This window comes from Amblyomma maculatum, chromosome 4 (assembly GCF_055883805.1).
Source record: "Amblyomma maculatum isolate TAMU_Amacu chromosome 4, ASM5588380v1, whole genome shotgun sequence".
NCBI lineage: Eukaryota > Metazoa > Arthropoda > Arachnida > Ixodida > Ixodidae > Amblyomma > Amblyomma maculatum.
The window spans coordinates 92,752,011-92,896,189 of NC_139347.1; the positions used below are offsets into that span (position 1 = coordinate 92,752,011).

At 46.2% G+C, this 144,179-nt stretch overlaps 3 protein-coding genes, 1 long non-coding RNA gene and 1 other non-coding gene across 7 annotated transcripts in view; 2 read left to right on the top strand and 3 right to left on the bottom strand.

Annotated features, from left to right (window-relative positions):
- Positions 1 to 23,100: 23,100 nt before the first annotated feature.
- Positions 23,101 to 95,157, bottom strand: Sulf1 (Extracellular sulfatase Sulf1). Of its 2 annotated transcripts, none has more exons than XM_084602195.1 (18): positions 95,045 to 95,157; positions 92,864 to 93,204; positions 91,205 to 91,444; positions 86,221 to 86,542; positions 80,093 to 80,243; positions 76,599 to 76,774; positions 72,858 to 72,986; positions 71,553 to 71,621; positions 69,423 to 69,534; positions 66,179 to 66,560; positions 50,183 to 50,316; positions 47,688 to 48,151; positions 44,407 to 44,576; positions 42,993 to 43,135; positions 33,182 to 33,299; positions 32,081 to 32,126; positions 25,051 to 25,087; positions 23,101 to 23,821 (listed from the first exon to the last, which is right to left on the bottom strand). In XM_084602195.1, exons 2-17 carry the CDS (start codon positions 93,192 to 93,194, stop codon positions 25,060 to 25,062), a joined length of 3,015 nt encoding a protein of 1,004 aa, XP_084458321.1. In that variant the 5' UTR covers positions 93,195 to 93,204; positions 95,045 to 95,157; the 3' UTR covers positions 23,101 to 23,821; positions 25,051 to 25,059. The 2 variants fall into 2 exon arrangements, with proteins under 2 accessions (XP_084458321.1, XP_084458320.1); XM_084602194.1 differs by lacking the exon at positions 95,045 to 95,157 and adding an exon at positions 94,114 to 94,393.
- A 237-nt stretch (positions 95,158 to 95,394) lies between these two features.
- Positions 95,395 to 101,658, top strand: LOC146191673 (tribbles homolog 2-like). Its single transcript, XM_084602196.1, has 4 exons — positions 95,395 to 95,592; positions 96,146 to 96,809; positions 99,832 to 100,124; positions 100,342 to 101,658. The coding sequence occupies exons 2-4, from the start codon at positions 96,540 to 96,542 to the stop codon at positions 100,799 to 100,801; spliced, it is 1,023 nt and encodes a 340-aa protein (XP_084458322.1). The 5' UTR covers positions 95,395 to 95,592; positions 96,146 to 96,539; the 3' UTR covers positions 100,802 to 101,658.
- A 1,502-nt stretch (positions 101,659 to 103,160) lies between these two features.
- On the bottom strand, positions 103,161 to 105,218 carry LOC146191674 (reactive oxygen species modulator 1). Its single transcript, XM_084602197.1, has 3 exons — positions 105,095 to 105,218; positions 104,530 to 104,667; positions 103,161 to 103,464 (listed from the first exon to the last, which is right to left on the bottom strand). The coding sequence occupies exons 2-3, from the start codon at positions 104,658 to 104,660 to the stop codon at positions 103,356 to 103,358; spliced, it is 240 nt and encodes a 79-aa protein (XP_084458323.1). The 5' UTR covers positions 104,661 to 104,667; positions 105,095 to 105,218; the 3' UTR covers positions 103,161 to 103,355.
- A 182-nt stretch (positions 105,219 to 105,400) lies between these two features.
- TRNAP-CGG (transfer RNA proline (anticodon CGG)) lies at positions 105,401 to 105,472 on the top strand. Its single transcript has one exon. It is a non-coding gene; the product is annotated as a tRNA-Pro (tRNA).
- Positions 105,473 to 129,410: 23,938 nt separating this feature from the next.
- LOC146191676 (uncharacterized) overlaps positions 129,411 to 144,179 on the bottom strand; it is a 67,963-nt gene continuing 53,194 nt past the window's right edge. The window contains exons 1-3 of one of the 2 annotated variants that reach the window (XR_014706361.1): positions 139,321 to 139,442; positions 138,177 to 138,308; positions 129,411 to 130,139 (exon numbers count right to left, since the gene is read on the bottom strand). This is a non-coding gene — a long non-coding RNA (uncharacterized LOC146191676). Of the gene's footprint in view, positions 130,140 to 138,176; positions 138,309 to 139,320; positions 139,443 to 144,179 lie in introns of those variants that run through there. The other variant, XR_014706360.1, reaches the window with a different exon arrangement.

Consider the following 144,179-nt stretch of genomic DNA (forward strand, 5'->3'; position numbering starts at 1 on the left):
GTCCCATGCGTTAAAAAACCATGCCGCACCAAAACTTATAAGATGGCGTAAGGAATGTTAAGTGAACAGTGAATTTCGCTCACATGACAGCGGTCCTCCTCAGACGAAGTACATGGCTGTCTGGAGGGAGTCGAGCACCTTGACGGCTTCCACGTACTGGCTGGTGGACACCAAGTCCCCGCTGTCGCCGGACGAGTCGCTGCTCGAGCTGGACACGTCCACCTTGCTTATCACGTGGTTCTTGGGGCGGTACGCGGCCAGGTGAGCGCAGTCTACACGCGCCGGGAGGTTCAAGCTGCGTGAGCATTGGGCGTAGGTGTGGCTCAGCTTCTCCAGGTCGTCCGCCGTGAAGTTGGAATCGTCCCAGACGACACAGTAGTGCGAAGGCTTGCTCGTGCCCTGCGGCCCCACAAACAGCCGTGGTCAGGCGATAGGAAAAGCACGGTCAATCCGAGTCATATCATGTCTCATGTCAGGTCATGTCGCATCACAACGCCCAAGACTCATGCAATAGTACAAACTCCTAACGTAGCTGCCTCTGAAGTTAATTTCGAACCGTTGAGGCCCTTTTCAAACACATAACACTCAGCAGGGTAGCTTCGATGGCTGTTGTGCAACTAAGCACAAAGAAAATAAAAACGCGCGACATGCGACCTATGACGTCAGCAATATACAGTGGTGCTGCTGTCACGAGACAGGCCTATACTAGTTAAAGGCTTAGCTCACATTGGAATACAGGAAAACATATTTTTTCAATGCCGTTTTCTCACTTCACATTGCGCTTGTAATCTCACTCAGCGTAACATAACCATGAACATCCCAGAACATATTGTGAAAGTAATGATAAAGGCACAGCGTTTTCAGAAGATTTAGAAACGCATAGGGGTTACGAGTCGGGAGTGCACCCCATGAAAACACATGTAATGAAAAGAAGGTAATGATCCGCTTTCCAAGAGCACCAGCAAAGGTGGTGGGTAAATTAAAGCTAGCGTGTGCTCTAAGGAAAAATGCGACACAGTATATATAGCGAAAAAGGATACAGAAGGGGCAACTGATGCAGAGGAAGAAATATATTATGGCGCCCTACCTCCATGGATTTGCCCAGAAATTGGTAAAAAGCACGGCATTCAAATTATTCCTACGGCTCCCGACAAAGTTAAAAGTATGTGTGCGCGAGTAAATGGGAAAGGGAATAAATTAAGATGTAAAATAGCGCACCGAAATAGATGTTCAGAATGTAATCAAGGGATAGTATATCAGATTCCCCTGTTCTGTGACAAGAAATATAGATTGGCCAGACGCGATGTATCAACGACAGGATAAGAGAACACGGTACTGCAATATTAATGGGCAAGTCTGGAACCCAGCACACCCTGGTAACGCAGTTTGTTTTGAGAATGAATTAGGATAAGCTGACGATGGAGATTTCGGAAGCCTGGGCGATATCTGTGGGTGGTGAGGATTGTGTTAGCACGCCTTCGGCTCTCTTATTGAAGCAGAAAGAATGTTTACATCACTGGGAAGACAGTGAAGGATGAAGTGATGTGTACATAGAAACAGTTGAGAAAGAAGGTGTGCGAGTAAAAATCATCTGTCAGTGCACCATCGCCCTTGTCTACGTGTGTGTGCGTGCATGTGCGTATGCATGCTTGCATGTGCGTATGTGTGCGTGCATGTTCATATGTGTGCGTGCATGTGCGTATGTGTGCATGCATGTGCGTATGTCGTGTGTGTATGTGTGTGCGTGTTCATGTGCGTATGTGTACGTGTGTGCGTGTTCATGTGCGTGTGTATGTGTGTGTGCGCGCGCCCACGCACACACACACACATAATCACGCGCGCGCGTGTGTGAGTATGTGTGTGCGTGTGAGTGCGTGTGAGCGTGTGAGCGTGTGAATGTGTGCGTGTGCCTTCTGTGCCTTGTTCTATGTTATTGTTCCGATAATTTTATAGTGAACCGCGACATATCCTTGAAAGACTCATAAGCTCAATCATACTCTAAATCGCGCAAGCCTCCCGCGTATTCAGACATACTGCCACGCAAGCTACCTTATCTCTTGAATATACTTCCGCTAAGATGTTACTAACGTTTTCGTTGACGGCAGTCTTCAAGTCACCGACAAAGTAATCGCGCTCAGCAGCAGTCGGCGACCCAAACCCATCTGGAAAGGTTGCGTTCATGGACGTCATCGCCCCTCGAATCGAGCATTATCTGCGCCGCGGTCTGTTACAGTGCGCAGCACTCTTGTTTCCTTGCCATGAGTTTGCAGGTTCTTTTAATGCAGTTCTGACATTGCTATATAATTTCAACGAAAACATTACTGAGGGAATTTAATGCACGCGAAAGCGTGTCAGGCACGAGAAGCTTGCGCAATTCGGGTAAACATTCGGTGGAAAGGGAGACGATTTCGAGGTACGTCTGGCTTCACAAATATTTATAGCCGCGTTTTTGAAAACAGGGTTCGGAATTGTGGTAGACGTAGCCGGTATAACAAGCAAAACTGTTTATTTACACATCAGGTAATGGCGCCCGTTTTCGCTCTACTTGGCGCGGTCGCCCATGCCGGGGTCTGCCGGCGGTCCGCCTGGTTAGCTTGCCGCTTGGGGCGCTGTAATCAGTGGCGCCCACAACACTCCCCTTTCTTGAAAGGTTTGATCTCACAGGTCCAGGCGTTCTGGTCGCTTACAAACACGTCCACTTCTTGTGGTGCTCGTGTCCTGCAACGGTTGCAGGTGTCTTGCTGTACGTCTTGCTTGTCCTCTGTCGGTTTGTACAACGTAGGACCTTGGTTCTGATGTTGGCTGTGTTACCACGCCGTGTGATGCAGCTCCAGCGAGGATGCGCACCGCTGTGCCTGGTGGTAAGCGCGCTCGGTTCCGTACCTTGTGCCGGGTGTCGTATGATCGTTTTGCACGAGCTCTGTAGGCTTCATTATTTCGTCTGAATTCGCTGTTCGCGGCTGAATCGCGCTGAATTCGCGTCTAGCAGCTTCGAAGTGGTTGGTACTGTGGTGTTCAGACGACGACCCATTAAGAGTTCTCCTGGTGAAAACCCTTCCACGCTGGGTGTGGCCCTGTAGGCAAGCAGAGCTTCGTGTATGTTGGAAGACTTCCTCAAAAGCTGCTTTGCTGTCTACACAGCCCTCTCAGCCATACCGTTGCTCTGCGGGTAGTAAGGGCTTGAGGTTGTGTGTGAGGCTCCCCAGTGATGCACTAGTTCTTTGAACTCTGTGGAAGTGAACTGCGGCCCGTTGTCTGTGCGTATTGTCCATAGAGCACCGTACCGTGCAAACATTGGCTCCAAGACTAGGGCTATGTTTTTTTGTAGCTGTCCTCGGCAGCTGTTCTAGCTCGAAAAATCGGGAGTAGTAGTCTACTACTACAACATACTCTTTCCCCTCCAGCGTGAAGAGATCCATGCCGACTGTGTCCCAAGGGTGTGCTGGCAATGGGGTTAGAAGCAGGGGTTCTGTTTCTGGTTTTCTGTGCTCACTGCAAGTTGGACACTTTTCCATGTAGTCTTCAATATGCTTGCCTATGCCTGGCCACCATATGCATTCTCTTGCCCTCGCTTGGCACCTCGTTGTGCACAAGCGGCCTGCATAGAGTTTTTCCAGAACCTCTACTCTGATGTCTGGCGGGATGATTATTCTGTCGCCTTTGAATAGCAGACCATCAACGAGCGAAATCTCACTAGCCACCTCGACGTACCTTTTCAGGTCAGGTGACAACCCATGCACAGTTGGTCATGATGTAGTGCAGAAGGTAGCCACCCTGGAAAGTGTTTCGTCTGACTGGATGCTTGCCCTGATTCTGTCCAGCATTTGGTTTGAAGCAGGGAGCTGTTCAAGTGCTAATCCTTCAAACTCGCGCACTGCACTCTCGAGAGTTCTTTCTTTATCTACTGGTTTCCCATATGGCTTCCGGGACAGAAGGTCAGCTGTGTACAGCTTTTTGCCGGGATTGTGGGACATGGTGTAGTCGTACTCCAAAAGGCGCATCCTGAAACGTTGAAGGCGAGGACTCAGTTCGTCAAGTCGTTTAATCATCAGCAGCGGTATTAACGGCTTGTGGTCCGTTTCCACGTGAAAGGTTGATCCCAGCAGGTATTTGCGGAAATGTTCGCAAGCCCATGTGATTGCCAGTGCCTCCTTTTCGATTTGGGCATATCTTTGTTCTGTATGCGTAATGGAGCGTGATGCATATATGCCACAGGTAGGAGCTTTTCGTGCGACTGCTGTAGAAGTAGAGCCCCAAGGCCGTATGAGGAAGCATCCACAGACACTGTGTGAGGCGACTGAGCATCATAGTGAGTGAGAATCGGCGTCCTGCTTAAAGCTTGCTTGAGCTTGTCAAAACTCTGCTGCTGAGCTGGGCCCCAGTGCTTCGTGAAGTCTGCTAGCTCTGGAAGAAATTTCGCTAGGTGCTTTGCAGAGCCCAACAAAGACCTGACTTCTGACACATCACATGGTGGGTCGAGCTGGACTATGGCCCTGACCTTTTCCGGGTCGGCGCTGACTCCTGTTGAGTTTACGACGTGTCCTAAGAATGTTACTTCTGTTTGTCGAAAGGAGCACTTGTCGATGTTGAGGGTAACACCTGCATCTTCCAGTTTCCTCAGCACCAGCAGTAGGTTGGTGTCGTGTTCCTCAGTTGTCTTCTCTGAGACAATGATGTCATCTTGTAGACAACTCACACCATCTAGTCCTTCGAGCACACGGAGCATTTCTCGTTGGTAGAACTCTGGCGCTGTGGGGATTCCGAAGGGAAGCCTCAGGAACTGGAACCTGCCAACTGGTGTGATGAAGGTTGTGTATTCGCGAAAGTCCTTGGACAGTGGCACCTGCCAGTACCCTGCTCGTGCATCTAGGCGGCTGAAAACTGTTGCTCCTGCTAATTTTGCAAAACACTCGTCCACAGTAGGCATGAGCACACGTTCGCGTATCGTTTGTTGGTTGAGTTGACCCTAGTCCACGCAGATGCGCAGCTCATTGTTCTTTTTTCGTGCGACAACCATTGGAAAACACCACTCGGTTGCTCGCTCGATCTTCTGGGTGACTCCCAAGTCTTCCATCCTTTCTAGTTCTTTCTTCACAAGTGGAAGCAGTGGAAGAGGCATGCGCCTAGGATAACGGACTGCGTATGGCTCAGCATCCTTTTTGACTTTGATGCGGTACTAAGTCTTCATGACTCCAAGCCCAGACGTTAGCTTTGGGTATGACGCCAAGAATGTTGGGGACATCAGTTGATTGTGCGAGGGTTTCGTCTAGCTCAAGAGGGCGCTGTAGAATCCCAAGTGATTCTATAGCTGGTCGACTGAGCAGCGGTTCTTTTAATCCTTTGATGATGAAGACTGCTTCTTGGACTTCAGTGTTGCGCCAGGTGACTGTTGCATCGATGTAGCCAACAGTGGCTATCGCTGTCTGGCCTGGGCCTATCAACAGCTGTTGCGTTGACTTGATGGGTCCGATGACGGTTCTGTCGTACTGATCGTGTGCGATTGCAGTCACACCCACGCCGGTGTCGACCTTGAAGGTAAAAGGCAAGTTGTTCACGGTAGCAGTAATCCTCCACGGCGTGTTCACTCCCACTTTGATTTCGCCTAGATATAGCTCTCCGAGATCTTTTGGTCGTTGTCGAATACTTGAGGTCTCGTCCTTTGGCTTAGACATGCAGACGCGGGCGTAGTGGCCTTCTTTCCCACACTGATTGCACGTCTTGTCTATCGCGGGACACTGTGTCTTTGTCACGCACACCACCACACCACTTGCAGCGTTCGTCTCCCGTATTGTGTGTACGCTGAGGGCGCGACTTGAAAGGCACCTTCGCTTCGTTCCGGCGAGTTTTGACGTTTGTCTGGCCGCGAACTTCTCCCATGTCGAGAGCTGGCTGTTCGATGGAGCGAATTTCCTTGTGTTGAAGTTTCACGCTCTCTGAATTGCGGGCAGCTGTGATTGCTTTTTCGAGAGTGAGTTCTGCGTCAAGCTGCAGGCTCTCGCAGAGTTTTACGTCTCGCAAGCCGACCACGAGCCTGTCCAGAATCAGTTCGTCTTTGAGAGTTCCGTAATCGCATCTTTCGGCCATCTTGAACAGTTCAGTCGCAAATGCGTCGACGTTTTCATGCTGCTCTTGTTTCCGAGAGTTAAATCGCACTCTCTCATAGATGACATTCTTCCGAGGTATACGTTTTTCAAAAGCACTCACCACGGCGGAGTATGATGCCATCTGTTCGTCTGTCAGTTTCAAAGCAGCGAGCACGTCCTCCGCTTCTTCGCCCATGGCGTAGAGTAATGTGTTCATTTGCGTCATCTCGTCCTGTCCTGTCAGACCGGAGATGAGTCGGTAGCGTTCCCACCTGCGATGCCATCGTGTCCAATCTTCGGGCTTGCGGAAATCGAGCCTTGTCGGCAGTTCCACGGCGAGCGGGTTGAACGTCATTCTCGGAGTGCCGCTGGCGCGCTCTTCGTTCGCGCCGCGAGTGTCTGGCATGACGCTGCGGCCGCTTACGTTGGGCTCGCTGTCCTTCTGGGTGTCACGCTGCGTTGGTTATCCCACCGCTGCCACCATGTGGTAGACGTAGCCGGTATAACAAGCAAAACTGTTTATTTACACATCAGGTAATGCGCACGTTTTCGCTCTACTTGGCGCGGTCGCCCATGCCGGGGTCTCGCCTGGTTAGCTTGCAGCTTGGGGCTCTGCCGTCAGTGGCGCCACCAAAAGGAATGACGTAGAATACTTTGTCAAACATTTCTTCAAAGCACTCGTCAGCATTTAACAATCGGCTACCTCCACTAGTGCTTCGAGGATACGGAAGTTCGGCTAAGGCGCATTTCTCTGCATGGGTCGCGCTCTCGACTCGTGCCCGTATATGTTGAGCAGTATTTTGAAAACACACTGCCGGTAAATAAATGTTCACAATCTCTCCTAGGGTGTTTATGGTTGTTCTACGGCAAATAAAATTGAACACCCCTGTGAAAACAAAAGCCGGCTTTGAAATCAATCGATTTCGTAAATTTCTTTGAGTGGTATTGCTATGACTATACCACCCAGTGTGTCGCGGCGTCTGCAATACCCTCTTTGTTTGTAAACACTATTTTTTGGCGCCAAAAACCAACAGGCACCCTGAGCACCGTTTTAAGGCATCCCGTGGTCAATGCATCCTTTCAGGGTTTGCAGCGTAGCGGCACGATGCTTGTCGAGAGGAGGGGACAAACACAGCGTTGAACTGTCAACATAAGTTTGTTGGCCTCGTGCCATTAGCTGCATCATCTGAAGCTACATCTGACCAACTAGCCCACCAGTTCATGTTGCACTGCATCGTGCTAGTCGACAGAATGCCACAAACCCACAGGTTCTGAGTTATCCCAGCTCGTTTTTCTATACGTTGGACAGCTCAGCGAACCGATTATATCCTTTCTCTATTATAGACCTTTTTATAAATTGTCGTTTCAGTAGAGCCATTGCCCGATACGGGCGACGTCTAGCGTCGAAACAGGTTATGCCGCCATTTTGGACTGTGCTTGTGAAAGCTGAATTTGAGCCGGACGGCCGCACATCTGTTTTGTGCCCTTCAATGCGCCGTATTCGTGCTACTTCTTCCTTCCATTTCACCTCTGTTGTGCCGCATGACCTAATACGGTATGCATATGCTCGCATGAACGACCAGTGTGACGTAATGGCCAACGTAAACCCAGCCAGCGGATCCGGCGCTTCGTCGGCATTGGTGCCAAACGCGTCGGGTTCGTCTAGGCCTGGCGTGCTAGTCAGCAGCAGGTATTTTTATTTATTTCTTCTGCGTACAGTGACTGTATTCGTGGATTAAATCTGACCTTTACGTTCCGCGGTTGAGGGTTACCCGATTTAGCGAAAGCAAACCCGTACGTAGTTATCGGCAATTAGGCGCCAGCGGCCAGCCTAAGCACGACGTGGTCGGTATACATGTGGTGGTTGTCCCACACAATGCAACGCATATGCGTGTGGCATGAGAAAGGCTCTGCTTGGGACCTAACTACAACGCGTGGCATTGAAAGTTTTGAGGAACGGGTTCGGTTACAGAGTGAGCAGAAATACTCTCTTTTGTCATTCCTGTGCAGATCCCTGCGTGCTGATAACTGTATAATCTGACATTGTTTGTGTTCGCCATTCCTTTACTGTAAGTCATTATTACCGGCATAGGTGCAGTTGTTTATTGCACGTTAGGAACTTCTTTCTTCGTGTGATTCATGTAACCAGCGAAAGAAGCAGTAACTCAAGGAGGACAAAGAAAGGCGCTTCTATACCGGTTCTCACGTTTTATTCGCTGATTCTTTTTGATAGTCTCTAAATATGTATGCGAAATAGCATTGCCAGTCCGTTATAGTCATTGTAGCCTTTACCACTTCACGTCCTTGTTGTTACATATATTTGTGCGCATACGGCTACGGTGGTTGCACACGCTTAGTGTTTACACAATGCGTAGGCAATGCTCCAATGCGAGGCATATAGCCATGGTGGCACTCGTGTCGAACACGTCCTAGCCGAACGTACGGCACTGCAAGAGTGGCGGCCAGCCGAACGCGTGGCAGCGCATGAGTAGGCAGAAACTGCACAAGTGCCGCTGAATCGGCTAAATACACGGAGCCGAAGCATTCGTGGTATACATATGTGACACCACAATCGCATTCTACTGTCCTAAAAACGCGAAAGAACTTTGTTGTTCGTAAGTTGGGAAGATATTGGACGTAGAACCCACATCGCAAGACCTTATTCGAAAATCGTCAAAAATTCACCATGTCGCCGATAACAATATTCGGTCGCCTCGGGCCGCTGAAATTCGCCAATTTGGCGAAAAGTATCCACCAGTGGCAACTCTGCTTCCCGTTTATCAGCCAGCATGTCGAATGGTCGGGCAAAGGTAGGTAGGTAGGGGTCTTTGGGTTATTCTCGGGAGGGGGGGGGGGGGGGGGGGGTATACCGGACACGGGTTATGCCGGCCTTAATTCGCGGCGGCACTCTTGGTGTCCGGGGGGAAGGGGAGATGGGATGTTGGGAGGGGAGGGGGGGGGGGGGGTCATCATCGTGGAGTCGCTCTCGTCGTCGTCCTCGTCATCGGCTCCGTCGCCAACGCTGTGGCTAGCAGGTCAGCAGGCCCGGTGGTAGGCTACAGTCGTGCAGCCAGGTCGGACTCCTCCAGGAAGGCCAGCAGGAGCCGGTGGGCTGCCAGGGGGCTCCTGGCCGGGAAGAGCAGATGGTCCTCGGTGGCAGCAGGAAGTCCAAGGGCCCGGTAGCCTGCCTCCATCTTGCGACGGTGGTGGGCGTGTGCTGGGCACACACAGAGGAGGTGCCCCAGAGCGAACGCGCATTTTTTATACTCAGTTTCCACCTCCTCTCCACATTTCGAAACATCTGGCGAGAGCGCAGCGCCTCCACTCAGCAGCGGCGCAGTGTAGCTGCGGCGCGGCGTGGCTGCCGACCGGGTTCACCCGACGGCTTGAAGAGGGGTCCATCTGCGGTCGTTCTTGTTGCTATGGCAACGACGCGCCATATGCTGCGCGGCGTGAGTACCGACCGTGTTTACCCGACGGCTCGAAAAGGGGCCCCATTTGTGGTGGCTCTAAAGGTCAAACGTGGCTACCGGCCGGGTTTACGCGACGGGCTGAAACCTCCGTGACACCTAGCCAACAATTTCCGCGATCCAATGGTCTGGCGGAAAAAGGCGTGCTGACGATCAAAAGGATTCTTGTATTGCTTACGCAATCAAATATATCGTAACCTGCGCTTAGAAGAATAGAAACTAGATGGTGATGTTTAGTAAAGTTTATTGGCGCAAGGGCATCTGGGGCCAAAGAGCGCCAGACACTGACACTGGATTGTTACTATGTGAAATAACAAATGAGATGCTGTGCAAGAAAAAGAATTTAACCCACTGTAAATGGGTGGAAATATAATCGGAAAACTTATGACATAAAACAAGATCATCACCCGGTAAAGAAAGGTAACATGTTTTAAGGAAGTTGCACGGTTTGGCATGAGCAATAAGGCGGACAAATTCTCACCGTGCATGGCATAGAAACTACATCAAAGGGGACACTTCCACATCTTATCTTTTGAGGAGCCTTATAATTTCGCTATAAAGAGTACGGGAGACAGTGCTTTCAGCCCTGCAATTGATTTTTAGTAAATGTAAGGCGCAGTAAGCGTATCGCTTCACGGTGAACACTTGAAAAAAAAAATGTGTCTTGGGGTAAGGAATGGACTGAAAGAAAAACGTCGCAGTCCCAGGAGCACTCCACAATAATTCGGCCACCCGGAGCCCTCAACATGCACTGACATCGCGCAGCACACGAGTTCCTCTCGCTTTTCGCCTCCATCGAAAAGTGGGCGGGGTCGGACCCGGAAACTCCGACTCAGTAGCTGAACGCTCTCACCACAGAACCACCATGCCGCCCGTCGAAAATGTAGGAGGGAGGAGGCAGGACTACGATACTGACACGTCAGGTCCGCGGGCATCCGACGACGTCCGCGGGAACCGCTCGCCCCACGTATATGTTCCATTGCTGTCGTGAGCGCCTTCCCTGTAATGCCGCTGCATTTCGAAGACGCGGCAAATCACGAAGATTTCCAGGCAGCGAAGCTAAATACGCTAACGTAAACCTAACAAGAAAGAAAAAACAACGATGGAAATAAGGTTCCGATGAGGGCAAGTCCTAGAATGTAAAGAGCATGTCTCACCATGGCGTGAGAAGGTGTGGTCAGCGGCGCGGACTAGGCTTAATTAAAAATTACTGATCCAACAACGCATATGTGGTAAAAATGGGCCGTCCAGCAGGCCCGGGGTGCGCTCGAAAAGCACAAGCCTCACAAACCACCACAAACGGGCCAAATGAGGTAGTGCAGAGTAGGGCGTAACCCCGGGTCGACGCTGGCCAGCGTCACGACGCTTTTAATCCGTCGTTTGCCGGCTCCTTAATAAAGTTATACATACATACATACATACATACATACATGCATACATACATACATACATACATACATACATACATACATACATGCATGCATGCATGCATGCATGCATGCATGCATGCATGCATACATACATACATACATACATACATACATACATACATACATACATACATACATACATACATACATACATACATACATACATACATACATACAAGAGCAAGCGAAATGACCTCAAAACCGAAACTAAAAGCGGTCTATAAAGGTTTTATTCAATGAACAAAAAAAAAAGCAGCTAATTCACGATAAGGCAACGCAAACACGGGAGAATAAAATTTATCGTCCAGTGCGCGAGTAGAAACGAGTAATAGAGGAAAAAATGGAACTATTTTCCGATATCAAGCATTCCAATTATCCTTGAACAACACACATCGCTGCTCCAATACGTCACAATGGCGACATGGCAAATCGAACCTTAAATATGCGATTGCGCTGAAAAACTAAGTCGACGAATAAACGGAATTCGCCACCATAGCGCGAGCCGAAGTAACAGAGCCCCCCGTGAGGCCGCGAAAACAAATGTGCGCGCGATACGTATCAGTGTTGCGAAGGTTCAAGTCCGCCTAGGTAACAAAAAGCATCGAAAGGATGCTACTCCTTAAAGAAATGCCTTTAAATCACTGCTCCTTACTAATCTACACGTCTCCTCGTTTAGGCTAAGTGCGAATCGCAAGAAAAAGCATAAACCACGAGCACCTATCTGTTCCAAGGGTGGAACACTGCCATGTCAGAAGATCCTGAGAGAGTTCTATCAAACGTAGACGCTTTCGCACCACGAAACCTTCAAAAGAGCAATCCCACGGAAGTTTCCCTCAACGTTTGTTCTCGTTACGTTGGATAATTCTCGATCAACCCGCCCAAGCCAGCAGTCATATGTTGACTCGCCACCGCGCTAGGTCAAAACGCTGCAACCAAAGTACGTAAATTTAACCTCTCGACTAATTATTCTCACGGACGGACGGCTCCTATTTATGCGAAATAATGGACGAGTCGCGCTGTTGTAGTGCGAGGTGATTTGCGTTTCAAGGCGACGCCCGTGCATTTCGAACGCATCATGTTCCCTCGCGCTTCGGTGGGGCCCCGTGGTAAACCACCAGGGAAAACTGTAGGTGGGGCCTGGGCCGCGTCGTCTGCTAGAGCGCGGCGGCTCGACTGATCGCGCCGAACCGCGTCTGCTATGCGGTGAAGTTACCCTCAGTCTTGCTATCCGCACGCAAATCGCGAGTCGAGCAGAGTTAATCACTACGCCTATTTAATGCTTACTTTTTTTGTCTGGGGTCACTCTTGCTAGGAAACGGCACAATAATGCAAAAGACGGACAATATGTATGGTCGGTGCTTTTTGCGCATGAGTACTAACACGAGAAGCAGCAGCCACTGCTGCTCGGAGTCAGGTGCACTCATAACCTCGGTTCAACTCGTGATTTCTGTGCAGATAGCAAGAGCAAGGGAAACTTTACCGCATAGCAGGCGCGGTTCCGTTCGTTCAGCAGAGCCGCCACGCGCTCTAGCAGACGACGCGGCCCAGGCCCCACCTACAGCTACAGCTGTCAATGCGCAATACATTTCTTACTCAAATTCTAGACAACAAGGGGTTTCAAAAATTGATTGCCTACGGAATGACCAGCATACTTTGTCACACACGTCTCCAAAGCGCTGGCCAACGTTTAAAGACCGGCCACCACTTCTGGTGCTCTGCGAAACGAGAAAAATGTTGCGGTAAGTTGTGTTTGCATGCGTTTCTATGGGCCGCCCACCAAACTCGCACCCCCATACGTTTCGCGGCGATTTAAAAATACTTCACCTCGTTAATGAGAGTTCATACTTTTACGATCAGTTCTAAGATGTTCATGGTTGCTCTGTATCGAATAACTACATCATAGGTGCCTTGTGAAATTAGAAAACTGCTTTGAAATCTTTCAGTTCCATGTATTCATATGGGCGCTAAGCCTACTTTTCACCTCCAGTCGGCCCAGCCTTGAGACAGAAGCGCCAGCGCATCGTGCTTACTACCCCCCCTGCTTCAAAGGGGACGCTCCTCTATTCCATCCATGGTTGGTTTGTGGGGTTTAGCGTCCCAAAGCGACTCAGGCTATGAGAGACTCCGTAGTGGAGGGCTCCGGAAATTTCGACCACCTGGGGTTCTTTAGCGCGCACTGACATCGCACAGCACACGGGCGCCTTGCTTTTCGCCTCCACCGAAAAGCGACCACCGAGGCCGGGATTCGATTCCGCACCCTTGGCAACAGTAGTCGAGTGCCGTAACCACTGCGCCACCTCGGCGAAGTTATTCCATCCATCCATCCACCCACGCACCTGCCCACCTACCCACTCGTCCGTCCATCCATCTGCACAGAGCAACTTGTTAGTGGCGTTAAAAATGGAAGTGGTCACACCTGTACGTGCAGTATCAAGACAGATGCCAAAACATCCATTTTCTGTATTTTAAGACTTCTACAGCATGTGGGTAAAAGAACAGAGCTCACACTTACTTTTCGCGACGAAAAAGCCAAATCTAATGCTGTCGTCGTTTCGTTTTCCAATGCCGTGTCGGGAAACCGTAATTTTATTCCAGCAGTCGAATTTATGTATTGCTATAGCCTACAACACAGCAGTGTGCCCGGCTGTTTTTATGCGCCATTTGTAATCGAGAAAGAGGCCCAGAGCTCATTCGAGATGACGCGCACATTACTGCGGACGCAGTCGTCTGGTCCGGCCTTCCTGACAGGGACACCTTCGCTGCTGCGAGTGGCCTGCATGCCACGCTGAAGTTAAATGCGTAGGGTGCCTATAAAGCAGAGCCACTGATCCTTACTATCACTGCACCTCCGTTTGCATATGCTTAACTAAATGTGCAGATGAAAGAAAGTAGCATCACACAAACTACTTTTCTGAAACTGCCTAATATTTCAGTATTAGATAGGCGACATTAACTACTGTGTACCAACCATATCTGCATATGCCACGAGCAGACAAGCAGATGACAATGCATAGAGGAGCACACTTCACGCACTCTCGTGATTGGCTGAGGATGTCTCAGCCTTCCATTAACTGTTTTAATAACCTTAATCCAACACCATTAGGCAAAATGCAAAAGACTGCACACGTTAGGCGGTATCACAAGTGTAGGGGTGAAGAAGCCACAAGCTGCACGATTGGCCTTGCCGTATACCGTCGATGGAGTTGCCACCTAAATAAGCGCTGATTAACAGTGTGCATACAAACTCTCACTGCAATATTACAGAAGCTGGCGGGGAAGGGGCTTCCACTGAATTGTTTGAGTAAAGCAGTAGCTTAGCCATAAAATATTAAGGGCACAAGTGTTAACAAATTTGGAGATATTGCAATGCCCCAGTAGAATTATCGTGCAACCATATGGCCCACGAATATGAGAGGTACCACTTTTAAATTGTTTCTAGATGAAAAGCAACAAGCCTAAGCTAAAAGCTGAATTGGTCAGATCATGGTCCATCCTAATCCAGCAACATAAAATAAGGCAATGAATCATTCAGTCCTGTCCTGATGCTCCTAGTAAGCAATGTCCTGCAGCATTAACCACCATGGGCAATGCCTCTGATGTATCATTCATTATGTCTTTATTCATCATACTGATCCCAATTTCTTTATCTGCACAGTTTTCACCCCCAAAGTTCTATGCCTAACTTCTCTCCACAAACATGATGATGAAACAACGCAATGACAAATGGATAAAGGAAGGTGACAACATAGCAAGAGTTCGAGTTGCTGCATAGCCAGTTCACAGTGCATACGAAGCTCAAAAACCGATGACAATACACGTACCCTTTACGTTAAGTTCCAAAGATTTATTGTAAACCACTAGCAAAACAGAAGTGAGAACAGTCAGCTGTGAGGTGCTTTTTCTTTGAAACAGGCAAGTCACGAACGTATATCTAAGAAAAGGAGGTAAACCAGTTGTGCAGTAATGCAAAAAATTGCAGTTTGAGCCTGCAAATTTACTTTAAATCTGCTTGCATTCCAGATCTGTGCAATGTGTATATCCCCTAGAACTGTGAGGGAGAAGGAAACTTACTTCAATACAATGTTACATAACAAACAAATATTAAGTGCTGCACTAAGTACGGCACTAATTATTTAATACTACTTCTATACAACCTACACGGCTTTCACAATATATTACATAATGTAAACAACAGTGTACTTTGCATCTTATGCATAGAGGCAAGGCAAGTATTATACAGTGTGTTTGTGTGTAAATACGTACAAGACTAAAGTTACACAGTTGTTTCATGCAAGCATTCAGTTTACACAGGCACCACAAAAAATGCTCTTTAGTTACAACTTTAGTCTTAACTAAGGTATGTCTGCAACAAAAAAGTTTACATTATATGTACAACGCAGTGCAAAAGGTCCCAGGCTGATGTGCCCCCACTAGAGAGATGTTGGAGCTAGAGAGGAGACATTAAATTTGTTCCCGCAAGTTTGTGAGTAATATCATAGAGTGTCTAGCTCACATGATCTTGAACAGCCTAGTTATTAACTAGCACAAGGCCGCAATAGATGTGTCACTGCACAGCCATATATATATGTATATATATATGCACAATTACCATTCATGCCTTAATCTGGAAGCTTTCATAGCAAATTGTGCCAGCCTTGTGTCAGCTACTACAATGTAAACTGGGAAAAAAAAGTATAAGAATGTTGGGATCCTAAACAAGCATGCAAACACTATTCTCCACATATTACATGGCAAAGAGCAGTCAGTGAATGCAACTACATCTCACGCAAACATGACTAACTGGTAAAGAGGCACAACACTTGAACGCACTTTGCTTTGTAAATAGACAGATAAGCAAAAGTGCCCTACCAAAAGAAAAGCAAGAACAGTTTCATATTGTAACGTGGCAAGGCTAGTCCGCGAAGGTTAGTCCAGGCTGGCACCGCACACAGAACACAGAAACACAGCAGCGTCGACCTTATTCTATCATCAATCGTTGCTACCACTTCGTCTTCTTCTGTGTCACTGTTGCTGATCGTTTTCATCTTCAACTTCCAGCGATGCAGGGCATATATGTCACATTACCCCCCCACGAAAAGCACAGTCCCGGTGCGCACTAGGACGAAGTACTACAGGGGTAATGCGGCTTCATCCGGGCGACATGAACAATCTCGGTGCGTCGCATAGAGGACTGTTGCGGCGGATGTGCAGGGGCGATCTCGTATGTCACAGGAGTGACTGGCCGTACAACACGGTAGGGTCCTGTGTATCGTGGCAAGAGCTTCTCACACAGTCCTACTTTACGAGCGGGAGTCCAGAGCCAGACGAGAGAGCCCGGAGAGTAGTGGACATCCCGGTGGCGAGAATCATGGCGCCGTTTTTGAGAACTTTGTGAGGAAGCTAGTCGGCGGCGAGCGATAACACGGGCGGCGTCAGCTCGGGAGATGGCGTCACGAACGTAGGTACTGGCGTTAGCGGTGGGAGGCAGTACGCTGTCAAACGGAAGGGGAGGGTCACGGCCGTATAGCAGATAAAAGGGTGAATAGCCCATTGTGTCGTGGCGAGAGGAATTGTACGCAAACGTTACAAACGGCAAAGTAACATCCCAGTCACGGTGATCATCCGAGACATACATTGACAGCATGTCCGTGAGCGTGCGGTTGAGGCGTTCGGTGAGGCCGTTCGTTTGTGGATGGTACGCGGTGGTAAAAGAGTGCTTGATGGAGCAATACCGAAGAATTTCGTCGACTACTCGAGCAATAAAGCAACGACCACGGTCAGTGAGCAGCTGGCGTGGAGCACCATGGAGCAGGATGACGTCGTGCAGAAGAAACGCAGCCACGTCGGTTGCACAGCTGGTGGGTATCGCTCGGGTGACAGCGTAGCGCGTAGTATAATCCGTGGCCACCGCAATCCATTTATTCCCCGACGCAGAAAGTGGGAAAGGCCCGAGAAGGTCAAGACCAACTCGGGAAAACGGGTCTACTGGGATGTCGATCGGCTGCAGGGATCCAGCTGGCAGAACCGAGGGCTTCTTCCGTCGCTGACACCGGTCACAACAAGCCACGTAACGACGGACAGAGCGATAGAGGCCTGGCCAAAAGAAGCGGCGGCGGACGCTGTCGTACGTACGAGATACGCCAAGATGACCCGCTGTAGGTGCGTCGTGCAGCTGTTGAAGAACGGTGGTACGCAGGTGTTCGGGGATTACGAGCAGAAGCTCGGTGCCATCTGGTCGCATATTCCGTCGGTATAAGGTGCCGTTGTGGAGCACAAACAGAGCTAAGGTAGCGTCAAAGTTGTCAGTGCTGAGGCGATTGATAATGCTGTTAAGCTTCGGATCTAAGCGCTGCTCATGGCGAATGTTTGAAAGGTCAGATATGGCCAACACATATGTGTCATCGTCACACTCGCTCGCAGGTGGTGGATCTACCGGGTTGCGGGACAGGCAATCGGCGTCAGCGTGCAGCCGGCCAGACTTGTGGATGACAGAAAAAGTGTATTCCTGAAGGCGGAGGGCCCAACGGCCCAGGCGACCAGTAGGGTCCTTCAGCGTAGAAAGCCAGCATAAGGCATGGTGGTCTGTGATGACGGAGAACGGGCGGCCAAACAAGTAGGGGCGAAACTTTGTAATGGCCCACACGAGGGCTAAGCACTCACGTTCTGTGATCGAGTAATTCCGTTCAGCTGCAGAAAGGAGGCGACTAGCATAAGCAATGACGCGAGTGCGACCCATCTGCTGTTGGGCGAGTATGGCACCAATACCGTGACCACTGGCGTCGGTGCGTACCTCCGTTGGGGCCGAGGGATTGAAGTGTGCCAGTACGGGCGGGTTGGTGAGGGCTGCAATGAGCGCAGAAAAGGCTTGAGATTGTTTTTGGTCCCAGCAAAATGGAGTGTCGTTCTTCAAAAGATTGGTGAGTGGTCGAGCCGTCTCCGCGAAGTTGGGTACAAACCGCCGAAAATAGGAGCAAAGCCCAAGAAAACTACGTACGTCACTGGTACAACGGGGTGTAGGAAATGCACTTACAGCACGTATTTTGTCTGGGTCGGGTAGAACGCCACGGGCGTCGACCACGTGACCGAGCACCTTGAGTTCACGTCGCCCGAAGCTACATTTCTTCGAGTTGAGCTGAAGGCCAGCTCTTCGGAAGACGCCAAGAATGGCATCAAGGCGATGGAGATGGCTCTCGAATGTAGAGGAAAATACAATGACGTCATCGAGATAGCACAAGCACGTCGTCCATTTCAAGCCGCGCAGGAGAGAGTCCATCATGCGCTCGAATGTTGCGGGCGCATTACACAAGCCGAAAGGCATCACCTTGAATTGATACAGGCCATCGGGAGTGACGAAGGCGGTCTTCTCCCGGTCCCGTTCGTCGACTGCGATCTGCCAATAACCGGAACGAAGATCAATGGACGAGAAATAGCTGGCACCGTGCAAGCAGTCGAGGGCATCATCTATCCTGGGGAGCGGGTAAACGTCTTTCTTTGTAATTTTGTTGAGGTGTCGGTAATCAACGCAGAATCTCCATGTATTGTCCTTCTTTTTGACAAGCACGACAGGCGACGCCCAGGGACTGCTCGAAGGCTCTATAATGTTTTTTGCTAACATCTGGTCCACTTCATCTTGTATGACGCGTCGTTCTGAAATGGCGACTCGATAAGGTCTTCTGTGAATTGGGCGGGCGTCTCCGGTGTCGATACGATGTGTAACAAGGGACGTTTGTCCTAAGGGGCGGTCACCAAAATCAAAAATATCGCTGTACGAATTCAGAAGACTCGTAAGTGCTGTAGCACGGTCAGGGCGCAAATTAGGTGCAACCATTCCTGATATGCGAGCCTCCGGAGATGGGGACGGTGCAGGTCGTGTCGACACTTTAGCAGTAGGGTCAGGCAAAAGAGCGGCAACTGTGACATCAGACAGTGGGGTCAGTTCGGCGAGAGTAATGCCCTCAGGAAGAACGTGCACAAAAAGGCCGAAGTTCAAGACTGGAATGTAAGCGTTGTTATTTTCTACGTGCACGATGTTATGAGGGAGAGCGATTCTACGCTGCAGTGTCACGTCGGTTATGGGGCAAACAACGTAGTCGCCATCAGGAACGGAGGGGAAAGGCGTCATGAGCACATACACTGCAGCTTCTGGTGGCAGACGAGTAAATGTAGAGGAGCGGAGACGGAGCGTTGAAGTATCAGAGGCCTGTTTGTCAGGACAGAGTGGCAGGTCCAGATGAAGCAGTCCAGAAGAACAGTCAATGAGCGCGGAATGTGCAGTTAAAAAGTCGAGTCCTAATATAACGTTGTGAGGGCAACTGGTGAGGACTGTAAATAGCACAGGAATATGGCGGTCGGCAATGGTGATTCTCGCAGTACACATACCAATCACAGTAGCTGTGTTGCCATCGGCAACACGAACGGTAGATGAGGGAGCGGGTGTGAGGACTTTGTTGAGGCGTTGACGGAGCGAGGAACTGAGGACGGAAATGTGGGCGCCAGTGTCAATAAGGGCACAAACTGAGACTCCGTCCACAAGAATGTCAATGAGATTACGTCTGGGTGCGAGGGTCAGTTCCGAATTGACAGTCCGGGTCGGTAATGCAGCGTCACTTCCGGGCGCTGCATTCGCTAGTTTCCCGAGTAGGTGCCGGCGTATGATTGAGAGGAGCCGCGACCAGGTAGCGGGGAACGGGATCGATGAGCCCGGGGAGATGGAGATCGGCTGTAGCGACGAGCAGGTGGGACGGTTTCGGTGCGAGGTTCATCTGGTTGAGGAGGAGAGTGTGTAGGTCGATCATAGGCGGAGCGGGGCTCCTCTGGTGGGGCGACAAAGCGTCGAGGTCCATAGTAATACCGACGGTCAGCGTTGTAATAAAAGCGAGGGGTGGGGAAAGTACGGCTACGGCAATACCGCGAAGTGTGGCCGGCTCGACAGCAAATGAAGCAGATTGGCCTGTCGTCTGAGGTGCGCCACTCTGCAGGGTTGTGACCAAGGTAGCGACGTGGGGAGGGTGTGCTGGCGGTTGTAGCAGCCACTAAAGGAACAGGGTGCGATGGTGGCGGGGGCTGCACGGAGCTAGAGGAGAGGCCGACGTTTGCAAGTTCCTGGCGGACAACGGCCTGTATCATGGCAACGGTGTCGGGCAGCGGAGACGAGAGTGGAGCAGGAGTTAGGGCCTCAAGTTCTCTGCGGACGATCCGAGTCACTGTCGTGGGATGGGAGGGTTGGTGCAAAGGGGCCAGGTCATCGCAGGATGAAGTAGCCGCCGTGTTCGGAAGACGCTCAAAGCGATGTACGAGACGTCTTTGTTTAGCCTGCTCGAATTTTCGGCAGACTTGGAGCACCGAGTCGACGGTAGAGCAATCCATGCAGAATAGGATGTGGAATGCATCATCCGCGATACCCTTGAGGATATGTCCTACCTTGTCACTTTCCGGCATGGAGGTGTTAATCTTGCGACACAACGCAAGCACATCCTGAATGTAGGCGAGGTAGGACTCCGTGGGGGATTGAACACGAGAAGAAAGTTCCGTTTTTGCAGCCAGAGCGCGTCCAATTGGTTTCCCGAACAAGTCCTTAAGCTTGCGCTTGCAGGTATCCCAGGTAACGAGCTCTTGTTCGTGGTTTTGAAACCATGTTCGAGCTGTTCCCGCCAAATAAAATATGATGTTAGCGAGCATGATGGTGGCGTCCCAGTGGTTGTTGCGGCTGCAGCGCTCATACTCATCAAGCCAATCGTCAACGTCTGGATTGTCGTCGCCATTGAAGACGGGAGGGTGGCGTATTTTCGTTAGAACAACTGGCTGAGCCGATGTTCCCGCGGTGGTAGGGGTTGTTTCGGAGGTCATCGTGGCTGTTTGAGACGTGTTTGTGATCTCAGGTAGGTGGCGGCCGCTTCGTAAATCCAGGTTTTCGCAGCGTAAATGGACTAATCGGCGCGTACGGGGATCTTGACTCACCTCCACCAAGATGTAACGTGGCAAGGCTAGTCCGCGAAGGTTAGTCCAGGCTGGCACCGCACACAGAACACAGAAACACAGCAGCGTCGACCTTATTCTATCATCAATCGTTGCTACCACTTCGTCTTCTTCTGTGTCACTGTTGCTGATCGTTTTCATCTTCAACTTCCAGCGATGCAGGGCATATATGTCACGATCAGCAACAGTGACACAATATGATTACAACCTTGCAAGTTCTAAGCACAAGCAATTTGTTTCGTGTGGCATATACATATATGTTTATAGGGAGCAAGCATGTAAATGAAAAATACATAGCGAAACATATTTTGAAGCAAAAGCTTCGTGCTCACTACAGTGCCCAGTTTGAAATTGGCAAACAAAAAAATTCTAGAAAAAGCAACATGAGATTCAGCAATAAGGCTGCGAAATATTAAAAAATAAGTATTTAAAAAGTATCAAAATAGTACTTGTAAAAGGAACAAACATAAAAAGTGGCCAACAAAAATTAGTTCAGTGCCAACAATCTAGGTCGAAGAATTCGCATCTATAACATATACCGTCGTTAAACACACAAGGAAACATAAAAACTGGAAGTAAATAAGGATTGTAAAAATTATAGCCTAACAAGTCGCCAGCAACAGAATTTCTGTCTACACAATGAATGTTCAGTAACACAAAAAATAGAAAACAGGTATGCACAGTTCAAATTTGAAGAGAAAGCTATAGAGGCCTGCTTGCTACGACGATATACCACAGGCGAATATTTTCTCAAAAAAAAAAAAAAAAGCTTCACAGAGTGCTGGTACCGTATTCATTCAAATCTAAGCCAATGGTTTTTACTGAAATTCCGAACACAAAACTGAGGTGTCGGCTTAGATTCGAGAATGTGGCTGTGCAATCACCATCACCATCGTGGTATTGTGCATATGGCTAGTGTGCTAGCATGTCCATAGACTCTCCGCGCGATTCTTTCGTGCACTTTGCTTCACGACGTGATGGTGCCAACAACTAAGCAGTGTCATTATACTGCTGTTTTCAGGCCGAAAGCTCGTCCAACCTTCAAGCACAGCGAAAGTACGGCGTGGACGAAACAAATATTGGCCGCTGGCTAAAACAACGGGACCAGTTGTTCAACTGCGCTGCAACCCGAATGGCATCTTCCAGACCCTGCAGAGGTCGTCACCATGCGATGGAAGAAGTCGCTCAGTTTTTTTAGGACGCAGAAGGCAGGAGCACTTCCTGTTACGACAAAAATTATTCAGGCGAAGGCAAGGGAGGTCGTGAAAGCACAAGGCATCCCCCGCACTACGTTCAAGGCAAGCAGAGGCTGGCTTCAAAGGTTTATGAAGCGGTTTGGCTTCAGCCTGCGGCGACTAATGTCAGTGTGCCAGAAGCTGCTTGGAGATTTTGAAGAGAAATTAATTTCTTTTCAACAATATGTGATAAAGAAAAGGCTTGAGAAAGGGCATGGACTTGGGCAAAGTGGAAATGCCGACTTCGATATGCCCATGGCGTACACAGTGGCCGAGAAGGGGTCAAAAGAAGTAAAACTATGTACTGCGGGCTACAAGAAGGAACGTTCTACTGTATTGCTCTGTTGCACTGCCAATGAACGGAAGATGCCATCGTATAGAGTCTTCAAGTGGAAGACTCTTCCTGCGAAGGAAGAGTTTCCGAAAAACGTCATCATTCGTGCGCACGAAAACGGATGGATGACCGCGGCAATGGTCGAAGAATGGATTAGGCTCGTCTGGCAACGTCGACTAGGTGCATTGTTGTGTCGGGATTCCCTTAGACTTCTACAGCGGATACCTGATGGACAGCGTGAAGACTGCACTCTCACGAGGTGGGACATATGTGGCTATAATGCCTGGCGGTATGAACAGTCAGCTTCAGCCACTCGATGTCGCCATCAATAAGCCCTTTAAATCTAGAGTAAGCGAGTATCACACTGATTGGCTGATTGAACAAGATCAGGAGCTCACTCCAACAGGTAGCATTAAACGCACATCGCTCAGTCAACAGCGTGCGAAGATATTTCCGCGGAGATGATCGTGCTGTCATTCCGTAGCTGCTGCCTCTCAAACGCACTGGATGGTACCGAGGACAGTGCGCTGTGGGATGAAGACAGTGACAACACAGCCAGCTTCATTTGAATAAACATCTTTCTTGTTCAGGGTGGTCTCTTTCGATCGGCTTGCATTCGAGGTTTTTTCCTTTTTCGGGCTTGCAATCGTAGCCGGCTTAGATTCGAGAAAATACGGTAACCGCACAGCTTGGCTGCCAGCATAAGCCCTCCATGTTTTTGCAGAGTATTCTTTCAGTTTCAGTGCTACACAAAGATATGCAAGATTGCTGGTGCAAGAAATGTCATTCTATAATTCGGCTCAATAAAAAGGAAGATATTTTATGCAGACAGTAAACCAAAAACATCTGGTCAGCTCTGCCATTAGTACTAAACAAATCTCTGTTCAGGTAGCTCGTAACCACCTCTCCAAAAAACACGTACCCTGGCAATTCAACTCAAAAGAGGTAACAGGTAACAATTTTTGCACAGTGAGTAGCATCACCTAAATATTTATCATCAGACACTGTTGACCCAAGTACATCTACATTCAATGTCAGCCCCTTCCCTACGATGACCAAAGGTACCAGTTTTCTTTTTTTTTTTCCCAAATTCAACCAATTTGTCCTTAAGAAAGGGGCCAATGTTATGCACTCTGAAGAAAGACAGTATAAATGCAGATGTTGTGCTCAAGACAAAAATGCAAGAAAAGAGTAGGGCAGCAAGAAGAGACCAGCTGCAGGAACTTAAACGTGGCGCCATCTCTTGGGCAGTTTCATGATGTCCTTCGCATGCATTTCCTCTGTACACAATGAACTGCAAAAAAATAAAAAAAGAACAGCAAAAAGAAAATTATTACCCAGAAAAAAGCATAACCACTCCAACACACTACCATAACTGTCAAAGTGGAAAGCGGAAGGTACAACAAACTTAAAAATAATATAGTTAGGCTACTTCCCTTGATTCCCGAGAGTTGACCTATACCAGGTACCATCCAAAATTTTTGTGCAAAGCTGTGCGATTTGTCACAAAAATGTGTCGCACAGAATAAGAACAGATAAGCTTGATCAAAGCTCTGCTGCAGCCAGAAAAATTTTACGGAAAAATGGCAGACCTATGTAAGGGCCACATTCTGTTAAAATAGTGCAAAAAATGCAGCCTTTATATGAGTATATACAGCGTCTGTAATAAAGGGACTAGAACATCAATATATAGGAAAGGCTATTTCTCTTGAAACTGCTTTAGGAGCCTAAGAATCAACAAACAACTCTGCATTCAGGTATTCAGGGGTATTCAGACTGGATAGTCTGAATACCCCGAACAGTCGCTTAAAATGACAAGCCAACAGAACAATATCGGAACGACTTTGCGATGCTTCTTATCTGCATAACTTGAGATGAGATGACTCTGGTGCATCTCTGAGGTGACTTTTGTTCCAGTGTTGGTGTCACTGTTACTAACAGCATACAGAAAAATTTAGTCACTACTACTGTGCACGTATTGGTTAGATATTCACATGCATTTTCTTAAGCACGACCTTGACCTTGACAGTGGTCACGGGCCACTTCGTGGCATAGTGACTATGCCCCAAAGTCACATGGCAACTACCAGGCTTAACACAGAAGTCTGACCTCCATATTTTCCTCAAGGTGAAACTGTGCTCACGTGACCTTGAACTTGGCCTTGACAGTGGTCACGGGCCACTTGGTGGCCTATGTGACTATGAGCATGATAGATGTGACAAGAAATAAGTGCACTAGAAGCCACATGAGGGTCCATTATATTGTTTAACCAAGTGTATATATGGAGCAAAGGAGTCTTCACTGTTTGCGTTTTACTGTTCACCAACCACGAGCCTTCATTCCAAAAGAGCAAAATCTTGGCCACTCATAAGACATTTCTGCGTGCAAGCACATATATGCACACAAAACTTCAACCTGACTCTGTCCAGCACATGTATGCAATTGTAGTTTGTACACGGCAGAAATATTTGAGTTGCTACATACTACAGTGACAATGAACAGGCTCAGAAAACAAACACCTACGATTGGCATTCACTCGGAGCGACTGTTCTTCCAGTGCCTGCAAACATGAAAAAGAAACAAAAGTGCACTATCATGAGCTCCAGCCATCAAAGGTCACTTTCAAAATGCTTCCTTAGCCAATGTGCAAAAACTATAAAGATGTCGCATATAAAGTTTGCAACTTTCCTGAAAGAATGCAAATTCTGAGAGATGAGAGCTCTCCTCTTATTTCAGACTGAATTCAACTGTTCATAAAAAAATAGCCCAGGATTCCTGCCATGCAACATCTGTGGGGTACACTGTTTTCAGGTATCGCTTTTTTCAGAATTTTGAGCATAAAAAAATGAGCGATATTTGCCTGAAATCAGTCAAATATGAGTAGAATGATATAGTGTATTAGAATGCATCTATCTTAGAATACACTAGAGCAAACAGAATAGAATAGCAGAAGGGTTCAGCAATAAAAACTCACGAGATGGCGCTGCGTGTACAAGGAGTGCTAACAGCGCAGTACAGATAGCTTGGCGAGCGGTTTTTATCGCCACAATTTGTGTTGGTTTCGACATAATGGCACAATCTTTGCCGTCGTTTTAGAGGCACTGATTAGAAAATTTTGCTGCTTAGATACCACAATCCTCACCACAAAACTGTGAAAGTTCATGCCTAATCATCGTAGTTCCTTATAAGTGCGGCTCCTGGTTGCAAAATAAAAACTGCAAATGCAAGAAGACAACTGCGTCCAGCATAATAACATGGAATGCTGTTAAGCTGCCCTTAGAAGATCACGCATTTTCTGAATGTACAGTGGGAATTCAAATTTAAATTAGCAAATTTATGTACAATGTCATTATTATGTTGTAATCTTGCATGAAATAGGCAGCACCCTTTCAATAAGGCGCCGTGCCAAATGCGGCGCGAAGCGGCACCTTACTGAAAAGGGCCCGCATTGTTGCGACGAAACAAACTATACGGGTGCATCGTACCCATCAGGCAGATAACATCAACCTGCATCGCAATTAGAAGCTTTCCCTCTAATTAGTCTGCGAAACATTCTGGGGGCTTCGCTCTGCATGCCAGGAGATAAATTCCGATGTTGAAAAATTTTAATTTAACGAACTGGACTTCCTTATATCGAGGTCTAGCTGTATCTGCATAGCTACACTCTCACCTTCCAACTACTGCAATGTCACCGCAATGTCACAAGTAAAAGGTGTCTGATATGGGGTAGTGAGGAACAGTTAACAGAAAAAGTTTTCAAAATTTTTTTTTGAGGCTGTGCGATCACTGCCTTGTCGTGGCGGAGGGGCTTGCGAAACTCGATGAAGTCGTGAGCTCTGCTGTGTAGGGTCACCCAAGATAGACAGGTCACGGCAGAGAGTTCTGACAAAATGTGATTCACTGGAGAAGGTAATGGCAACCCACTCCAGTATTTCCTGCCAAGAAAACCCTATGGCCAGTCACAATAGCATTAATGATATGGCGCCGGATGATGAGCCCCCCAGGTTGGAAGGCGTCTCACATGTTACTGGGGATGAACAAAGGGCGATTCCTAGTAGCTCCAGGACGAATGAAGCGGCTGGGCTAAAGCCAAAAGGACGCTCAGTTGTGGATGTGTCGGGAAGCGACCGGAAAGTCCGATGTTGCAAGGAGATATATCACATAGCAACATGGAATGTAAGATCTATGACGCAAGGTAAACTGGATATCGTCAAGCGAGAAATGGACAGATTGAACATTGATATCTTGGGTATCAGCGAGCTCAAGTGGACCGGAATGGGAGAATTTAACTCCGGCGACCATTATGTCTTTTATTGTGGGCACGAATCCAAGAGAAGGAATGGGGTCGCTCTCATAGTAAACAGAAGAATGGGCAAAGCAGTGCTAGGGTACAACCCCAAAAACGACCGAATGATTTCACTTTGGATCCAAGGTCACCCTTTCAACATAACAGTTATCCAAGTCTATGCACCGACCACTGCTGCTGAAGAAGCTGACGTTGAGAGATTTTATGCGGACCTACAATGCCTTTTAGACCACACCCCATCATCAGACGTCGTTTTTCTCATAGGAGACTGGAATGCTAAGGTCGGGAGTGAATAAATATCCGGAATTAGAGGCAAGTTTGGTCTTGGTGAGCCAAATGAAGCTGGGCAGAGGCTAGTAGAGTTCTGTCAAGAAAACAACCTGACCATAGCGAATACTCATTTTCAACAGCACTAGAGGCGCCTGTACACATGGATTTCACCGGACGGTCTGTACAGGAATCAGATCGATTATATTATTTGCCGGCAGAGATGGAGAAGCGCTATACAAGCAGTAAAAACAAGGCCTGGGGCCGATTGTGGCACCGATCATCAGCTTCTTGTTGCCAAAATTAAGCTTCGATTGAGGAAAACGCAGAAAACTAGAAGGCCTTTCAGGTATGATCTGGATCAGATTCCATTAGAATATGCTGTGAAAGTGAGGAATCGATTTCAAGAATTAGATCTAGAAGACAAAGAGCCCGAAGAGATGTGGACTGATGTTCGTGATATAATACAAGAAGTTGCTACTAAGGTAGTTCCAAAGCAAAAGAAATGCAAAAAAGCAAACTGGTTATCTGAAGAGGCTTTGCAAATAGCTGAGGAAAGGAGGATGGCAAAAGGTATGGGGGAAAGAGAAAGATACAAGGTTCTCAATGCGGATTTTCAGAAAATAGCAAGGAGAGATAAGAATGCCTTCCTGAACATACAGTGTCAAGCAGTTGAGGACAACAGCCAATTAAGGAACACAAGAGCTCTGTATAAGACAATCAAAGATATCAAAGGAAGCTTCTGTGCTAAGCTGGGCGTGATAAAGGACAAACGAGGCAAGGACCTCACTGAAGCCTCAGAGATAAAGAAGAGGTGGCAGGAATACACAGAAGAACTGTACAAGAAGGACCCGGATGTGCAAACCCAACATAGGACGGTTGTGATTACTGATCTCGAGCCGGGCATTCTGAAGAGTGAAGTTGAATGGGCCTTAGCCAGCCTTGCTAAGAACAAAGCTAGCGGAATTGATGGTATTCCAGCTGAGCTGCTTCAAAACCTCAACCACGACGCTGTTAACACACTGCATACATTATGTCAAAAGATTTGGACAACCCTGCAGTGGCCACAGGATTGGAGGAGGTCAGTTTACATCCCCATTCCAAAGAAAGGCAGTGCCAAAGATTGTTCCAACTACCGCACGATCATGGCGTCTTGCCCTATCAAGTCCTGGAGCATCAATGGACAAGAAGTGGAAGCTGTGACAGATTTTCTGTTCTTGGGCGCCAAGATTACCTCGGAAGGAGACTGCAGCCATGAGATTAGGAGACGCCTGCTTCTGGGAAAGAGAGCAATGGTTAGCCTTGACCGCCTAGTAAAGAGAAGAGACATTAGTCTGCCAACCAAGATCCGTATAACCCGTGCTATGGTCTTTCCAGTTGTGATGTATGGATGCGAGAGTTGGACTGTGAAAAAGGCTGACCGCCGAAGAATTGACGCGTTTGAATTGTGGTGCTGGCGAAGACTCTTAAGATTTCCTTGGACTGCCAGAAGATCAAATCAGTCGATATTGTCGACCATAAACCCTGACTGCTCATTGGAGGGTCAAATTCTAAAGTTAAAGCTCAGCTACTTTGGTCATCTGATGAGAAGAGAGGAGTCGCTGGAGAAAGATTTGATGTTGGGAAAGGTTGAGGGTCGCCGGAGAAGGGGTAGGCAGCGAACGCGATGGTTAGATGGCATTCTCGAGGCATTGCAGATGAAGCTATGTGATGTTAAGAAGATAGTGAGAGACCGGAAAGCGTGGCGTGACATGGTCCATAGGGTCACGAAGAGTCGGACACGACTGAACGCCTGAACTGAACTGATGATGTATAGTGACCAACACGTGAGAAAACTACTGTATAAACCGGAATATAGGTAGAAATTTTTTCCTAGAAAAAAAAAAAAGCAAGTTAAAGTCGCCCCTCATCTTATATAGCGGTCTTTAGCAGAATTTGAGGCACAGTCGGGCAACAAGTGGCGTGCCTGCTTGTGAACGGACAGCTAAAACCATATTGACATCCTGCAGTTGCTGGCGTTTTGTTTTTCCATCCCAAGCGCATTTATCTTCGTGTGCATTCTTTTGTTCGACCTATGAGAGTATAAAGTGGCTCTTTAGCAATGAATGGAGGCATATGGAGGCAGTTTACAGTGGCTTTCTAAAAAAAAAAGTGATGTTCACCGAAGCGAACGGCAACATGGCTGCTCTGTCAGCAACAGTTCGGCGGTTCGGTGTGCTGTGCCGTGGAGAAGATCAACTGTTCGCATGTCGCCTTTCAAGAAATGCTGCAAAAGCAACACGCTTGATGGAACTAGATGACACACACTCGGAGGTGGTGAGCAGCAGAGTCATCTTCCGACGACGCTGCTGAGGTCGTTTGGAGTGAGATAGTAGCGCCGGTGATGCAGAGACAAAGCTAATTTAAATATATGCGATTCTATACCTGTTTTCTTGTTTTATTTTTCCTTTTTTTCACTCCAAGGTAAGATGTAGACATATATTCCCACTCAACCTATAATATGGTTTATAGGGTACAAATTTCAAGGTGTGCAAACAGTGAGAAAAATTAGGAGATGTAATGCTCACAATATATTTCCAGTATTGCTTCATAGTTACAAGTTGAACGAGATTACGATTTATAACACAGCGATTTCATATTAATCAATTCGAGTGAACACCGAACTGATGCAACTGCGATGCAACATTTGCCTTTTTTTTTTAACCATTAGGTTAACACTGCATTGCAATACATAATGATATTGCCACCCATTCAATTATTTCATTTGGGTGGATGCGCCTGCGGCCGTATTGAACGGAGCACTTCAGAGCTGCAGCTCTTTAATGGCTGCGCGCAGTGTTGTAAAATGCTGTCCTAACATTTCTTGTCATAACGAACAAGGGTGGTGTAACATAACCCTTATAGCTACTAAACTGTCTCACGATACTGAAAGATACTGTTGATCTTCTCTTTTGATGTACTGCAAATAAGCTTTACGCCCATTGGCTGCCAACAAAGCGCCAAATTTAGAGATCGCACTTTTTTGCATGAATGGCCCCCGCAATTGCAACACGCTACAAAAATGCGAATTGCCTTTCCGCTCCCACTGTTTCTTCGCTGTTCTCTTCGGTTCACACTCTGCTATGAGATGCCACAAAAACAAAGAGACTCAAAGAAACAATCACAGAAAACGTATTGCACAGGGACATCGAACCTGCTCAACTTTAGCCCATATGAAGCTATGCCTCTATACCTGCCTTTTAAGTTCATGCTTGAAGCTTTTTATCACTGCTCGCTGCATCTCCAATGCGACTGGGAGAAGAGAAAGGGAGAAGTAGGAAAGGGGGGAGGGAACCGTGCAGTGGGGCGCGGCTAAGTCTGTATTCAAGTGTGTGCAAGAAAGATTTCTTCAGTCTCTTTCTTCACACCCACCAAAAACGCTTAGCTATAATCATAGCAGCTTTCAGGGAACCGACATAGAAAACAGAGTGGGGGAGAGAAACAGGATACGGACAAGCAGTGATGAGGTCGACATGCACTACAATACAACACATCAACTATACAGGCAATTGGCTACCATAGCATCAGCTGCAAAGATTGTCCCATATCTGATAGTACTGTAATTAATAAGCATAATCGTGAAAACAAATGCTGATTGTTGAGAAATACTCATATCATTGCTGCATGATAGTGAGAAACATGCGTGTTAGCTAGGGCGCATGCTTGCAACATATGTGTAATCCAGTTTTTATAGTTACTTAATCAGCATCACATTCAAAACACAGCAATATCATCATAATTATTAACTTAATTTGCAATGCAACGGTATTAGCGAGGAGAAAACTGTACTATCATGACAGTGAACTGGAATGAAAAGCGCCGCTTTCTCGTCAAAAAAGAAAAACAGACTGATATCATGACTTAAACATTTGACAATTCCGAAGTAGGAAATAGTACCGACTGTCAAGAGTGCTGCAGCAATGATTTTGCTCTTTTCAAAGCTTTCAATTCTGCCAATGCACCCAGGGCAAAGCGGTCGGGCTATTTCTAAGTAAAGCAATATCTAATGCTGGCATGAGTAGGAAATAGTGCGCTGTAGGATTATATTCATCAGTAAACTGTCTTGCAGTACCAAACGAAACGGCAGTTTTTTTTTTTTTTTTTCATAACCTGGATAAGCGTCACGTCCATAGGATATCAGCGAAGATTCAATGACGCTTCTTCCGCAAGCATCACTGTTGCACGCTACAAACCACATGCAGTCTCTCCCAGCATTCTAGTAGGGGTTCTCAAACTGGGTTCCGCGGAACACAGGGGTTCCGCGGGCTGTCTTCTTGTGTTCCACGAGAATCCTCAGAGCTCAGGGCAAGCACTGCCCTCAAAGAGAAATTTAATGGTGAAGGCTTGGTGACATATTGGATGGGGACTGCTCCACTGTTTCCATGCCTCTTTGAAAAGGGCAGTGGACATTTTGCTTCCCTTTGCAACTACATATGCTAGTGAACAGGCATTTTCAGCCCTCGCCTATCTGAAGAACAAGCACAGGAGCAGTCTTAACCGGGCAACTGATATGAGACTGGCTCTGAGTGCTACTGAGCCATGCTTTGACTTGCTATTAAAAGGGAAGCAGTACCACCCATCACATTAGTATTTGTATTAATCTGTGCAATAAACATTTAACATTTGCAACTCTCTCTTTGCAAAAATGCACTCGACTACATTGCTGGTAAATGAGGAGAGTGGGGGGGTCCCTGGAACTTATTGAAGGCTTTTGGGGTTCCTCCAAGCAAAAAAGTTTGAGAACCCCTATAGTATACTATAGTACAGATAAAGTTGTTCAACAAAATGTTCTGCAACTCTCGTCCTTTCAGGTAGTACCAAGCGGCAAAAATGCAATTTAGTTTCATAAACATCATGATAATCCAAAGGAAATTCGCCGCAAACCTGCAATAAGTAGCATATAGGTTAAGCATCAATGTTCTGAAAGACCAGCCAACTGACCTGTCGTGTCTTGCCCGTGTGGACCCGGGGAAAACGTCACGTCGGCCTGTAAATAAAATGCAATTAATGGGTACCAGAAACTTGAAATATAATATACACAGGCCTCTCTGTCTATCAAAAAATGGTAATATCCAACAAGCACTCATAAAACGAGCACATACTTTTCTCACGCTAAAACCTTATGTTCATACAACAAACTTGGTTGTTTGTATATGCGTAAATATTAGTATTCCTGTTGTCGTCCTTTGATGTGCAATGAAAAAAAAAAAAAAAAAACACTAACCAATCAGGATGTTTCAGGAACGCATCAGAAGATCAAGCCCAACATCACAAGTGTGGTGATTAACAGTGCCCAGCAAAAAAAGAAAAGAAAGAAAGGAAGCATGACAAGATTACAGTAGCAAAAGGAACCACCAGGAATGTGAAAGCTTAAACAAAAGATGTGAGCAGTTCTAGAGTACCATATTTCCCAGCCCAGAAGCCTCATTTCATATGCTTCATCTCGCACTCTGTATGGTGCACCGGCAGCTCTCCCGGAAGCAACATTAATGAACCAATGAAACACAATTACTGTGTAGAAGCACAATTTATATAAGATTACCACGTCATGCATGATATGCACGAGGTGATAATGTTAGCTGTCGCTTGTGCTGAAAGTAACGACGAACAGGATCCTACGCAAAAGAGGCCTTACAAACGACAGAGTCCCTGTGGAACTTAACTTTTGTTAATGGTCCTCAAGTCCAATATGTACATTAGTTAGGAAACCCGGTAGAGAAATGTCAACAAAATACCCTGTGAACCAGTCAAAGCTGGGCGATACAGATTTTTTCCTGCAAAGATATCAACATTGTAAGTTACTTTACTGCATTAATTGCTGTCAAGTTTGTCATTTCATTTATGGCATAGCCCGGTTATAACAATTATTGGTTATAACAGTGGTATTTCTGTGGCACTTCAGTATGTTAAAAGTGGGCCTGGCTGTATTCAAAATTTAAAATATTTGCATACCCATAACATCACGCAAACTATGGCAAGGGGACAGCTTACAAAAGAAAACAACAGTGATAACAGGCCTATTCATAACGAATACATACGCACCTTCAGGCCTGTACTTCAGATGACACTCTCGTGATCCCTTGCACCTTTTTAATCTTTCAAGAGAGTTGTGCAATTCTTGAACTTCCTGCCTCGTCAAGTCATGAACTGCATTTCGCAACTGAAAGGGACAAAGTATGTTATAAGCAAATCAGAACCCAAAGAGTGAAAGGCTTGGAAAGATGAGAATGGGAAAGATGAGAATGGGAAAGATGAGAATGGGAAAGATGAGAATGGGAAAGATGAGAACGGGAAAGATGAGAACGGGAAAGATGAGAACGGGAAAGATAAGAATGGGAAAGATAAGAAGGCAGGTCATTTCTGTACTAACTGTTCGCCTGCAGAGGTAGGGTTGTAACTGCTTAAAAGGAGACCGAGGGCAAATTGGACTTGGCCTGGGCAGATAGATTACCACTGCAGTCTCACAACAGAGGTGCCAGTTTTACTGAGAAACCGAGCTATTTAATCCGGAGAACGCCAGAAACGTAATACTACTATCACTCGCCGACTTCACGAATAATCTGTCATGAGTTGAGACAAGGTCCCAGAGGTGAGGCCTTTTAAATCCAAACGATCATGAAGTCATTTGCAGTGTAGATGGTAAAAGTTTAACTCTTTTGTTACCACACCTATTCAAATCAATCGCCGATTTCGACATGTTGGAATCGTTTCTCGTGCACCTAACGCCACCCAGTAGTTAGTCTAGGCACTATACTTGTAGAACCAGTTTAAATTTTCCCACTCTGGCGACGTTCCGATTTTTGATGGACCTTTTTGAGAACTAATGACCATATGTTGTTGCGAAAGAGGGCATGGAGGCCATGCTTGAAAAAAGAAAACAACAAAAAAACCTGCCACTCGTGGTAACGCAGCATTATCCATACCTGCCAACCTGAAGATTTCAAAATTCGTAAAACCTCCGCAACGGGGGGGGGGGGGAGGGGGGCTGTTTTTTTTTTTTACTTCCCGAGAATTTATCTTTAGCGACACCCTTGCTCCTTGCTCACTCACCCACAAGCAAAATCAGTGTCCCGTAGAGTAATGAGCAAAAACTCCATTGTGTCTGTCACGATTTATTTTTGCAATGCTTTTGCAGTTGCTGACTTCGCCTGCTTCAAAAACTTCTCTGTGTAGGCTTGCTCAAAGCAGGTGCCACTCTGGTGTCCTTTCACCATCAGCAGACTTTCTAGAGTTTTCTCGGAAACTGATGAGCGAAACTCCGTTCGAGTTTTGTTGACAGAGCTGAATATTCTCTCACATTCAGCGTTACAGTGGGGAATGGAGAGTATGCCCAGCATAACCATTGAGATTCTGCGGAATCTGGGCGATCCGTCGACATCTCGAATGCTTCCCAATTGCGACCACTGTATGTCGCACCTTGGCTCATTCAGTATGTCTGCTGGAATCTGGTAAGCTTGTATGTTGGCAAACTCCACTTCGAGTGCATCAACTGTTTCTTCTCTTGTTTCACCACTCTGCTGGGGCAGAATAGCAGGAAATGCCATAATGAAATGGAGTACACTGCTGAATGAAGCAGTTTCTAGAGCCTGCACTTGGGCAACTTCAGCCATCTTCAGGCTGATGTCTTCCAGCGGGAACTTGTGGCGAATATAATCGCATGCTGCAGTGAAGTAGAGACGTTGTGGGGATTCACAATCCCCTTCCTCCATTATAACGCCCGCGCGTAATTAACACGCGTGATTACGCGCGCTGGCAGAGAGGTTGGCGGAGGAGAGGGCACGCTGGCCACCCCCCGCCGCCTCCCGGGACTGCGGCGACGCTGCCGCGGGCTTCCCTCTTTCCTGCCGGCGTAACCGGGAGACCTCCTCTCCCGTTCCGCGTCGAGGAGCGCGACTGTAGCAACTCGCTGGTGTTCTTCGGCGAATGGGCGCGCACGCGTGCGGTTCATGATTTCCGCCGAGGAGACCACCGCCGTCACCGAGAATCGCACACTGACCGTAGGCACCGCAACGGGATGTGAGCGAGAAGCTGTGTCAGGTGAGCAGACACTTCCTCTCACCTACTTGACGCGCTTCCCTATTAGGTGGTTGTTATTTCACCCCCGTACGCGGCTTTCGCTCGCTACACAGTGGTTGTTCTTAATTGCTATTCTCTTGCCGTGTACTCGAGCAGTGTAATAAACTTTTGTTCGAGTACGCAACTCGTGTTTGTCCCCTCTGGCCCGAACCCGCCGCAGTGGCGATTTCTCGCACCGCGGGTTGGGGGTCACAGCTCTGTCTGCTAGGGCTGGCACGTCGGGGCTAGAAGGCGACCATAGCGTCTAGTCCCCTCGTGGCGCATTCTCCTCTTACGAGAATTGAACACCCCCATATTTTGGCGCCCAACGTGGGCGAATGGGCGCGCACGCGTGCGGTTCATGATTTCCGCCGAGGAGACCACCGCCGTCACCGAGAATCGCACACTGACCGTAGGCACCGCAACGGGATGTGAGCGAGAAGCTGTGTCAGGTGAGCAGACACTTCCTCTCACCTACTTGACGCGCTTCCCTATTAGGTGGTTGTTATTTCACCCCCGTACGCGGCTTTCGCTCGCTACACAGTGGTTGTTCTTAATTGCTATTCTCTTGCCGTGTACTCGAGCAGTGTAATAAACTTTTGTTCGAGTACGCAACTCGTGTTTGTCCCCTCTGGCCCGAACCCGCCGCAGTGGCGATTTCTCGCACCGCGGGTTGGGGGTCACAGCTCTGTCTGCTAGGGCTGGCACGTCGGGGCTAGAAGGCGACCATAGCGTCTAGTCCCCTCGTGGCGCATTCTCCTCTTACGAGAATTGAACACCCCCATATTTTGGCGCCCAACGTGGGGCCAGAGGTGTGACAAATCGAGTGTCTGTGTGTGTACGACGCCGACACATAGACTAGCCATGGCAATGAGCAGGACTGACTTCTCAGTCTCTTCTAATACTGCAGTGGTGAGTGCACAACGGCAAGCAAGCAAAACCACCTTAACTGTTCTTATTGCGAGAGATCAGGAGCTGATCTCAGGAGCTAGCCACTGTGATCTTGTAATTTTCTGCGAGAGCAGGATGTCATACACGACTCCACCGCTCTGTAGCAGGGTGACGCGCGGACGCTGGTGTGATGGGCATTCTCTCGTAGTGTTTTGACTTACCATGCTCTACGTGAGGACTGTCAACGTTGTAGCGTATGTATTTTTGCACGCGCACGTTGATGGCATGAGAAGTGTTATTACTATCCTTTCTGCCGCGCCCGTTAGCCAGTTCGTCGCGATAGCTCGCAGCCTCAGAGAAGGGCCGGCCTACCCGGCTTCTCCGAGTTTAAGTGCTGACCGTTTTAATTCCATCAGTGCAGTGGGGAGCCTAGTCAGCCTTAAGGGAGCTTTAGGAAAGCGGTAGGATCCTGTTTTTTCTTTTATTTTGTCGATCAGTGTTCGACGGGCTCCGGGAGCCGAGCGGCGCGGCCGCGGCGCACATAAGGGCACGCTGGTATTGCTGCCTGTGCGGGCGCTACACAGCTTGTATTGCTGTGAGCGCGTTGGATCCCTGCCGTCTGTACTCCTAACGCACCTTGCGCAATCCTTTCCCCACGCGAAGGATACACATGAGTCCTTCGAGGTTGGTCACGCCACGCTGATACGAGCTATATCGCACGATGTGTGCATCGCTGAGCATGCGAACGGCCCTAAGACTTTTCTTCAAGTTGTGTCATTTCGCTGCCTAGTGATGTGCATGGTGACGTTGTCGAATGGGTAGAACTTCCTCTATAAGTTCGCAACAACGCCACGGTTGCTGCGTTGGGCACACGCCGAAGCGCGACAGAGCTGCAAGCAAAGATGGCGGAGCTAGACTTTCACAAAGCGCACCGCAATCCGAGCCCCGCTGCGTGGTCCGAGGAGGACGCACTCCCCCACCAGTAGGCAGCTGCAGCGAGAGGCAAGGCTTGGGATTTCGAGCATCGCGCCTCGTTACGACTTGCGCCCACAGCAGACGTACTCTGACCAATGCGCAGGGAGTAATTTCTTGTGCTGAATATAGATGGGACGCTCTGTTAATATTCAGCGCATTTTGCTTCCAGAGCAAGCACGCGCTTTCTCTTGGAAAAGATCGAGCGGGGGTAGATTTGAAAAAGAAAAAAAAAAATGTAACTAGGGAAAAGACAGCATTGCAGCCAGCAAGGAGGGGAGCCGGCGGAGGCCACGACGACCGTTGCAGCATCGAGGAGCAGGCCGGGTAAGGAGTGGCGTTCCCGCACCCAGAGCCTGCTGTCACCGTCAACCGGGCCAAGACGGACGGTTTCCGGTCGGCTACGGAGCGAGCCAGTCGGAGTTCGTGGAACGGGCCCCTGCGTCTAGCACGACGAAAGCTGCAGCAAAGAGCCCGCCTTGGCGCCGTTCGGTGCTCGCGGCCGTGGCTTCACCAGCGGGGGCAGCTTGGCGCCCCGCTGCCCTCGCCATCGGCGGCGTCAACGACGGAGGGAAAAGAGGCCGACCGGGAGCGAGCGGACGACCCGCTGAGGGGGGCCTGCAGCATGCTACGCAACGCGAAGACGCAGTTCCTAACCGTTCCCCGGCAGGCTGCCCTGGCTGACCGACGATGAATGCAGCAGCAGGCCTGCAGCAATCGACACTTCCAAGCCTGGCCGAGTGACGGTGAAGAAGCGGGACCTGCGGCCGCCGCACGTGTGCCAGCTCCAAGGTCGTCTCCTGTGGTCGTCGGCCTTGCCTCCCCCTCCGACACCCGTGGCTGTGAGCTGTCTGCAACTTTTTGTATATTGGCACTTTTCTTTGGGTTTAAACGGTTTTCTTTGTGTTTAAAAGTTAAACGGCGTTTAGCCGGCCCCCTCGATATATCCCTCGGTGAACGTGACTACTTTTAGCCGTACGGCGGTTTTAAGGAGGGGGGGGATGTGGGGATTCACAATCCCCTTCCTCCATTATAACGCCCGCGTGTAATTAACACGCGTGATTACGCGCGCTGGCAGAGAGGTTGGCGGAGGAGAAGGCACGCTGGCCACCCCCCGCCGCCTCCCGGGACTGCGGCGACGCTGCCGCGGGCTTCCCTCTTTCCTGCCGGCGTAACCGGGAGACCTCCTCTCCCGTTCCGTGTCGAGGAGCGCGACTGTAGCAACTCGCTGGTGTTCTTCGGCGAATGGGCGCGCACGCGTGCGGTTCATGATTTCCGCCGAGGAGACCACCGCCGTCACCGAGAATCGCACACTGACCGTAGGCACCGCAACGGGATGTGAGCGAGAAGGTGTGTCAGGTGAGCAGACACTTCCTCTCACCTACTTGACGCGCTTCCCTATTAGGTGGTTGTTATTTCACCCCCGTACGCGGCTTTCGCTCGCTACACGGTGGTTGTTCTTAATTGCTATTCTCTTGCCGTGTACTCGAGCAGTGTAATAAACTTTTGTTCGAGTACGCAACTCGTGTTTGTCCCCTCTGGCCCGAACCCGCCGCAGTGGCGATTTCTCGCACCGCGGGTTGGGGGTCACAGCTCTGTCTGCTAGGGCTGGCACGTCGGGGCTAGAAGGCGACTGTAGCGTCTAGTCCCCTCGTGGCGCATTCTCCTCTTACGAGAATTGAACACCCCCATAACGTACAGCCGAGAAGAACTGCTCTTTCTCATTTGAGGTCAGCGTCTCAACTACAGAGGAGGTTGTCATGCCAATGACGATGTCTTTATCATCTTTTTGATTCTCGACCGCTCTGTAGGCAACTTCAGGCAATGAATGGCATCCCTTGAGAACACCTGGCCGCACAAATCGAGTCAACAGATCCTCGAGAAGGCGGTTCAAGAGGCCCCTGAGCACATGAATCTGAGGAGCCTGCGACTGAAGTAGGCAGTTTGTCTTCTCAAAAAGAGGGATAACATTTTGGAGAAAAAGACAGCATGCCCTGCTTAGCTCCGATGACAAAAAAAAAAACAGGCGCTCTTCACGGGTCACGTGGCTAGCTTCTGCAGATGCCTCGCATTGAAGTTTCAGTTTCTTTACTTGTGGTGCAGAATGAACTCCTTTTCTTTTTAGTGAAGGTCCATCACAGTCGGTGCTTTTTTTTTTCAACACCTGCAGCAGCCTTGGGAAGGTGTGCAGCAGTCTTTGAGGCCGGCGCAGGATTCTTGGCGATTTGTAGAGAAGTCTTGGGAATCTGGTAAGACTCCAAAAACAAGCTCTGCTTATTACACTGTTTTGTTTCATTCAAGAAAAAGCTAAGTAGTGGTTTCCACTGGTCCAGCAGCCTCTTCAAACACTTCCCCAAAGACAGCCAACGTGTCGGCGAATGCTTCAGCATCTTCTTGACGTCGACGTCATGCAATCTTTGAAAGTCTTTTAGTCGATCTTTCCGCTTTGAGCTTTTCTCTAAGTAAAAAAAAATGTCAACCAAGGCCTCATCAACCTTTACAGGAAGACATGCAGCTCCTTTTTGGGCGGCCAAGTTGATGAGGTGGCATGGGCAACCAACCCCGATCAAAGCTGGTTGGGCCTCCCTCAATACAGTCGAAACGCTGTTTTTTTTGCCAATCATGACATGGGCATTGTCCGAAGACAATGCCAACAGGTTTTCAAGAGGCAAACTTCGGGACTTCATTTCGTCGAGAATCAGATTTCCAATTTTCTGACCCGTCGCTTCCCCTTGGATTGTACCGAGGCAAAGGAGGCGGCTTTCAACTCTACTGGTCTCTTTAACGAAGTATGTCGCAACAATAGGGTAAAGCTGCGTATCCCTATTGTTACTTCCGTCCACAGCAATCGAAAATACCTGTTTTTTTAGGGCATCCAGCAAAGGAGTCTCTGCGTTCGCGGCCATTTCACGAACAATTGCCGTTGTCTTCGTCCGTCCACAGGCGTAGCGTTTGGCTTCCTCGCACTTGGGGAACATTTTCCGGAAAAGTGGTCCAGCGTGATCACTGACACTGAGCGGTATGTTGTGTTCAACTAAAAACGCCGTGAAATGGCATTCTGCACGAATCACACCGAGGTCGCTGTCACTGCGAACAAAACTTGTCAGGCTCGGCTGGCTGTCCGCGGCTCGCACGTATCCTTGGTGCTTTTTCGAAGCGATGTGGATCTTTATGTCGGACTTGCCACCATGTGAAATGTTAACATCACAGGCACACGTGGTGCAAAATCCGAACTTCTCTCCTTTCTTAGACGGCACGAAGCACGGAAATTCTGCCGTGTACGACTTCAAAAATACTTGGAAGTACTGTCGCGGCTTTGAGCCCGCCATTGCACTGCGAAACCGCTGCTACTAAAACTTCAGAGTCACACTGAGTCGGACGCGGCCGCAGATCACGCAAAAACAGAGGCCTACACCAAAGTTGTCCAAACACGTGAACAAAGGAACAGCCACTAGGTTTTGGATATGGATTCGTGTTCCCCCGAGTAGACGATAGAAGTCACTACAACGTTTGCAGCTGCTGATGATGATATCACAAATATGTGTTGCCCTCTCGTGGCCGCCAAAGGTACCATAATAGATGGCCTCCGAGATTACCCTACCGCGCGTGTGCTGTTATCTCGGAGGCCATGATAATAAATGTCCGCATTTTTTTTTCCGAAAATAAAACATTTTCCGCAAAATTTCCCACAAGATTCGTAAAATCGTAAGACTGGTCAAAATTCGTACATTTTACGGAAAATTCGTAAGAGTTGGCAGGTATGCATTATCAAATTTTGTGATCACGAAACTTCCAGCAAGTCAAATATAAAATCCTATTGTCGGCTTAGCTATCTGAACGAGTTGAGTGGCAATAATTACCCGAAAATGACGCCAGCTATTCATCGGTGAGTTTTGACTGAGTCTGGGTGGTTTTATTCAATGAAAACGCATTCCTGAAGGTCCACAGCATGTCCAACATGCATACTTGGCCTTTACAGCCAGTTTACAGCAGTTTTGGTTTGGTGCCTCACGAAAACCAGGAACTGTTTCACCGCATGGCACGAGAAATGAGGCTGTTTCCGCCTGTAGCTTTTTTTTTTTTTAATGTAGCTGAAGAACGGCACTGTACAGGTAGTTTATTCTTTTAGACAGTGTCCGGGGTCAATGGGCTTCAAAATGTATATTCTAAATTTTCTTTGTTAACAACACGTCTGTAGATAACGTGCCTTTTCTATCTTATCTTTATCAACTCGCTACAAAAATGGTTATTTTCTGATATTTTGTGTTTTCCCTAATAAATATTTTGCTATGTAACTTATGTTGAATTCCAATGGCAGATCCGGATCAAGTTTTTCTGCTCAATTTTGGGGCAGTTGTATTCCAATGGCAGAATGGGAGCGAGAGCTGTCTGTTCCAAAGGCAGATTGGGATCAGGTGTAGATCCCGGATCGCTCCGCGGAGCAACGATATTTGCTCTGCCGAAATCAAGGAATTTGGCCGGAAGCGCATGTGCCGCGTCTCATGTTTCAACTTCTGCTTGTCACGACCGGCGCATCCTCGCTCGATCGTCACTGCACGGTGGTCCAAGCAGTTGTGGATGACATGAAAGCTGCACCTGCTTGCTGACCTCCAAGGAGTCAACTTTCACGGCAAAATCCTCGCAGTGAAAAATCTTGTGTGGCGGGCTGCATCCAAATTGAGCAAGGAGGGGACACCGCCAGCAAGCGCTGGAATCAGGCCTATTGCAGTGTGCAGCCGTCGCAATGACGCTTTATAGACGAGCAGTAGCTACTAGTCGCAAAAGAAGCTGCGGAAAAAGACTGAATAACCTACCTGTCGTAAGCTCTTCTTTTATGTTAACCTTACAAAGCATGTCACGTGAGCTGTATGCATGATTCTCAACGTTGTTCTTGCACACTTCGGCGGCAGCAAGACGACGAAACCGTGCAGCCAGCCATGACAAGGTCGACATTCGAAGCATTTTTTTTTTGCATTTAGATCTTTTAAATGGTTCCGCATCCCAACTGACGCAAGAACAAAGTTTCTAAGCATTTTGTACATTATTTGTATTATAACATGTGAGCCCCTGAATTACTGCAGGTAGGAAAAACTTTCGTTCCCTTCGCTTGAGATGCCATCGCGGTGTGCTCAACGTCGGCAACTTTTTCAAACGGCACCTCTCCGCTTCAAAGACGTGTTACCTTCGATCCAAGATTTCATTATGCTTTATCAGAAACGTAAAGATTCACGCCATTAGATACACTTGTTTTGCCAAAAGCTGCAAAAATGTGCTCGCAACAGAGCGAAAGCGACGGTGGCCATTGCAGGGGGCGAAGCCACGAGAACCAGTGTGCATGCTGACTGGCACACGTCCACCACGGAGAATGCTCCAGTTGGAACAAACACATTCCAATGTCAAATATGGAGGAAGGGATCTACGCCAGAATTATGCGCTCCGTTTGTGATTTGATTAAGCACTCGCAATCTGCCATGGAATTCAACATTATGTTTTTGGAAAGAGCATTCCATTATGTGCAATTTGGTATACTGCAACGTGCGCTGCAGTATTATTTGTACTGACAAAAAAATGTCTTCCAAGACTTACAAAAAAACGGCCATTTTCTCACAGTAATGAAAGAGTTAAATGCAGTGGCAGAAAAAAATTTTTAAATGCAAATGCAATTTTCTCAGAAATTTTCTTTTGCAGCTGGAAAAATGTCATCATGAGAATAAGCCACAGAATTGGTTCATACCAACAATGTACTAACTTCAATAAAGTTTTCTTCAGCAGTGTGGCTTTTAAATCAGGACTCTAGAGGCCAATAAGGTCAAAAGACAGCTGGGTTAAATGGGGTTAAGGAAAATGTAATCCTTGGCCCACTAGCAGTACATTAATTATAAAATGAAATACATCAGGGTGAGGCACCGCTGATAACAAAGGTACTGCCACCAACCTGATAAGGGTCAACTGTCATGTCATAGAAAGTGATGAAACCAGTGACAAATTCACAGTAGAGAAAATTGTGGGTCTCGTTGATTGTCCGCAGGCACCAAAATGTGTTGTTGTTGGCATTCTGGCAGAAACAGAATGGCCCATCTGAAACAAGAATGGGTGCCAACAGTAATTAGCACTTAAGAAGGTGGTGCTAGTCAGTCCTGCATAAAGTGAGCCTTAACATACTTAATTACTACTTATATCAAACTGTCTCAATATCCCCTTGAAAATTTCATGCAGAAGTACTGATGTGTTGTTAACATTTATTGAACTCCTATAAAGCAGAAATTTAATAATATATATGAAACTGTGCACAATGACCCTGCAATTGGCGCTCACCCTAATGGTGCCCCCGCGGTCACTTTTTGCGCACCGAGCCGGGTCAGCTACGCAGCCTTGGGCACCTTCCAACACTGCTAGTGCTGTAGAACTGCATGTCAGGGTGGTAAGCATGGGTCATGCTTGTGGTTAGCCTTCAGTTGGTGCTTAATTTCTACAGGACACCGCTGCCATGGAAGGAAGCCAGCCTAGCTGACTGAAGGCTTGCTTCACTGCCAAAAGCAATGCAGAGATAAACTGTACTCCAATTTTACTTGAAATAATATTGCATTTATAGTGTACCAGTAGAAGAATTAAACCTTTGGGTGGCAATGGCTTCTGCCAAAAAAGAAAAAGTGTTTGCAGTGACTTTGACAGAGAGTGAGACAGGCCTAGCGAGATCCAGAAAACGGTGTATTGCCACTACTCTGGTGGACAGCAGACGTCCACCGTGAGTACCCTGTATTCATGCTACTAAGTTACAGGTAGGCATATCTGTTGCCATGTTTTATATATCAAATTGCCGATACATCGAACTACAGTAAAATCTCGTTAATTTAGAAATTTTGAGCCTGTGGTCCCAGCTGATGACAATGTGAAGTCTATGGTGGTGCACACTCGTTAATTCGGACGTGGACGGGCCCGCAATGGTTAATTCAGAGGGCACAGCGGGATCGCCACGGATACAGCAATGAACCATTTCCTGCTATCTGCACAAGTCACGTTGTGGACTACCATAGTATGTTTGACAATAAATTCTTCTAGGGACACTGCTCCTAGCAATTGCTAGGAGCAATGTTTTGTAAATTAATGGGTCCATGCAGAGCTTTTAAATTTGACTCCCAAAGACATCCTCAACAGATTTGTTGCATTAGAACGTTACATATCCCCCTTATTGTTCCAAGGTCCCGTCAATTCGAACTACATGTAAATAAGATTTTTGGTTCCTTTTGAGCTTGATATAATATAAGTTGACTACAGTTGACTATGTGCAGTGTGCTGGTGCAAGAAGTGGCCCCCATTACGATTCCCACAAATGAACCTGCACAGCTTACATGTCCACAGGGGGGCAGTCTTCCAGTGGTTGTTGTCATGGGTGAAGCAGTTCATCTTCTCAAGGTTGCATGTGGTATTCTCAAACTTCGACTTGCGGCGAAACTTCCGCTCCTTGCGCCTCAGCTTTTCCTCTTTGGTCCTCGCATGCTCGCCTCCGAGATCTTCATGGCTGGAGGAAAAAAAGCTCACCAATAACCTACGAGGTTCTTGCGGCATAACCATGTGAACATTACTTTCTCCAGCTTGCTACAACATTACGTAACCGCCAATGTAAAGAAATCACAAAGGCATTAATGATTCTTTCTGAATCATTTATTATGCCATGGCAAATTCCCTTTTGAGGTGACTTGGATCATGTGGAATGCCCTGCAGCTGTTGACATTTCCTTCAGGAGATGGCTTTGAGTTCAACGGGATCATCAAAGCATTAAAATCAAAGAAGTGGACTAACCTCTGCCACCTGTGAGGCTTCAAACAGGTTGCAAGGGTTCCAGTGTGTCACCTGCCAATTACTTCCAGCCACAGGCATGCGCATAATTTATTGAGACTGCAAGTGCCGCTGTATAATTTCACGCGGGGTACTAATGCTGTAGCATTAAAAAGCCTGCTAGACGCACATTAGTGATTTTCGAGATTGCAAGACTTCGCACGATCGACGACAGCAACGCTGCCTCTGCACAATTTTTTCCGATACAGGGGTACCAAAGCACTCTCATTGAAAGCAGCTGGTGACACTAACTGCAGCGCACAAGGTTTGAAAGCTTTTTAGCTAAAAACTGACAAACAATCTGCACTTCACTGTAAACATGGAGGTCTGTGTGATGCAGCGCCTTCAACTATAAATTGTTTCAATGAGACATTGCTGAACACAGGACTATACCACAGAACTAGTGTTTTTTCCTATTACTGCTTGCTACTCATACATGCACACACATGTACCCATAATGCTATCAAATGCGGAAACACAAGCACATTCTTGGTTGCCACATGACAACTTACAACATAGTAGCATGTGGGCATGCTACATGTAATAAGCCATGCTTTCCATTGCTGGCAAAAACAAAAGCTTTGAGAAGCCCCGACACAAAAGCCCGAGAGCTTGCCAAGGCGATGCTTATAAGAAGGGGAATGAATGTGCAAGTGATCCATCAATCAACCTGTATCAAAATGAAGAGAGGTTATTGGACTGCACAGTCTGATACGATGGCTTGAACCTATAAAAGATGAGACTTCTTTCAAATAAACATCAGCCGTAGATCTCCACTTGGTGTGTAACCTACCCATAATTATTTGTACATGTGCAGTAGTCTTTACTTATCATGACCAACCGACTCACCCAACAATATAGTACTCTGTTATGCTACAAGGCAGCACTTCCAGGAACCAACTGCAAGCGCTTTTAATAACTGGATACTAACAAGCATAAAAATGATTGGTTGGCTTATAGGGTTTAACGTCCCAAAGCTCAGGGCTCTGGAAATTTCAACTATCTGGGGTCCCTTAACGTGCACTGACATCACGCAGTACTCGGGCGCCTTGCTTTTCCCCTCCGTTCTCGCTGCGGCCGCATTCTTGGAATCAACAGTCAAGTGCCATAACCCCTGAACCACCGTGGTGGGGCAAGCATGAAAATAACTTTCGAAACATTTGGTTCATTTTCAGAACACGAATCTATGTTATGCATGGCTGCAATTCCAACAAAATGCGACACAATTTACCGTTGCCAAGCAACGAAGGATATCAACTAAAAAAACATAAGCGACAACTAAACTATGTCATCATGCACCCAGGTGATGCCAGCTGCATTTGGTGAGCTTCAGAAATGCACTGAAAGCTACAGGTGCATGAAGTGTCTTTTGTCTCAGTCTTGCCGATAGTCAGCCATGACAGGGCTGCCACACTGCTTTGCAAAGGGTAGCCACTCGAAACCTGCCTTTAAATTTGTGCTCAACCCAGTCAAAATGCGCTCATTCTCTTTAACATAATTGGTATTTTCAATGTTTTCAACTAGCAACGTGGCAGCTAGCTGCATGACACAACTGTTCTGTGCGGAGAAAATTTTGCAATCCTCACTCTAAAGAAAGGATATTTGCTCAACGATAAACAGCAGGAATTAGAGGCTCCTTGAGCAACAGCAGAGTAGAAGGGCCCTCTTTGTTTTTCTGCAGTGCTGCAAATCCTTCGGAATGCACACGGTGGTCCATGCCAAAAAGCAGCAAACACGCCAAAGCAAACTTGGCACGCACTCTCGGCAAGAAAACCGAGTAGAGCAGGGGTACTCCAGCTTTTCTGCCTCACTGGACAGAAAAACCACCAAGATGTGTCAAGAAACTGCAGAATTTATTTCCTTTAGTTATAACCAAGTTTAACTTTAAGGAATAAGAGACATTTTATACGTATAGTCTCGTGCAGCCACGTTTCTTATAAAATGGTTCAACAGCATTTCATCTTTGGGACCTTTTTTGCTTACAAAAGCTGAGTTTCTATTAAGAGAGCTACTTTAAAACTAGAATGTGGCAATTATCAATACAGGACAAATTTTCAAGAAGAGGGCTTTGTCAGGCCGTTTGAGCTGTTTCTTCCTTCCATTCGACAAATTTTCCCTCAGCATTGTATGAGATGAACTAAGTTGCAAGGTCCTATCATGTTCATAGCAATAGCAAAAAAACCCCTAAGCATTTGCGGTAAAAAGAAAAAAAAAAAAAAAAGAGGCTCAACAGTACCAAATAACTACGGTCAGACTTCACAATAAAACATGAGCCCTTGCCAAGTGTGCTACAAAATTAAGAAACCTAAGAAAATACTGAAGGCAACACATCTTTGACCACCATCTGAAAATGAAGCACCATCCCCAAATGCAATTCAAGGTACACACTAGAATTATTTTCATTCCTATGAGCTGCACTAGCAGGAAAAGTGTAATGTGTTCGCCCTGCACAAGGAAGTGACTGCCATGGACGAAGCTGAATCAAGTAAGAAAAGGACACTGACATCAAAATGTTCGCGCTGCACTCTCAATGACTGCAATGGTGAAAATACAGCTCACCAGGGCTAAAATTACACACTGCATTTGACATAGAATTTAAGAGATAAATGCCAGTTCTGCCTGAAGCCCCATCTAGTTTCACTATACGCACTAGTAAAACCCTGAACACCAAAGCAAAATCACTAGCCACTACGAACTTCAATCAAAGCGAGTCTCAATCAAACCAGAAAAAATGCTTCTGGTCCAGCATTTCACGCAAGTGCGCACAGGGGCTCCCAACAGCGAGATCACATACCTGTCTCGGGAGAACACGCCTCGCTGTCCATTTGCGCAGTGGCACTGCCGCGGGGCCACTTCCTCTACCATTTCTCCGCCATCCTCAGCATCTTCTTCCTCTTCCATGCCCCTCGCCCTGCCCCCTCTGGCCGTTGCTGGTGGAACGGCCTCAGTCGTTGGCAGGGGTAGCAGTTGGTGTTTGTGGTGGCGGTGCTTGGTCTTGTGCTTCTTCAGAGTCCTCCGCAGTCCTTTGAGCTGCTCCAGCTTCTGGCGCAGTCGACGGATGAGAGCGTCTATGTGCTCCTTCTTCTGACGCCACAGTCGTCGGGCATTGTGGCTCGGTCGCACCGGCCGTCCGTCCTGTTTGCCATCGCTTGTCGCACACCAACGATCGTCAGGACCACACCGGCTGTCGCCCCTGGGCTGGTCGCCTAGGGCCCAGGGCTGATCACCACTGCTGTTCGTGCGCTCCAGAAACTTCATCTGCAAGGTGGAAAAGCAAGCATAAGAGTGCTATTATGACTGAACAATAATCTGGAGCAATGTTTAAAGCATGGAAACTGATTTTGGTGCACTAGGGACAAGCTGTAATGCTATCCTGGAGCAATTGGGAGCAATATGAAGAAGCTATGCTCTATTTCTGGGCACTCCTTGCCCATCAGGCAGCAAATTCAGAAACAGAATTATGTTGCTACGATATTAAATACCAGCTAAAAAACACTGGCAAGGTACCTTGTGCAGAGAATTCCTTGCATGGATTAACTTCGAAAGGGCATTTTCAAAGAACTTTGCTCACATTTTTACCTCGTTAATGCTGCTGATAGTTGAGATTCTGCTGCTTGCCTTGCACACTCCAGTTCTGCAATTAAAGCCATGTCCTCGGCAAGCCCTCCCACATACCATCGAGAACAAAGCGCGTGCCAAGAGAGAGCGCGGGGCATTTAGAAGTGCCCCTTTTAAGTACTGCAAGCAGCTCCCAACACAGCCCGATCTTGCTGGTGCTATGCTCCTGAGCACCGTATTCTCCTGATGCAGTGTTTCCATAGAATTAAGCGTAATATAAAGTCAGGTTCACATTGCAACTGTGCAATATTGTTCCTGCATGACATGACACAAATGTCATCCTCTAACTGGCACTGCAATGAATGAACCAATTACAAGCAAACCATTATTACCCCCATACAATGTATAATAACTGAGTGAACACATAAAGCAAGTGCAGGCCTGCAGCCACAGTCTTCAACAACCTGCATATTTTCACGCCAATTTATTGTGCACCAAAAATTGCGATCCCGCAGCCCGAGTGCCAACTTGTGCTGCCATTCAGCTTACAGAGTGAGCGAGAGAGGGGTTGAGGGGCTCCAGGAAGGGCGGAGTAACAGCCACAGTCCAACTTGTGCTTCCATTCAGCTTACAGAGCGAGCAAGAGAGGGGTTGAGGGGCTTCAGGAAGGGCGGAGTAACAGCCACAGTCATGTGACAGCAGAACACAGGAAGCACCCCCGGTGCACAATCTGCACAACGCATACGCCCCTGCCCTCCTGCGTCTCGATTTTGGCCATGCCAACACACACTGACCAGATAAATCTCCCGACTTTGGCTGTGCATTCAAAGACCCTATGCATGAGCTAACGCCGCAGTCGCACCGCACCACTCATCATTTCAAAAGAAACTCTGATACTTTCGGCAGACATAAAATTTGCCACCCAATTTCTGCCAAAGCATTCACACAAAGGCAGGTTACTCAAACGAAAATGCCACAGAACAGAATATGACTAAAAGCAGACCTGTAAGTATGTCTAACTTAAAAGCTAGATTTAAGTGCATTTTTTTCAGTGAATTCTTCGATGGCTCGCCACGGACAAACACGCGGACAGCACCAAGCTTTTGATAATCACCGAGTCCACCTGAGAGGATGCACAAATGCGTTTCGCAGATGCTAGAACCATCCTAACCAAAATCCTGGCGACCTTTTGTGCAATTCAAGGGACTGCTCAATCTAGCCAAAGGTGAAGACACTCGATTTTGTGCACTTTGGTACAATCTGGGCCATTTTTATCTGGATGGCGCGCAGCAGAACTTGCTTCACGCACAGTGGCATAAATATAGGAGGGCTAGAATAAGGTGAGCATGCATCCATGAGCCTGTCAGAAGGATTCTTGTGCCAGGCACACAAACACATGGCCTACATAACCATGGAATAGCTGACAAGCACCAGGTGAGTAAGTTCATGCACCATAAGCACTACAGTTTGTCTGTTGATGCACTGTAAAATCATGCTTTCTTATTTTTACTCTCCAAATACACTAGCTTTTTGACCACTTCTGTTCACTGTCGTCCACTATGCATCACTTAATATGCTTGAACAACAGTTCTTTTGCTAGCGTGTTTGCTGAAACAGGAATATATTCTTGGACACCCAACTAAACAGCTTCTGCAAAGCAAAAGAGACACTTGCGAGACACTAGGCGATGGGAACTACGAGGATGCGAGCGATAAACAGAGCCCTACCCACCTCCTCTTCAATCAACTCGTCCGCCGTGGCACTGAGGAAAGCAGACACCGCTTTGTCGTCTGTCAAGTCAAAGCCTTCCGCGAGACCGTCTGCACGCCGCTTTAACCTGACAGCCATGAAGACAGGCTTGAATGCTGCCGCAAAAGAAAAAAAGAAAAAGAATATTCTAAAGCACACATATTTCACAATTGCAAGACAGGAAAATAAAAAAGACTAACTAAACCCAACACTGCAGGCATGCAAGTGAGAAAAAATCTATGGCCAAATGCGTTCACATGGCCCCCCATGGCAATTCATTCACAAAATAATAATAATAATAAATAATTGGTTCACGGAAGGGAAAGGCGCAGTATCTGTCTCACTTGTTTCTGTGGACACCTAAACTGCACCATAAAAAAAGGAGGAAGGTGGGAGTGATCATGGAAAGAGAAAGAGGAGCTGTAGTGGAGGGCTACTTAGTAATTTCGACTACCTAGGGATCTTTAACGTGCACTGACATCGCACAGCACACGGACATCTCTTCTTTCGCCTCCATGAAAACGCAGCTGTTGGCGATCGGGATCGAACCCGGATACTCCAGAACAGTAGTCTGGCATCTTACTACTGCACCACCGCGGCGGAGCTTCGCACGATTAGCATAACCAGGTTTCTGAAAGACTAGGCCGACATCTGTGTGGTGTTTAAAAATTGTAATTTTTAGCATAACGAGTTCTCTGCGAACTTTGCCTTGCATGAAACGAAACTCACCGAAACTCACATCTTCCTGCTGTTCGTTTTATTCTATACTTTTTTTTTTCTTGTATTCTGTCTTGTCTCATTTGCACAGGCAATACACTATTTGCACCTTTCCCCTGGTCTGGTGCTTGGCTTATGGTGCTCATCTGGTTGGGAAATGGGTCCCAAGAAAGGGCCACAGTGAGCTTCCTCACATTCAGGGATAAGACTGCAGAAATAGATTTTGGAGCAGCCACGAAGCAGAAATGTAATCACTTTGTAGCAGCAATATCAACGTTTTCGAGCAACTAGAGCATGTGGTCATGCAGTGCAAATCTTTATTAAAATTGTGAAGTCCTCAGTGGACATTTTCGCAGTGCGACGTGGTAGAAGTGGTGCATGCTTACAAACGGTCCCGTCTCATTTTGGGGGTGCTTCATTGCACAGACTGAACAGCGCATGACCAGCACGCAGTTTCAGGATACTGGAAGAAGCGCTTGCAGTGCAAGCGAGGGAAGTGCACGTAGAAGTTGAAATGGGTAACGCCACACTCAAATAAAAATAAAACACCAGCAATGTGCCAATAAATGTTCAATACAAGTGACTGGCCAATGCGTGTGGGTGATCGCAGCCGCGAGATAGCGCGAAGTTAAGGACACCAAAACTATGCCACTGATCTGTACTTCAAAAGCAGGGAACCGCGACCGACCTCATCGTGCCGGCCACTGCAAGCGCGAAGTGCATGTGCACCAGTTTCATTAAATGCAGATTCGGGAGTACTGCAGTGCCTCGTTAATATGACTCTCGCTAATGTGAATTATTCAAATTATGGACAGTTTCTATAGGGACCGAGTGCTTTCAAAGTCTGTATTTACATCTCATTAATATGGAAACTTTACAGCTGTGCATGGGCTCGGGATGGACAGTTTCTATGGGGACCGAGCGCTTTCAAAGTATGTATTTACAACTTGTTAATATGGAAACTTGCTGCCTGGACTACAGCTGTGCATGGGCTCGGGCTGGCCCGAAAACCCGTACTTGGTCCGGCCTTCGGGCTTGGGCCGGGCCCAGGCCAAGGTATATTTGTCTCAGGTGGGCCGGGCTGGGCCGGACATCCTGATCATGAGTACATGCAACTTTTGCAAAAGCACGAATGGCCATGGTGAGATAAGAGTCTAGAATGCACAGCAATTTTCCATGTCCTTCCCAAGCAAGAGCTTCATTTTCATGGCGCCGACCCACCTTTCCTCCATGCCTCCTCGCCGTGAACAGATCTTGGGTTACACTGGCGCAAATGTTCAGGTATCCGTCGAGATATACACCACACTGTCGCCTACCATGTGTCTCGATTGCGCCTTTCACCTGCCTCGACATTACTCAAGTTGAAGCAGGACATAGCTAAAAGCATCCGCGGTGCACAAGTTTCTTCTTGTTGCTTGGTGCAAGCAATGCAGTGGCAACGCCTTGCCCGCATCATGAAAAGCTCAAAAGGGAGAATTTTCTGAGCCAACGCACCTTGCCATTTTCCGCAATGCATGAATGAAATGTCCTTCCTGCAGCTGGTGCAAAAAGGAAAGCTAAATTCAGTCACTTTCAGTCGATTGTATGCTGACATCACATATTTAAGTGAGCAGCTGCAGACGTTAACACATTTATCCAAGATGTATACATCATTAAACTATCATAGACCACTAGACACGTCAGGTTGCACCGCATTATTTCAATCACAATGGTGTCCAGAAAGAATATTGGGATTGTAGATCTGAAAATTGTCTACTTTCAAGTACACTGGCCACCAACTACACAAGAAAAGAACAGTATTTTTTAAAGATATTTTTTTTTCTTCTGCTATTCACTATTCTGGATGACTCACTTTATAGACAGTTTTGCCCTTCCCCTTCCGTTTGAATTAATGGGCCTGGACTGCGCTCCTAGACTAAATTAACGAGGGTCAAATTAACAAGCGTTTATAAAACACATGTAGGATTATAGTGGCCGCCACGAAGTGATCGCAGCAGCTTTGTTCATTCCCTAATCTTCCTAAGAAGCAGTCCACAGGTGCCATGTCTCTTATGGCACAGTGATTGAAAACGATCGCAAAGCTGGCAACCGCGCACCTTATTCGCCATTCATCACCACTTGTTGACTGCGCCATGGCCTAACGCTGTACCAATCTTACCTGCTGGTGTCACCAGGCCAGCTCTCGACACCAGCAAAGCATCACTTTCTCACCTAACTAGTATTACCGCAAATGTCAATTCCACAAAAGGAGAGCAAGTGACTTGACCCTCCTGAAATGCTGCAACCACTGGACGTTACTTAGAATCTGCGATGGCTGGCCATGAGTTCAGACACACAAGCTATCCCGTAATTTCCGAATATATTCACACCGATCAAACATATGCAATAAGTGCCGTGCCAATTGAACAGCAATCGCTATTGCAAACCATTTTGAATGCGCGCACGCCCATGGAAGCTGCGACAAGCAAAGCAAAAAAAAAAAAAAAAAAAAAGAACGAAATGTGCCGTGATTGCCTGGCTTTTCTGGGACAAACTGGCCCAATTTCGGTCAATTTAATGCTTATGGCGCAGAAAACGGCATTTGCATCAATATTGCATAATTGGTGCTGCTATCCCACCTCTGCATACAAAGTGTATTTCGACCTGCTATCGATCCATACTCCACGAAGAAGAGAGTGATGGAGCAGATTTGCATCTATCTTCTTGGTGTGCCTTTCTTGTACTGCATTTTTGTCAGTCAGCAATTTTCTCCTGTATTAGTGCAGAAAGTTCTTTGTACATTTCGTTTTTTATCAGCACAAACTATTATTTTCCGTGTGTACCTCTCTCCTTGTTATGTTCCAGATTCACCTGATTTGCCAAGTTTATTCTAATCCCTACTATTGTAATCAATGCAAGCACTGCCTATTGACCACCACGGCTGCTCTGCCCTGCCGAGTCAGGACCCAGTCAGGAGACCTCCTTTAGTCCTGTTTCAGTACCTGTGTACTACTGCCTAATTAAAATAAGGGTTGTCGAATGGCAATCTAAGGCTAATTTTCAAGCCCCGTTGTTGGACCTGGGCATGAGTGAATTGCTACTGGCTGTTTACCGCCTTTTATCTGGTTTTTGCATTGGTGCTACCACAGCATTTGACGCATGTGATATACGATTGAAGCTGCTGTTTTCTTTATTTTTTTCGTCTTTTCTAGTTCTTTCTTAGAATGGGTTAGCCCACATTGTTTGACTTGTGAATGTATGTGCTCCCCACTGCAATAATGCAATCACGGCGCAGCAGGAAATGCAAATAAATAAAATTTGCCTGATTTTGTAAATGGAATGAAGCAACGGTTAGAATGAAGTGGAAACTCAAATTTAGTAAAGTCAGAATTAACAAGATTCTACAGCACTAGGACTACATATTTATATAGCATATTACGGCGAAAGCCTTTAATGGCCCATACTGTCAGCGTTCATTCGTCCATTCACACCATAGCTGTCAATCAAATGACGTCATGATGACGTCATCAAAAAAATTAAAATCCTGTCTCCACCGGGTATCGAACCTCCATTCTTTAGATCCCCAGCCGATCGCTTTAACCAACTGCGCCATGCCCCAGATCGTGAAACACACATCATAATTCTCCTTGTCTACAATGAAGATGGTAGTAGCGATGACAATGAAGTTGCAATGAGTGATAATGACAATGATGACAGTAGCAATGATAATTACTGTGCATTTAGTTGATGATGATAATGAGAGCAAATGTGTTGTACAGTGTGTAGCAGCAATGCTTAGGCTTTCACATTTCTGCAGTGCAGATTCCACAAAGCTCTTGGAATTTTTTTTTTTTTTTTACATAATTGTAACTCGACTTGTTTTTTCGTTGTTTTTTTTTCTTTAATTTAAGGTCGGGAGGTTGATGCACAACCAAACAGAGCATGGCACCCTCAACAAAGGCAGTGACATTTGGTAATTTTGCCAATTTTCAGCTGTGATGGAAAGCAAAGGGGCTTCCACAGACCAAAGTCGGGAGGACGCTTTACGAAGCTAGAAGCCAAGCTTTCAGCGCACACCACTGAAATACATGGTCGGACCCAGCCAGAGGTGTGCGACACAGTCATGCAACAAACCTACGTCTGCATTTCGAATGCAGAGGGCCCACTTATCAGCATCAGCATACCAGCATGAGCTAGAAGCTGGCTGCCACACACAACGAGAAAGCCCTCGCCTTCCAGTGGTGCTGTCTCAAACTCTGCAGCTCGTTACAGCACTTGCTCCCCCAGAATGGCATTGCCCATCAAAGTCCCATGCATATGTCGTCATGACAAGCAACATGATGATGAACATGAAGTCAGCCCACAAGATGAAGCTCCTCAAAACCTGCAAGCGGCTTGATGCTTTTTGCATGGGCAGCTGTCCAACGCAATGTCGTGATGCGGCCATCTGCAAAGTGCGGGATTTCACCGGACAACAATGCGCTGCGGGACTGCAGTGGTAACTATAGGAGCACCAGTGACAACGATTGCAGAAGCATAAGTGTGGGCAACAAGCTCAGCAACTCTAAAAATTTTCATCGTGGAACGTGCCTATGAGTATTCCTCCCCTTGTCCACCAGCCCTTGGCATGCAATATGGCAGTTCACTTCACAGCCTTGCACAGTGTACTTTAAACAAGAAATACACACATCATGATATTCTATTACAGTCAAATGAACAGCGCCCAGGTTGAAAGGGCATAGTGGTGTCCCTGCCACTAACATACCAACACAGCAGTGCAACTTATACTCATGTCAGAAAAGCAAGTTTAGTGTCACTTTCAACGAGAGACACTCGCCTTTAGTGTCATTCGAATCATGTCACATGATGAACTTTAATGACACTCGCTGCTGAACACACTCGGCGCGAAGTGAGTTTGGCGAACTCACTACACTTTGTCCAGCAGGCGAGTGTGTAGCCTCGACAGCAGGGCATCCACGTATTAAATGTATATTTTTTAAGAATTACAATGTTTTGAAATTTTTATCGTAATTTCATGAGCGTTCCTTTTAATAGGCACGAGATTTAAGCTGTCGCCAAGAACGATGCGCACACTAGCTACCCTCTTTCTCAGTGCTTGCGCTAAGGCGAAGGCGTTCGTCTGCTGCTACATTTCGGTGGTATGCGTTATCTCAGGCGGCATCAATGATGTTGGAGTTATTTGTAACTCAATCTCTAGAAAGTCGTCACCTGACACAGAAGCATTTTGCTCAAGTGGCAGCCGAAGGCAGCGCCACTTTTCCTCCCGCGAGCCACCAGCGCCAAGCCAGCACCTTTACAGTGCATCCGGCCCAGCTGTCACCAGCGCCGAAAAAGTGTGTGAGAATTTTTTTTCGCGTAAATAATAAACCCTGGAGTACAGCAATGTCAAAAATGATTACTTCCTGGGAATCGTTGACCAGTACCGAGTCGCTAGTAGGCAGACATGGGCATCCTCACGAGGGTGAACCCTCATGAGGGCGTCCTCACCCTCACCTCGTGAGGATCTGAGTCGGTGAGGTGAGGGCGAGGGAGGATCGGCGCTGAAAAATTCGTGAGGACGAGGGTGAGGGAGGGCAGAGGCAGTGAGGGGAGGGTGAGGGAGGGAAAGATACAGAGTTTGAGGGGCGAGGGCAAATGTTCAACAAAAGGCATAGTTTCTGCAGTACGAAAAAACGCGGCAACCCGAAAGGCTAGAGTGACAACACACGTTCTCCTCCACTATGCATGTGTTGTATAGAAAACAGATGTAATGGAACGGGACACGGGCGCTGCAGCTATAGAGGAAGCAGGAAAGAAAGCCACAAAATTGCCCCGGCGCTCGTGGTGAAGAAAAGTCTAAAAACGACCCTAGGAAGCTGGAGGGAGTCACCGAGAGCGATGTCGCTGCTTCCAGCCTCAACAGAACACGACGGGACCGGCAAAGTACACAGGACAACCGTTTCTAACTGCTAACGTTCTTGCCATTTAGGGAAAAACACGCTCAGAAAAAAAAAGCGCGTCCGAAATAGAGGGGACGCGCAGAGAAACGAACACAAAAGAGCGAGGTGGGGTGATCTTATCTGCTGGGACCCTGCCACATGTTTTTCTTTTTTTTTTCCGTCCGGATAGCTTGCATGAGTAGCCGACGCATGAGAAGTGTTTCTTGACAGTGTTACTTGACTGTAGTTTTACATAAAGCTTTCATAAGTTGTGTAAATTACAATTCGCAGCAAAACCAAAGGAAAATGAACAGCAGTGAATTTGTGCTGATAATAGCTGCGATAAAATAAACCGCAGTTCAATATCAGTTGCGATCTTTGTCATGTGTTTGTAGAAACAAGAAGTATTTTCTCATTTCTTTTACCGTTTTTCGCTTTGTTGTAAATTAGCAAAATTGTCAAATTGTGCATTTATATGTGCGGCTCGTAATTACCATACTGGAGCGTGGCATTGGCAGTCTCTATATTGATACCTGATACTGATAGACACACCCTCGATAACAACACAAATTTTCCGTTACCCATCTGTTACACGAAATTCGAAACCGACAACACGGTCTCCTGTAGCTCCAACGCTGGATAAGCGGAGGCAGTTCAGTCGCGTTCTACCGACACCAGCTCACTCACACTTACAGACGCACGATTCCCTCCACGCTCAGTTTAAATCAGCCTGACGCGAAGCGAGACAGTTGATTCAAACGCTATCGCGTGTTCGCAGGTCAATCTATCATTGGCAACGTGTCGCACAAGAGCACCAGCGAACAGCGCATAGTTTTTTCTGCAATTTCTATAGCATTAAGTTTTACTTTTTTTATTTTCTTAAGACAGTTTTCTTCAGATAGGTTTTAACATAACATCGATTTGAAAGGAATAACCACAGCGTGTGAGCATTGAACGCAATTTCACGAAAGAGTTGTTTCATTTCCAGTGTCCAAAGTGTTCTCATTTCGTGTTAACCTGTTGAAGTCCTGTACTGGAATAAGGTTCTTTAATATTATTTGCTTTTAGCATCTGTTCTGTATTCAGAATAAGTTTAATGCATGGAAATGCCCGACGATCATAAAGCTGTATGTTGTCACAGACTCACGCATGAGGGGGGTATGACAATGCTGAACCGGGTTTAATTCTTTGCCGAATGCGCTTTCGGGTTGGGCGCGCAAGGGTGCTTGCAGTTTTTAGATACATGTGTTTCTGTTTGCAAAATCAAAGCGTGCTGGAGGTATCAGCCTCGCTATAAAAAAAGAAGGTATTTTAAGCCACCAGTTAGCTCATTCCAAGGTTCCTAAGAAGAGCATTGCTAAAAACTACCTGCATGCCGCTCTTTACAAAGCCTGCCTACATGAAATGACATGTATAGCGTGGATGTCTGGTTGCAAACACTGACCAGTGCAGGATTTCCCTTTGAGGTGGTCACCTCTGTTCTAAAGAACCTTGCCAGGGATGCTAGGGATGTAGAGCAGCACCGCTGCGCTGAAGAAGCGCAAGGTACAAGATCCGTTGTCATTCCATATTACTATCAAATCTCCCACCGCTTAAAAAACGTGGCTCAGAAAGGTGACGTCCTGGTAGTCATCACTGCACCCGAAAAACTGGCTGGCTCGTGCAATATGGTGCAAGGAAAGCACAAGCAGCTAAGGATGCAGTATCAAACACTTAGACAGGTTCATCCCGAGGGAGATTGCCGTCGTTTACCATATACCGATGTCCCGTGTCAGAAACTACACAGAACAAATTGGATGTTGCAGAAACGCCCCACTTCAGAGCTCCACGCATGAGTAGACGCACTGGCGGGGTGGTGGGGACCTGGCCGTCTATGCCGTCAGTGTCGTGGTTCTGTTCCAAAGGCGTGCGCCTCTTTCCGTGAAACGACAATCTTGAAGAAGTTTGCGTTCAAACTGAGCAGAAAAGTATACGAAGCATACTACATTAAGATAGAATTCACCACTTGTGTTAGCAAGAAGCCTCCGATAACTTAAGGAGTCGTACGTACGGCAACGTGCCAGTGTTTTTATTTTGCCATTACTTAATTTGCCAAGATCAGCTTCACTGTAGGGGTAGACCACGTTTATGTCGGCTTTCAACAGCTTCTTATCCAAAGCATGGTTTCCTGTGCTTGGTATGTCACGATATAAAGCGAAAAAGTGATGTAGGTTCAATGCTGCCGAATAAGGCGATCGCTGAACTGGAATTTTTAACTGACGCAAAGCAGGGTTTTGATTCGAGGAAAGCTACAAAACATAGATTCACATTCGGTTAGAGAGGTCCGTACTGAGTGTTTTTGACCTATGAGATGAGAGGGTGACGTCGAAGTCCAGCCCTCCAGGACGCTTAAACCTCGAGTAAGACCCGCTGCCCCAAAGCCACGCAAGCACATTTGTTGGGTTTGATTAAAACGGGCTGTAATTGTAGCTTCGGACTTTATGAGAACGTTTTAATAAGTGTCCCTACATTTTCTTAACATAAAGATGACCAGCTGAGATGAAATACCTTTATGCATGCCGCTAAGGCTAGAGTCGCGCCAGAGAGCACCTGTCTCGCATACTGTTGAAACGTCTGCCAGGTCTGAAGAAGAGGAAGACTCTTCGAGGGTTTGCGTGATACCTGCTCTCGAACGCGCAGCATTACCTCAGCTTCAGCGCCCCACATTCACTCTAAGACTGACTCAATATTAATAAAGCACACAGCTGAGATAAAAGTAAGCCCGATTCCGCGTAGTCATGGTTTGTCCTAGGATCTCCAGCTGGCAGGTTGAAACTATGACCGCACTGATTTTTGTACACCTGATTGTGCTTAGTCATTTCTGTGGAAGGAAAGAGGCCTCCTCTCTTCCGCGGATTTCCCGTGTTGTTGTGCAAGCAGTTGATCGCTTCTCATGTGAAGCAGTGGAATGATCAGCGAGATGTCTGCTACTTTTTCTGTCTTGTGCCAAACACACGTATACACCATGTGTGTGTTGCAAGCAAACTAAAAACGAAGCAACGAACGCCACTACTCGTACTAGGCCGCAGGAAGACGTTACATTCGGCGGGCTACAGTGTTCTACAAGGTTGTAAGCCGGAACATTGTTAGCCGGGGCGCACCTCAGCCTGCACGCCCGAGAGCTTTGGTTGGCGGCTCTTCGTTTGAAGACCGCTTGGGAGGGCGACAGATAACGCACAAAACAATCAGCGTGCGCCTGGCTTTGCACCCTGTGGCAATGTGCCGACGACAGGCGCTAGACTCCCCCCACAGCGAAGGCAGCTGTCATTAGGAAAGCTGTTCAAAAAAGAAAAAAAAAATATCCGAGCGGTGGGCAGACCACGCACGCTAGCCCACGGCTGGGCTAAAGAGGCGGCTGTGGCTGGTCTTCTCAGATCTCCCTGAGGCACCGGGTGGAGACGTGAATGGACGTGGCAGCATTGCTCTCGGAAGGATACACACGCGTCCACCACCGTGCGTTCTTTTCCCGCTCTCTCTGTCCAAAGAAAGGGTCTTTCTTCAGTCCAATCTCTCCCCCCCCCCCCCTTCCCCCCTCAAAAAAAAAAAAAAAGAAAGAAACAGCGAGCGGCAGGAACGGCTGGGGAAGCCCTTCAGTTTGTGTTGCTGTGTCCTTTCGATTGGACCACTCAAGTTGCTGACGCTTGTTGAAACAACACTTTGGTGCGCTGTTGCAAATTCTATATGCTCAAGGACGTCCTTGTACTATGTGCGCGAATAAGTTTGAATTGTGGCAGTGTCCTCGGATATTATTGGGAAATGCGCGGTCCAAGTGAAAGATGTGTACAACGTCATGCAGGTTCCAGGTGAGTTTCATTATTTTGCCGCTCTTGCCTTCACAGTGCAGACAATCCGTTTTCCGGCTTTTGCATATGCGGGTTCTGTCCGGAATGAAGCAGATCAGCTAGGAGATGTGAACTTAGACGAACTGATGCAGTGTGCTGACTCCCGCTAGTTGGCGCATATGTGTTGCTCTTCTGTTCCCGTTTTATAAGCACTGCTTCTTTCATAAGTAATCCTAGATTTAAGAGCACTATTCAGGAAGCATAATCAAACCTTATGCATGAAATTCTGGCCTGTTCACTTTGCATATCGTACTGCTCTAGTTAGGCGCTGTCTCATCCTGCGGCGTTCGCGAACACCAGAAGCGCAACAGAGTTACGTGTTTCACTTTGCGTTTTCGGTTTATTCTTGGGGGAAGGCGGGATGCGATCAGGGCACATCATCGGTGGTACCTGCGACGCCGTGTCTTAACAATCGCATTTTTACGCGGCGTTTCCCAAATGACACTACATGTACATGACAAATTGTCGAGCACGGCCCCGGGCTCGCATGCTATGTCCCTCCATCACCCCCCCCCCCTCCCCCCTGCGAAGCGATCGAGGTTCATGAACCCCTGACTCCATCGAAATTTACGCTTCTGTGTGATAGCGTTTTTCTGTTAATTGAATTAGATTACATTGTTCTGTTGTCTAATATGCCGTATACGCCTCATGCCTTCCGTCTGCGGCTGGTTAGAAGTTAGAACCTCCTCCTTCCTCATGCGCGGTGTAAACGCATTTCATCACTCTATCTCCTTCAAACACATGGAGTGTGAACCGGTGGGCATGTTCGCCCGGTAAATTACGGCAGTGGTTATTTTTCTTCCTCCTCGAAGTTTCGCCTTTGATTGGCATGCTTAGGGCACTGCCAGAACTGTTCTTTGCACTTTTCACAACCTGTGGTTTCCATGTGCAGTGCATATCTTAATCTCAGCAACTGTCGATCGGAACAATTAAGTACCAGACGGCTCTTGCCAGTGATACGCTACAGCATGAACGCAGCCCCGTCATTTATTTAAGTCCATTGTTAGCTCGAGAAATTCGGGTTGCTAAATGATCAACGCGGCTTGACACTGCCGAAAACAGACGCAGAGAAGAATAGTTTGCGCTTACTTTGACTCACTGTAACATTGCCATAGATCGAAAATAATGAAAAATAACAAATATAAAAACTGCTGGGCATGAGGTGGAGGGTGAGGGAGGGCAAATGATATGAGGGTGAGGGTGAGTGAGGACCAGCAATATTTTTTAAGTGAGGATGAGGGCGAGGGAGGGGGAAGCATTTTTTTTAACTGAGGGTGAGGGTGAGGGAGGGCTGCCGATTTGAAATTGAGGGCGAGGGAGGAAAGGCCAAAATGAGGGCATTTGCCCACCTCTGCTAGTAGGAGTAATAGCTGCGATACAAGCAAATTTCTACTCACAACTTCATAGCCGTCGCTGCCGCCGGCGCAGCACCGCGCAGCTCACCCGATCAGCTTGTACATGTATATGCTAGCTCCGCTCCTTAGTAGTGTTTAAGTGAATTTCACCTTTCTCTTATTATCAGCAGACAGCAAGGCTGACAATAAGGCAGTGCCACGAGTGAGCCATATATACTATTAAGCTGGCCAATACGAAAGCGCAGCCCGCTGATACTTTGTGAAAAAAAGAACTATAGGCCTAGCGACGACCACGGAGGAGCGCATGGGCCAAGCGCTACTTCCACAGCACGGTCTGCCGGCCACGGGCGCTCACGGACGGCACTAAAGCGGAAAGCTAGTAGCATCCGGTGCTGTGAACGCTGCAAATTTCTCGCCTACTTTTGTGATGTGGCAGGGGCCGGACCTTTTTCAAAGTTGTGTACAACGACACGCCAAGCGAACGCTGTGAAGATGTGACGATGCTGCCGTACGTGGGTGCTGTGCCGCTAGACAGTTAGGGCTGCATAGAACTGCCGTCGGACATGATTTCGCGTGAGAAATGCACACTTCTATAAATCAGACGGCTCGTGCACTTTCCGTGCTCGAACACCGGTGACCCCACTTCATATGTAGGCGCTACCAGCATTTTCTGGGTTAACGATGCAAACCAAAGTTGCAAAGCTAGGTTCGCATTAACCACGGTTAGCAGCATAACTACATTAAGAGATAAGGGGTACAGTTGAATCCCGCCACAACGAATACCGCCACAACGAAATTTCCGCGACAACGAATAATTTTTTATTCCCCGCGAGTATCCTATAAGAATTAATGGCCTAAATTTCTCTGCACAACGAACCATTTTTGCAGAGCGTTTCCGCTTCAACGAAATTTTCGCATTCAAAATCGAAACCGAAACTAGTTTTATTGGCGAGAAGTCCAAGTCAAATCCAAAGCCACATTAAGCATGAAATCACGTGATTGCAGTTCCGCCATTTTGGCTTTGTGTCGTGGTCGCGTTGTTCACTCGCTGCCTTTCTCTTCGACAACGACGAGTTTTCATCCGCAGGACACGATGGCAACGCAAGTGAAAAAACGCAAAACTCTTTCCCTTGAGCAAAAAGCTCAAATAATCGCCCAAGCAGAAAGCGGAAGGAAGAAAGCGGCAATTGCTGAAGACTTCGGAATTCCTGCAAGTTCGCTGTCAACGATTCTAGGCAATAAGGACAGCGTGAGAATGGCACTTGCTTCAGGCACATCCTCGAAGCACAAAAAGGTGACGCGGCCCCTCCATGAAGAGTTGGACAAAGCAGTGCATGCGTGGTTTGTGGAAGCACGAGCCAGCAACGTCCCCCTGTCCGGAAGCATCGTCCAGCAGAAAGCCTTGAACTATGCATGCCTACTTGGCATTGATGATTTTAAAGCCAGCATTGGCTGGCTAAACCGTTTCAAGGCCCGCCATAACATCGTTGGAAAAGTGTTGTGCGGCGAGTCAATGTCAGCAGACGTGGACGGAGCAGCTGCTTGGAAGGCGAGTAACATGGCCGGAATTTTAAGCAACTTCGCGCCTGCAGACATTTACAACGCCGACGAGACCGGGCTATTCTACGAGATGTTGCCGGCTAGGACGCTCGACTTCAAGGGGCAGCGCTGTCACGGCGGCAAACACAGCAAAAAACGCATCACAGTGCTGCTTTGCACAAACATGGATGGCTCGGACAAGCGTCCGCCGTTAGTCATAGGCAAAAGTGCCAAGCCGCGCTGTTTTAAGGGAACTCGTAGCCTACCTGTGCAGTACAAGGCGAACAACAAGTCATGGATGACCCGCGCTATTTTCACCGAGTGGATGATGGCATTCGACCGCGACATGAAGCGGCAGGGCCGTAAAGTTTGCTTGCTTTTGGACAATTGTTCAGCGCATCACTCCGACGAAGTCAAGCTCACTAACACGGAGCTGAGGTTTTTCCCTCCCAATTGCACGTCTGTCTTACAGCCTCTCGATCAGGGCGTGATTCTTAGCCTGAAGCGCGCTTACCGCGGGAGGTTAATTCAGCGGCTGCTTTTTAACACTGAAACCGGCCGAGACACGAAGGTGGACTTGTACGTGGCACTGCAGATTATGTCTGCTGCCTGGAGCACACTGGGGCGCTCAGTAATTGAACTGTTTCAGGCACGCCGGATTTGCCGAAGGTCGACCCGTACACTCTGCTGGCCTAACACCAGGCGTTACAGACGACGACGAAGAGGCGTCACCGGCTCCGGGGATCGCGGCCGCCTGGAAAACGCTGGGAGAAATAGGAACCGTGCCGCCTAATCTCGAGCTCGACGAATACATCGGCGCTGACGCTTGTGTTGTTGTTCACGAAGATGTGAGTGATGAGCAGATCATAAAAGCTGCCCGGAATGATAAGGACTCTTCCGATGAAGAAGACGACGACGTACAGGAAGCGCCGGCTGCGGCAACCGCCGTACAGGTGATGGACGCTTTTGATGTCATCAGGAATTTCGTTGCTGTCCGAGACGACGATGTTGCAATGGGTTTGCTGACCGAGTGCGAAAATCGCGTGACGGCGTTGCTCGCCGTGAAGCGTAAGCAAACCAAGCTTACAGATTTTTGGCATTAAACGCCTTTGCTGCTGCTTGGGCAATTCTTTCTGCGTTTCACGTCAAATTTTTGCGATAACGAAGTTCCGCGAGAACGAATTTTTTTTCGTGCACCGTGAATTTCGTTATAGCGGGATTCAACTGTAATATTAAGAGATAGGAAGCATGCAGAGTGGGTCAGAGAAATAACTCAGGTTACCGACATACTAGTGGAAATTAAGAAGAAGAAATGGGCATGGGCAGGACATGTAGTGCGAAGAGAGGATAACCGATGGTCGCTGAGGGTAACAAACTGGATTCCAAGGGAAGGAAAGCGTAGCAGGGGGCGGCAGAAAGTTAGGTGGGTGGATGAGAGGATGAGATTAAGAAGTTCGCAGGGGTCAAGTGGATGCAGCTAGCACAGAACCGGGTTAAGTGGAGAAATATGGGAGAGGCCTTCGCCCTGCAGTGGGTATAGTCAGGCTGATGATGATAAACGAAGTCGGTTTTGAATGGCCGTGCGACATCGCGGTGCTTATTTAGTCAAAACCATGTACTCAAATGCACATATAAGCTCTGAATATAAGCTTGGTGTAATTATGCTTGCAATAAAATTGAATTTTAAGGTATTTTCGTGAAAACAAAATCTCCACATAGGGCAGCAGCATCCGTATCAGCACTGCCGTTATTTCAAAATGATGCTTGATTGTGCCGTGTGACAGCGAGCACCGAAGTGTCATTCTTCCTATGTAAGTGCACTTCGTGAAAGTTTCGCTAAACTTGCCCGTGTGACTGCGGCCTTCCAGACACTGTGTGTAAAGCCCTTGATGGAACTGGTAAAAAATGATATTCTCACTAAGATTTCACTTCAAATGCGGGCAACCATTGTGCAGGAGTTCATCCGATATAATCACTGCGACGCAAATGGTTTTCAGCAGTTTTTTCAGGCACATCTAAGAATTCGAGCCTTCTGTATTTAGGACATTTTTTTCTGGCCCCTTGAAAGCCGAATTAATGAGAGTTTACTGTATTTAGCAGCAATATGATGGCTCTACTCTGCTTGATAGAAGTCCTTCCGGAACAAAAAAAAGCAGTATATGTGGAACCGTGTATAAAATTCATACTGGACTTTTCAGCAGGGTATTCCAACTTAATCTGTACAGTTCTGGTTTAACATTAACTATAAGTACCATGTCAATTCTGAAATAAGCAAGACAAACAATGTTTGCCATTTTTAACCCCCCATTAATTTAGTTTTTTTCACTGATTAGATACTGATTGATAATCTAAGTCATTGTTTCCCAATAGTCGTATTCGCACACCCAAGAAAAAAGCTACCTAATCCTCACTGTTTGAATAGGAAAATATTCCTTTTCATCCCTCTCTGTTTCATGACGACAAGGAAGATGCTCTGCTCTGTCTGGTACATTTTTCTGGCACATGATGGCCTTTACTCGCTCACTCACAAACACATCCAGCCAAGAATAACCAGACCAAGCAGCTCACCTTGCTTCACGTGCTCTCGCAGGAACTTTCGCTGCTGCTTGCGCTCCTCGGGCGTCAGCTGGGAATTCGTTGGTTCCATGCGGTGGGCAGCCAGCATCATCGTGTGCACTGCTGCTGCAGACGACGCTGGCAGTTCCTGAACCATGTGCGGCGAGTGCTGGCCATGGTGGTGGCGTCGGTGTTGCTGTTCCTTCGAGTGCTTCTTCAGCTTTGCACCAATGGGAGGCAGTAGAATGGCGTCCTCCCGGGTGTCGTCCGCATCGGGCAGGTGGTCCTCATTGTCCTCCTTGCAGACGCAATTCTTGCGGTGGTGGTGGTGCTGACGCGGATGTCGGCAGCGGTGCATGTGCCACCGCTTGCCATCGTGCACACATTCCCACTTCTGCGAGAGACACGACAAAGACATTCAAGGCCAACTGCCTTCGTATTACTAATACAATAAACAAGCAAAGCATGCATACTATCAGTGTCTCCTGAAAGTCTCATACACACAACATGACCATGCAGCATCAGAAAGAGCAGAGCTTCTTCGTCTGAACCCTAGGAAACCATTTTATGGCAAAATTAACAAACGCACGAATACAAAAGCTTTCTTCAAAACATTTACCTACGGTACAAGCACAGTAGGGTAAATGTGTCGATTAGGGCCCCAATATTTATTACCACCAGCCTGACTATATCCCATATAAAACAATTTTCTCCCACATCCTCAAGTTATCCTTCTCCTGTGCCAGCTCAGCTGCGACCAATTAATGAACCCCAGGTTGTTGAAATTTCGAGAGCCCTCCACTGTACAGAGAACTTTAAATCTTAAAGGCCTCCGCTATTTTATTCGCAATACAGTGCAGTAGAAGTAGTGCCTACTGGCCCCGTCATAGGCTACTGCACTGCACGAACTGAACAGCATGTGGCCAGCGTGCAGTTTCAGCGTACTAGAAGAAGCACATGGATGCAAGCAAAGGGAATATGTGGAGGCGTTAGGACGCATGAAACCGCTCCCAAATAAAAATAAAAGAACAGCGATGCGGTAAACAGTGTTCAAAACGGCACAAATGACCGACCCGCGCACTGATCGCAGCCACGGGATGATGTGAAGTAAAGGAAACTGAAACTATGCCACTGAGCTGTACTTTAAAGGTAGGGGGCTCCAATCTTCGTAGTGCATGTCATAACATGCACAAGTGCCTATTATACACCACTGTTCCATTCAATCCAGGCTCGGGAGGACTATAACAGTGATCGCTGGCTGCATGGTACGTACCTCGATGCAACTCCCCACCCCATCAGAATTAACCGATGCTAGCTTGCCCATGTCCGGAATAACAAGCATTCAACACCAGACTTACACGGGGCTATACCACACTCCCAGTCCAAATCAATAAAGGTTGAACTGAAAGGATTTTACAAAACTTGTGCAGAACTAAAGCGGCTGCCACAAAGCAACCGCAGGAGCAATGCGTACATGCTCTGTCCATTCTGCAATGTTTCCAAGATGTGTTCCGTATGTGCCGCGTCCATCATACCAACGAACATGCCGATTCTACGAAAGATGACCCAGTTAACCAACGCAACAGTTATGAAACAGTGAACGCTGTTTGGTATTCACGACGGCTGGTCGCGAGTAGAGAAACAATTAAAGCCCGCACCTTCCGAATATCCACATTTTTTGAGCACATACAATAGGTGCGGTGAAAATGAAATAGCAATCACCGCGTCTGTCGTGCACGCCTGGCCCTTTTGGTTGAAGCTGGGGCAGTTTCGGTCAATTCAATTCTTTTGGCGCAGCGTGGAGCAGAAAATTGCATTTGCATCAAAATGGCGCAATTGGTGCAGCTGTCTGGCCCCTGCGCCTAGTAAATATGGCGCACTATCTAGATTAAGGCTGCTCGGTTCCGCAAAATTTTCAGGTTCAACTTGCCAGGCATGAATTGACGCGTTCAACGCACTTCACAGATTTTCTTTGGCTGAAAATTTAGTGCCTCAACTCCTGAAACATTTCACTAAAGCAGCGATTCACGGTTCCGAAAGTTTTTTCAGGGGCTAACTAAAAGAGAAAGGGCAGTGATTCTTTTACACTAGGAGACTGCTGGTGCAGAGAAATCTAGAAAAATAAGAAGCCACAATATACCTCAAGCAAGTACAGCATCAACCAAGCAAGAAACCCAGATAGAGTCAAAACTCGATTAACGAAAGTCCCGATTTAACAAAGATATCCCGATTCCCCATCAGACATCACATGGTCCAATGCTTTGAGTAATTCGAAATAACAAAACTCTTTTCACTATCCGTCCTGATTTAACAAACCTTTTGCTAAAAAATGAAGAGGAAGAATGACTATTTTTGGTCTATTTTGTACAAAATGTTCAAGAATGTATTGGCTGTAAGCCAACGGTAACATCGTGCAGCAACTACGTCCCACTATTGCCAACACCGGGACAAATTATGGTTGCCCTTAATCTGCTGCGACAGTTTGCCGGAACACAGGAGGGAAGAATGAACGAAAAATTCGGGCAGATGGTGCTTACAAACCGCAAACAAGCAAAGATCAGCGACGTCTTTGCTGGGAAAGAAATTTAATACCTAGGACTCTTCTTGCAGAGGTAAAATTTCGTTGCTACTTTTCATGCGCGCTGTCGGTGTCGAATGGTTGCGTGGGCCGCAATTTCATTGTAGCAGCACAGCATAGTGGACAATTTGGTATTGCATTAAAAGGTAACGTAACAGTACAGCATCCCTGGGCCTTCATTTAAGTTGATTGTTACATTCTTTCAAAACATGATTTCATTTTCAGCACATTTAGGCTTTGCGAATATGAAGCCGCGGTCCTTCCTTGATGCCGCGACACCATATAATAATCGAATGTATCGGATTAAATGACTGAAAAATGCCTCCCTCGATTTAACACATTTTCAAGAACATTTTCAGAAATAATGGTCTCGCGTGATCACTCACGCTCAGCGGCAGGTTGTGGGGACACGCTCTGCCGAAACGCTATGTACGCAATTCCTGCCCATGCCACTGATGAAACAAGCCGAAAGGAAAGTAAAAAAGCGAACTAATGTTGCCACTTGCCTAGACACATGGCTCAAAGCCCTGACTGTAATTATATACATGGAAAGTATGCAGTAAAAAGCCATATCAAACGACAATATAAAGAATCACATGCCTATAAAGGCGTCATACACCACAGCCATATTCATTTACCACATGACTTGCAGTAGACAGGAACAAAAACGCCAGCTACCTGGTGAGGCTGACAAGGTGAAGGATGTCTCCCGGAGCTACACTTGACATGCAGATTTCGCTCTTTGGTAGAGTTGTAGGCACCATCAAACAGATACTCCTTCGAAACTTTGCTGGAAAGGAAAAAAAAATAAACGAAACGACATGTGATGACAGTACAGAGAACATAAACTGCAGGCGATCACTGAATGTTTGTGTGAAGAAAAGAATGCAAATATTTGTTATCGCAACAGACTCAGAAATGCTGACACATAGCAATACTTTTAACCATAGACTCCTAGCCAAACTCTGGAAGACACCTTCTGTGCATAAAAAATTGTGGGGGCTTAAGCATGGCTTGAACTTAGTGATAGAGCGAAAGCTGTGAATGTTGCAGCAATAGCCCCTGTAACACCGCCTCTTCAATCCATATTTTTTTCACAACTTTTCTTAAATAATAATAACTGGTTCCCAGGAAGGGAAAGGCACAATATCTGTCCAATTTGATTCTGTGGAAACCTGAACCATGCCATAAGGGAAGGGAGGAAGGTGGGATTGAAAGCAGAAAGAGAGAAAGAGGAGCTGTAATGAAGGGGGATATCTAAGTGCGCAGACATCACACAGCACATGGACATCTCTTCGTTTCGCCGCCATCGAAACGCAGCCGCTGGCGGTCGGGATCGAACTCTGGTACTTCGGCACAGTATAATCGGGCATGTTAATCACTGCACTGCTGCGGTGGGGCATACTTTTCTTTAAGTTGCGTTTTGGGGAAACGAAGGCTCAGGATACTTTTGGTGGACACCATGAAATCCTGGACACCCATGCTTAATTAAGTCAAGGTCACTTGAAGGCCAAAATGCCTTCACCAAAGCAGCCTAAACAGTTCCACAGGCAGGAATCAAGTCAATAATTCAAATAATGCCACTCTCCATTCGTCTGCTGCTGCTGTTCATTGTTGTCAAGATAAGGGGATTAGAGGCAGCTCTGCCAAGTTCCTGCTTCACATGTACAATGCACCTGCTTGCATTGCCATTGCGAAGGAAGGCTGAAACGCAGCTACTAAGGCTGGAAGAACAAGTCTTCAGCAGTGCACCAATCATCTGCACCCCAGAACAGTCCCCAAAGGTGTCCCTCTTAAGCACGGAAGCTAATTTCTTGAGTTTTGCAAAGGGCTCACTAGCCAGTCTTACCGCTTGACCCCATATTTCGTGTAACCTTAGTCTCTTTGGTCACACTCGATATTGTCAGTTGCGGCATTATCACTTTCTTTGCAGCGCAAGATACACCAAGATTTCTCTGAAACGATCACAGCAAAGTGCGGCTGCTTTCAAATTGTTCCAGATCATTCTAGGTGCCTTTGGTAGGTTTATCTCCATCTTCCTTTGCTGTCTTTAAATTGTGCATTGCCAAGACCAGCCAGCGTTCTGAAATTCAACAACCGCCAAGCACGTTTGCTTCTATCGCCGCTGCCAAGTTGTACAGTTCCCTGGTCAGTGCAAGCCAGCCCCAATAAAATGTTCCTTTAGGAAGCTCCGAGCACTGTACTACCGTCATTACTATTGACAATGAGTTCAAGCCCTTCTGCTCAATAAAGACACCTTTGTACATGTCGAGGTGTGGCAGTAACCAGAGCTTATGGATCCTACCAGTTGGGAAACCCCGCTTCAAAAGGTTACTAGTTTTTGTACACATTTTTCAAGTGCCTATGAATTGTCGCGCCATCTAGAAGTGGTCAATAGAAGCTTTTTGCTATTGGCCATCACTGCCTTCTGGAAATCATTTTTTTCTTTCTTGTTTCCCATCTTAAGTGGATAACGGCCGTTACCTCTTAAGAATTTTTTCGACTGCAACTCTTAAACTATTTTATTTTTCAGGTGGTTGTGCATTTATCAACAATCTGAAAATTTGCAACTTCGACGCAGTTCCCTTCAACGGCCACGGGCGCCGCCACTATTTGTGTACACTAGAATTTCGACCAATCACAACTGCCATTTTTTGAGACATGGGCCCTATGGGAAGTTTCGCAACTGGTAGTATTGAAGAGTTCCGGAAGTAACAAGCTTTAGCAAAGCAAGTGAGAACATTTAAAACGAGAAACGTGATACTGAGGGAGAGAATAGGGACTTTTTCTTCTCACACACATACTCACCCCCTCTCAATAAGGAAGCTGTCTCTCCATGCTTTCCTTCGCTTTATCTCAGTTCGTCTGTGGCCATTTCTACGTAAAAGCAAAAACAATATATAGCAAATAAAGAAGCATGTCTGTGCAATTTTTCGGAAAAAAACCTCCAAACCTGTCATGCTGTCAAGAAAAACAAAATACTTACAGGCACTGCAATAAATAAATAAATAAATAAAAAAGAAAGTGTAAACACCAGAACACTCCAAATTTGCAAAAAGCAAACATCTTTTGCAAGCTACAAAGGCTTAAGTGATACAAAAGGTTCGTAAAAAGAAGTGAGCCAGTGCAGGAACTGTTCTAATACTGCAAGAAAACCATGCTGTCTCTAATATATCAAACCTGAATAGATTAAATGATTCTGCACATCAAACAGCTGAGAGCAATGCTCTAAGAGTGCGTGACTTGGGCAGCACATGGTGTGTTCAGGTGCCAAAGGTTGCAAAACAAGGAAGAGGAAACTGTGCCATAGATCACCGCTTTTAGTGCACTAGCACAGCTGACATGGCACATTCAGGCTTATGGCACCTGCATTGTCCTCGCAGCATCGTGCTTTGCAAAAACTGGAGTTGTGCCCACGAAAAAGAGGAAGAAGCTTGGTTCAGTGTTGAAAGCCAACATCGCTCGCAACCACTGGTGTGATACAGCTTTCACCTGGGCCCGCTTGCATGGAGCAAATTTTTACAGCCCAGCTCCTAGCTTTGTCTATTCGCAGTCTAGACTACAAGTTCGTTTTGAGGAAAGGAAAGGTGCAGTAAATGTTCCCCTTTAAATGCTGAAGATGAGCCAGTTTTGAGAATTAGAATAGGGTACTGTTTGCTTGCAAAAATTGTGAGCAAACCACAGGCCACTAATAGTTAGGACAATGCAGCTGCTATGGCAGAGAGAGCTAACACAAAAAGGAATTCAGAACCAGCAGTCGCTGGTTTACGAACTCCAAAAAAAGGAGTGTCAGCTTAGAGCAAGGCAGAGTAGAGGCAGCGGCATCGTTTACTTCATCATGATACCAAAGCAGGTGCAATAAATGCAGGCTGTTCCGAGTGAGAAGATTTGTTTCTTTATCGAAGCATGAAAATCTTGTGAGTTACAATAAAAGCAATTGCATATTTTTTTCTAGCCAAGAAAAATGGGTGTGCATTAAAATGAGGGAAACGTAGAGCACAATACCCATTACTGTCCACATTACTATATCGGAATGAAAATCGGCCTTTCCTCCTTCTTTCTCATCTGTAGACAGAAAGCAGAAATTGAGAAAGGCACAAAGGAGTAACAAACCTGACTGCATTGAAGGCATCTTCCAAGATGGGAAAGATAGACTTGCCATCCATGTGCTCCGGAATATCAACGCCCGCAATATCTAGAAAGGTTGGCGCTAAATCAATATTCAGTACAATATCTTTTAACCTGAAAGTGCAAATGTTGAGAAAGGAACATTACCTCGAACAGCTTACAAGCAGTCAAGCACAATATTGCATACAAGGCATGAGTCAAGAACGGTTTTAACAGAGGAAAGAGGTGGTATAAAACGTCAATACCTAAACCTAACGCTGGCACGTGCTACTGCTAAGGAAAGGACCTCAGGCTTATTAAAAGAAATTAAGAGGACAGACACATAAGCTTCGCCTTAGGAGTATGCGGCAGCACCTTTAACACTGCCCTTTTATTCTGCAAATCTAATTTTTTTTTTAATCTTTTAAATTTTAGAAATTGTTGCTGTAACACCAGTACACATTCCAAACACACATTAGTAAGTAAATGCACCACAAAGCATTGAAATACTAGGTGCCCTTCCAACATGCTTAAGTACCAATAACCCTTAGTGACCAATGCGTTGTGTTGCGTGCTCGCCTGGATTCAAACCCCACCAATGATGACAATTTTATTTGAATGAATTACTTGTATGTTCAGAAAATTCCCACTGAGAAACCTCCTCATCAATTCTGGCTTCATTTGAAGCCTCCCTTAATTTGTCAGCTTTTTTTTAATACTTTAAAGGTCCACGGAAACGGCCCCCAAGAAACCACTGATAAACGTGTTCAGTGTGTAGAACACATCCTTTTGAGCATTAACGCAAAGTATAACTCCTTGGAACAAAGCCAGCGATTTATTATTAATTTTTAAAAACAGCGTTTTTTGAAATTCGCGGGCAGAGGGAATGTCTCTTGGCGGTGTCGCATGGAACTATTTCCTAATCCCGTGACGTCACGGGTCGGTTGACTGGCAAGGCTTGCTAGAAGCTGCCATTCGCTGCAGTCACTGCAACCATGACGTCACGAACACACTTCAGGTAGCTGCGAAAGTCGTCTGCTCGTGCGCTGCTCGAACTCTGTGCGGGCTGTTACAGCAGTTACAGCGCGCCGCCCTAATCGGTTAGGTGGCCATTGCCCATTAAGTGCAACAACCGAAGCGACGCAGGGATCGGCAGAACGAAGCTGCATTTACAAATATCTTATTTATATAACGTGGTTTCAGGAGTATCGGAGTGTCGTCCGACGAGGCGTCAACAGCACGGTTAAGCACCGCACGATGGCAGCACCTCCTCGACCGCCGTAAACATCGCCGCTGTGGCCCCTCCTCCCGCATACCGTTCGCGAACCACATGGCGGATCATTAGCACCGATGTCCGAAATAAAGCGTGCTAAAATTTGTTGGCGTCTGGAATATTGAGCCAAATATCAAGTATGAAGCCCTCGTGAGGATCGCTGACCAGCAGCAAATTGCTGGTAAGAGCGATAGCCGTGATACAAGCTAGTTTATGCTCAAGCCAGCTGCCGCTGGTGCATTTCGGCTGATCCGATCTGCTCGTACTAGCTCTGCGATTAATGCGTCGGCAGAGTTAATCCTATAATTATTTTACTATGGCAGGATAGGAATCACTATAAGGCAGTTTCATAAGTAGACGATTTACGACAGCGTTGATCATGTTCCAAAGCGTCGACCGCCGCGGCTTCGAAGCGAAACAATAGGCCTAGCGACGACTAGGGACGGTCACGCACGGCGCCGGCGTTCGCCGCGCTCGCACGTTCCACCCCCGCGGTAATTGTGTAACGTACCTCAGCCTGCTCGCGGCATCCCGTGCTGCAAGCGTTGCAAACTCGAGCACTTTCATAGCTAAGGCCGCGTATTTTTTGGCGTTCTGCTCAGCAACAAGCCGTTCAAACGATACTGTAGGCACGACAAGGCTTCAGTATGCAGTCGCTGCGCTGTCGGCCGTAATCGAAGACGTCGGGCGGCACCATAATCTATACATCGATCTTTAAACGTGATACAGTGGGCAAATGAATAACTTTGTGAAGCAGACCCGCTCGTACGTTTCGCGCACTCGGGCGCCGACGAGTAGCTTCCGTCAGCAGACGCCGTCCATAACCTCGGTTAACGACGCATACCGAGGTCGTCAAGCTCGGTTTGCGGTAACCGCGGTTAGTGGTGCAACCATGGTTTGGTCCGCCGTGTAACATAGGATAACTACGGGTTCGCGGTTACACTAACCGTCGCTGCGCGAACTGGCGAACTCCTCAGGCGTGTGCAAGCGAGGACGGGTTGGCGGAGTACGCCAGCGAGCGAGCGCGCGGCAACCGGAAGTTCGTCGAAGTGACGTATGTCTGGGCGGAGCTTTGAACTTGCTTGTATTCTTTGTTTTTTTATGGCTCCCTTCGGCGTACGAGTTGAGAGGGAAAATTAGAAGGGTCATTTTTAATCGCCGATATCTCTGGTGTTGCAGAAGCTAGATCGAAAATTTTTGCGGGAGAATGATGGGTGGTTCAATAACTATCAGTGTTATGGCGTTGTTTACCCTTCTTGGTGACCCCTTTCTGGGGACCTTTAATTAAATTTGAGGTGCTTGAAATTCCAGCGCAAGGTCACATGGTTGTGACGTCAAGACCCTGTGGATCAATAAGGATTGTCCCCCCACTGCCACAGGATGACGGCGGCGATGACAAACTTTCAGCAGAACAAGCCCCTCACGCAATCGCGTAATAAACAGAATGGTAAGGTAAACTACCGACTGCCTCGACATGAAACCTAAGGACTCCACAATCATGTTCCAAAAGTAACCACTATGACTGTTTTAAGCAGATTCCAAACATTCCATTCCCGATGATAAAAAAAAAAAAAAAGTATGATAGAACTGGCAGTACACACAGCGTACGGTACTATGGGTGTGCAGCGCAAAGTGTACTACTTCTGACTTGCTTCTCACCATACTCTACAGAGAAATGGCAATTGGTAGCGACATTTGACCACCACCAAATAATGATGACACTATAACTCTTCCAGTTAATAAGACACAAAACAAAAATTTACAATTGTCTGCTAGCAAATTTAACAAATGAAAAATTATGGCCCCATCAGTCTTTGAAGACAACACAATATCAACATTCCCTGCATAAAAAGAAGCAAAAAGCACATCACTCTACAGGTGAATCCGCTATCATATCAGTCATGAGTGGTACAGTATTATCATGACACCAATTTGTAAAATTACCTAGCCAAAACATATTGAGTACAATGAGTAGAATTTCATGTAGCAATACTACCAGTTTATTAGCAGTATAGATTTATTAGTGTGTTCCAAACACTCCCCTACACCTGTATAGATGACACAAATTCAGAACCAGCAACCACAGCTACAAGCAGTGCTAGACGCACAGTGGCATCACTGCAATTGCCAGTCATACTGTAGGCCACATCGATGGCAAATCACAATAAACAAATCATATCAGCCATAAACAGATTTGTTCGGGTACATCAGGGTGCTTCTGTGAATAGATTCTGTTCATTCTCATTACAAAAATTTTAAGTGACAAGTATTTTTTGTTGTCCAATGAGATTGGTATCATTGAGACCTTTTTGCATATTTCTGGCTTGGCACAGCTAGAGACTATTCTTTTAGGGCACATCACGCACTAAATGCAACCATGCATCCCATAAAGCTCAGGATCCATCTCCACCAGTGATGCAGAAATAGGCAGGCATGATGTGCTATAACATGACAGCAAATGCCATGCTGCTTACCGAGCAGACGCAGGAACCCGAGGTCCCCTGACATAGAAAGGCACCCGGATGTCAAACTCAAAGGGCATCGATTTTCCTTTCACCAGTCCAAACTGACCGAGGTGGTAGCCATGATCAGATGTGTAGAAAATGTAAGTGTTGTTGAGCTCCCCCAGGTTCAACAGCTCATTGTACAGCTGCAACACAGAGCAGGAAAGGGATCAAAAAGAGGCAGTAATCGAAAGAGATAACGCTAGTTGCTCAAGAGGAGGAAAAGGAGAATTGCTTTTCCTATGTGTACACATTTTATGTGGTATTTAATGTCCAGAAGCGACTACAACTCAGAAGGACGCTGCAGCGGAGGGCTCGAGATCATTTCCGGCTCCTGGGAATCATGTGCACCGAAGTTGCACTGCACAGGAGCACTTTATGCTTTTCTTCACCCCTGAAAGGTGGCCTACAATTGTTCAGCCACAACACAAAGCCTGGGTGGCCTAGCATACAGGATGACCATGCTGCATCAGGCTCATGCATAAGCTGTCACAGATGGAGCCAATTCAACAGCAGTCATAAGGGAGCCATGGCAGCACCCACACAGAAGATCCAGATATCCATCAACAAGTGGAGTTACCCTGCACCTCCATTGATTAAATGCAGAGAATAACACCTACAGAGGGAGGTGTTTTGACAGCCTGACAGCCAACTGCCTGAACTCAAGCATGTGCTCACTGCAGCATCCTCTACATTAGGCCATTAAAACACCTTGGCCATTGACTGCTTCTTTCTGATGTTTATAGTTATACAGTAAAAGCGCATTAATTTGACCTCCATTATCAAGATGGGAGAATGGTGGTGGCCAATGCTCATGTAAGTCTATGGTGTCGGATGCTTGTTAGTTTGGACATGGGCAGGCTCACACCAGTTAATTTGGATGGGGGGATAGGTCAGGGGTACAACCTGCGAAGTGTCAGTAATCATGCAAAAAGACCTTCCCGAGCCTAAACTGCATGGAATAGTGTTGCTCATGCTCCTTGGGCGTTCATGCTATGGCAAGCACAACATATAATCAGAAGTCCCCCATTTCCAAAATATAGCCACGCAACGTGGTATCATGGCCTGGATTCGAAAAGCGAAGCTGTGACTATCGTCACAGGACATGCGCACCGACCAGTCACCCTGTTTCAGACACCGTTTAGCGCGTCACTGGTCTTTCAGTTTTGGGATGGCACCATGCTGTTCTACGAATATTTATTCGAGTGCGCTGAACTGTCACAGTATGAGAGTGATTCACGGCATAGCCTTTGCAATAAAGCATCCTGCATTGCAGTGTAAAAAGGACTCCTGAGCCACTTGCAATTTTGGAAGTGATCCTTCGACGTTCCTAAGGACAATGTGTGCAAAGCAAAGCACTCAATGAGAGTGCGAAAAATTGTCACTCTTGCTTAGTTCTTATCTCAATAATGTAAACAACAATATTCTAGCTATTTATTAGATAAGGTCACTGTGATGCAAATGGATTTCGGCAGATTTTTTTGGCCATCGTCAGATCGAGCTTCAGCATAACTCAAAAAGTTTTTTCCTGGTCCCTTAAAGACCAAATAACAACATTTTACCGCATCGCAATTTTTCCCTACTGTTTCACATGGACTCTGCCAAGGCTACAGCCTTTCAGTATCTCAGTACTACATTCGTGCAAGCCCTGAACAAATGGTTGCTTGGTACCCCATGAGAGAGAGCAAGGAGGTGGAACACTGTGCAAACAGCATGGACTTCCATGCCCCCATCTTCCATTTAGCACCTTTGTCACAGCAAAACCACTATTACGGCTGTTTTGGGCTACGGTGGCGTTTGGTCCCCAGCAAGAAAACGTTTATAGGTTACAAATTGGATTTAAAAATTAAATTTTCTTCCTTGCAATCAACTGTTACTGACGAATGTGAGGATTGAAAACTACTTAGAGACCTCAACGAGAAGCTGACTATGAATATAATTAGTTTTTCTTCTTTGGAAAAGTGATTGTGTTCATTACGTGGACAAAATAATGTTAAGTAAGCATTGTTACAGTTAAAACATTGGAAGACTATAGATCAGGGATGCCACATTTGGTAGTGACACAGCTGGTCCACTGAAAATATGGGGCCACAGCCATGTTCGTCACAGAAATCTGGATGTCAATGCTGAAGCAAACTTCAACAAAGGCTTGGCAATGGATAAGCGGCAGGGGCAGGTTTAGTGCTCATGCAATCACACAGAAGAACTATGCTTCATCGGTCAAAAAAATAAAAATAAAAAACTAAAAAAATAAATAACAACCTGGATCAACTCATCTGCAGCTTATTGAAAATTTCACAGCTCATGTAGGCAAACTTGATGGAATATCGCAAACTGCACACTGAATAAACCTCTATAGTGGTTTTAAAAAGAAAGTCTGCACCAATCAGGCAACTAAGGATAGCCTTAAACTTCTTGAAAAATTGTTTCTATTTCTGGCATTTCTCTGGGGTTAATAATGTGCTTGAAAGGGCATTTTTTCCCAACAGCTTCAATGTCATTTGAAATATCAGCACTCTCAGACCTCTTCCAGAACACAGGAGTGGTTAGAATAACTGCTCCAGACATTCCCCTTCCCAGCATCTGTATCTGGGCTGAATTACCGAAGACAACATGAACTCAAGGGCCTATATGTCCTTTATCACTCCAGTTCACCCTAGGCCAGCGAGCAAAAGCAGAATTTTTCAGTTAGGGAACATTACGGGGTGCCTACAAGATTTACCCAGAAAAAAATGTCTGCTACAGCTACCAGAGTAAAGCTTGCAGTACTAAAAACTTGCAATTGAACTAGCAATATCTGCATTAAAGAAGCATTGAAGACAACAAAAAATCAGTAGATTATCTTTTGGAGGCCCAAGTGATATCTACTCAGTTTTGTAAGATGGCTTCACTGCTAAGGAGTTCATAGCTAAAGGCAGAAATATATTTTTCCCCTTTAAATCAGTAACGCACTTTCAATGCTGATGACAACTACACTAATTGCCCGATACAAGGCTTGTGCAGGTTCCTTCATGCATGAAAAATTCATGTTTACAAATTATGCGTGTCAAAAAGAGGAGAGAGCCCTGAATAACAAGCATACCAGTGGACACACCATTCACAACATTATTTCACCGCCTGCATTTTATGCCTTCATGCACTTTTCTTTCGCAAAGAATATTCGAACCCCGTTATTGAAAAAGCCAAACGTTCTTCATCCAATTTTTAAAAAATACAAGGATCATTGCAAATATTTCAAGGAGTTGGAAGAGCTCTTGAAAGCTTATAGGCTTCCGTCAATATTCTAGGCAATCAAGGCTTCCGAGGCCTTTAAGAAAATTAGATAAATTGGATCAATTTCTAGTGAGCAGCGAGTTTAAAAATTGATGACAATTACCCATACTATGTAGCATGTATGCCCACGCTCCCATAACATTTGCCACACACAGGCACAGGCGTTGCACTGCCAAACGTACGACCTGTACCTTTTCCACAGCATCATCAATAGTTTGCAGGGTTTGCAGGCGCTTTGTGTGAAGCATGTCCGTAAATTTGATGTGAATGGGTTCCATCTGACCGGTGTACCGGAGCAGCCACTGTTTGTCCAAGTTTGGCGCGTAATTCCAGCTTGGCGTCCTGGAACATGATAAAATAGGCAAAAAGATTTCAGTGCCAAGCATGCCTGAAAAAAGTGATGCGAAAGTTTTCAAGCATGGCATACTAACAGGCAGACTCCACCACGATTCAGCTAAGCTCCCAAAGAGCATGCCTGTTCTTAAAGCTCACACAAAGAGTGGGCGGGCGCTGACAGGTGCTACCGAAACATGATCCACCCTTGGCCACATCTACATTTTGTACAGCCTTGAAGTCCTCAGTCTAGCCCCAACATGGCCAATCAATGGCTATCAAGCAACATGAAGAAAGAAGCCATAAACTTGGATGAAACTGTCAACTCATACAGTCCCTTGAAGCAGAACAAAATCTCTCAGCCCCGTTCATCCTAAACTATCAAAGCACAGCCACCGTTACCAAGCATATTTACAACTCCCACAATCATCGACATGAAAGAAGCTATCCAGCTTGTCACCTTTTCACAAGATATACCAAAACAATTCAACATTGCGCTCCTTAACCACAGTAAAAAGGTGAACATTCCATACTCAAATATGATTGCCTATTCTAACTCCTCAGATCTGTAATGATTGGAATAACCTATATGTATTACTAACAAGTGAAACTGACAAAATTTTAAATCTCCATTACAAACCTTTCTTTTTTTTTTTTGCCTAGAGTTCAAATTTCTTGTAGTATTTATTTTCTATCTTTGTTGTGTACTATGTTCCTTTCTACATTTTGTTTATGTGATATTTTTCGACCCCAATGCCGCCTTTTAGAAATTACATTTTGTACCTCGCTGTTTAGCTTTTCATATGCTAACTCCAGCAGTGAACTTGTTTAGTGTTTTGTAAACATTTATTAGCTCAATCTTCTGTCTTTATATTGTAAATATCCTGTATCTGCCCCTCCCCTTAGGGTATTATAAATAAAATAATTTTAATTACAATTCCAAAACTCACTCAGCAAAGCTACTGCTGACAGCACATAACACAAATTGCATATGCAGGTGTAGGGAAAATTCATTCCACTAAATGGACCATAAAATGGCTGCAAAGGCCACTTAGAAACATGTTCACTGATAGATAGAATGAATGCTTTTGAGCATTCTCCCGAAGTGTAACACCTTTAAAAGGAGCCAGTGATTTATTATTAGTAAAAGAAAAAATCGTTTTTTTTTTTTTTTTATCAGTTTGGTTTGTGGAGCTTAACGTCCCAAAGTGATTCAGACTATGAGAGATGCTGTAGTGGAGGGCTCCGGAAATTTCAACCACCTGAGGTGTTAACGTGCACTGACAAAACAGCACGTGGATGCCTCTCCAATTTACCTCCATCGATATGCATCCGCCGGAGTTCTTGTTTTTTTTTTTAAATTCACGTGCAGATTGGAAAGCGCCTAGTGATCACTCTTGGAACTATGATCTCCATTCTCCACACGTCATGAATATGGTCATGTCATCTGAGGGGCAGGCCACTAGAGGCGGTCATTCACCGCAGCCATGACATCCACAACCAGAACACAGTTCCAGTAGCTGCAAAAGTCGTCTGCTCATGTGCTGCATGAACCCTTTAGAAATGCACAAGCAAGGTCAACGTCCTTAAAACACATGATCACTCTGCCGCTTCCCAGTGTACCCACAGACGAGCTATTGCTGTCGTCTCCGTTTTGTCTGGTATAGGATGAACTCACAGGGCTTGGTGCCCATCGCCGTGGTAACTGCTAGCAGTCACACTTCGAGCTCTGAGCCCAGTAAAGCAGAGGACAAAGATGAGAAGGTAGGAAAAGGCAATGAGCAATGAATGTGTGGGAGGGAAAAAATCCACGCACTGGAAAACAGGCGTGACAACCAGAAGTCTGGCAAACAAACGTCACTTGATGACGAATTCATGGGCAGAACGCAGTTCTCGAGCTGTTGTCTTTATATTTTTTAACAGTGTCCCGAACTGTTGAGTAGAGGGGAGAGATGAGGTGCATAATTTTTAATTGCCAATATTGAAGCTAGCGGATGAGGTTAAGAAGTTCGCAGGGGTCAAGTGGATGCAGCTAGCACAGAACCGGGTTAAGTGGAGAAATATGGGAGAGGCCTTCGCCTTGCAGTGGATATAGTCAGGCTGACGATGACGATGATTGAAGCTAGCTCAATATTTCTTGCGATGGAGAAACAAGTGAGGGAATATGTACCTGCGGTCCAAATTAAGTCAACCTCCTTTTAGGCATTTCCCGGTCTTTTTAAGGCTGATGAAATCTGTGCCTGCCATCCTCCTTGCTTTCACTGTTCTTGCCACATCAATAATGTCATGGTACACAGTCATGAGATGATGGGGAGCTTGTTCTGGAACAGTGCCAGTGACGATGATGGTGTTGAAGCCAAGTCCGAATTTTGAGTGTGTTCCCAACAATGGACTGTCGCGCCTAGCACTTAGTAACTCTCCATGACAGTATGTTTGATTTCTGCGAAAACTTGTTACAGTGCAGTCCACTTATAACGATACCAGATATAGCGATCTATCGCTTATAACAATCAAATTCTTGATATTTATCATTATTCCCATTGCCCCCCAGGATAAAATAAACCAGATTGAACGATCGATTATCGGCGGTACATCGGTAACAACGATAGCTTTATTGCCGCCCGATAGGTGTTTACCACAAACATTTGACTGAATATTCAATAAAAGGTAAAAAATGAAGAAGACAATGACGTGAAAACTCGACATATGCGGCGAAAACGGAAGAAAATTAGCACTATCATCATCGCTATCACAGCCGCCCAAAAGGTGTTGCTGCGGCCGTATCGTCCTCGCCATCACCGATTTTGCGTCCGTGAAAGATGGCGACGACCGCGCGATAGCTCACGAGATGAAACGGCAGAGTCCTCAGAATTTTTGGCAGGATTTCAAGGTTGGAAGCCATGTGAAAAAATACGGACATTCACACTCTACGATTTTAACAATCATCAAGGCTGGGGATGTCCTTCAGTTCATCCAGCCGCTAATAGGTTTCGTGCGGGCAAAAAGGACTGCCGCCAGCGTATACGCTACTGGAAGCGATGCTCACAGCGATTGTCAAGCTTCAGCTGCTGCTCAAGCGAGCGCGAATTTTCGACTTTGTGTATGCTTAAGTTATTAAATGGCTTTTGATGTATACTGTAATAAAGTGTTTAGTGCTCAGTACGATGATTAGCGTTGTTCAACCCAATTTACTCATCGCTAGTAGTAGGCAAGCCTACATGCATGGGAAAATATGTGTGTGCTTCTTTTTTTTTCTTTCATTTTTCTTTTTTTCGCCGGTCCAGATATAACGATAATTGGTTATAACGATCGGATTTTTAGGTTTTATCAATATCGTTATAAGTGGACTGCACGTCTTAAAACTAACTTTTTTAGTTATGGCTAGAATCTCACGAAACTTTGCACACAGATGTGGTTTTCTCTCCTGATTTCAAAAATGTAATTATAATTGAGCTGGTGATATTAGATCAAAAGTTATCTAACAAAGTCCAGAGCATAATTAGTGAATTTCTTACGCAGCTTTAATGAACTTTCTCATTGCATTTCGTTGCTTTTAATTACATAGATTGATAGCCAAAGTCTTCCCATACCCGATGACATCCTTCATTTTCCTCAAAAAGGCATGTCATTCTCACATATTATGGTGAGAGTAAAAGGCTGCATTATTTGAAACGAACTCATTAAGCTAATCTCAAATTGACATTTATCCGTTGCCTAAACTAAAAAACTAAAAATGTCATCGGGTACTTCATTTCTCTCTGAAGAAAATGGTACCAAAGTTATTTGTGTGAACTAAAAAGAAGTTATCAAAACCCTGCGTAAGACTGTAGAGATCGACCAAAAATATGAAACTGAGAAAACGGCATTTGAAGTTTGACCACATATTATAACTTGAACAATCAGTAGCCTCACTGTGATATTTCTCACCAAAAATGTAATGCTCTTCCCATTTCCAAAACTGTCTTTGGATTTTGAATATGTCAACTAAAACTGAAACTATCACCATTACCCATGGCCAAGGTAGTGTATGCCATTAGGAAATCAGCAAAATTTTTTGGCATGCAATATTATTTTAATGGCAATTTGAAAAAATCTCGATAGAGTGATGTAAGTGTTGGATCACCCCCTGATCTTTTCAATATGACTGCAGTGGTGCTAAATTTGTCATTGTCACTCGGCGACAATGTAGAGAAAAAGCACAGTAAGGCTGAGTGCAGTGTCCAGAAACAGCACTGAGAAAAACGTATTTGCATTTTGAGACAACCTTTAACTTTTGCTACACTGCAGCTATGGTAATATAAATGGAATCGTTGTGAGGCTTTGTTCTTTATGAGGAAGGCTATATACTAAACATATAACAGTACCCTCCCCAAATACTGGTAAAAGCTTGCCACAAAGTCTAAATATACCACCACCAGAACCAGCGGGAGAAGCTTTATCTACAACTTCATATGCCTATGGCAGTGCCCTTCAAGGCAAACAGATACTCAAAATTACGATAAAACGGTGTTGCAATATTAATAAACCTGCATAAAGTTTAAGGCTGAAGCACAGCGGCATACTGGAATGACCTAATAAATTGGCTAATGTTGCAGAATGAAAATTTGCTACTTTGCTGTACAGCGCATGCAGGGCCGCACGCGGAGTCCCTTGCTGGAGCTAAAGCTCGAACTTTCACACCCCTTGAGCGCGGCGACGTGATTACTTAAACAATCTGCAAAAAAAAAAAAAAAAAAAAAAAAAAAAGAAAAACGAAACCGTCCGCGGAAAATGAATGCGGGCAACGGCCCGATGTCAGGCTCGCCTGTCGTCTGAAGCGACGCGATAAAAAAGCAACGAAGTGGTAGCGTCGGTGAGGACCATGAGTATCAGCTGAACAGTTAAATCTATCGATGCTATCTTTGATGCCTATGAACCACTCGCAAACGATATATGCCGCCGGACGTACTGCAGCTAGGTCGAGAACATGCCACGCGACCCTGGCAGCGCGCCGCCGCACTCGTTCTTCCACGCGCACTCGCTAAGCAGTTCACTCCTGATACGGCTACGTCTACCGAGCTAAGTCTAAGGACCAGCACCGGCTGCGGGAACGACTGATAACGATCGCGAAAGCGCATCATAAACGAGCGAAGCAGCAGCCGCGACGAAGAACGTTGAAAACAAACAAACAAAAAAAAATGGCGTCAGTCGCGCTGGCCAATGGGAAGCGTGGGACGAGGGGCTCGCTTCGCGAGCGCGCGCTCCAGCCAATCAGCGGACCGGAAACGGCTTTCGGAAAATCCGCGACGGTGGTCGTTCTGTTTGAGCGACGTCATTTGGAGATGTCGCAAAATGCGCACAAAGAAACAAGCTTCAAAACAAGTCCAAAATGGCGGCGGCCAGCCGGCTGCTTCACCCGCGGCGCGCGCGGGAAGTTCGAACAATTTCCACCCCTTTTTTGGCCATTTCGAGGCTCCCGTGGCGTTTTAAAAGTCGATTTTACCGCATTTCCCGATCGAATTCAGTGTTGATATTTTGAAGGCTAATGCTCAAATGTACAGACATTCCGAAAATGCATTTTTCTAAAAATCAATTTTTCGCCCATTTTTGACCAGTTTAAGACCCGCGTCCCCCCTTAAGTTATTAAATGGCTTTTGATGTATACTGTAATAAAGTGTTTAGTGCTCAGTACGATGATTAGCGTTGTTCAACCCAATTTACTCATCGCTAGTAGTAGGCAAGCCTACATGCATGGGAAAATATGTGTGTGCTTCTTTTTTTTTCTTTCATTTTTCTTTTTTTCGCCGGTCCAGATATAACGATAACTGGTTATAACGATCGGATTTTTAGGTTTTATCAATATCGTTATAAGTGGACTGCACTGTATAACCTTTCTTTTGTGCATAAAAATCACATGGGTGCCGATTCTTGCAAACCAGTCATCATCCTTGAAATTTAAAGCCCATTTTGCAAGACTCGTCAGCAGAGGTAAGCCCACCCTTCTCACCTGTGTGTCGTGACATTGTGGAATAGATGCTGGTACTGAGGTGCTGAGTCCTCAGGACCGTGTGGTGATGGATAGGAGACGACCATCATGACCGGACGGTTGGGAAAAAGCTGCTTGGACTGACGCAGGAAAGCCACGCTGTCATTAGTCACCAGGTCCGGGTAGTAATCACGGGTGTAGTCCAAGCCATGCTTGCGCTTGTGACCATTAACATTAATTGTATAATTGTAGAAGCGAGAGTTACGGACTAGGGCAGCCCACTCTCTCCAGCCCGTCGGAATGTGGTTGCCACTGTATTCATTCAGGTACTTGCCAAAGTAGGCTGCACGAAAAACAAAAGAGCACTTACACACATGACATAGTATGCCAATTCATTTCTTCCCAAAGAGTAAAAGTAGAGTGAAATATTCTCCAACTTGAAGCTTAGAACCACATAAAATGTAAAAAAAAAAATCAGCCATGTCATGCCAATTATGATTTACCCTTAAAGGAGTATAGACACGTACATTTTCTGTTCCGGTATTTTTGCTTTAATCGATCCACAGTGATCCAAAACAGAGGGACTGCGACCCAAAAAGCCCCAGCACAGATCAATTAATTTGTTATCAGTGCATTTATCAGGGCCAGTTTCGGTTTCGATCTCTGCGGACATGAGCGCGCGATGACGTTAAAGATACGAGAACGCCACACGAGCGCCCCCTACTGGCAAGGTAGGTGATCGCGTAAGCACAAAATCTGATGACGCATTCGGGTCGCGTTTTTCGTCTGCTTGCTGTCGCACGTGCAAGAAAATATCGTCGTCGAGCAGCGCTTCAGCGTAGCATAATTAGTACCATTAGTACTGCGACGTTGTATCGCCCAATAGCGTGGATGTTACTAACATTGCCGGGCACTTTAATCCCGACCCGCTCGCCTGCGACTCAAGCGATGAAGCAGGAATCAGCAGCAGCTACGAAAGCTTGGTGGGTTGACGGCAGGAAATATCAACTGGTAGGAATGTTGAACAAAGGAACCGTGAAGATGCTGCTTTATCAGTCCGGTTGGCCAATGCTGTGAGCCAAGCTATTCTAAAAAAATGTTTTAGTAATGACGCGATCAGCCACCGTAACCTGTAAGCTCTCCCGATGGCTCCCGTGCTCACGCCTGTTCACGCGCTGATTGGTCCCGACGCGGCAGGCCTGCGTGCCGCCGTCCAAGCATGTGGCGCCATCTGGCGCAGTCAAGGCAATCTGGGTGCATAAAGCCGTGGCCGCTGCGCTCGACTCCGAAGTCATAACTGCCTTCATAGCATCCGCTATCGGTAATCTCGCTATCGCAGATCGCTGTTCATAGCTATTTGTACAAAGGACTATCAGTCACGATTAAATTGCGAGGATTATTCAGCCAATGCGGAGGTACTGGTAGAAATAATTACAGTGATACAAGCGAACTTTTTTTTTTCCTACAGCTGCTGCCCGGTGCGACGCACCTAATGTCTGCTAGCTCCGCTGCTGAAGGCGTCGCGCAAAGCAAGAAATTATTTTACGAGATGGGCTTGCCAGTAAAGCGGCGCTAAACTCTGACGTTTATTACAGCGTTAGCCCGTTCCGAAGCGCCTTTCGCTGGCACTTCGATGTGAAACCAGCTAAGGCTAGCGACGTCTATAGGTAGGCAGGGAGCGGCGCAGTATGTTCCCGGCGCGCCATCGAGAGGCACCGTTGCCGTAAGCCCTGCACGTGTGCAGGCATGCTGTTGGGGCCTGAGTTTAGCAGGCAGTCTCCATACGTATACCGGTGAGGTAATTGTAACATGCACCAACAAAGAAGCCATCGAGTAAAGTGAGCAGAAGCGGAGTTCTTTCTCAGGGCACGGCCGGAAGCGGCGGCGGCGCTGTTCGAGTCCGGCCATGTGTCGTCACTGCTCTTTGCTTTGCCGACTCCACGTCACAGTTGTTTGATGACGTCACGTTGTTTACCTATGTACACGTTTTCGTCACAGAGATGTCGATGCCAATGGGTTTTGAAAAACGCGGTACTTGCCTGCCTTGTTTTTAAAATCAAATTAAAATATCTTCGCGGAAACGTGCGAGGTTGGGATTGCTTGGGGAGCATCTCTGTATAACCAGGAAAGCAATCGTATTCCTTCCGACGCTTCAAAAAATAGTGTCTATACTACTTTAAAGTTTCGAAACTGACATTTCTTCATGAAACGGTCATATCTAGCCAGTTCACTATCGCTTTTTGTCTCGAAGAGCACTGCACTTTTTCTGCAATTAGTAATGCTCTCAAACACCATATGTAATGAATAGTATCCTGAATTTATCAGTAAAATTTGCTGCCGTTTGTTGAAGTCAGATCTTGGAATTTGTTGAAAGTTATCGTTAAGCAACTCATGCTCAAAAGCACCCAACAGTGACATGCGCATAAGTATGCTAGCAAAAACTAAAAACAGGAAATCCTAGCGAAAGGGAAAATTGCAAAGCATGAGCATAACGAGCAGATAAAACAGGAAAAAGAAGTTCTTCACATAATATGAGTTCTTATTCCTTCGCCATCTCATTTGTACATGGCGACCAAAAATACTGTGACGTGAAAAAACAATTTTTTATGCACAGATGAAATGAGGCACACTTTTTCTCGATTTCAAAGACATTCAATTTCGTATAGCAGCTCACATTTATGTTTCAAAATACCCACGTTATTCTTCGATATAGGCACCCCAATGCGTATAGAAATTGTTCAAAATAACCGCGGTGCCTTGTGAAGTGATTTTGCTCCAGGCCTTGTTCAGAGCATTGTTCAGCAATCCATTCAATTTCTGCTTGAATGACCCCACAATTTTTCTCCAGTATAACTCAAACAGGAAAATCCTACGAAGTAAAATTGGAACAGTTTCAAAGCGAAATTTCCTGTGTCTAAAAGGTGACGAGCGTCACATCACACCAATTGATGGCCTCCTCTGTGCAGTGGGCTCCAGCACAGCCTTGCTGAAAGTGCTTGTCCATGTTTCCCACATTCTCTTCAGCATAGGTAATGACGCTGCCCTCCAGGATCAGCTCACAGTGTGACTATGCATTGATTCTTTAGTTCTTTTTGCACAAAAACAAGCTTCATCTCCCCAAGGCCTGAAATCTCTTCAAAAATTGAGACAGCCTTCTTTTAGCTAACTCCTGCACTTGCAGTGCAAGCTCCTGTTTGATGAGTAGATGCATGGTCATTTGCTAACTCTGTGCTCCTGAATCAGTTTTCACATGCTTTTAGGAAAATGGGGATTGATTCATTTTTTTTTTTCTTCCACTCAGCCAGTCTCAGCACCAGTGTTCTGGCTGCTCAAGGCCTTCCACGCTGCTGCCAGCCCTTCATGCTTCCAGTCTTCTGTAATAGGTTGGTGTCATGATGGACTTGCAGCAATTTCAACATTTCTGCAATCTCTGGGACTGAAAGTTTCTGCTTTGGTGGGTGACAGTGGTGTAGAATAGTTGTTCGAAGACCTTTTTTTCTCCTATATTATCACATCGCAAGCCATAAGAAAACAATATATATATATACATATATAATAACACAAGTAAAATGAACATAATATCGCTGCTAAAAATGCAAACAAAATAAAACTGCGATTCCATTTATGGAATTGCATGTCATCAAACTTTTCCATCACCCTGTACTGTTCAGCTGTTAAAAGCACTACAACAAATGCTTCTCTAGTGGCCAAGTACAAGAGTGACAATAAGCGCTTTTTTTACCAGACCTTACACCCATAGAAATGCTCAGACATCATTTTCAAACCTAAACGCCTATTCAGCATGCACCAGCAGGCGCAGTAGGCATGTTGTGCGGGAATGGAATGTCCTCAAAGCGAATATTGTAGAGGCTTCTACTGTGCAGTCATTTACGGAGTCGCTTAGGAATTTGTAACAATTTTGCAGCATTCAACATTTTCATTTTTTTTCCCCAGTGCTCATTTTGACGCCAGGCGTCGTCTAATATTGTATAATGTTTCTTTCGGTATTGTGTGCTGAGTTGCGTGTACCTCAGGGAGGTTTTCTTTTTGTCAAAGTGTATTTTACACCCACTCCTGCTTAAGGCTTTGCAATAAAGCCAGCAATCTTTTGTAAATAAATAAATAAATAAGTTTCATTCACCAGAATATGCCACTATGAACTAAGCCATCACTGTGACTTGCTACAAGTCACAGTGATGGCTGCCACATCACATGGAAGTGTCATCATCAACATCACACATAGCCTAACTACTATACTCAATGTAGGACAAAGGCCTCTCCCATAGTACCCCTCCAATTAACCCAGTCATCTGCCAGCTGCATCCATTTGTGATCCAAGAAAACTTCCCAATCTCATCCGCACACCCAACTTTCTATTGGCCCCTGCTACGCTTGATTTCCCTTGGAATCCACTCTGTCCCCCAAAGGAACCATCGGTTATCTTGCCTTTGCATACATGCCCTGCTCAAGTTCATTTCTTTCTCTTCGTTTCTAACAAAATGCCATCAACTCACATTTGTTCCCTGAACCACCCTACACGCTTCCTGTCTTTTAATGTTACACCTACCATTTTTCATTCTAGCTCACTGCTTGGTCCTCAATCTATGCTGAATGCTCTTCATTCCTCTATGTTTCTGCCCCATAGGTGAGTACCGGTAAGATGCAGCTGTCAAATCTTCCTCTCGAGGGATACTCGTAAGCTGTCATTCACAATCTGCTAGTACTTGCCGAATGCGCTCCATCACAATCTGATTTTTCTAGTCACTTTCCTTCGTGATCCGGACCTACAGCCACTCTCTTACCACCTCTAGTGTCTCGCTACCCATCACAACTTGCTTTTCCTTTCCAAGGCTGTTGAACATCGTTGATCAGTGCCTGGCCATGTCCCTTCCCTGCCAACTACATGCCAGACGCAAGATCGCCATTTTCGTTCGCAACGCCGATGGTGGATCTTCTGGACTATGGGGGCTTTAACGCTTTCGAAAGAGTGCACAGGAGTGCTTACCTGTGCGATAGCCCGCCGCACTCAGGTAGGTGGCAAACGTGCGAGACTCAAACTCTTGCTGCCACTGGGGCGAAGAACAGTTGTCGCTGTTGGTAAGCACGTGATGGTTGTGAGCATAGAGGCCAGTAAGCATGGAGCTCCGCGAAGGACAGCACATTGGTGTAGACACATAAGCCTGAGGGAAGTGGGCACCCCCTTCGCCAAGAATCGCCAGCGTCTTCGGCATGAACCCCATTGAGCCTGCAGATAAGGAAATTATGAAGGGAAAATTCTCAAAAGAAGCTTTCGGTGCAAAAAAAATCGCACCTAATGAATACAGGCCAGCTTAACAGAAAACTATGACGCAAATCATGAGTGTTTTAAGTAATAGTTTTTAGTAAACACAGGACACAGTGGCCGGTTTATCATTTAAAGAACACGAAACTAATGAGCCCTCCATTAATAAAAAAATTTAGAGGACATATCAGCTTCACCTTAGAGGTATGGTGCAACAGCGCGAATGACGCCCCTCTGAACACAATCCCCTGAACACACAATCCACTGGAAATCAGTGTCCGACAATGCCACCTGCTAACTACAACATGCCCATAATTTTTTGCTAGCAACATCAACAATGTCAACACCGAATCTTCTTGGGGACTGATCGTTTAATGCCATCACATCAAAAAAAAACATCCTTTCTTTCAAGGAAAAAAAATGCAGTACGTATATGGTACTGCATTTGTAATATCCCCCTTATGTAATACCCCACTTTGGGCCTTTAAGGGATAATAAATGATGATGATGAAGACAAATTTTGCCATTTCTAAGGCTTGCCCATGAATCCATCAGTGCACAGACAGCAAAATTGAAATCACTTTTAGCATTCCAGAATTTTTGTTTATGAGTAAGCCTATATGTGTACCTTTCAACAGCCCATGTGTTTCTTGCTTTGTAAAGAAGTATTGCTAGATGCTACACCAGAAAATGACATTCACTTGTCCTTCAATCTGTCTTTAGTGTTCTCTATATGTCAAAGCCAGCTATGCTCAGAAGCAGTAACATGCAAAACAGCAACAAACCTAGCATGCACTAGATGTCTTAAATAATCAAGCTAATGCATTCTTACATTTTGCCTAGGCTAAAAAGTATACCACAGCAGAGGACACAAAATCAGTTTCAACCACACAGAAGCCTTCAACATATGCATCAAGGTATTGGTAGACTCATTACTGCATTTATTCAATTCCCTCCCATTCAAAATGCAACTGCTATAACTGTGATCTTGTTCTCAGCAGCAAAATGCCATGGCTACTGCAGACGGTTGAACGCTGAACATTGAGATTCAATACAGTTTTAAACACAGATATCAATGTGTGGATTGTTGTGCTCAGCACACTAGGTGCACCCAGAAAGGTGGTATATCTCGAGTAATGACGCATCTGGAATGATCAACCCATGGCTTCCAAGCATGTTGCTAATTCCTGGGTAACAGTGCAGCATGTGTACAGTGACCTTCAATAGCCAGATCAGTGAATATGGAAACTAGCAGCATGAACTGGTACAGACAACAAAACGATATGTAAAGCACAAATGCATAGTTTAAGGACAAAATGAAACTAACTGCTCCTTGAAACTAAAACAAAAGTATGAAAACGGCAAGCATTGTTTCCTGCTCACCAAGTTCAATGTCTTGGTCGTCAGTAAGGATAAGAATGATGTTCGGCTTCTTTTCCCTTGGTAGCAGGTTCTGCTTAGGCGGCCGCTTGCGCTGGGCAGGCGTCGTGGGCATGGCGAATGTTGCATCGCGCCACGCTACTGAGGATCTGTCATAGGTCGATGTCGCTGGGAAATGTTTCACCTGTGGGCTGACGTGTTCGGAAGTTTTGCTTGGCTCCTGGCTCTTTAAATGTTGCGAAGTAATTTTTTTTCCTACTGACATTGTTGCTAACAGGTTGATGAGGCCAAGGGCAACCACAGCAGCCTCGTGTTTGGCCCATGGTTTGGTCATACTTGGGTAACTGAAACAAACGAGTTCAAAGCTATTAATACATTGCACTGGAAATGTTTTACACATGCAAGGCGGGCACAATTAGGTATACTTCACAAACGTTTCGTCTGAAGTTATGAGGTAGCTCAGATTACTCTATAAGATCACTGACGTTCAAGCAGCACAGATAAAGTGCGGAGCATTGAAGCCGCGAGCACAAGACATCTGAAACACTAGAGGGAACAAAGCTAAGGAATTGCAAGCTTGGTGCTCAAAAGACTTAGCACCAACTAGCCCAACAGCTAACGTTTTTAAGCATTTCCACCGTTCGTCTTGTGCGCTGCACGTAACAACAGATCGACTCCACCTTCGCGCAGTTATTAGGAGATCCCTTTGACAACTTCGAGGCAGGCGCTTGACAACAACACGGCCACGCCTACACATACCTAAAGTGCGAAGAGTGAGAAGTGCACTTATATTCAATACCGCTACCAAAAACTGCATAGCAAGACGACTAGACAGGGAAGAACAGCTTGTTTCTGAAAGTAGAAAGGGGGCTGGCAGCATGGCCCACGGCGTAGTAACCAGAAAGCGCGGGAATGAGGAAATCGAGTTGTTAAGGGGGTAACATGGTCCCAGTTGGCCGATAGTTTTCGCAAGGCTGTACAAGAACAGAAGCGCATCCGCTTCTTACAGCTCTGCCAGGCTGCACACGCTAGCGCGCATGCCACTGTTGGACAACACAATTCCTCATAGCGCAGTACAGTTTTCATTTTTGCTGACAAACGAGCAGTCTGCGCCGCCCTGCTCCTGCAATATAAAATTACAGTACGGACAACAGCATGGCAGCCTTGTCATGAAGCATAGCAGGAAAAATACACGAGACGAGGAGACTAAAACCAAATTTAAAAGGTGGCATTGTCATTTGTTGTTTACTCACCCGGACTAAACAAAGGGAGTGAACAAAAGGATAAGAGAAATTTGATGAAGGCTCCTAATGCTGTAGAGATTACCTACTGACAATCTCTACAGAACTGCTTAATTTGTGGCATTTTACCCTCGGTCAAGGGAGGGCGGACCTCAATAATATACCGCTTAGCGTGGTGGTTGCTGCACAGTGCACCGCCGCTAACGCTGCCTCATTCAATGAACAATTTTAAAGCATGGCACCTCATGGTAGCGCCTTCCATAGATCCCAGCTTAGAGAAATCCTATTGGCTGCTATCAAATCGCCGCCATTGTCTGAAGGTTTCGGTTTCTGTAAACTACCGCAGTTCAAGTGGTTCGACATACGCGAAATTGTAATAAACCACAGTACAGAATGCTTAATATAGTGCACATTTTTAAAAAATAGCGGCAGAATAAAAAATCAATATGTTCCCTAGCTTCTTCAGCATTAAATTGTAATTAAAAATGTGTCCGTTATTTTAAATTGCACGGGATGGTACAGCTTTCTGCTGCGTAGGCTAGAGAGAATAATAATAATAATAAAAAAGTCTGGGAAACTTTCACAATCTAAAACAAGTATTCCTCTAAGCAATGGTAATTACTTCCTTAATAAAAATAATTATCAGCTGTTCTTACTGTGGTGTTACTTTGTTTATTACGACGGCGAATTAAATTCAGCTACGTGCATTGAGAAGCATTCAGAAGCTCCAAACCAACCTCTCGGGAGCGTTATTAGTCTCTACGCCTCACGTAGAAAGCAAATCACTTATTACATTGACGGCATATCGTTACGCCTGATTATTGTTTACGTGAACTTTTTCGTGCTATGAAAGGATCTGTGCGAATGATTCGTACTGAGCGCACTGACAGAACTGCAAAGTATTGGTGAACTGCTGAAGCGCGACTCATGGTTAGCAACTTACTCAAACAGTCAACAATTTCTTCGAAATGTTTCACGGACAACAAAAAATTGCGCGGCAACTACCACCGAACAGTTGCGTCAACGCCTGAGATTTCCAAATTTCGTAACATCAAACATGCGTCACTATTCGTCAAACGCGTCACGCGCTACAAGAAATAGTCCAGCAGAATCTGGCCTCATTAATTTTTTTTAGACAAGACGTTGAAGCCATATTGCTGTGATCATACATTTATTCGCTGTAATTTGATCTAATTGAGTAGGCTAAAGTAAATAAATGTGGATAAATTGCATTGACGTCATAGGTTCTTCCGGGGTGGGAACAGTCCTGACGCCTCCTCTTTTTGTATCCATCCGCGTCTGCCTTCGAGTTGCACAATGGCGGTGCGTAAGTTGCCTTTCCATAGTTTGTAGCTGTTCCTGTGTGGGGTAGGCCGGCGCATTGGCTATTGCCGTCGGTTGATCTCGGCACAGCACGAAGACGAGTGCACATTGGAATAACTTGCAAGCCATCATATGCTGCCACCCTGCCGGGAAACAACGCCGATCAAGGTGCGTATTTTCTGCCTTCCTCCCCGGCGCTGGCGAATCGTCGCAATTTCTTTTCCCCGTTGGAATTAGCTTTTCCATAAGGCCACTCATATTCGCCCAGCGTATTTAGCCCATTATGTCATGATCAACTTTTCGGTGTTCCAGTGCCTAGTGAGCCAAACCAACCATATTTTGAACGTCCGCCTCCGGAAAAACATTGCGTTATTGATCGAAACAGATAGCGCGGCGTTGCTGCGTTCTATCGAGTCTCTCTCATCCTTGAAAACAAGCTCTCGTCCGTCGCACAAGGCTTCACTTCGCGCTTGTTGTTCGGACTCCGCTGGATGTTTGATGCGCCCTCAGCTCCGCCGTGAAAGAGTGCGTAATTTTCGTGCCGAGATGCAGGTCCGCTTTTGTGTGCGTGGACACGTGCATCACGATGTAAACTGAGTGAGATGCCACGCGTATCCTTTCCTCAACGGCTGGACCTTTTGTCTGTTTGTTTGATCAGCGTAAGCGCGCAGCTGTACTCTGTTTGCTGACTTTTTCCTCTCTTGTTTTCTTTACTTCACAGCTTGGAAGAAGTCAACTCGCAAACGCCTAAAAACGACAACCGACGCGACCAACCCCACCTCACAAAACTAGTTCACGGAGTCATTGTTCGCCGACGTGGGCGCGCTGTTGCCGCATCGGGACGCAAGTTGCCCTTCGTTCTTCGTTGACACCATTGAGGAGCAGCTGGCATTCTTCGCGCGGCGCACCGTATCTCGAAACCGTCGAATTTTCGCAACCGAAACGATGTTTGTTACGACGTACTGAAACAGGAGGCGAGGAAGCCAGTGGGCCGACCACACGCAAGCGGCGGTGCCTTGGATAAAAGCAGCCGACGTCGGCGATCGTCATCGCTCGTTTGAGAAAGAATCCTGTGTGCCGGCGTTGATACAAGCGCTGTTTGTACAGTGATCGGCATGAGTGTGGCACGTCTCTCGGTGGATATTCAAGTGGCCCAGGAGAAAAGGCCGCACAGCTTCGACAAAGCTCCCGATGGCGCCTGTCTCGGGAGTGCCGGGGGCCTCAGCCCAAACCTTCAGCCTGCCACGCCACCCGTGTTCCCCTGCAACCGGGAGCCTTTTTCAGCCAGCCTGGTCGGCGGGCGGTACATTCTTTTGGACCAACTCGAAGGCAGTGCCATGTACAGAAGCATCAACGTTCAGACGCAGGAGGAATTTTCCTGCAAGGTGAGCTTCGCTTTGCGTCACGCGCTTTTATTTTTCCTCTCCTGACCGAGCGCTTCTTTGCTTTTTTTTTTTTTGCGCGTATGTACACTTTCCGGCAGTGAGCGCTGTTGCCGTTTTCCTGTTGATCGCCAGCCGTTTACGAAGTCTCTTTAATGCGCGATGGAAATTACAGCGGATGCTTTATTGCTGCCTTATTTCTTTCTCTTTAGAAATCATGCATTACGGGTCTTGTCGAGCCTTACGCGCAAATAGCTTTGCGTTGCACCAGCCGGGAACCGCATTACGAGCAAATAGTGGCCGCGGTAGCTTCTGTCCCGGACAAAAGCGTCGCCGCGCCGCACGGCACCCCATTGTCCAAAGGGGGCCGGACGACCTCGCCAGCGAGCGGAGCGACTTCCGCCTTGTTTTGGTTTTCTTTACTGGCGACCGAAAGAAAAAGAATTGACGAGTTGGCCGCTATGGCGGCGGCGGTAACCCCTTTGAGAGGCAACAGGTTGTCGACCCGGCGGCGGCGGCGCGCGCGCTCCGTCTATTTTCAGGGTGCCGCATCGCCGGTGTGCGCGGTACCTTGCCCGCCACAACGGTTAAAAAGACGCTCACGGGAGTCGTTTTGGGAAAGCTGCTCATCGCTCTGATTCATTTCGCGAGGACACTGTTGTTGCTGTGGCGCGGGCCCCCTCCCCCCAACCCACCTATTCCTCTCAGGCGCGTAGATAAATCGAGAGGGCCCGGGGTCCTGGCCGGATTCCAGAGCCCGCAAAAGCGGCTAAATGCGAACCGCTGGTTGCGCCCCGTGCGTGACGTGGGCGCTGGTTTTCGGCCCCGGGCACGACTATATCGGGACAGGAAGCGCGCGCACCGCTTTTTTATGTCTGTCAGCGAGGGGCCCCTCTTGCATCCCGCGATGCCCAATCGTGCTGCTGCGTGTTTACGCGTAGCATCCTGTCTTGCGGCAACGCTGCCTTTTGACTCAGACCTCTTTCGTCGCTTGAGTTACTCAGCCCCCTTGTGTCTTCGCGCTACACATGCTTAATGCCATTTCATGGAGATGGAATGTCGGTGCGGCGCTTTGCGAGAACAAAGAGCGCCCGTCGCGCAAGCGCATCGGCTCCGGCCGGAACTGAATGGGGCCCGTTACGCCGGATTCGGCCCGTAACGGCCAACTCCGGACACAGCTGCGGGGCGTCGCGCCCACCGGCAGCTGCAAACGATCACGAACCGGAATTATTTCAGAAAACGTCGCCTGCAGAAAGCATTGCAGTCGGGCCGTAGGAGGGGAGCGTGTACGCACCTTCCATGGCTTATCGGTTATTGTAAAACGGCGAAAATTGCGAAACCGCATGCATACGTGCCTGCTATGTTTGAGCTCAAGCCATGATCTTCAGTCAAGCGGCGGCCTGCAGGAGGGGGGGGGGGGGGAAGGGAAGCAATCCGCCCGATCGTTTTTTTTTTTTTTTTTTTTTTGTTTACTGCTTCATCCCGATAGTCGTAATTAACTTTGCCTCGCTGCATCCAGCGAAAATACTTCAAGAAAAAAAAGGCTATAGTGCGCGAAAAAAAAAAAAAAATATGGTGACCGAGGAGGAAATGCTTCTTTAACCCCCTTTCCACGCATTGGCAGCATGAATCGGTGCAGGTGAACGGAACACGTGCCCACAGACGGAGCGGAAACGCGTTGGCCAGAGTTGCCCAAACGCGGCAGCGAGCTTGCTGGCTATGGCGCACAACTCCGTTGCAGGGAGTGATGCAATCGTTTCCACCTATCGCCGCTATCGTAGCTGCTACCCTTCGGCGGCGGCAGTGCAGCCGCAGGATTCGGCCGCCGCCGAGTGTGCGCAATCTGCAGCAAACGTCCGCCGGGGGTCCCTGAGAGCTCGAGTATCGGAAGCAGCCGCTGTTTGTCGCAATCCTACGATAACCTTCGCTCGAGCACTGTCAGGCTTGTGGCGACGTTCTTGCGACCTTGGGTTGACATCATGGCCCGTCCGGCGTGATCACGAAGCTCTCCGATGGGACCGGCAACAGTTTGCGCTCATCGTCTGCTACGGAACGCGTTAACAAGCTTCCCATAACCGTTGGGGTTATTTTTCGTCACTGTAATTGATTCCTTGTGTCAGCGAAAACCGACCCATGCACATTGAATAGTGTAAACTATACCCATTCACACTTCTGTAAATCCGGCAGTTGTGCATAACGGATTACACCGTTGAGGACAATAAAGCATATCGGGGTTGCTCCAAGCGGTCCATGTATTAAAAAAACGCTTAAGCAATGTTTTGGTTATGGGACGCAGTAGACAGACGGCAGTGCTCTCTGGCAGGGATGTGGGCTATTGTGAAAGTTGCCATTTTTGCATGTGTGCATTGCTGACTCGACTGATGTATGCATATGTTTGCAAGCACATGCATGCAACGGTTCAAAAAACAAACTCCTGTGTGTAAAGGGTGTTGCAGTGATCAGGTACAGACACAAGATTTAAGTTTTAATGTCTTTGTGGCCTGTGTTCAGCATAAAGGGCATGTTCAGCATTGAGTCCTCACTGTTACTTTCTGTTCATTTACTACATCAGCTGAGGGGGGCAGAAATTCAGCCTGAAATATTGCCTGCTAAAACTGGCCATGTTTGAGCAACAGGTAATTGTGGAGCACTGCTCATTATGCTTGCCATGGGACAGGCCAATGCTTACATCGTCATAACCACACAGTCTTTAAACTAAACTTCTTATGTGCCGCATTATTATTGCATAACTACCACCGTGAAATGTTTAGGGGTGGCTTTCTACAAGCTTTGAGAAGCAAATTAAACAGCCAAATTGAAAAGCATACTAAATTTAAAATTATACTTGCATTAATAATAGGCCTGCAAGGATTAAAGCTGCGAGATGTTTGAGATGGGTGTAAAAATGGTATCAGTGGTGATGCGTAGTAGTTTCTTCAATGTTGCCAGATAACACAGTTTTAGTTTAGCTTTTCCGAACATTTTTTTATGCCTTTCACCTTATGGTTTACTCTCCTTTGTTCAGGTGATCCCCATTGACCGGTGGCAACAGGCCTTGGCAGCACACCTGCGTCTTGATGGCCATGACCACGTCAACCAGGTGGAAGAGGTGCTTTTGGGCGAGTCGCAGTGCTACGTCTTCTTCAAGCGATCGTATGGCGATCTCCACTCATATGTGCGCTCCAAGCGGCGGCTGAGGGAGTCTGAGGCTCTCAGTCTATTCCGCCAAGTAGCCTCTGCAGTACACGCCTGCCACAATGCTGGTGTAGTCCTGCGCGACCTCAAGCTCCGCAAGTTCGTCTTCGAGGACCCCGAACGGTGAGTGCCAGAAAGTCGGCATGTGTTTACCTTGCACAGCGGTTGCCCATTATGCAGGGCTAGTTCATAGTCGCACTTTACAAGTGCAGACAACTCTCACTGCTTGTAGCAGTAGTAATTCTGAGTGTCCTGTAAGCCCTGCTTTTTGGTAGCTATACAGTGCGGGCACGCATGCTATAAACTGATGACATTCTTTTTTTTTTTTTCATTTGTGCAGAACACGGATCAAGCTGGAGACTCTGGAGGATGCTGTGGTCCTGGAGGATTTTGATGACGACCTCCTGAGTGACAAGCATGGCTGTCCTGCTTACGTCAGCCCCGAGATTCTTAGCAGCTCCACCAGTGGCCGCTACAGTGGCCGGGCGGCTGACTGCTGGAGCCTCGGAGTCATGCTGTACACACTGCTCGTGGGTCGCTACCCTTTTCACGACAGCGACCCCAGCATTCTGTTTGCCAAGATCCGCCGGGGCCACTTCTCAGTGCCGGAGTCATTGAGCCCACGGGCACGCTGCCTCGTGCGATCACTCCTCCGTCGTGATCCGTCGGAGCGCCTCACTGCCCAAGAGCTGCTCTCCCACCCCTGGTTCACCTTCTCCCAGAGCAGCCCGCATCGTGATGGGTGCCTTATGCGGCTTGACGTGGACCAAACCGTGCCAAACTGTGTTGCGCTGGACTGATGCTTGCACCACCTAGTCGCTGGCCGGGGATCTCACTGCCGTGCACCTGGGGTGGAGGGTCGCCAACAGCTGCTGGTTGGCCGCAGCATCATTTGCCGCGAACCGCCATTCCTACACCACCACCACCACCGTGACCGATGACCCGCCGCCTTGCTGCAGCTGTCTTTTTCCCCCATCCCATGAACTGTCCAAGAAGAAGCTGCAGCTGTGTCAGCCTTGGCGGCTCTTCCTAAGCACTTCCAAAGAGGCAACAGAGCTGCGTTAGGGGCGAATACCCACCACCAGGTTTTACTGCTGTGTGCGGACAGCAACCTCCTCCTCGAGCTTTGAGTCGTTGCAACTGTACAGGCCACCTTCCCACTGTCCCATCATCTTGTGTCTCATATGGTGAGAGGGGGCACCTTTCATTCACATAGTTATCCATTCCGGTGCATGAGCTGCCTTTGTGCACGTCGACTCCGAGCGAAAAGGGGGAGAAGGCCAACGAGAATCACAGTACACGGCACTGTGCAATCGTGTGTGTGTCGAGAGAAGACCGAAAAGCACCAATGAACTCTCTCCTACACCTACTACGATCAATGCTGTTGATGAATGTGCAAAAATGACTGTTGTGTTTTGTGGTCCCTTTTCTTTTGTGTCTTGTCTGTGACGACTAAATTTATTTAAGTACACTCAGGGGACTGGCACTCCCCACGATTGAATACTTGTGCGGAACAGGCTAGCGCATTGAAGAAGGGGTAGGGTTGTCTCAGTGAATTCAAAGCATGTCAGTGATTCGTTCTGGCTCGAATGATATATGTAGTAGTTGGGATTCCATTGTATATATGAATAAACATGGTACCTCTGTCGCAAACAAATGTGGTTGTCTCACTTTTTTTCCCAATGTCTGTGCCCAAAAATTGAGCTCATGGGTGGACTCCTGTCAGAAAGGAATAAAGCAGCTAATGTACACTACAGAAGCTTGTTTATGCTGGCTTCATCACTGCAAATGCCCATGCAAGTCTCGTGACTCTTGCTAATTCGGGTGCTACTGGTCTTGAACAGGTTAATTTGGACATGCTTCCAAAAAGAGCGCGGTCCAGGTATGACTCAAAACCAGAGTTCCATGCTGCATTCTCTCGCTCATCTGATGCAACAAATGGGCTGCCCCCATATTTAAGAATAGAACTGGTTTCTTTTTCGAGCTTCGCGCCAGCCCACAGTAAAGGCGGGTTGACCTGTCTACATCAACCTAGTCAATCTCTGACAACGATTGGTGGCACTGGTGTTCTCGTCCTATCAGCTCACTGCTCGTGCAGTTACCTTCGTATCTGTCCATGTGCACCGAAAACTGGACACTTGTCACATGCCCTTTGTGCTACGAAGCCTCCCGGTACACGCGGGTGCCGCTTGTGAATCTGGCACAGGAATGGTGGAGCTCCATTGCATTACACTGTAAATAATGCAGGAGGCTGTTGCGATTTTGTAGCAGCTATAGTTCAATGCTTCGGTCAGTATGCATGCATTGCAATGAAGCATTGATAAAAACCGGAAAAGTAGTTTGCGCACTGTTCTCGTTTCTGTTCCAACATCATCCAGCATTTCTCCAAAGAAATATGCCATGACGCAAGCAGACAAGTTTTTTACGAATAATTTGACAGTTGGAGCTTCTGGTCCCTTGAACATCAACAAACAATATATAGGCACATACATTAACCTGACGAATCGGGTAAATCAAACTGTATGTGGGCTTTTCTTGATCACCATTACGGTATATATTATTGGGGAAACAATATTTTTGTACTGAAACAAGCATATGTTGCTTTTTTGTACTTGTACTTTGCTTTATCTTTTTTATAACGTTAAAATCTGTAACCTGCCCCCCTTATGTAATGCCTTTAGACCCTTAAGGTGGAATAAACGAAAAAACTTGAGATTAGTGGAGACATGCATATTCTAGGAGTAATATATTACATAAGTGCAATATATACATCAGCTTTCTAACAGATCAGCCTCTGCAAATTTTATTGAACATAGCCCCTTTCTACCGATTAAGTTCTAACCAATGATGGTTCTGCCGAGCAGTAATCTTAACAGCACTAGACGACAATGGTTCTGAAACTGCAGCGTGATGTATATACCAATTTGCTGCTGAAGCAGACTCGTTGCTATGGTAGCTCTACACTGAATGTGTAGAAGCCAGCAGGAAATGTAACGCGAGGCCGCTTGTTACAATCACAAAAGCACATTCACCAATGGTTTGTGAAAGTGTTCTGGAAAAACTTTCAGTTTTGTTAGACAAAACGCAGACAATTGCTTGCAGTTCCTCTGATCCTGCACAAGCAGTACTTTTGTGTTTGCTGCATCCACATGACCAAGCTTCCAGGGCAGGTGCTAATTTATTAAAAGTGCAACCTCATTAAAGGCTGAATGCGTAAGAAAAGGCCTATGGGTATGAGGCATTCTATCGTGTCTCCATGATGCACAGCAGAACACTTTCTGCACGTCAGGACACTTTGCCATGCATTTTGGCAAGCAAGAGCTATGCGTCAAGTCGTCCGCTTTGCACTTTATATCAGCATCTTATTGCAGTTCCTATAGACATAAAGGTCCCGAATGTGCCACCACCCTGAAGCATCACTTTTCCAACACTCTGGATCAGCTCTCGCCCCCTCAGGCCATACCTGAAAGCAACAGAAAGAAAAAAAAAAAAAAAGGACTTGGTAATGTGGCATAAAAGGAATGACAAGCTCAGTTCAAAATAACTTTAGAGGTTACAACAGGTAACCACATCATGCCAGCATTTAGCATTTTGCTTAGGTAGGCTAAGCTGTTGCACGGTAAGGGCAGCACTGCAGAGTGCAACTGCATGGGAGCTTGAACACTGCTATTGAGTACAGCGTAACATTTTATGTTTAACGGCTCCTGTAAATGCAAAAGCAGCTGTGAAATCATGCACGGAGTTTGTCAGAAACAGAAACTGACACAAAGGTGTCTTGAATAAACGCACTACAAGTAGCTATTAACAATGCAGACATAAAGAGGCACAGGTGTTCTGGTGCAACACTGAAGCAAGCAGCACAAGATATGGTCAGTCGATGTCTTAGGCTTTATAGTGCATAAATAGCTTAGACTATTGTACACAGAGTTCAGGGTTGCAATGACCTCATTATGTTTGCGGACGACTAGTTTTTAAAGTGTGACAATTTGTTGATGACATTCAAGGGCAAAAAAACAGACAGGCTCTGATAATGAGCAAATGACAAGCCGAGTTTTAAATTGGGCAGTTACCAGCAGCTATTATGTAACACAGTAATTGGGAAGAGTGCGTAAGGCTATGATGCATCATCATGCAACGCCACCTAAGATTCATCACATTCAGATCCATTTTTCTTGATTCTGGCTGTAGTAACATTAAATACAATTTTTCCTCTAACCCAAACTGCTCTTTGTCTCTAATACAACACGTATCGTTTTATATTCTTTTTCTCCACGATTGACCGTAGGGTTTTAAATTTAAGCATTTTTATTACAAAAGCACGTGCCCGCCATATACATAGGTGAGAACCAGCAGATTACAGCTGCAGAGCGCTTTACAAAGGTGTAAAATCGTTTACTGGCTGCGATATTGATTGCTCATTGAACATCCACAAACTGAAACAACATCCTATCGCCAGGCGAGTTTGATACCACGCAAATGTGAAATGAAACACACTTTTGGGGTATGCTGATGCCAAAGGCTGCCTTACCTGAGAGCCGAAAAGCCTCCGAAGAGTGCTCCTGATGCCATACCTACGCAAAAGCCAATCGTGAAGCCCATTTTCACGCGGTCCCAGCAGGTCGGACCGCGTTGGTAGGCGCCTTGCACCGGCACGGGCATTCCTTCCCTGAATAGAACAGTTTAGGTGACTTCGATTAGCTCTAGACTCGTCAAGCAAAATGACCCTTTAAAACGCATTTTCCCCACGACCTACTGTATCTTCCCTATCCCTGCATACGCAATGCTGAACGAAATTTCGCACATTGGCAAAGACTATTTGCGATCACTTTCGGTGACAGTGCATGCATAGAAGCAATTTTATAAACATTTCAGAATTCCGCTCCTGCAGAGCTATGGAAAATTTACTTGAATGTGAACTCAAATTTGCGAAATGAATAAAAGGCACGGAGAACTGCGAAATCGCACCATGATCTCACTTCGTACTACTAAAGCCATGTGACAAAACAAGCAGACACCACGCCCTCAGAAACAGTTTGACGAGAAATAATCAGGAATACATGTGTCTGTGTATGCGTCAATAACTAAAAGCATACCTAAAAGGAACGAAGAATCCTTATTCTAGCAGTCACAAACGGTTCCAGAAACGGATCCTTTTCAGCGAACAAACCAACAGTCGGCCATGGTGTGATGCCCTTCGCGATAGTTTCCTCAGTTTCCTTGTATTAAAAGAAACAAATATGCATCGGTACAACACAACTATAAATAAGTAGTTTTCAATAACAGCATGACAGGATGAACTTCAAGCATTTCATTAATGTTTCTTGTAACAAAAACATCGCAAGTTGTAAGGAAACGTTTCATTTTGTTAAATGTAATAATTGAGACCACAAGCTGCAGCTGGCTCAGTGGTCTAGGGGTATGATTCTCGCTTCGGGTGCGAGAGGTCCCGGGTTCAAATCCCGGCTGAGCCCACGTCGTTTTTTTTTAATTTTTTTGTGAATTATTTTTTTTTTCGCGCTAAGTTATGCACTATACCAATCCTGCTAACTGCAATTTGTTACTGCCCGTCATTTCACCCTCTAAACGCCTAATGTCCGACGGCGTCCATTTGAAACCTTGTAGCCAAGACAAATCCCGGTGGTTGTGGTCAGAGGTAACATTGCCGACGCCTAGTCGGTCGACAGGTTGTGTGAAATAATCGCCCTTGAAAGAGCTACCAACTCAGGCAACTCCTGTCCTATAAAAGAGGAAGAAATGACTTTGATCCCGAGTCGGACACGCTAGCCGAGTCTAGCCACGCGTTCATACGGCAGGTTAAAAGGGGCCGGCTAAGCCATGTCGGGTGTTGCTTCACATAATTATAACATAATGTCGTAGGAGGCAGAGGGCCCTATTGCCATGTTCGTGCACCGATCAAGTAATTAAAGCGCCTCATCATAATGATTAATTTAATTGTAGTGATAATTTAATTAATGCTTATGATTAATTATTAACTATGTCAATAAATTAATAATTATTGTTAAGGTTAATAAACTGATACAGTATATAAATGGTAATTTCATTACAAATAGTTATTACTTTATTCATTTGACTCTCGGAACTTCCGAATTTCATCCATGTTTTCTCTGTGCATCTACGAGGTCACTTTTCAAGTAGTTGAACAGAACTCGCCTACTACCACTTCCTTTTGTGTTAAAAAATAATTTTCTTCATATTTTACTGCCTTTTCCGCGCCAGTTGTCTATTTGTGTAGTAGGAGACTGCATGTTCACAGTGAGCAGTTTACCTCATGCGTGGCAATGGATTCGGATTGGACCCAGGCTGTCTTCAGTCAGAGCGTTGTGTTCCGGGCGAGATCAATAGACCGATAATTTAATTGGCTTGCGCTGGGCCCGGGCTTCAGACTGAGGCATGTGCAGTGCTCTCAAGCCACGGCCAACGGGACCCTAGACTCAGGGTCCCCCCCCCCCCCCCCCCCCCCCCCGCTGACTAATGACTAAATAAATAAAGATGTTTTGTCCTCCTCCTCCTCCTCCTCAAGTATACAAACATTATACAGCAGCGTTTGTTACCTTAATTGATGTTTATATATAATGCAGCGTATAAACATTACTTGTTAATTTGTAACGTTACAATACCACTAAAAAGTCAACATTAGAACAATATTTACTTTGAGCGTTAAACTAATGTTTTCTGTCATGTGAACGCTAATACAACTTACATAACATTTTTGTAACATTTTTTTGTTTTCGAATGTTCGGTGTGAAGCACTCATATTCGCTAAGCCCCGACTTCGAATAAAAGTTCGTGCTCCTCTTCCGCTGCGCTTTGCGATGTAAGCTAAGTACGTATATAAATAGAAACAAATGGTCGAAATTGATGCACAGCACTCCGCTGTTACGCCCTTTTATCTCTTACCTCGTTTATTCATTTTACCCCTTCCCTCATGGCGCACTTTAGGGGTCCACCACGAATAAGAGAATTATACAGCGCCCTCTTCGTTCATCGTTACCACATTTAGGTGACACGTGTACTAAGCGTACTCCCAACTACGTCGCTTTTCTGCACAAAGCCCCGCGGGTTGATGAACTGTCTCTTAATGCTCGTTTAGAGTGTTTCGCAAGTACACCTGTTGCACGGCCGCCGCTCTCCCCCTGAGCGGCTCGCGAGACCTGTCCGGGAGTAGTGCGGCCAGAATCGGCCGACATATCCTATTGCGGTGACGACCCGATGGAACCTCCCGACAATTCCGACACATTGATCAGCCGATTGTGCCCGGTGCGAAACCGCCGCATCCAGCAGTGGCAAAAAGCAGGCTCGAGCGGCGTACGTTCTTGCGTCGTCTTCGGGCTCTTTCGTCACCGCGCAGCAGCCGACGGCTCGGCGGCTAGCTGTTGCACAAGCAAGCTGCAACGGGCTTCTCTTTCGCTTGCTTTCGCTGTGTTTTTCAAGAGAACCGTTCGAGCTATTTCATCGCCCTGGCTGCCCATGACGGGGCGAGGCGTTGGTTCGTGATGCAAGCGCTGCTGTGTGCAGCGGCTGCGTCGCCACGTAGTCCGCGTCGCTTTCGGTCCCAAGAAAGGAGAGGAAAACCAGCGGGAATCATACGCTCCCTATTTTCTCCTTTTTTTTTCTTTCTCCGCCTCTCTTTTTATCTCTCTCACTGTTTATCTTTCACTCTCTGTCTCTCTCTGCTAGAATGGTGAAATCGCGGCTTGCAGTGGATGCGCGCTCCACGCTCCTCGTTAGCCGTCCGCGCGCGGATCACGACAATTATTGCTTTCTCGGGAAACGCGCAACAGCGGCAGCGGTTTTCTCATTACGTTTAATTTGCTCGTCCGTTAGCTATAAGCAAATCCACCACGCAGTCTGCTCGAGTTCACTTGCGCTGCCTTATAACGGCTTCTCTCCACCATACTGATCGGCACAAAAGCTAAGCCGCGCCTTCAAGTCTCCGGGCAGGTTCCACGTGTCCTAAAGTGTCGCTGACCGCGGAGCCAGATATCGCGTCCATTTCACAATCCTGATGACTTCTGCTTGAAGTCGCTCTGGGCTTTCGCGAATAAAATAGAAAGGTTAAAAGAGAGCAGAGAAGCTCTAACGAATAAGCGTCACGCGGCTCTGAAAGGCAGCCTTTCGCAATTACGCGTTCTCGGCGGTGGCGTTCAACCCAGCCGCGCTTGACGGCATCTGTAGTTGTAGTGCTTTGTGCTCGACGTGTCTGTGAATCTTTTCCTCGTACCAGTAATTCGCTTGTTTCTGAGCGTTTCGACACCAATTCGTGCGTTCGCTTAGTGCAATATGGTTTGGTTCCTTAGATGGGTTTAATGTCACGAACAAAACCAGGCTATCAAGGACGCTGTAGCACAGGGCTCCGAATAATTTCGATTACCTGGGCCTCGTTTATTTTTTATTATTTTTATACATCATTATTATTTATTTATTTTTTACGTACGTACGTACACTGATAAAGCACCGTACCCGGACGCCTTGCGTTTTGCCTCCATCCAAACGCGGCCGCCGGGGCAGGGATCGAACGTTAACACTGACGATGTGTTCATTCAGCTGAGAAAACGCAGCATATTCGCCGAAGCAAAACGACAAAATATTTTTAATTTCAATTTGAGTTGCTGCACCAAGCATATCATTTTTTCTTCCTTTTTTGTAGAAGATTTCGCAAGATGGATATGTCATTGAGAGTTCTTTGTACTTTTAGTCTGTTCAAATAAGTCACTGAACAAGCTTCATGGCTTCTTCTGAGATGCTGTCTTCATGTAGAATACAAGTAAAGCGCGTTTCTTGCTCTTTCTAAAGCACTGCAGTTGTATACTTCTATCGTGAGTTAGCCCTTTCCAGTTCGTAAGAAAAAAAAAGAAAGGACTCACATCACATCGTAGCTGGGACGCAACAACACCTAACGCCGTCCACTCCCCGTCTCATCTAAGATGTTTAAAATGGCATTGATTACTATAAATAATAATAAAACAAAAAGTAATTATTACTCCACGACATTATTATTTTTTCTTTTGCCTTTCATTCTGTGTGCAGTTTTTTTCTGTGTATTTTTTAATCTTAATTCTGCTACATTACCAAGATCACATGGTTGTTCCTGGCCACGTTAAAAATAAGAATTGATTGATTGACCTACTGATTGATTGATTGATTGATTGATTGATCGATCGATCGATCGGCCGACTCATCAGAACACTGGTGATGATGGAGTCGTTCAAGTCACAGACAGACGTGCGGACTGACTGAATTTGACTGACTGACCGACCGACCGACTGAGGGACGGACGGACGGACGGACGGACGGACGGACGGACGGACGGACGGATGGATGGATGGATGGATGGATGGATGGATGGATGGATGGATGGATGGATGGATGGATGGATGGATGGATGGATGGATGGATGGATGGATGGATGGATGGATGGATGGATGGATGGATGGATGCGGTTAAAAAACGAATTTGATAGCTGCTCCACGATGCTCTCTTTGATCGCAGAATAATTCCAATGGTATATGTGTTTAGCTTCCTTGCAAAATTTAACGTAAGTGTTGGGCAGGTGTGTAAACTTTTACAGAGCTTATCTGAGGTAGACCTGGAGAATAGTCGTACTGCTAGGCTTGAATCCATGTTCTGTACACCCGCCGCGGTGGTTAGCCGTTACGGCGCTCGACTGCTGAACCCAAGGACACGGGATCGAATTTCGCCGCCTCGGCGGCTTCTTTTCTACGGAGGCGAAAAGCAAGGCGCCTGTGTGTTATGTGATGTCGATACACGTTAAAGAACTCCAGGTGGTCAAAATTTCTGGAGCGCTCCACTTCAGCGTCTCTCATAGCCTGAGTCGCTGTGGGGAGTTCATCCCTAAAAACCGAAGCCAGCCAAACTAAGTTTGTACCCAAAGAATACGAAACGCAATCTTCCCGGCATTCCTACTCCTCTCTATTGTGAACGATCAGTATAAAGCGCCGCCAACTTGCCCCCTAGCTGGTAGTACTGAGAAACTTCATGGCCATGCCCACCGAGCACTTCGTAGCCAACTTTGTCGAGTACCGTTCCAGGCCCCTCACCACTTTCTCCTTTGTCCCCGCTGTAAGTACCGTTAGCTCTGAGTATGATGATTAGCTAAGGAACAGGGGCGAATTGTTCATAACTCTGCCTGGAGACATCAGTTCGTATTCCATCATGTGCTTGGTCGTCCTATCCTGCGGGCAACGCAGGTGACAAATGCCGACGCCACACTGTAGTTGGATCAGCGGTGCTTTGTGGTTCAGGCTTAAATCTAAGCTAAGCGCTGCCGAGTATAATTGCATCGAGCAGCCGAATGCTTTTTGTAGCACTCGAGTAATGAGGTTTCTACTGTGACGTGCCAATTATGGGCAATTATTTCAGCCAATATCAACCACGTACACGTAAGAAAATGCATAGAGAGGCTGCTGAGTTAAGCGAAGGAAAGGCAGAAAACTTTGCGACACACTTCCGGGCATCGCTGCACATACGGCTCAGATATGTTTTTGGGAGCTTCGGCCAAGAAACAGTCGCAATCAACTGTACTTCACAACCGGGGTTCGTACGTTTGCCAGTCGCACGCAACTAGCGCGTACGTCATTTGCATACATGCTAAATTAACGTCGAAGATGTGAGCTTTCTCGTCGAGCAGCAATCAATTCCAAACATTGCAGCTGCAGAAACATCAATCACCACCCGGCAGTCGAGATCGCAGCCACGAACAAAGTGACGACACTGATTCTCGCCGCATCAACGTCAGGGAGCGCGGCCAGGCGACGCTCGGCATAGCTGTTTCATGAATCTACTGCAAGGTCGACGTGGCCACAGTGTTGTTGCAAACAAAAGACCACCAGTTCTTGCTTACAATTTAAAGCTGCGCGCCTTGCACCAAAATGACCCCTAAAATAATCATTTATAGTCATATTCTAATGGAACAGACCAGAAAAACTTGTGCTCTTTTTGAGTATTCGAGCTAAATTTAAAGAGCTCTGTGTGGACCCTATAATTTACAAATGATATTTATTATTGATCCTCGCAACAACTCGCAGTCAAATAGAGCGACTATGCGTTCTCATCTGGTCAACACCCCCTGTTTATGCCACGCGGCAAGAGTTTGAATAAAAAGTTAGCAATGGCGAAACAGCCGCTTTTATCCCTCGCTAGCGCGTGATCGACAGACGTCATGGCGTGGTCAGTCGCGTGCTCATGATGACATAGAGCATCACGCACGCGAATCGGCAATGTTAAGTCACGATAAAAGACCTGCTTCATTGACCAGCTGACCAAAGGTCAAGGGCAAATGCTAAGCGGTCAGAAAGTCACGTGGTCACACACCAGTTCACCAACACACTACACTAAGCGGGACTTTCCGCGAAGCCAGACAGGCTAAGTCCCAGTTTGATTTGAAAATCCAGCTGAAAGACTTCCTGACAAAGCGAAGCGGTCCCCGGGTGTGTACATGGAATAATAGAGCTAAATCCCTAAAAATTCAGTCGCGTGATGTCGTTTTTTTACTACCGTCGCTGGCTCTCTGCTCGCTTCTGCTGATTCACGGCTGCTTTTACAAGTGTAAAAGGAAGGATTATACCCGTTTACTCTCCGCTGTAGACTACAATCAACAGCAATGGGAGTTGAAGTGTTAAACGTTGCTCTTAAAATTCCATGACTGAAAGGTTTTACTCCATCAATGAGGATCCAAAACGTGGTAAATGAAGCTAAAAGAGTAAATTCTTCTTTTTCTAACTCCCACTTTCAAATTGAGGTCCTCAGGCCCAATACTCCTCAAGTGCCGACCGGAGTGAAAAAAAGGCAAAGTTTTACGCCGTTTGCGTGTCCACCTAGTGCACGACTTAGTGTATTGTCTGTTTTCGGTATGGTTAGCCTTTTTCGCTGAATGGCCGCTAGCTTCTGTTGCTTCACGGAAGCCTACCGCGGTGCATATCATGTCGGATTTTCCCAGCTTTACGTAAGGGTTCTCAAACTGGGTTCTGTGACCGGTTTCTGTGGGATAAGCGAGCTCCCACTGACACCCCCTCCCCCCTGTCAACCTGGTCCTACATGCCAGAATCACCTGTTTTGTTTGAACCTCTTTTAGGACGTTAGTTCTTGTTAGTTCTGGACGTTAGTTAGTTCATTCCTCGGTAAAATCACGATGTCAGTGTAGGTACCGTCCCCAGCTCGGATTTTGACTTCAAGACAAAATTCTGTGGCCCGCCGACTTGCCCGGCGACTTGGTAGCGTGCGATGTTGTCCCTGGTTCTGCACGTAGTCTCTGTCAGTAGTTTAAAAGCCTGATGGTCTGCTTCCAAGCCGTGCTGTGGCACTCCTTCAGCATTAATGGAGGTCCTTCCCGTTGGAGTGGGTAGGCCAAGCATCTTTCTTTCTGGCGATTTGGAATTTTGGGAATGTATTAGCAGCTACTCCCGATTCCTCCGACTCTAATCCCCCGGGTTCTATAGTTAGTCTCACAATATATTTGCAGCACTGCGAAAGGCAGAGGCACCGCGGTCCAATCAGGATCACGCGCAAACGTCGGAAATAAACCGTTGTTGTCGTTTGTGCGCCCCTACTTCATCTTGCGCGCGCGCGCGCGCGCGCGTGCGTGTGTGTGTGTGTGTGTGTGTGTGTGTGTGTGTGTGTGTGTGTGTGTGTGTGTGTGTGTGTGTGTGTGTGTGTGTGTGTGTGTGTGTGTGTGTGTGTGTGTGTGTGTGTGTGTGTGTGTGTGTGTGTGTGTGTGTGTGTGTGTGTGTGTGTGCGTGCGCGCGCGCGCGCGTGTGTATGTGTGTGCGCGTGTGTGTGTTTTAAGCTTCCGATTCGTGGCAAAATTTTGTCCTGCGCCAGCAACGACGAGCAGTTAAGACTACGCACAGAAAATACCAACAAGAGGCTTTCTTAGATAATAGTGAGGCAACTGTGGCACATTTTGAGATAATTTGGTCAACATGTTGTTCGAAATGGCAGAAAAATAACAATCCGTTCCTAAAATTTACTAGAGAAGTTCGTCGGGCTCTCCCCAAAATAAGCACAGGCTGCCATTGAAAACCAATGGGATGCGTTTTTGAAAATTAATGCAAAAATACAAAAGCCCGACGAGCGAAGATCTTTGAATGTATTGATAGTTATTGTGATGTCAAGCCTTATACGATAATTTAATTTCAAAAACTGTTTCCTAGAAAATGCCCAACATTTCTGGATATGTATTGCAGGTCCTTCGCGTGAAAGACTGGAGAAAAGGTCCGGAAAGGGTTAACTCGGTGTTCATCCCACAGGCTTCAAAGTAACCTCACTGCTGCCTCTCGGACCGGAGAGACGAGAGAGAGAGAGATGCGTGTATTATCAAGTGTGAGTGGAGAAAAGGTCCGGAAAGGGCTAACTCGGTGTTCATCCCACAGGCTTCAAAGTAACCTCACTGCTGCCTCTCGGAATGCGGTGTACAGCGACCAGAGAGACGAGAGAGAGAGAGAGAGAGAGAGAGAGAGAGAGAGAGAGAGAGAGAGAGAGAGAGAGAAGAGAGAGAGAGATGCGTGTATTATCAAATGTGAGATAACTGACAAAATTCCCAAGCGGAAAAGGAAAGCATGAACACGGGACCTGCTGTCAATTCAGGATGTGCATTGTAAACGTGCAATAAGTCAGGCAAAAGAAAGAATGAGAAAATACGAATGAGAGCAGGGAGGAAAGGTGGATGAAAGCAAGTAAAGACAGAAAATCAGGCAGATAGGAAAAAAAAAAAGGCGAGCTAGAAATAACGCCAGAAGGAAAAACGAAACAATGCACCAGAAACAAAATCTGTACAGAGATGAATAGTAGGCAAGTGGCTGAGAGGTGAGCAACGTGCGTACATTCGAACGAGGATCCTTGAGAGTAATCGGAGATGGGAGCCATTCACGCTTTCCATCATACCCACAAAGGCGAAGCTTGTGTGCCCTCTTTTTTTCTTTTTTTTTTTTAGTTTTTTTTTTCTTTATACGGCTCCGTCAATCGCGGCTTTAATAAGCCGTGGTGGCTTTTCCCAGAATTCCAGAAGTATATGTCATAAGTCTTTTGCAAACGGGGAAGAGGTGTTTGGTAGTGTCACATTTGCGTTGGACCGCTTCAACAAGCTTTCTGCGCTGGCAGAAACTATATGGTAGCAGCTTTTTAGCATGTTGAAATTTCGAAGTTTTTTGCTGTTGTTTTTTTTTTTTCACCGCGGCTCCATTATATGGGTGCACCATGGATCCACAAATACTCGCCTGCCGGTAATAACTGGAGCCCATTGCTGTCTGAAATGTTGATGTTTATATTACAAGGCTATAATAAAGTGGTATTCAGAGCGCAGCTAAGCGTGCTTACTGATCATTCGACGTTTGTAGACAAGCGGCCGCTTTACAAAACCACGAGCTGATTGTACCGATCAATCCTGTGGCCATGCCAGATGCCCCAAAATACGCGTGCACGGACAATATCCGCCTGGTGGTCAAATCGCGGAGAAGATACCCCTGAGCAGACTGAACGACTGCAGCGACAGCTCGGCGTTCCTCCAGTAGTTAGTGCGTTCCTCCCAAGCATGGTGTATCGCGCACGCGAATATGCAACGGTCCGGGACAACTAATTCTGCACAATCGTCATTGGCGGTACACGCAGGGCATTTGATATTGCAGCTTACTACGCTATTCCAGAAAATCGCCTCACAAAATCATCCAGCTCAGCAGTGCACAAGTATGTTGAAGTCTTTCGTATCGACTGTAGCGATCAGATATAGACAGAGGGCGGCCCCCCCACGGCACATAATTTTATACGTATTCTTAGATCGCTAAATAAACCATTCTCTCCGCTGTTCTCTTTACCATGGCTCTGAAAAAAAAAAAAAAGGAAACTCCTTGAAAAACAAAATGCCATTTTAATTATCCCGTACATCTGTACTGACATCGATCCTGTTTTGTTGTGCACACGTTCTCCTGTAGCACATGTGGAAACACAAGACCAAGCACCAGCTTGTTGATGCTGGGATCCATGAGCTCGCTTCGAAGTTTTAGCATAGTCATGAACCAGACTGCGCGCAAAACACCAGAATACTACAAACCTATATTCGTGTTAGCAGTGCTCTTTTTCTATACAAAAGTACATCTTTTCATATTGCACCCTTCGTTTAGGCTGAACGCGGAGGCAGTAAGTGGTTATTTGTTAAATAAATATCAAAAACAAAAGGAAAAGGTGTATGCTGGCCCCGGTATCTGCTGTCTAATATCTGAAACACCTGAACTGAGGCGGCGGAAATAAAGAGGGTGAAAAAGCGAGGATTCCGCATATGAAGGGCTCAACTGAGAGAACGAGCGACATTGTTTCCAATAGCTAAGCCATTAGAAAAGCCGTGAGCCTAGGAGGCAGGTTGTTCTACCCATAAAAAAAAAATGAGGTCAAATGAATTGAATTTTACGACAGTAGCCCCTGCGCTTTCAATGTACAAGTGTGATCCAAGCGGTGTGCGCAATACAAGATTGCGTACGTTGCAATGGTCCCACGCAACGTGGCCTACGTCACGTTTATAAAGCTATATATATATATATATATATATATATATATATATATATATTTACAGCGCACTAAAATACGAAATTGTTGCGCACATAGAGGCACTCCATCAAGAGGCAAAAAAGATGTCATCGGGACTGTGACATCATCAAAAACCAACGTTGTGACATCTTTTCGCATCCTCCTAGGCTGTCTTGCGCAGCATGATAAGACCGGTTGTTTTGAGTCGTAGTCAACATTGTCTCCAGAAGAGCAGAAACCCAGATTGATACGCACCTCGCCACAGGGAGCCCCAAAACGCCTCTAATAGCTGCGCAGTTGATGGCTTTAGTTCTTGACGCTGTCTATCCGCATACTCCTACGGCTCTGTCTATAGCGAGACCATTGTAAACAGTGGCGCAGCAGAAAACAAGCGAAAGGTGGAATGCGCCGAGACAAGGAGCCTGAACTCGCGTCAGCTCGGTCCAGTGCGACGTAGTACCGTTATACGCCGCAGCGGGCATGCTGGACATTGCACGAACTCTAACATATCGATCACTGCTGGCTGCAATATAGTTGACAGAATATTAGAGATGCTATTTTAGCAAATATGAACAAGAATGAAAAGAAAACAAATCTGGATTGCTTCACCGGCGCTGTAACATCAGTGCTGGCTGACAGAAAACACGTGAATAATGCTAATTAGTAAGCTGGGTAACTAAGTTCTAATAGTTTATTTTTTGGCTATAGTAATGGGGTGCTTGATTGTATTTGGCTGTCTAACGATCTGTAGCTGCACGTTAGGATATCAGTATCGATTTTAAAATTTTCGAAAACGCGACGTTCCTCGACGCTGTGACAATGAATTTCGTCCACCGCGTGCCCTTTTCGGAAAGCACGTGCTGAGAAGCGATGCCTTTCACTACATGCAGAGGCGACGTTTCATGTGGGCCACGCAGTGAGGGGTACTGATCGACGCCGCTTCGAAGCCCGCGGAAAGTTTTCTGTGCTATACAGCACCAAGGGAAGGGGCATTTCCTAAATTTTAGGAGTTGATAGGGCTATCCTAACAGCCGGCTAATTGATTTAAAAAATTAACCAACCAGATTTATTTATAGGAAGGGAAAGGCGCGGTAACTGTCTCACTTGTTTTCTGTGGACACCTCAACCGCGCCGTAAGGGAAGGGAGGAAGGTGGGAATGAAAGTGGAAAGAGAGAAAGAGGAGCCGTAGTGGTGGTCTACGCAGTAATTTCGACCACCTCGGGATCTTTAACGTGCGCTGACATCGCACAGCACACGGACGCCTCTTTGTTTCGCCTCCATCGAAACGCAGCCGCCGAGGTCGGGTTCGAACCCGGGTGCTCCGGCACAGTAGTCGGGCGTCTTACCACTGCACCACCCCGGCGGGGCGAACAGCCGCCTAAAAATGTAAATGTAGTTTAGGGGTGGGGGGGGGGGGGGGGGGGGGGGAGGGTGGAGGCTGACCGAGGATCGATGAGAGACTGTTCTGTGCAGTTCACCCCCGAAGACCAATTCTGGTTCAGCGCTGGGCAATAGGGGTCGCCGAAGTCCAAGGACTTTCTGCCACCTAGAGCGGCTTAAGGGCCCACGCACTTCCTCTTCCCTTAACCCCGACCCTCCTTCACCTCCTCACCTAACCCAGTCAATAAAGCAACACCACCTAGACGAAGTTCGTCTAGGTGGTGTTGAATAAAGTTGTTTCCTCCTCCTCCTTACAGGAAAGGGAAGGCGCAGTATCTGTCACACTTCTCGACAGACACATGAATCGCATTATGAGGAAGGGGAGAAAGGCTAGAAGAGAATGAGAGAAAGAGGTACCGTAGTGGAGGGCTTCGGAATAGTTTCGACCACCTGAGAATATTTAACGTGCACTGACGTGGCACAGCCCGTGGAGCGCATTCGCGTTTCTCCTCAGTTGAAACGCGGCACTTGAGGTCAGTAACCGAGTATCTTAACCACTGATCCACCGCTACGGGTTTGCTACAAATCTTCAACTATGCACAAGTACAGAAGCGTAATAGTTAAAAAGAAAATTATTAGAATGATACACCTCTTTTTTGTTGTCATCCAACACTGCTATTGCAACGCTGATGAAGTCATCTCGATATTTCAGATAACATGCATTTAAAGACTATGTTTCACTTTCGTAAAAACATCTAGTATTATAGTTACAGAACTTGGATACTATGCTCCTAGCATAATCTTAACCCGCATACGCTGCCCCAATTACTTACGAACCTGAACGAAGCCTGAACGCTCGCTCATACTCAGGTGCCGCAAGGAAGGCAATGCCATAAGCTATAAATAATAGAATACCGTACAAGAATGGCGCCACTTCACGCACAATGAATTGGAGTGAGTCTAATTGCTTTTTACGACGACTTACTTGCCTTCTAAGTTCTGTGCACACTCCGCTATTAGCGCATTACTATCGTTACAGAGTGAGATAGCCACAATTTCAGAGCTAGCTTCCTAACCAAATTTGTATGCTTCCTGACATGTAAAAGAAAAGCAGGAATGGTGGAGGCAGGGATAGTACTGTAGTCGAGGCGGTGAAAGAAAATGTACTTCCACTTGCCAAAGAATCAAGGACGAATAAGTCCTGCGTCTGTATATTTTTGAGCAGGGTATTCACACCGTGTCGAGGCAGCGATGAACAGCGTGTTGTCCCACCCATATCAACAAGTGACCCAGCACGAGACTTTTATCAATTCCAAGAAGCTGCTCTAGATGCGATTAGAGGGGAGGGGAGGGGGGGGGGGGGGGGAGGGCGCAGTGTGGCGCCGAAGGGGTGGATAGGAAACTGCTAGGGCTAAAATTAAATACTCACACGAGTTATGCTACTTGGATTCTTAACGAGATAGGTATAATATAAATGGTATAACGATAACTAGCATTTCAATAAGTCAGGAACCGGCCTTCGTCTCTAAATTGTCTCTAAATTGTATTTTGAAGTATTTTATTTGATGCCACCGCTTTTGTAAATTACCTTTAAGTATAGTGTGCAATGCGAAGAAAAAGATAACCAGGTCATCTATTCTTTGGCATTTAAAGGAAATCATTCTCCAATGCCGTTGAAGCATAACCGATGGTCGCTGAGGGTAATAAACTGGATTCCAAGGGAAGGGAAGCGTAGCAGGGGGCGGCAGAAAGTTAGGTGGGCGGATGAGATTAAGAAGTTCGCAGGGGTCAAGTGGATCCAGCTAGCACAGAACCGGGTTAAGTGGAGAAATATGGGAGAAGCCTTCGCCCTGCAGTGGATATAGTCAGGCTGATTATTATTATTATTATTATTATTATTATTATTATTATTATTATTATTATTATTATTATTATTATTATTATTATTATTATTATTATTATTATTATTATTATTATTATTATTATTATTCCATGCCATAACCCTCCCTCCCCTTTCCCACCCCGTACACACAAAGGAAATTCTCATAATGTGCACCCTTCTTTGCTCAAAGCTTCTCGTCGCGTGACATGGCGGAGCTTTTGTGTGTCAGAAACAAACGAAAAAGAAAACATGACACGTCATATTTTCACATCACGGCGTGTCAGTCGACCATCCCGTCAGTTTTGCAAGTCAGTTTGTACGTCAAAGACTCAGCTGGTTGCGTTTCTTCAACGCACTCCATTCTTTCAGCGAATCGACAATGCTATGAAACTTTTTCCAAGGACGCGGGATCGAATCCCGGCCTCGGCTGCTGCTTTTCGATGGAGGCGAAAAGAAAGGCTCCCGTGTGCTGTGCGATGTTAGTGCACGTTAAAGAACCCCAGGTGGCCGAAATTTCCGGAGTCCTCCACTACGGCGTCTCTCATAGCCTGAGTTGCTTTGGGACGTTAAACTCTGCAAACCAACATGCTATGAAACTAATGGTGTCCTCAGCTGAGGCTCACTGCCTCTGCGCCGGCGAGCAGGAAATGACGTCAAACAAGACAACATTAGGCCGTTGTTATGCACCTCAACCGAACGTGCGAATATTCGCTGACTACGGCCGTTCTTTCTGCCTCCTGTTCTCCAGGGCTTCACAGACCCTTGAAGATCTCGGAAGTCATCGCACGTTCGTATAAATTCTTTGTAACGATTGGTAACGAAGGAGGCTGGCAGATGCTCGAAAAAAGTTGCCATTATTGCGCTGTAGTTTGTCAGACACCACACCGTGGCTTTTTTATGGACACTTTATCTTGGTGAACGTTACCTCCGTGCTGCAGTTGTATCATCTTAGCGGTTTGTTACTGCAGTCATAAAACTCGGCGAGTGGTCACATGTAGTATTCGGACAATGTAAGGGACGCGAATGGCGATCACATGAATTTAAAGCAAACGCCAACAACCAATATGGACTACAATTTTTATTGCTCTGTTTTTCGTACTTAGTTCTTGCAAGCCGTTCGCATTTGTGCCGCCGACGGTTATACCGCGTTAAATGATAAAAAATCGACTATCGTAATAAACCTAGGATCTCGAAGCCACGTTTCAGTCTCTCTCCGGGCTTTTAGTCATTCCCCCCATTCCCCGTATTCCGTTCGCCCACAATGAACCCAGCTTGCAGACAGCTCTTGTATGCCACTTCTACATGATAACCGGTGAGTTGTCCAACTCAACGAAATGACGAAAGGAGCACGCGACGTCTGCTACACAGCCTTAAAAACACTAGAACGAAACTATATTTTCCTAAGAGGCATATCAAACCCCATTCCATTTAGATTTAGAATAACAGATACTTCAGAGAAAGTAAAATTTCTTTGCAGTTAGCCTATCCAACTGTGTCATCTAGTTTGCTGGTTGAAAGTCATCAGTCGATACTTCCCGTCTCGGTAAATATAACGAAATATAAACGAACACAGAAACGGTGCCAGCTGGAAATAACATGAGCGAGGTTATTTAATTAAAGGCTTTGTTGCAGAAAAATGAAGCAATACGGCTCTAAGCTACGTGTCTGAGCTCTGGAAATAGAGACACCACAAAGTGTTTACTCTTCAATCCTGTATTGAAAAAAAAAAAAGAAAAAAGTCTACAATGCACATCAAAACTTGCAGAGGAGTTTGCTGTGACATATTTCAACAACTGACGCCCCAAGCCAAGCGACAAACACATCGCTGGAGCTATGTGAAAATTTCTCGGAGAAGGCAGACCTGAAGAAATGCTTTTTCTTGAAATAGGCGCGTGGAAAGCAAGCACCGTGGAAAATATCGCAAAAACTACTGCGAGAGACCTTTTTCAGTGCTAAACTGCGCCTAAAAAGAAGGCTTTAGAAATGCATGTTGGGTGCTATCCATGCATGTTTGCTTGAGTAGCAAGCCTGCCGTAATCTGTCCTGGAGCTCGTTAAATCAGAAAAGCACGCGCGTAGCTGTAGCCGGCTGAAAAATGCAGATAATCTTAGTTAGAATTCTAATATGGTGTGAAAGTGGGGTTGCGCAAACTTTCTGTGGCTATGGCGCTGGTGCGCTGCAGTTTCAGCGGCACATTTGGCGCTACCTGGAAGCCGCCGCGTCAAATGGCGGGGGTTTAACCATGGCCTGCACGATCAGCTTCAGTCCAATGAAACTATTGATCGCGGAGGCCATGGTTTACCCTGCTTGTGGCGCCATCTGGGAGCCACCGCGTCCAAAGGCGAATGTTTAGCTCTGCTTTAACCTGGTTATAAGGATGACATTCGAGGCATCCGTCGAGGTGGCTGAGTGGTTAAGACGTTCAGCTACTGAACCCGAACACTTGGGTCCTAACGCGACTGTTTCGAATCCGATATGATGGTTTTTTAATGCGAGAGCATTACAACGGCTCATGGTCAGCCATTGTTAAGCCATCTTATCGCTCTCTCTGCTGACCGGCGAACCTAATAGACGGGAAGACTCCCTCTTTGGACCCGCTATACCGGACTTATTTTGATATATCTACGCCAGGGCACGTGGTTGCGACCTCGCGAAACAGCTTAGCCAATCAGAGCGTACGCGGCGCATGCGTTAGACATTTTGCTAGGCTCTGCATGAACCTCCTGATTATTAGTGCTTTCGCACAAATAAAGCCAGGGCTGCAGGCGTAGCGGAACCACATCAAATTTCGCTATGGCGTATAGACGGTGTTTTAAGGCGAAAGCCTCTTGCCTCATGAGGCGGAAGGGTGACGTCATCAGGGCGTGTAACGAGCTGTGGCCTGAGCTGTGGATAGGATGTGTGGACAGAATGTGTCCACATTCTGCTGTCATTCGTTCATAAAAAAAAAAAAAAAAGAATACTGAGCCTGCCGGTACTCTAACCACCCTCCTTCTTTGCCCCAGCCGAGCGCACTGACCATTGCTCTACGACGATTTTTTTTTTGTTATTGCCATTTACAAAATATACAGATTGGCCGAATTAACTTAAGTGACACAGTTTACATTATAGGCCACGTGTATTAAATGTTTAAATTGATCACTGTGCAAAATCTGCGGTAGAAGTTAGCAAAAAGTGATTCGAAGATTGGTGTGTGCAAGGCAGAAAAGTAACATAAGGTCACGTGAATGTCAGCAAATGAAATGACGAAATAGTTGACCATTTATAACAGTCAAGCTATACAAGAAAAAAAAAAAAGAGAAAGATGAGATAGCGGCAACTGCCACTATCTCGTTTCAAATGGGACGTTCTTATATACCGTCTATGCATATAAGCGCATTGAGGAGAGAACTCCATTACATGGGTTATGTGGTGCTAAAAAACAATTTCCAATGCTGTAGCTGTGATCACGTGACAACTGCCATCTTGAGTCTGAGAGCGACGGAGAAACGGAACCGGCAGATGAAAGCCGTAAGAGCTAATGTTCTTAAATGTTCTTAGATGCTTCCCGAGGTATTTGCCCCAGAAAAAGTTTTGTGAATGCTGAAATTCGTTCTACTGGAACACATTTACATAAGATGTGATGCAGTTTCGACGAGGTATGTGAAAAAGTTCGTTTATCGAAGGTTTTTCTTACGCAATGTTCTTTCAAGATATATATATATATATATATATATATATATATATATATATATGTATGTACATTTCTGAAATCGTGCGTGGATACTGACATGTCTTATTCCGGGACTTAAAAAAAAGTACAGGCGCAAAAATATACGATTAACATAATTAATCGTAATGAAGAAGAAACTTTGCAATCATTCCGCTCCCAGCAGCTTCTTATGATAGACTTACGTTTGAATGCATTCAAGGCAAGGAGTGGAGATAGCCGACAATTATTGGCTGCACAGGCTTTTTACATTTGGCTCGCCTGCGTCCGTTTGCCTTGTTAGGAGCTATTCAGCAATTGCACCATCCACGTTTTCCTTTTTTTTTTTTTACTTTCGGCACATTTATAAATAATGTTCACATAGCACATAGGCGCAAAGAAAGACCCGCAGCAATGGCGTACAGAACACCTGCACGACTTTACGAAAGATTTGCGGAACGACGAGGTTTCCAACAAATCGCGCATGTACACACGGCCTGACATTTAAGGAGGCCGGGAAGTTCTTGGGCAAGAAAAGCCCGGCCTTTATTTGCAGATATTCTCCACTCAGTGCTCGCGCTCTGTGTAGGCGAGCGCAGCGTTAATACAGTATATTTATATGGACTCGGGGGATAAATGTAGGCCTATATAAACAGGGTACCGCTTTTGATTTACAGAGATCACTCTAACCGAAAACAGGCCTTTTAAATGTTAGAAAAAACCCCTACCCTCTTCTTCCGCAGAAAATAAGAAACGGAATCTGTGACCCAATTTCGCGATTGATAAGCACCCTGATGCCAATCACTCTCCGCAGTTCCCTTCAGAATGGTGGCAACTCATTATTTTAGGTAAATTCGTATAGTATGGAAAGAAATTTCTAAATCATCAGCTCTACATGCGCACTGTTCTCACAGAAAAACATCGACGTAACCAATAAGAGCCAGATAATCAGTATTCACTGAGAACATTGACTGGCTACAGCTGGGAGAGGTCGAGTTCAACTCTTTGCTTCTTAGAAAATGATCAAAAATAGCCGCTGTTATTGGCATATTGGCACAGCGGTTCCTCTCTTCTCGTTCGCTTCTCTCAAATCTTCGTACTTTTAAAATTAGTTTAAATTCAGCACAAACTGACTACCTGACCAAATGCTTATGAGAATCCCTCAAGGTGGGGTAGATTTGTAACACGGTAGTATAATTATCCGTGTGTTTTGCGCTGTGCGGGAGCAGTCAGGGTATGGAGACATTCTTTTGTCGCCATGCACCTCCAACTATAGACTTTTCTCTTGAGCTCGCTCCTTGACCGCCCTTTTCTCCTCATCCGCAGGCGAGGAGCAACTGGCGAGGTCGTTCAACTCTTTCCTGCCTTACTTTGGCTGCACAGCCACAGTAGCTGTCCACGTGTATAGGTCGTGAAAATATTTGATGCAAAGTGGTAACCAGCGCCTCTGTTGGTGCTTTTTGTGTCCACTTGCCTTGCAGGGCCTTTCTGTAAAGCAAGCATGTTGGATTTATTACCTTAATATAAGATCAACAACGCGACATAACAGATTTTTCCTAATGGATACAATCTGCAGTGTATTTGCTATTTATTCAATCGTCAAACGCTCGCCAGTTCAAGTCATGTCCGCTGCAAAGAATCACTACTGTGTGCCGTGATTTTGGTTGCCCAAAGATATTAGATATCGAAATATGCGTGTTACGACAGGGCGGAAATAGCATCACCATAACTCGACAATTGCAACAAACTGGCAAAGCAATGCACTCAAATTATGTAGCAGGACTTCTTTAAATGTGCGTTTTGTCTCTCACTCTCCCGCTGCTTTCTGAAATTTCGTCTATATAAACGCCGCTTCCACCACCCTGCATTGGCAACAGCGAACCCAATGCATTTCTTTCAAGCAGGGAACGCAGGCACCCTTTTCAGTATTGAGCAGGCGGGTGGGCGCATGACAACTACTTCCTGCAAGGCCCAAGCATTTGTTTCGGCTTCAGTTTACTATATTTCCTCGAAGGCGAGATAGAGAGATAAGGGATGTTCTTAAAGGGACCCTAGACGCACATTCATTTCATCCGTGAATTGATTGCTGCCGCATCATGAATCTCAAAGAGGCTACTTTCACTTTAAAAGGAGCCTTTGCAAGCAAAATAAGATTTACAAAATTAAGTAGAAGCATCGCTATATATACTACTAACCGCTTCCTCAAGAAACTTACAATGCGTCAAGACAGCTTCTTTTTTTTTTTTCGTGGTAAACATATTTTCACGCGTGTGCTTTATATTGTGAAAACCCTCTTCGCCAGTAAACAATGACCAACAGCGGGGTGGCAAAAGCCGCTAGGAACAATATACTTTAAAGCTAGTATTCGTCTTCCTTGGCTCCAGACTTTGTTGAAACGTAACTCGCAGCGCGCAGCTTTCCAACTGTAATTTGATAGGAAGGATCTTCACTTTTGCTAAATTCGGTCTTCAAGGCATCTACATGCATTCTTAGGCATATACAGCTTTTCGCAGGAAGGTTCACAACACTCACACCACAAGAAGAGAGAGTGAACTAGATGGAACTGGAGAAGGATATAGGGTTAACCAACAGAGGTTCTCAGAAGTTCCTGCAGACATGCTGCACTAACCGGTTGTGCGACGTTGCCCTGAGGGGTACACAGTGTCTTGTGTGCTCGGTGCACGCTTGCGTGTTCTGACGTTTGTGCTGGCGTGTGCTATAATGAGTATTCAGTGAAGCGTGCTGGCTCTAACTAGCAGTTAAGGTATCGGCCCGCAGCATTTCCCCTTTGTACATGATATCTCCTTGCTATTGTCATTATTTTTACGGCGCGTTTGCACACCTGTAGGTATCGTTCTTGATTTTCCTTAGTGGGCATAACAATTAGAAAATCTTATTCTTTAATTCAGATTGCTTGAAAAATCACTGTACCGTACGACATCTCTGTCGAGCCGTTGCAGCACAGAAGGGCTCCTCCACTGCACTTTATTCGTACCAATAAAAAAGGAAATGATTTACTTGGAAGAATTTTTAAACATTTTATCCAAGGAATAAATAATCGGAGAAAAATGACTTCAGTGCGTTATGTTTTTATTTCTGCTCGTGCGTCGTGCACCACAACGCGTGAATAAATGTTTTGACTATCCCAAAAACAAAGATGTCCGACGGGATGGCGGGAAGGGCCTCTTGCTTAATTAATTTTTTTTTGTTTTTTGTTATTAACTGCCGCTTATGACCTCACGGTCGATAATCAGGAAGCAAGGCCGCTCGATGGCTGTGGTAACAAAAACGAAGCTGGCCAGAAAAAATAACCGAGAACAAAAAACAAAAAGTTCTTAACAGGAAAAGCGTGCTTGCAAAACATGGCCCAGTCTCAATTCGATTAAGCCCCGCGATTCACCGTGCGTGACACCGCACTGAAGGCTCCGAGGAGAAATGTCGCCAAAATTTATGGGGACACTTAAGCTCCGCCTTTGAGGTTATGGCACGGTAGCGTAGGCTACCAGCCCGCATATAAAGCCCTGCTTAAACCAAGTCGTATGAACGTGCCTGGCAGCGGCCTTTGGGTAAAGGAAATGCAACGGTCCCGGCAGGTTGACTCTGATATGACCATTCCATATATAAGAAGAGGCCCGAACTGGCAGATGTCAAGCAACATTACGTCCAGCTAGTGCTCGGCTTGCGTCAGCTGCCAGCTACCACCTGTCAGCGCTATATGCTCGTGATTTTTAGCTCACACTGCAAACGGCGGGCGCCGACGGCGATTTTCGGTAAACGAGACTTTTAACTTTGTCGCGTTAAAAGGAAGCTTGTAATAGTAAATCAGGTTTACACGTGTCCATAAGCCGGTACTGCGTTGGTACACGGGGTCGCATGTACAGTGTCCGACGACGTATTGTGCGGCTAGCCGCCCGAAGAGCGGCCATTTATCTCTATAGCAGATGTCGTCCTGAATTGAAAATGTATTTTAAACACGTTTCCTGAATTAATATGTGAAGTTGGCCGGTAATTGTCGTTTAGGGATTTTAAACCCTGTGATAACATCGTAGCAATACCATGAATTGAGGACTGTATTGAAAGAAAAGCGACAAAAATTAAATTGAGGGTAAAAACGAAAGATCGTAAAAAAGATGCAAATTCTTCCTTTCGAGGTTCTATCGATCATGCCGAGTAATGCGTTTGACATCTCCTCGACTGATGGCTGGCACTGACAAAGCGCAAAACGCGTTCTGCTACGATGTCAAAGAGGAAATTCCCAATTTTTTATTTATGTGGTATGGGGGACTCGTTAGGTGAAAAACAGTGGAAAATATTTAATTGCAAATATGCTGATGCGTAAACAAACAAGAGGTGAAAGTCATACAAGAACATACTTCCTCATTCATTATAGGAAGACACTAACCACGTGCTTCTTTCTCCTTAGCGGTCATTGATCCGTAGAAGCAAACTGGTTGCGGGACATAAAAACGTCATCTAGCTGTCTCGCTTCCGCGTCATCTGTCTCTGTTACCGCGACTTTTACGATGTTATAAAAGAAAAGTGCATGTCCCTGGAAAGCGAGGATACATGAAGGAGTTTTCTCCTCCTTTAGCGCACGCCACGACGTCTGTAGCGTTCGGTTGGTGAGCGTGATGTCGCGGAATTACTTTAGTCAGAACATACTAAAATTAAGATGCGGGTTCAGAACTCTTAATCTTAAAATAATAAGACGACACATGCCCTACTGGTCCCACCACCACAAAATGTCAGATCAGAAAGAACAAGAAATGCTCGGCTATATTGTAAAATAAAAATTCTAAGCCCGATAAAGATATTCTGTAGTGCGAAATTTGAGCGCAGATATGTATGCGTTTTTTGCGATATACTGAGGCAAAACATTGAGAGGTGCTTGTATGTATGTATGTATGTATGTATGTATGTATGTATGTATGTATGTATGTATGTATGTATGTATGTATGTATGTATGTATGTATGTATGTATGTATGTATGTATGTATGTATGTATGTATGTATGTATGTATGTATGTATGTATGTATGTATGTATGTATGTATGTATGTATGTATGTATGTACGTACGTATGTATGTATGTATGTATGTATGTATGTATGTATGTATGTATGTATGTATGTATGTATGTATGTATGTATGTATGTATGTGTGTATGTATGTATGTATGTATGTATGTATGTATGTATGTATGTATGTATGTATGTATGTATGTATGTATGTATGTATGTATGTATGTATGTATGTATGTATGTATGTATGTATGTATGTATGTATGTATGTATGTATGTATGTATGTATGTATGTATGTATGTGTTTCTTGCTCTCACAAGCAAAGGAGATTTCCCCAGAAGTAAAGAAAGAGCCACAAGCCAGCGGTGCAGAATTCGTGGCTCTTTTTTCTCTTGTTCTGAGAACATCCCTTAGGTTCGTGACTCTCTTTCGCTCGGTTACACCGACAACAATGGTGGCGCGGCTCAACCACCGAACGTTCGCATAACAGCTGCGCTCTAAAAATGGGCACAGAAACAATAGAGCCGATCAGCGTCAGCGTCATCACCTCCCCACAAACACACCAAACAGCAGGATGTATTTATTTTATATACCTTATATACCGTCATGTATTTTGGGTTTAGGCTTTGACCCTTGGCACCCAGTTTAAAGTAGTTATTTGTCTTGTGTTTTGATCCGCGAATATAGGCCGGCCCGCAGTTCTTCAAAATTTGACGTTAACTTTAATCTGCAAAAACCGTACGTGCTGCGAGACATATAATCTGCGAGTGGTCGATATGAGCCTCCCCGGTCTTCCACGATCACGTCCACTGCTGTGCATATCACTCATAGGGCAGCGACAGTCCACAACGCATCCGGAGAAAGGCGTGTTTGCCACATGATCAGACCGATAAAACAGCTAGTCAAGAGCACTAATTTTTAGAAAGCGCTACTTGCGTACTTCCAGGTAAGCGAGCCAGTGTGCAGATGTGCCTGAGAAATTAGGCACTGTATACTATGTCCGCTATTAGTCTTACCTCAACATTCGACACTATTCCGTGGAGTACTGGGTACAAGTCAACGCCGTGCGGAATCTTCGTACTCATCTGAGCTTAATTTTTACCTCAAACTACAAAAAGAGGACTGCAAGTATCATAATCGCCGCCATAATTATCGTCATGGTACAATAAGTGTCGACTGATTAGAAGCAACGTTCTTTTATTGTTAGCTGCTTTGAAAACACAACGAAAGATCACTATGATTGTTTCCTGCCGAGTGATATACACTTGCAAACATGTCCACTCCAGTGGCAATTTATTATCCAGTGGGAGGAACTGCATCAAATATTCGCGATTTTGTTTTTTCAGAAACGTATCTAGATTTCACAGGAAAAGTGATCGCCCTCTCAGATGATGGATTATGCCATTTTTGTCGCTTTTTCACACGTACTTACCATGACTCACCACAGTTTCAGGGCCTCTGTTACTCTCCTTTATACTCATTTATGTCACAAGCAGCTGTTTTGAATACAATTGAGGATATTTAGGACCTTTGAAGACGCTCATGCTTGCACAACAGAAAGCAGGCTCACTGGAGCCCTCGCAAAACGTCCGGCTTGAAAACAAAGCGATTTTATTCTTTAAAAGAGTAGGATGTTTGAAAGGTTAAAATTTCAAGCAACTGATGTGAAATGTTGTTGAAAGCCGCGTGCACCAGGAGGTGAGCAGAGAGTCGCATTTCTACTTGCGTTTCATCGCAAACAGCGCCTAACACTGGAGTCGCAAGGCAGCATTTCCCTTTAAGTGTGTAGACCTGCCCGGAAATATTAATGCCATCGCCTGCGATATTACTTTTCTTTATATGTAAGAAAAAACTCAGAAAAAATTAGACGGTGATGTTGGTGGCGAAAACAGTTAATTTAACAATATAGAAAGGTGTGGACCCCATAGGAGGGGACCCCCAAACTGGGGTTGATTTAGGGGGTTAAGGCTGAATTCTGCTGGGAGGCGCATATAATGCTGTAGGTATCTGCTAGCTCGTCACAGTGCTGGAACTTGCCGGTGATCACAGGATCACAGTGTTTCATAATGGTCGGGCATAACATAGTGTTTGTGAAGAGCCTCTAGAGCACGCGCTCGTTCGCCTTCCCGAGCCTCATAATGAGCGTATAGGTATCGGCGATGGCTACCTTTATAATAATCTAGAATTTCTCTAAATCTGCTGAGGAGTTGGCCCTCATCCTGATCCATGGAGTCTGAGGCAGGTGCTCGGGAGAAAGGTGCTCCGGATAGCCGCATTCGCGACCTCATTCCTCCGTAAACCCTTGTTGCCGGGGTTCGCATTCCGAGTTTGCGTCGTTATTGAAAGTGTCGCTATCTCCCTGCATGGCCTTGAGGCATCTCATTGGTGGAAACGGCGGAACCGGAAGTGGTAATGACACCCGGTTCCGGTGTGTCCACCAATCGGATATCAAGGTCGCGGAGGTAGCGACACACTCTATAATAACGCAAACTTGGAATACAGGCCCAGGAGTTCAGACAATATGTTTAATTGGAGGATATGATTGCCTCATTCTTCAGGGCAATATTGTTTCTGCTGAGGCGTGATGCAGCCGGCCTCGTAGCCTGCCTTCACCTGCGCAAACACGAAAACGACAATAAAGATGTCATCATACGAAGATGGATAAAGAAGGTACTCGACCTTCCAATGACTATCTTGAACACTTGCCTTACCACACTACAGGGGCAGTCACTCATCACTTACCGGGAACTCGAGGAGGCTAAACTGACAAATCAGTACACATGATTAGCCTAAACACGCTCTGGTCTGGCACTGCTCGACAGGCTATACATACACAACATGAGACATACATAAGCAGCAGGGAGGGCGGGTACCTGAACTACGGCTGCTCGACAACTCCACCCTGTCGCCACGAAAAAATGGATATAGGAGAACGGGATGACAAACGAGTGATGCGGACGCGTGCCCTCGAGCCCCAATGTGTCGGAAAAGATTGCGTGTATTATGCGGACATAGCTGATCTAAGCCGCAGGGGGTGGTATCCATCTGCATTAGTCCATAAACACTGACAGGTAGACGGGGTCACATTCAAAACTCCTGGCCCAACACAGGCGGAGGAAGGGGCCATTGTCCTGGTCGCTCACAACCCTTCTTCCGAAATTAAGCGGACGCTCAAGCTTCGCCTTTTTTTTTTTTAATTTTAGTTTAGGTCGGTTTTGCGGGAAATGAAAGGTGTAGTACCTTCATATTTTTCAGTGGTCACTTACACTCATAATTAGTGGCATGCAATTGAAAGCATATATGTCGTCGGTTAAATCCCTGCCGCAACTAGCTTCCACCTAGCAGATGCATGATAATTGGGAAACGAAGTGGTGTGCCACCAGCCTGAACGATGCGCAAAGAACGGTCGCAGCACAATATTTTATAAATTCAGATGCACATTTTTTCCTGACACGTCTATTGACGCACCCCCCCCCCCCCCCCCCCCATATCTCAATTCCGGGGTAAGGCGATGGCTTTTCAGGCGAACCATACTCTACCACTTCAAAGTGTGAGTGTTCATGTGTTGTGCAATCAATCAATTGTACAAATAAACGTTTTTTCTAAACACACTGATCCCTTAGTAGGCTCTCCCAGATAAAAGCTTTTCGATTGTGATGCACAAAAATGAAGCCCTCTAGTGCGATACTGTTCTGGGACCAAATCTGTCCTCCTTGCATTCGTTCTTTTAACGCAGCCTTCTTGCACGGACGCCTGGAAGCAGGCCTGCGCACATCTTCATCTTATGTAAATGTGAAAGTAAATAATAGTTACGTTTACTTATAGGGAGGCAGACACGACAAGTTTTCGGTGGATCCAAATGTTTTGCCTCCGCTAAGGACACTTCCTAACAACAGCAACCACAACAAAGAGAATCAAGAAACAATGCTTCATACACTGCACGTACATTCGAAATGCCTCCATGATGCGCCATTTTATAATTGAATCCACTATGCATGGAGCAGAGGTGTGAAGTGTGCATGATGATGACTTGTATATAAATTTCAACAAACAAAATAAAAATAAAAATGAAGGAAATAAGGTTGTCTCACTTAACCTAAGCCATATTGGGGAATATTTTAGGAACGGCAGTTATGTTATCTTCAGGTAATTGCAAAAAGAAAAAAAGAAAAATGCACCTGCCTTCACAATTTGACTCGATTTTTCGCGCAAGTATTGAGAGCCAGCGCGACGAGCTTTAGAAAATGCGCATCCATATGCTTTCAAGAGAACGCATCAGAAATAGCCAGCCATGATAAGACAGGTTGCTGAAGTCCTCAAGACACGTGTGCCCTTAATGCAAGTTGCCTCCATTGTGCCCTTTTAGAAAGGCTTTCTTGTGAAAATTGCTTTTTTCGGCGACTTTCAAAATGCGTCCACGAAAAGCCCGAGCTCTTTCCTTTTATCGATTTCTTAATTTCAGGGGCGACTAGAGCACCGGGACCGTATACAGCCAAGCTACAATTTGCCACGTGCGGGGGGACAAGACAATGGGAAACAATCAAAGAGACTCGGATCGCGCTGAAATAAACTTTTTATTGTGCTGGCTTGCGCCCTCAAACGAACTGAGCAACGCGACGGCGGCGAAAGCAGCAAAAGCGCTCGCTGCACGCCGAACGACGAATACCCCACTGCGCTACTCCCCACCCAATTTAAAGAGAGCGAAAAAACATACAGATAAAGTGGACCAGAACGAACTGGAACGTTGTGGAAACAGACGCGACTGGCTGGAGTCATTCGAGATACATCTCGGTGCGTCTTGCACGATAAAGAAAATGATAAATCCGAGTGTGACATTACTGGGCGTGAAAAAAAAAAAAAGAAAAAGTGCACACGATCCTTTCGGCGCTATAATCACGGGGATCAGGCCGTATTCCGGCGGCTGCGGTCGAAAACAACACCAAATAATGTTTTGAATGGTTGGCGGCAATATATTGCAGGAGACAGGGCACGAGTTAAGTTTCATGGCTCACAAGCCGAGAGACTATCACCTGAGCATAGAGAGGATGGCGGAATGTGTTAAAAAGTTACGTAATATCACACAGTTTTTACGCATTAACGCGAAAAAAAAAAAAACGGCTAAAGCATACAAAACGCACGAGAATGATCGGCGGTGTGGTTGATGCTGCACTTGAGAGGCAATGGCAGACGCCGCACTTTTAGACTCCTGATCAGTTCCGACCACCTGGAATTACTTTGCCTGCATCGATATCGCAGAGAACACGGGTGTTTCTTCTTCTGTAACGATTCCGATAACCGATCATGGCTCGTTTTGCTTATCTGCCGCTTTATAAGGCTACTGTGACTTTTTTTTTCCCAGAAATAAAAAGTTATTAAGAGCAAACCAATACTTCAAAATGCTTAATTACCATAGAAAGTTAGCGCGATAGCATTGCCACGTGGACCTTATGTGTTGTTGCTAAGTGATGACTTTAATTGGTCGCGTTAGTTTGTATTTTGAGGTAAGTAGCAGTGCTACACATTAGAGCTACTCAGTAGTGCTCACTAGAGGTAGGTAGTATTGTTCGTGAATGAGGCGAATGAATGGTCCTAATGTCAACTATAAACACTGTGGTAATGTAATGTGCGGTTGCTGTCCACCCCAAAGTATGAGATGGTGATATCGGACCTCTTGTATGTACCTCACTGAAGGAAGACACCGCAGTGATGTACAGGTAAAGCGTGCGTCTTGCAACCGAAAGGGCGGTGGTTTGATTTCCGTTTGACCACTTTCCTCTTCCGCAAGAGCATTTTTTTCTCTTTCTTAGAAGGCACTTTGCGATGGCGGTTGGAGACGTCATGACCTGAGACGCCACCACTGCGTTAACTATACAGGCAAATTAGCTGTTATGACGCCGGGTTTAGGCGAATGTGCGCTCTAACTCTATCGTGTTACCTGAAGGACATGACTAATTCAACAGCATTAGAACAATGGGAGCGCTGCTAGTAGAAAGTAGTGGAACTAAAAACGATGTCGCTGGTTCAAAGTATTAATTATGATTCGCCCTCTTTTCTTAAATCAAAGCCATGCACCTGAAGAAACTATGCTCTAAAGAAAAAAAAACTAGAAACAAGCCAGGAAACTAAAAACTAAAGAAGACAAGCTGCTGTCGGCGCGACAATTCGCGCAGTGATAATTCGTAGTAGTATTGTCACGTCTGGCCGCTTTCTCTGCCCCTATTTCATCCCACATCACTTGTGAATCAATGCGTCCCGTGTGAAACAATAAGTGCCCAGCGCTCAGCAGACACGTCGCATGCCTTCCCTAAGCCTAGCGTGAAAGATCTAAGAATTTCAAAGAGCTCTTTCGGGCAATTGCGGATAAGGCATGCGGGCCGTGACGCACGCGACACTCGAGTCATGATAACGGATTTCAGGTTGATTTCTAAGAGTGAAAACATGACAGCAGAACGTGAGCCGATAAACGTTCAGTCCGCACCGATGAAGTATAGGAAATTAAAGGCTACTGACATCTATTCCTTTAATTTCATTTTTTTCTAAATGTCAAAACGGACAAGTGCTTCCTTTTGTCACAGTCAGTGTTGCTGCACATTTAATTTTGCAACAAAAAGTGGAGAGGTTGCTGCAAGTCGCCATTGATCTGACGCAGAGCAAGGAATCCTTTTTTGTTCCGGGTAGCTCCTCTCTTTCTCTCTCTCTCTCTTTTTTTTTTTTTTTTTTTTTTCAGTTGCCGTCCGAATGATAGCCGTTATCAGCTCTGGTACGCTGTGACAAAACGCGTACGACGCAATTTGCATGACGCTTGTCGTATCGCACGCAATTTGCGTATGACGCTTGTCGTATCGGAGCACGTGGAACGTTGTTGCCTAATAAAGGCAGACCTCGTGCCAAGTTCACCTTTGGATGCATGAAAAAAACAAGAAAAGTTTTTCAGTTTACACGGATCAACGATTTGACACATTTCTCCAAAACTGTTGGCAAGTCGTATGTAAATATTAAGGGTACATAGCGGTGCATTCGCAAGGAGTGTGATTGTCAGTCAGTTGCACTTTTCAAACACGAAATCCCTACGAAGCCCGAAGTCCAAAGGTTCTAAAATTAAAATTAAGATTTAACGTTTGCTGCAATATCGCACAAAATGCAGGCATATACACGATTTTTTCAAGTACTTCTGCTTTTATTAAATATGATGTCAAGTCATGTTTACAAAAGCCATCTGTATGCGCACCAGTGATTCCTTGCGTCAAATGAGGTGGCTACTTTACCCTTTGATAACGTAAGTACAGCGCGTTATGGAATTATATGCGCGTCGTAGAATGCTTCTCCCAGCTGAAATGTTGAATCCTTAGAGCTCAAATTTTGCACTGGAATGACATTTGGTTGGCATAATTTTACTATTCAGGTTTGTTTGGAGTGCCTGCCTGATTCGGTCAAAAGAAACCGGATATTCGCATCGTCTGTGGCGATGGCAAAGCGAAACAAGCCGCTTTGAGGCCAGCTGACTCCAAAAAGGCGGCCAGCTGACAACAAAAAAACTGACAGGGAGCGATGGAAATGTGATTCATATATATTTAGACACGTCTGGACAGTCGAAAATTGTAATCCAGCTAAAACCGGTGGTATTCGGGCTTCAAGGTTAAGTGCACTGTTAGACAGAAATTTACGGTGCCAAAGGCATAACCTATAGGCGCTTCCCGCTCCAAAAGAACGAGCGGACGAATTTTGTTAGCAGAAGCACCAGAAAACAAAGATAGAAATTCTGAAATTAGTCGGACGTACATAACATAAATCATTAAAAGCGCACCTCGCCGAATTCCAGACCTGGGATTGCTTAACCTGCGCAACATACCCACAGCACGAGCCCTTTTCGATGCGACGTGGTCAATGTGATTCCTTCATGCCAGATTATTATCATAAATGACACCCAGATACTTCAAAGACTTAACTTGATGAATCGTTTCTTGCTGAAATGTTAGAAAAAGATTTACCGGGTCCCTAATTTGAAAAACAATGACAGCGCACTATTTTACATTTAATGTAAATTGTAAGTCACAAGCAATTCTGAAGGGAGCTCAGGTACGATTGCAGGCGCCCATTGAGGGTTTGAATGTCAGGTGCAGCCATAAAGAATGCGATGTCATCCGCATAGACATACGTGCGAACTTCTTGATGAGTGGAAACCCAGCGCAATAAAATGTTAAAGAGCACGGGCGAGAGAACTGCCCCTTGAGGAACGCCTCTGGTTTGTTGATATCTGCCAGAACGGACACCATTTAATGCACAACTCTTTTGTTCGACTGTTGCTATTCAAGTAATTAAATATTGCAGAAACTGAGTCTGTAATCTTTGCAATAAATTTCTGAGCCCTACACTGTCATAAGCCTATGCTATATCCAGCGTCACCAAAGGAGCATGCATTTTCTGGCGCCGCGCAAGGAGAATTTGGCTCTCAAGGTCGGTATGCGCATTCCATATTGAACATTTTGCTACCCAGTGCAGGGTAGCAAACCAGTTGCTGTTACGGGTTAACCTCACTGCCTTTCCTCTTCATCTTCCTCCACCTCCTTGAGCGAAAACCTATTTGACAGGGGCTAAGAATATGATCTTGTTCCACAAACTCTGTAACACGTAGGAGTACGACCCTTTCAATTAAGTTTACCAAGTTGGATGCTAATGATATTGGCCAAAGTATAGCCATCATTCATTAGGCTTTAGTCAAGGAATCATTTTGCCTGGTGTCCATTCACCAGGTATCCAAGAATGATCAAGTGAGTATTTTATCAGCTCTAATAAGGAATTTGGAAACAAACACCCAAAACAGGATCGTTATCATTTTTGGTGTTACTCCATCATGGCTAGGAGCAGCAGCTGGCAATCCCATCGCTATCGGAGAAAGCTCAGAAAGATTAATTCGGGGGTCATACTTAACCGTACCTACTGGACCTACGTATATATATATATATATATATATATATATATATATATATATATATATATATATACGAGAATTCTTGCACTGCGTAAAAAAAAAAGCTAGAATTGGGTCGAGTCTAGCAGAGAAAGTCTACCAAGATACTTTGTTGGGCGAGTTGGTACTTATTCGTTATTAATTTAAACAGCGCGAATACGAAGACAAAGGACAAGATAAAAGAAAGCCACAGTACAAGCGCTTGTACTGTGGCTTTCTTTTATCTTGTCCTTTGTCTTCGTGTTCGCACTGTTTAAATTAATAATGAAGATAAAGTCTAGTTTTCCAGTCCTCAAAGCTGAAGACAGCGCTGGAAAACCAGGTGCAATATAACGCGCTGACCCATGAGATGTGTTTTCAGTTACCAGATGGGGTTACCCTTTTTTCAACGCTTTCAATTTATTCCATGGCCTGATTTAAATAATTAACTTCGAAAAGTGCATCCTTGAAGTGAGAGGCCGTAACATGCGCATTGACCACATAACTTATTGGCGGCAAGTGCTATCCGTGCGGAAGACGTCCTGATCCAAGGATGTTGCGCATTTCGAATGGTCGCTGTGTTGTTGAACTAAGGCTGGCAGATTCGGTACGTAAGAGAAGTGATGCGGAGGAGATACAATACTATATGTGATAAAATAATTCTAATACATTAGAGTTAAAAGAACATGTGTTGTCTTGTAAAGTATGTTTTTCTATTAGAAATAAAACAATGAGCAAGAAATAGAACATTTGATGTTCTTAGCAAAAATGAAAAAGAAACGATTGCTCATAGTAAACTGACTTGTCTCGAAATAAATAACCCGGGAAAGATTCTAATAATGTAACACCTTTTATATATATATATATATATATATATATATATATATATATATATATATATATATATATATATATATATATATATATATATAACGATTTGTATGCGAAATTAGGCACTAAATATAGCGGCTCTTTTTTTTTTTTTTTACCCGCCCATTTCCCAAATTTCGAAAACACAGGGCTCCAGATATAGCAACCATTAACACATTCCGACGGGTTCATTCAAATGTAGTTAATACTGCAGTGAACTCTGAACCCACGTCTAGCAGTTGATATGAGAACGAACCTCAGTGCAGTTCAATGACTTGAACAGATTCTGTTCCTTTGTGCCCACGACAATTCCTCCTGAAGAAACGTCAGCCCGGACTAGAGCTCCCCATCAACACTTGTTGATTTTGTTTTTCATGTCTGAATGTTTCGTCCATAATACGAAATATTGCTGTGCCAACAATCGGTGTCACGTGACTCTGAGGGCGGCAACAACAGGAGATAAGCATTTGCGTCTTGCCTTTCGAGGGCATAAGCATTTCAAATGCAATTCACCCCGATAACAATCATCGGGAGACTATATATGCGTCGTGATGGCATCAGGATTAGGCCGCGCTTCGTTGCTATTTCAACTGGGCCTCTTAAGACCGCGTGCTATGTCCAGGGTTCAGAATTTGCACTCACGTACAAACTCACCACAGTAACCACAGTAACCTGCGATTCACCAATGCCTTGTTTTTTTAAGTCGCACGGGCGAAGAAATGCAAAGCATTTCCGATACCGATCCGAGGGAAAGAAAGCGTAGAAAAGGGCAGCAGAAAATCAGGTAGGTGGCTGGCATTAGGAAGTCTATTAAGATTGGCGGTCGTCATTACCGATATGTTCGTCAGCAGCACCATCATAATCTCCAGGGCAGCTATGCTGTGGCCATGTTCTGCCCGCTGACTTCATATCTCATATTCCCCGCCTGGCTCCCTGCTGCGACACTGGGCTCCTCTCGGAATCCTCTGTAAACAAAAATGACCGTCAGTTATCTGTTCTGCTCGCTAGATGCCCAGAGCACGTCCGATTCCTCTTGTGTATTTCAGTTAGGATGTAATTAAGTTGCGTTTGTTCCAAAACCATCCGCGTCTTCTGTCTCAAAACGTCATCCAATAATTTCCCTCTCAATTGAAATTTAAGCGTTTTCGAACGCGTTTTCTTTTGGTCCACCTCCGCATTTTCCCCACACGTGAGCGTCACGTGACCGTTACATTCATTCGGTCGTCGCCGTCGCAAGCAAGGCTGACCAGAACGCCTTTAAACGGTAAACACGGGCGCAACGGCGTCTGTTCGGCCACGCCGTATCAACGATTATGAAGGACGCCGCCAAGAAGAAACCAAGCAAGAACAAAAAATAGAGGCCGAAAACCGGTTCCCGCCTGTGAGGCACAGCGGGGGAATTACTATTGCCCGCCCGCGTGCCAATGGCCAGTTTGTAAACTTCCATCTTTGAGCAACGGGACACCCGTCGCCCTTGGGCCACAATTCCATGGCGGTGGTGCGAAGAACTATTCAGGACAGTACAAGGGGGAGGGGCAGAGAAAGAGCGCAAGAATGCAAAGTTCAAGAGCAGCGACTCGACGCGGATGTCGGATAATAAATGATGGGACAGCCGGAAGGCACGCTTTCTTTCAATGCTCCCGCGTGTCTGCTTCTCTCATTCTCTCCGTCTTGACCGCCTATGGAGGAAGTCTCGCCGAAACCACGCGGTGCTATGGAGGCTACACAGCTGTCTACAGCCAATCAAGAAACGAGACCACCAGGAGATCGCCGGATTCGTGAACGGTAGAAGGCTGTGCGTTAACCAGCCAAGGAGTGCAATACCAGGACACTGGCCCATCACTGCCAAATAAGACGCGCTAAGAGCCCTGTGAATCCGTGCCTGTCGATATCTTACGTTGGATGCAAGTGCTTGCGCAGCAGAAAGAGGTTTAGCACGGTGAATCATCACTCGACTGTTGACTGTGTCAGACCGACCTGCTGGCTTGTCATGTTGGGAGCTCAGCCACGCATGCGCAGCAACGACTGTAAACGTTTCCGTTATGCTTATATCCTACAATGGCGCACATGTTCACTCAGGTGGCTTGTGAAAGTTTCTGGTACACATCGGTGAGCTTCGGTCACTAGATGAGGCCGCTCTCAGTCACGCGCTGCTCGTTGTCGTTGCTGCGGCAGGGCCCCTACTACGCGAGATTGCACCGTCTGGCTGGTCGCGTGTGAAAGAGTGGCGGTCACGAGAAAGGGAGAGAGACCTTCGCGGTTGCGACGCATATATTTCCTTCGAGGAATGCGCGGTCCGCGTCGTGACGGGAGCCGCTCAGGAAAACGAATATCGGCTTCCGTTTACGGGACCTCCCTTTTACTGCCGCGAAGCGTGGCCCTCCGCCCGCCGGCTTCCACAGGCGAGCTCGAACACAGTGGCCACACAGACGGGCGGCCCTTCATCCTGCCTCGGAAACTCTCCGGTACATGAAAGAGTAACGCTACGCGTTAGTGGAACTGCTGTTAATGTCCCACCGTCAGAAGAAGCCACTAAAGGGAAGCATGGGTCATCAACATCGTCACATGCGACGAACAGACATAACACTGCGGTCATAACAGAGCGGACACGTTGCAAGAAGCCCTCGCAAGTCACGTCTGACGAGACCGTATGACTTAATCTTGAAGAGATATTTGCGAAAAGCGCTCGGAAAGAGGAAAGAATGGGGCAACCGATAGACACAGCGTGTGATATTTGCTTAGATCTCCAATTATCGCATCGTGCACTTCCACATTGCTGTGTTTCGTTCAGGTACCGAGTGAGAGGTTGGAAAATGCTTTGGCACTGGTTGCATGGTACGTCATATCGTGCGCTATTAAACCAGTGCAACTCCATGTCCTGCATACCAGCCTGAGCCCGATAAGACAGCCGAAGTGATAAGCCGTCAGTAATGCAGTCCACTGCTCGAGAACATGCGCCATATTCTTTTTTATTTCCGTGTGACTGCAATGGTTTTATATTATCTGGCTTATTGGAGAACAAACAAAAACAGAGAAGTGATCGCATACTTTCACTGAGTATTCGTCAAAATTTTATTTTATTTATTTGAAATACCCTAAAGGCCCAATAGGGCATTACATAGGGGGGGATGTGGAAGCAAATCAGGGTAGAACAAAAACAGATTAACAGATGATGTTATGGTGGTATGTGAGCGAAGTACATAACTAGTCATAGTAATCTTTATACAAAACTAGAAAAAAAAAATTGTCGGGCAAGCAATATTTCAACATAATAAGAGAACTGTAAAAAGATAAAAATGTGCAGCGATTTCAGCAAAAGGGAAAAACATGCACATCGCGCATGACAGACACTACAAAGCTGAAACTAAAACCAGAAAAAATGATAACAAATGAAACATATGAGATCTCACCGACTCAGAAACACAGATTACACCGAAAGAATCAAGAAAAGGAAGCTCTACACAGGGAACGACAAAACCGCGCAAATTGACTACGATGCGTCTGAAGAAGCTAGCAATGCTGCTTGAAACTCTGATAAATCAGTCAAAAGAGCGATATTTGACGCCAACTCATTCCATTCATTTATTGCTAAAGAGAGTGGTGAATATTGGTATTTTTTTGTTCGTGCGAACAGTGGGAGGATTTTGTTCGCATGGTCAAGCCGGGATGAGACGTGAGGAGCAGGAAGAAGATGGGAGCGAGCAAATTTCGAATTGCTATAGTATAATGTGTGAAGAAATGATAATCTCGCAAACTTCCTTCTGAAAGCGAGCGATGGTAGGTTTAAAACTTCTTTAATTGATGATACGCTCTGAAATCTTGAGTAGGATGATGTAATGAATCTTGCTGCTTTATTCTGAACGGATTCAAGAAGATTCGAAAGGGAGTCCTGGTGAGGATGCCATATGACGGAAGCATATTCTAAGGTTGGCCTTATTAGTGTAGTGTAAGCTTGATGTCTTGTGTTAGAATTTGCGAGGTGTAAACGGCGCCTTAGCATGCCAAGTTTTCTGAAAGCTTTGCCGGTGATGAAGTCTATATGAGCATTCCAAGAGAGATTAAAATGCAAATGAACACCCAGATATTTTATAGAAGAAACAGATTCAACAGCTTTACCGTTGACTGTGTACACGCTAAGTAACGGCCCTGGAACAGACGAAAATCTTATATGTTTAGTTTTTTCTTCATTAATTTCCATTTGCCAAGTACGGCACCATTCAGTTAGCCTGTTTAGATCGGACTGGAGCGTATGTGCATCTTCCGCGTTAGATATTGTTTTATAGATTACGCAGTCGTCTGCAAAAAGGCGAATTGATGAGTTGATGTTACCTGCTATGTCATTTATGTAAATTAAAAAGAGCGAAGGCCCGAGAACTGTCCCTTGTGGGACACCTGATTTTACACGTGCAGGGTTAGAGATGCAATCATTTATCTTAACTGATCGGAAACGATTAGTCAAGAATTCAGCGATCCATCTGGCCGTGTTATCATCAAGCTGCAGATTTTTAGTTTTTGACAGTAAACGTTTGTGAGGAACACGATCAAAGGCTTTTGAAAAATCGACAAAAATTGCGTCTGTGTCAAGGGACATATGTAGCGCATGATGTAGGTCAGTAACTAATTCAAATAACTGCGTTTGACATGATCTTTTGTACCGGAAACCATGCTAGTTTTCTAGAAGCAGATTATTTAAGTTTAAATGGTTCATAATGTGAGAGAACAAGATGTGTTCTAATAGTTTGGAGCATATTGATGTCAGGGAAATGGGTCTGTAGTTAGTAGGATCAGAACGAGCTCCCGCCTTATGTATAGGAATGATGTGAGCGATCTTGTGATGCGTGAGAAATGTGAGAAATGTGATGCTCCCTCTTTGACCGGTGAACTGATGGCTTCGGTATACTTTTTTTCACAAACTATATGGCCCACAGTGTTGGTTTCTGGACCTTGCTGTGTTGAGCTTAATGCAACGCCAAGGTTCCAAATTTATCGAAATTGAGACACACTCGGCCTCATTCCTAATGCTTAGAATTTTCATGCATGCTGTGCAGAACCCTGGTTGCAAGCAGAATCCTCTATCTGTGCATCTTTAGCAAATGCTGTACGTTTATGACGTCCACGAAGGAGCGATCCTATTACGATGAATGACCTTGACATCGGATAAATATTCTAGCGCTCGGGAATTTCAGCCAACGAGTCCTCCTGTCACCTCCTGATTGACTGAACTGCGGGTAGGGAGGCCGAGACAAAAGAGCTGAAATGCTCTAGAGAAAGATCTGAAGACCTTGACCCATCTTGCCTCTTCAGGCGAAGAAGGTACTTTGCTCCTATTCTAGACCCAGCTTTCTTTTCTGTTTTATCGCACCCTCACCGTCCCTCTAAGCCGTTAGTGTTCCTTCTAGTTAGCGCTGCGTTCTGTATTACTAGTGTAATCATAAAACCTATAATAATTCACGCATTGTTGCCTAATAGGAAAACGTCTAGACATATAGTTGGCGTACTTCAGCGGAAAGATGGCCGCCCCTTACTGCGCCTTTGTTTGCGAGCAATAAGAAATGCGCCAGGCGGCTTCTGCTGATCTCCCTTGCGTCTTCCGGTATAGCGCACCCACAGCTTCTTCGCACTGGATTAAGCGCCCCGTCTAAGTCCCGCTTCGGCCCTTTCCGGCGTACTGATATGACGCCACTGGGTGTGGTTCTGACGTGCACAAGCGGTAAAGAACACGAGGCGCGTGCAAGGTATACCGCAAACTGCGCCACTTGGAGCGCAAAAAATGTCCTCTTAACACGCACCACTGCGTTTCAGAAGCGCGATCGCAGGTAGACCGCCACTTCCCGCCCCCTTCTTGCTCGGGGGCTCCATCCTGTCTAGGCATTCGCAGCGAAGAAGAGAGGGTTTTCCCGTAGGTTTTCTTCTCTCAACCTACGCCCTTCTCCGCGTACAACTGCGCGCACTTTTCTCCTCGTTGTGGCGTTGACGCACCTCCGGGGTAACTTTCCGCGGAGGTCGGGCGAGGCTGAGCTAATGCTGAGCTGGCCGCCCGTGCGTTGTCGGTTGCAACGCCGTCTGGTTCGCCGTCTCCGAAGGAGGTTGCGTCTTCTCGGTTTCTTCAGGGCGTGTACGCGGTCCCGCTTTGTTTCCGCCGCGGGAGGCAAGAATGCGGCGGAGGTTTCCTGCCACACAACACGCCCGATGTTGGTTGTTACGGAGCAGAGCAATCAAATAAAAAACAAAGACAGGATGAGCGCGAAAGGCTGCGCGCGACGGCACCCGGCTCGGGTTGTTCTTAGCGGTATTTGGGCGTATTTCACGTCTCTCCGGAAACGTGGGCACCTCCCGAGAAATTTGATGAGCAGGAATGCGTGTGGAGATCGGAAACATTTGCGTTGCCTACGGTTGGAAATAGAGACGGCCGCAGAAGAAAGCAGTGCGAAACAAAGGAGGCCGAAGGGATTTGTTTTTCTTTCCTATCATTTTTGTGGAATGCGAAGCCCCAGGATAGTGCTAACTTAGCATACGTCATCAGCCATTGTGCCTTCTCGTTTTACTCTCTGTTGCTGAACGGAGGTAGGTTAAGCTTGTTCTAGTTTGAGCAGACTAGTTGTACAGTACGGAGCCTGCATTATGATGATAACAAGGTATTGATTTGCTTTGTGTTCAAATGTATTGGAAGCACATCGATTGCATCGATTGCCTGTGAGGGTGAAAACAACGTGTGCGTCCTCCGCCTCGGAACGTGGCTTGTAAAATGGCTCTCGACTGCAATAAATTTCTTGTCGTCTGGCCTTCCTAACTGATAAAAAACGACACCAGTTGTACTAACTGAATAAAAAAATAAC

What these genes read in the sequence shown, in the direction of transcription:
- Sulf1 (XM_084602195.1), bottom strand. Translation starts at nt 93,194, where the DNA reads ATGACCAAACCATGGGCCAAACACGAGGCTGCTGTGGTTGCCCTTGGC. An exon ending in GACTGCCCCCCTGTGGACAT is followed by an intron (nt 43,136 to 44,406) that starts GTAAGCTGTGCA and finishes TTCTTGTTTCAG; the next exon opens with ATGGGCCATTCTGTTTCTGC. An exon ending in ACACGGGCAAGACACGACAG is followed by an intron (nt 25,088 to 32,080) that starts GTCAGTTGGCTG and finishes TCATGTTTGCAG; the next exon opens with GCACTGGAAGAACAGTCGCT.
- LOC146191673 (XM_084602196.1), top strand. Translation starts at nt 96,540, where the DNA reads ATGAGTGTGGCACGTCTCTCGGTGGATATTCAAGTGGCCCAGGAGAAA. An exon ending in AGGAGGAATTTTCCTGCAAG is followed by an intron (nt 96,810 to 99,831) that starts GTGAGCTTCGCT and finishes TCCTTTGTTCAG; the next exon opens with GTGATCCCCATTGACCGGTG. An exon ending in GTCTTCGAGGACCCCGAACG is followed by an intron (nt 100,125 to 100,341) that starts GTGAGTGCCAGA and finishes TCATTTGTGCAG; the next exon opens with AACACGGATCAAGCTGGAGA.
- LOC146191674 (XM_084602197.1), bottom strand. Translation starts at nt 104,660, where the DNA reads ATGCCCGTGCCGGTGCAAGGCGCCTACCAACGCGGTCCGACCTGCTGG. An exon ending in GGAGGCTTTTCGGCTCTCAG is followed by an intron (nt 103,465 to 104,529) that starts GTAAGGCAGCCT and finishes TGTTGCTTTCAG; the next exon opens with GTATGGCCTGAGGGGGCGAG.